At 47.8% G+C, this 116,736-nt stretch overlaps 2 long non-coding RNA genes, 2 other non-coding genes and 1 pseudogene across 5 annotated transcripts; 4 read left to right on the forward strand and 1 right to left on the reverse strand.

The window, feature by feature from the left end:
* Positions 1-15,197: 15,197 nt before the first annotated feature.
* Positions 15,198-15,306, reverse strand: LOC116531697. Its single transcript, XR_004260528.1, has one exon. It is a non-coding gene; the product is annotated as a U6 spliceosomal RNA (small nuclear RNA).
* A 23,744-nt stretch (positions 15,307-39,050) lies between these two features.
* LOC116531615 lies at positions 39,051-58,025 on the forward strand (annotated as a pseudogene).
* Positions 47,273-47,376, forward strand: LOC116531710. The gene has a single exon (XR_004260541.1). It is a non-coding gene; the product is annotated as a small nucleolar RNA U13 (small nucleolar RNA).
* Positions 58,026-63,108: 5,083 nt separating the features above from the next.
* LOC116531556 lies at positions 63,109-69,118 on the forward strand. The gene is made up of 3 exons (XR_004260476.1): positions 63,109-63,226; positions 66,942-67,067; positions 68,421-69,118. It is a non-coding gene; the product is annotated as an uncharacterized LOC116531556 (long non-coding RNA).
* A 2,787-nt stretch (positions 69,119-71,905) lies between these two features.
* Positions 71,906-97,990, forward strand: LOC116531557. 2 transcript variants are annotated; one of them, XR_004260478.1, is made up of 3 exons: positions 71,906-72,532; positions 79,217-79,275; positions 97,467-97,990. It is a non-coding gene; the product is annotated as an uncharacterized LOC116531557 (long non-coding RNA). The 2 variants fall into 2 exon arrangements; XR_004260477.1 differs by having other exon boundaries at positions 97,470-97,990.
* Positions 97,991-116,736: the final 18,746 nt, after the last annotated feature.

Raw genomic sequence — 116,736 nt, forward strand, 5'->3', positions numbered from 1 at the left:
CCTCCCCTCCCTTCTCCTTCCCTCCCCTTCTCAGACGTTGGAGCGATCTCGGCTCACTGCAACCTCTGCCTCCCAGGTTCAAGTGATTCTCGCACCTCAGCCTCCGGAGTAGCTGGGATTACAGGGGCCCACCACCATGCCCGGCTAATTTTTTTGTATTTTTAGCAGAGACAGGGTTTCACCATGTTGGCCAGGCTGGTCTCGAACTCCTGACGTCAAGAGATCTGTCTGCTTTGGCCTCCCAAAATTCTGGGATTACAGGCGTAAGCCACCGTGCCTGGCCAAGAGTTTGCTTTTCTTCTTCTTGCTCCATATGTTAAAAAGCCACGAAGTGTTAATCAAAAGAATCCTGGAATCAAATGTTGTTATCTAAGGGTGTCAGAAACCAAGATCTTATGGGTACATCTAGTATGTGTTTGCTGTTTCCGGTGGTTTCCCAGGCGTCTTGCAAATACTCTTCACGACCACAAGGGGGATGTGGTAGCGCTAGATATTCAAAGCACCAGCTTTATAATATCTTCAGTGTGAAGGACTGGCTTCTAGACTGCTTTGCAAATTAACATGGCCTACAGCCTGAAGGCTCAAGGAAATGAACCTGAATCTAAAAACATGTAAAGGTTCAGAGGAACAAGAATGGACAGATTCATAGCTAAATGGTATAATTATTCACCATACAGCACAGCGCTGTATTTCATTTCTCTGTTGTCATCTCAGTGCAAAATTGGGAAATGGAAGGAGCTAATACATAATCTGATGCAGATCAATGTTTACCAAACAGAGCAGGTGGCTGGCCAATACCTGTGTATACCATGTATATTATCCAGGAAATAATTTTATATGTATAATTACTTTTTCTTTTACAGAGATGGGTCTTGCTGTGTTGCCTAGGCTGATCTCAAACTCCTGGAATCAAGCAATCCTCCTGGCTCAGCCTCCCAGAGTGCTGAGATTACAGGCATGAGCTACAACACCAGGCCTATATTATTAATAATATTCTAACTGACATAATTGCTACTTTAGCACATTTGAAGATGGGTAACTAGCTTCAACTTTTAAGAATTTAAACAACTCCCATATATTAATAGGAATTGTCCGTTAGAATAGCAATCACTAATAGTTGTTGAGTGTTCATTTTTTTTTTTTTTTTTTGACATAGAGTCTTGCTCTGTTGCCCAGGCTAGAGTGCAGTGGTATGATCTCAGCTCACTGCAACCTCTGCCTCCTGGATTCAAGCGATTCTCCTGCCTCAGCCTCCTGAGTGGCTGGGATTACAGGCACCTGCCACCATGCCTGGCTAATTTTTGTATTTTTAGTAGAGATGGGGTTTCTCCATGTTGGCCAGACTGGTCTTGAACTTCTGACCTCAGGTGGTCCGCCTGCTTTGGCCTCCCAAAGTGCTGGGATTACAGGCATGAGCCGTGGTGCCCGGCTGAGTGTTCATTTGAAGTGCCATACAAACACTTTATATACATTATTTACTGGCATGTTCACAGCAATGGTCTCAAGTAAATATTATTGGTATTCCCATTTTGCAGATCTGGAAACTGAGGCCTAGAGTGGTTAAATATGTTACATGGGGTCACATAGCAATTGAATGGTGAAGCTAGAATTTGAAGCCAAACTCTCTTACTCCAGAACCTGCACTACTAACTACCAGATTCTGTTGCCTCATAACCAAGCTGGGTCTTATCTTTTACCTCTACTTTCATATATTCAGAAGGTGCATTTTATAATACTGGCCTAATACATTATTAACAGCAGTTATTTTAGGCAACAGAATTAGAAAGTTTGAAACACTTTAAACTTTTTTAGAATTATTTAGGTTCCAGGACAACTATAAAGTTCCATCTCTATTGTAACTCACAGAATCAAGTTTATATTTTTAAAGCAAAGTCTCTTTAAACTGGTGACTCAGAAGACATTTTATTCTGTTTCCCTGAAGATGAATAGCATGCTGTGGCACCTTCCATCTTCAGGAAATAAAAACGTGGCATACTGCAGGGATTTGTCACCTTTGTTCTCCTTGGAATTTTTCATGTACCTGTGGCAGATTTCAGGAGACAGTTCCCACATTTCTCTTTTGGCATCAGCTACACTATATTGGAGTGTCACTCCACTCAAGTCTGGTTCAACAGAGCTTGCCCCAGTGAAGCCTAGGAAGTATTATGGCAGATGATGTACCTGGCCCCAGAGGTGGTGACAATTAGCAGGTTTCATTATATGCAGAATCCCTAGTAACCCACCAACTTGCCCTCCTTCTGATAGGAGAAAACAGAAGTAGAGGATGACCTTAAAAGGAAAGTAAGGCAGCAATAAATCAAAATAAGATGTCACTTTGATTAGATAGGACATTTACATTCCTGTGACAATGTAGTCTCATTGCTCAAGGTGGAAAGCATCAGTTATATTCACTCTGGATTTTCATTGGGAAATAGTTGGCTATTGGATAGGTCAAGGTCCTGTGCAAGAAGCCCCTATTAGGGGGAAGGGAGGACCGACAAAAGAGATTTGCGCCTCATGAAGATCTATTTAATATTTAATTCTTAAAGATGTAGAAGCCTTTTCTGGATTTTTTAAAGGGCCAAATTTGTAATTTATTCTTTTTTTTTTTTCTTTTCTTCTTCAGTTAACTGAAGCATGTAATTTATTCTTGACCAGCATGATATAGTGTGAAAGGAACCCTGAACTAGCAGTTGAGCCTGAAATTGGGGTCTAGAAACCTGGAAAGAGGCTTAGATAAAGGACAGAAAGAATCAGTGAATTGCCCAAGGTCACGTAGACTGTTCTAGCTTCTGCTTTACAGCCTCCTCTTTTAACTTGCTGTGCTTTTTAGAAATCACCCACATGATTTCAGGTTAAGTGTTTAGTCAGTGCAGGACCTTGTTCAAATGCTTACAGACAGCTCTGGCTCATACATCCTCTTCCTCCTATCTTGTCCTCACCCTTTTAGGCACATGATTAGTGAAATTACGTCAGTTGCCTTTTCAGTTCTCTTAGATTATATGTTCTCTATGTTCGAGGAGCTGTTGGTTTCTGCTATAGACTGAATGTAAGTGTCCCCCAGAATTTATATGTTGAATCCCTAATTCCCAATATGACTGTATTTGGAGACTGGGCCTTTGGGAAGTGATTAAATCATGAGGATGGGCCCTCATGGTGGAATTAGTGCCCTTACAAGAGGACACATGAGAGATGATCTCTCCTTCTCCATGGAGAGATCCCTCACCAGAACCCAACCATGCTGGCACCCTGATCTCAGACTTTCAGCCTCTGGAAGTGTAAGGAAGAACTGTCTGTTTAAGCCATCCAGTCCACGATATTTTGTCGTAGCAGCCTGAGCCGACCAAGACGGTTTCTCAGTTTACCCACCCCTGTTCCTCAACTGTCAAGGGAGGGAATGTCCAGGTTTCCTTAGGAGATGAGAGTTTAATGGAAGATTAGTTAGGAAAGTACAGATATTGTCTCAATACCCACACAGCCAGAATGCTGGAAGAACAGGGACTTCTTAGTCAGGCTCCATCAGGAGCTGCAGTGGCCAGTTACCTGTTTTCTTCTTAGAAATGGACTGTCGTGTTCCCATCTGCACTGACTCTGCCCTTTTCCTAGCTCCCCCTTTTTATGTTAGCTTCTCTAATTCTTCTACTGCAGTGGTACCCAAACTTCAGTAGCGGTCAGAATTACTGGGCGGTTCTTTAAGCATGCAGAGCGCTGGTATCCTACCTCTGGACATTCAAGGTCTGAGATGGGTTGTGGAATCTGCATGTTTAATAAAGGGGGATTCTGACGGTGTGGTGGAGATTAAGAACCTCACCTTTTTAGAAATAGCCCAAGCTCCGTGGTGTCTTCTTGTCTCCAATTTTTTTCATTACATGTCCCTATTAGAAAAATACTGGCTCACATACTTCCATTATTTGTGTAGTCATGTATTTATAAACTACATATGTGTATACAGTACTATTATTACAAATCCATAAAAATAGAAAACAGAGATAAAATAGAAATAGATTTAAATATTTCTTTCCTGTACCCCAAAATATCCCTGGAACTTCTTGTATCAGCCTTGCTGCCTTCCTCTGTATGGCTTGAATTACACCATTCCATATGGAAAGCCTTATTGGGCAAAGTAAAGGCCCAGAAAAGTGCCAAGGTGTCAAAAGGGTCACTGGTTCAGCTTACAGGCCCAGCCTTTGGTTTAAGTGCCAATTGCTTGTTTTATTCAACTGATAGTTGACGGGATGGGTGAGGGGGCTTGTGTGTGTATATGCCATGACCTGAAGCAAACCAGTATACCTGGAAAGATCCTTTTGACCATTTCTTCAAGGGAAAAGAGGATCTGTGTGCATAAGGGTCTCATGAAGACATCTCCTCCATAAAAGAATGAATTGTTTCTTTTCTTTTTTTTTCTTTTCTTTTTTTTGAGACAGAGTCTGCTCTGTTACCCAGGCTGGAGTGCAGTGGCATGACCAGGCTCAGTGCAACTTCTGCCTTCTGGGCTCAAGCGATTCTTTTGCCTCAGCCTCCCAAGTACCTGGAACTACAGGCATGTACCACCATGCTCAGCTAATGTTTGTGTTTTTAGTAGAGATGGGGTTTCACCATGTTGGCCAGGCTGATCTCGAACTCCTGACCTCAGGTGATCCCCTCACCTTGGCCTCCCAAAGTACTGTTGTTACAGGCATGAGCCATTGCACCCCACCAGAATGAACTGTTTCTAAGTGTGCCAAGGGGCAGAAGCTGCGGATAAGGCCATCCTGCCTGTGCTCTGTGACTTTGCGTGGCTTCCCAAAGGAAGTCTGCTCTGCCCTAGGTTGTATTGGGTGTGTGCATTGGTGTATGTATGTATGACACTGGCCCACTTCTCTCTTATTCCATTTTAGCATGGATCTCTGGCCTGAACTGGGGAATTAACTCTCAGAATTAAAGGCAGCCAACAGAACACCAGCACCCAGAGCCCTGGAGAACAGCATTTGTGTTTGAGTGGTAAAGTGTCAACAGGTCGCTTAAGGAGGAGTGGCAACTGAGTCCCTGAACCCAAATGCAATTCTTCCTTGGGGTCTATCTGTGCATCTATCTATTCTCGAATTTAGTCCCAGTTGCCAAAGAGGTTTCACTTTTCCTGGTGTGTAATCTGTGGTTCACTGATATTGTCCTGTTGTTCTAGGACACCATTTTGTGAGTGGAATATCATTTTCATGAGTTAAAGTGATCACACTGGGACTAGAGCCCAAAGTCAGAACTGCAGGAATTCCAGACACATTTCAGAAACCAAGTTACTAAGTAAATAGCAAAGGACAATCTCCCTCCAAGGTTTATTTAGTTATCAAATATGGAAGTGGGTTTCCTACCTTCTTTTTTTCAAGTAATTTTCCCTCTCTACGTAAAGACATTTACATTTTCAGCTTTACTCTGTGGACCTAGGTAGCTGAGTGCTGCTGTTCTATACTCTCAAAGGCCAGAGAGAGTAGAATGTTTTTTGGAGAGCTCTCCAGAGGAGGAAGGCATGGGGTGCTTCTCAGATTCAGGGCCATCTGTATCTATCTATTTCCTTATTGGTAGGGAAATAGATAGCATTCAGTCAACAGCCATGTGTATCTATCTATTTCCTTACTGGTGGGGAAATTTGGAAATAAACTATTTAGGGTTTTATTGTTTTTCATTTAGCTTTATACCATTGAAAATATCTAGAATTAAAACAGCATTTTTTTCTATCATTTTGTGTTCTGCTTACTTTGTTTACTATTGTCTAAAGATTTCTGCATGTCGGGGCTGGGCGCCGTGGCTCACGCCTGTAATCCCAGCACTTTGGGAGGCCGAGGTGGGTGGATCACGAGGTCAAGAGATCGAGACCATCCTGGTCAACATGGTGAAACCCCGTCTCTACTAAAAATACAAAAAATTGGCTGGGCATGGTGGTGCATGCCTGTAATCCCAGCTACTCAGGAGGCTGAGGCAGGAGAATTGCCTGAACCCAGGAGGCGGAGGTTGTGGTGAGCCGAGATCGCGCCATTGCACTCCAGCCTGGGCAACAAGAGCGAAACTCCGTCTCAAAAAAAAAAAAAAAAGATTTCTGCATGTCAACCTGGTCCCATATACTTGTCATTTTTAATGGCTAGCTATGTAATCTTATTCCGTAAGATACATAAGTTTATTCCACTGAATGCTCTGTGCTTCCAAGTTTTTTTTTAATTATTATTTTTCAGGGTATAGGGAGAGAGATGCTGCATTTCTAAAATATTTCTGAAAACAAACTGCATTTCAGAACTCAAATCAGCATGTGATCTTCACTTTGGGGGTATATGCAGGAAGCCATTAGACACAACGAGGTATTGAATTGTCTTCCCTGAAGTCCCCGTCCGTGGGTCTGGCTGGAACACTTGATGAGAAGTCTCAGCAAGAGGTCTCAGACACCAAACTGGGGAAAAAATTAAACTGATAGAGTGCTTGATATTTCCAAGAAGTCACATACGTTCTGTGCATTACTGCAGCATTCAAAAGGGAGACATAGTTCAGTGCTGTGATTAAAGTGACTTTCACCTCTAGCCTCTTTGTTCGTGTAAGATATAAGGGTGGATTATAGCCATTTCATCATTTGGGGATGTAATGGTTAGCTAAAGCTATTTTTCTCCAAAGGGCCAGTTATTTCTTTAGTTTTTCTCTAAAACTTCAGCTTTAGTGGGTAGGAGCTATAAATTCTGTGACATAGCTGTCTTCTTATCTGTCTTGGGAGTTATAGATTACAAATATAAGACAATTCATGTACCTCTGCATAATGAGGTGAGTTTTATAAATCATAAATCTTCACTTAACATGCAGGTGGTGTTGGGTGCCAGGTTTAGAAAAACTGATGTAGTTGCCAAGTTCATGAATGTCATAAATCACTCATGCTAAGGTTGCCCAGAATCATGCTGTCCTCTGAGGCAGACCAATTTCAAGGTGGTTGTTAAACACAAAAATGTGAGTCTCAGTGCTTGTTTTTCAAAATCAAATGCACTTTTTATTTAAAGATTAAAACCAAATTACCTTTCTTTTTAAGTTGAAGTCAGTTTTCTAAGACCTCCCTTCACCCTCAAAGAATCTATCAGTAATAATATCTTTTCTTCCCTGATCCCTGAATTCTATCAGAAACACATCACAAAATACATAACCTGTACATTTGCAATCCAGATCTTTAATGTGCTGAAAATGAGATTCAGACGTTTCAATAAATCTCGAGGCACATTATTAGGAAAAAACTCTCTGGAGTTCTGGGGGTTCTTTACTTTTCTTTCTTTTTTTTTTTTTTGAGATGGAGTTTTGCTCTGTTGCCCAGGCTGGAGTGCAATGGCACGACCTTGGCTCATTGCAACCTCTGCCTCCCAGTTTCAAGCGATTCTCCTGCCTCAGCCTCCTGAGTAGCTGTGATTACAGGTGTGCGCCACCATGCCTGGCTGATTTTTGTATTTTTGGTAGAGACAGGGTTTCACCATGTGGGCTAGGCTAGTCTTAAACTCCTGACCTCAGGTAATCCACCCGCCTTGGCCTCCCAAAGTGTTGGGATTACAGGTGTAAGCCACCTTGCCCAGCTAGGGATTATTATTTTTTGGTTCTATATTTTACATGAAGTTGCCATGGATTAAAGATATACTGATATTAGTAGGCAGGGATAGTCCTCTTCTACACTGCCTCTTTGGGGCGAAGGCAGGGAAAGAGTAGGGCCTAAAGAGATGTGATTCTAGCTTGAGTGGGGTGACTCACACCTATAATCCCAGCGCTTTGGGAAGCTGAGGTCAGAGGATGGCTTGAGCTCAGGGGTTGGAGTCGAAACCCTGTCTCTAGCCAGGCGCGGTGGCTCACGCCTGTAATCCCAGCACTTTGGGAGGCCGAGGCGGGTGGATCACGAGGTCAAGAGATCGAGACCATCCTGGTCAACATGGTGAAACCCCGTCTCTACTAAAAATACAAAAAATTAGCTGGGCCTGGTGGCGCGTGCCTGTAATCCCAGCTACTCAGGAGGCTGAGGCAGGAGAATTGTCTGAACCCAGGAGGCGGAGGTTGCGGTGAGCCAAGATCGCGCCATTGCACTCCAGCCGGGGTAACAAGAGCGAAACTCTGTCTCAAAAAAAAAAAAAAAAAAAGAAAAGAAAACCTGTCTCTACAAAAAATACAAAAATTTGCTGGGTGCGATGTGTACACCTGTGGTCCCAGCTACTTAGGAGTCTGGGGTGGGAGGATTGAGCCCAGGAGGTTGAGGCTGCAGTGAGCTGTGATCGCACCACTGGACTTCTGCCTGGGTGAGAGTGAGACCCTGTTTCAAAAAAAAAAGACATGATTCCTGGGACAGGGTGCTAGAAGCTGTGCAGCATGGATGTGCTCCTGTAAGGTCTCAGGCTTTTTTTTTTTTTTTTCCTGAGACAGAGTTTCACTCTTGTTGCCCAGGCTGAGGTGCAATGGCACCATCTCAGCTCACTGCAACCTCCGCCTCTGGGTCAAGTGATTCTCCTGCCCCAGCCTCCCAAGTAGGTGGGATTACAGGCGCATACCACCATACCCAGCTAATTTTTGTATTTTTAGTAGAGATGGGTTTTCGCCATGTTGGCCAGGCTGGTCTCAAACTCCTGACCTCAGGTGATCTGCCTGCCTCAGCCTCCCACAGTGCTGGGATTACAGGTGTAAGCCACCGTGGCTGGCCGGTCTCAGGCTTTATCCAGACTCCTGGGATGTGGATATTAAACCAAAGTGTTTTCTCTGAAAGGTGCTCACTTGGTAGGTGAAGAAAGCTATGAGGCTGGCTATTGTTGAGGAAAGAAAACCTGCTGGTGCTTTTGGTGAGAAACCCTGAAAGAGAAAAACAGACAAGAAAATGATTTTGCTGGAGGCTAGTACTTTTTCTAAGTGTAGATAAAAGTCTGTGTAGACTCTCACTTTGTGTGGACCCCAGCACAGGGCCATATGGCAGATAACGTGTGATTTCTTCCTTTTGGTGTACCTCAGAAGTCCATTGGTGGTGAATATGTGAACACTACCCCTCCTAGCTGGGCTAGCTGCCCTTGGTCAAAAATGGCAGAAACCAGCCCTTTGTGGTGGTGGTGTGCCTGTAGTTCCAACTACTAAGGAGGCTGAGGCAGGAGGATTGATTGAGCCCAGGAATTTTAGTCCAGTCTGGGCAACATAGGGAGACTTCATCTCAAGAAAAGAAAGTGTAGGGGCCAATTCCAGGCAGAACATCTTTTTTTCATGGAAAAACAGAGTTTTCCTCTGTTGTGATAATCCCACGTATCCTGTGAATCCCAGCTCTGAGGCTTGGATGTAGCTCCTTAACAACTTGTGAATTTGCAAAATTACTGATATGATCTTTGTAATTTAATTAATCTTGTGAAAATATTGGAAGGCTCGTTTCCTGCCAACTTCTTTTTCACCCCTCCTCTCTCTCCTCCGCACTGCAAGCTCACCCTTTCTTTGTGCCTCCATGCCTTTTGTGCACTGTTTTCACTCTCTGGAATGCTTCTCTCTTTCTTATCCAAATGTTGGGCCAGGCTCAGTGGCTCACACCTGTAATCCCAGCACTTTGGGAAGCCAAGGCGGGAAGATCACTTGAAGTCAGGAGTTTGAGACCAGCCTGGGCAACATGGTAAAACCCCGTCTCTACAAATAATATATACAAAAATTAGCTGGTGTAGTGGTGCACGCTTGCAGTCCCAGCTACTCAGGAGGCTGAGGTGGAAGGATCACTTGAGCCCAGGAGGCAATGGTTACAGTGAGCTGAGATCACACCACCGCAGCCTTAGTGACAGAGCGGGACCCTGCCACAAAACAAAATAAAACAAAACAAAACAAATGGTGAGCTCCTATTCATCCTGTAAAGCCTACCACTTAAACTCACCTTCTCTATGAAGACTTCTCTGGCTTCTTGAGTTTGTCACTTGATCCTTTGTGCTTCTAGAGAACATATCCACAGTTCTGTCACAACGCATCACAGGAGATTTAATTATTTGCTGGAATGGCCATTCCGCTGAATAGATAATGAGCATGTTAAGGGCAGGAACAGAGATTTAGTAATCTTAATGTTCCTAGTCCTTACCATTTCTGACACAAAGTAAAAACTCAGTGACTAAGTTTTCTCCTTTTTTTTTTTTTTTTAATTACCCTGTCCACCTGAGCAGTAACATACAGCCTTGGGAGATAACAAAGCTTTTTTTTAAGTTGCATTCATCATAACTTATGGATGCTAAGACTAACTCATAAAGCATTTACTTGAGTCCCCTGTAGGAATGCCTACGGGCAGAGAGCAACAGAAACGAGGAAAAACTTCGTGCATTCTCAATGTGTCCTGGGATTTGCTGTAGATTCTGGGCAAATCTAGTTCTGTTCTTCATTCCTGTATATCACTAGGACTTTTATGTCTTTGTCTTCTCGTTGAAATCATTCTAATCCAGTTCTCATCTTTTCACACATGAACTGTAGCAATTGCAGCAGGTATGACTCTCAGTTTATAAATTCATATGTGGGCCGGGCGCGGTGGCTCAAGCCTGTAATCCTAGTACTTAGGGAGGCCGAGGCGGGTGGATCACGAGGTCAAGAGATCGAAACCATCCTGGTCAACATGGTGAAACCCCGTCTCTACTAAAAATACAAAAAATTAGCTGGGCATGGTGGCGCGTGCCTGTAATCCCAGCTACTCAGGAGGCTGAGGCAGGAGAATTGCCTGAACCCAGGAGGCGGAGGTTGCGGTGAGCCGAGATCGCGCCATTGCACTCCAGCCTGAGTAACAAGAGTGAAACTCCGTCTCAAAAAAAAAAAAAATAAATAAATAAATAAATAAATTCATATGTGTAGGAAGTATCACATTTATTTATATTCTTAAATAAAGGTAAACTCCAATTATATGCTCTGATCCCATCTGACTGGTGGGAAAATTAACCTAGCTTATTTCTCATCTTCAAGCTTGCATTGTGGTTCCAAGATCTTACATTCTGGATGAGATTGGAGGGGGCTTTGAGTTGTCCCATCATTTGCACCGTCCCTTCACGCCCAGGTACTGACAGACTGCTCTTCATCCTTGCCTCATCCTATGGCCTGGGGTCCTAGCTTCTAGATAGACCATGTGGCCAGGCCTCTCTAGGGTCTTGCTCTCTTCTCAGGTGCTGCCATGCCAGGGAGCAAGGACTGGGTCTTCTTGTTCCAGGACCTACAGACATTCTTCAATAATGAAGACCCCAAAGCTAGTCTGCTTGAAGTGCCTTCCTGCGTCATGCTGCTCTGAGGCCAATTTCCTTAAGCTCTAGCCTCTGTCTTGTTCTTCTACAGTAGTCTTTGATGGTCTTTTTTATTTTTTACTTTTATTTTTATTATTTTTTAAGAGACAGCATCTCGGCTGGACACGGTGGCTCACACCTGTAATCCCAGCACTTTGGAAGGCCCAGGTGGGTGGATCACCAGAGGTCAGGAGTTCGAGACCAGCCTGACTAACATGGAGAAACCCTGTCTCTACTAAAAGTACAAAGTTAGCCAGGCATAGTGGCGCACACCTGTAATCCCAGCTACTCAGGAGGCAGAGGCAGGAGAATCGCTTGAACCCGGGAAGCAGAGGTGGCAGTGAGCCAAGATCATGTCATTGCACTCCAGCCTGGGCAACAAGAGCAAAACTCTGTCTCAAAAAAAAAAAAAAAAGAGAGAGAGACAGCGCCTGTCTCTGTCACCCAGGCTGGAATGCGGTAGCATGATCACAGTTCACTGCAGCCTCAACCTCCTGGGCTTAGGTAATCCCCCTGCCTCAGCCTGCCTACCAAGTAGTTGGGATTACAGGCATATACTACCATGGTTGCTCATTTAAAAAACTTCTTGTAGGCTGGGTGTGGTGGCTCACACCTGTAATCCCAGCACTTTGGGAGGCTGAAGCAGGTGAATTACTTGAGGCTGGGAGTTTGAGACCAGCCTAGCCAACACGGCGAAGCCCTGTCTTTACTAAAAATACAAAAAAAAAAAAAAAAAAAAGGAATAAAAAGCTGATATGGTGTCACATGCCTGTAGTCCTGGCTACTTGGGAGGCTGAGGCAGGGGAATCACTTGAACCTGGGAGGTGGAGGCTGTAGTGAGCAGAGATTGCGCCACTTGCACTCCAGCCTAGGTGGCAGAGCGAGACCCTGTTCCTCCCCTGCAAAAAATATTTTTTTTTTTGGTAGAAACAGGGTCTCGCTCTGTCACCCAGGCTGGTCTCAAACTCCTGGGCTCAAGGGATCCTCCTGTCTCTGCCTCCCAAAGTGCTGAGATTATAGGTGTGGGACACTGCACCCGGCCTTTTGATGGCCTTTTAAATCCCAAACCCCTATCACTGCGGCCATGTATTGGTTATGGTTTACCTTTCAGTGCATGTTTCTACATTCCTCATTTAGATTTGTGAACCTCTCAGGTGCAGAGACTACACTTTCTTGTATCCTGAACTACCACAGGGCTTTTTGTAGTGTGGGGGACACTTACTAAATGTTGATTAGTTTCAATAATGACATGGACACAGGACTCTTTCTGAGCATACCCAGCCCTGCCACACAGTGAGAATCAGGAAGATGAAGGGAGGAAGGGGCCAGGTTCATTATTGCCGTATAATCATGAGTGTTTCCCGGGTTTGAATCACCAAGGAGTAGCCTGTTTGTCCTGCTGCCAGTGCAGGAAGAAGCATTTGCCCTGATAATGATGAACAAATTCCATTGATCAGAGTCCATGGGCCAGAGCTCCTCTGGGTGCTGGTCAGGCTGGCTGTGCCCTCCTTTGGCTTCTTCACAGGCTGTCTTGCCCAGCCCTCAACAATAGGTTTCTCTGTCACGAATACAAACTAGCCAGGCCCTCTTGAACAAATCAACCTCCCTGACACCTGCTCAAAGCAATTAGCCTTCCAATGAGCTATGGTTAATAAACACGAATGGTTGTTATCTGCTTTTCCTTGGCTGATCCTGTGAGAGTGTCCTCATACAAATAGGCAGTTTGACCAGAGACCAGCTCCAACACATACTCAGGTCAGAGAAACGGAACACCAAAATCCTCCTGCCTCAGCCTTTGGGGCTTCAGGGGTACTCCCTTACCTCAGCCTGCTATGACCTCATGCCAGTGCCTCTCTGGCCTCCATTTGTATTGATCTGGTGATAGAGAATGAGCAGAGGGGATAACAGCATCATCTGGGTGGTGGGACTAGATGACCTTTAAATCCTGTGACTGCCAATCCTGTGAGTCTTTGATTCTATACTTTTCACTTGCTTGTTTTTTTGTTTTGTTTTGTTTTGTTTGGGAGATGGAATCTCACTCTGTGGCCCAGGCTGGAGTGCAGGGTGCAATCTTGGCTTGCTGCAATCTCTGCTTCCCAGGTACAAACAATTCTCCTGCCTCAGCCTCCAGAGTAGCTGGGAATATAGGAGCTGGCCACCACGCCCAGCTAATGTTTGTATTTTTAGTAGAGACAGCATTTTGCTATGTTGACCAGGCTGGTCTTGAACTCCTGACCTCAGGTGATCCACCAACCTCTGCCTCCCAAAGTGCTGGGATTACAGGCATGAGCTGCTGTATCTGGCCCACTTGCTTGTTCTTAATCAACATTTAAAATCCCCCAGAGGCTGGGCGAGGTGGCTCATGCCGTAATCCCAGCGCTTTGAAAGGCCGAGGAGAGCGGATCACCTGAGGTCGGGAGTTCAAGCCTGGCCAACGTGGTAAAACCCCGTCTCTACTAAAAATACAAAAATTAGCCAGGCATGGTAGCACACGCCTGTAATTCCAGCTACTCGGGAGGCTCAGGTAGGAGAATCACTTGAACCTGGGAGGCGGAGGTTGCAGTGAGCTGAGATCGTGCCATTGCACTCCAGCCTGGATGACGGGAGTGAAACTCCATCTCAAAAAAAAAAAAAAAAAATCCCGCAGAGTTGGGTGTGGTGGTGCACATCTGTAGTTCAAGCCACTTGGGGTGCTGAGAAGAGGATCCCTTGAGCCCAGGAGTTCAAGGCTGTAGTGTTTGATGATGGTGTGCCTGTGAATTGCCACTGCACTCCAACCTGGGTGACATGGTGAGATTTCTTCTCTTTTTTTTTTTTTTTTTTTTTTTTTCTGAGACGGAGTTTCGCTCTTGTTACCCAGGCTGGAGTGCAATGGCGCGATCTCGGCTCACCGCAACCTCCGCCTCCTGGGTTCAGACAATTCTCCTGCCTCAGCCTCCTGAGTAGCTGGGATTACAGGCACGCGCCACCAGGCCCAGCTAATTTTTTGTATTTTTAGTAGAGACGGGGTTTCACCATGTTGACCAGGATGGTCTCGATCTCTTGACCTCGTGATCCACCCGCCTCGGCCTCCCAAAGTGCTGGGATTACAGGCTTGAGCCACCGCGCCCGGCCGATTTCTTCTCTTAAAAAAGAAAACCATCTCCCAGCTTCCTGCTGGTCCCTTCAACCTCCTTCTATCGGCAACCCCTCCTTGATAGATTCACTCCAGCAACACGGGCCTTCTTTTGGGTCCTTGAAAGTGTTGCTTCTGCACTTCCATAGGCCCTCACTTCTCCCTAGATCATTTTCTCTCTGCTAGCCCTTTGTCTAACCCTATTTAGCCTTTAGGTCCCAATATAAATGTCATTTTTTTAGGCAAGCTTCTCCAGCCCCCAGAATAGATTAGTCTCCTAAGGCCAAGACCAGACCTGCATATTATCTTCCACAGCACTGTGTACACCTTTTTTTTTTTTTTTTTTTTTTTTGATGGAGTCCCACTCTGTTGCCCAGGCTAGAGTGCAGTGGCACAATCTTGGCTCACTGCAAACTCCGCCTTCTGGATTCAAGTGATTTTCCTGCCTCAGCTTCCTGAGTAGCCGAGATTACAGGCACCTGCCACCATGCCTGGCTAATTTTTGTATTTTTAGTACAGATGGGGTTTTGCCACATTGGCCAGGCTGGTCTCGAACTCTTGACCTCAGGTGATCCGCCCACCTTGGCCTCCCAAAGTGCTGGGATTACAGGTGTGAGCCACTGCACCTGGCCTATAAACTATATTTTAGTAAAAAATTGTTTAGCATTTATCTTCTCTAGTATTTTGAATCTCCATGTGTGCAGTGACTGTGTCTGTTTTGTTCAAATTTTTATTACCAAAACCTAGCCCAGTCACCTGACACCTAGGAGCTGTTCAGTAAACATTCATCAACTGGCCGCCTGCTTGCCGTCTCAATTATGAAGTTGACCTGCTGTTCATTCATGTATTTGTTTTTTATGGAACACTTGACGAGTTTACATGTCATCCTTGAGCAGGGGCCATGCTAATCTTCTCTGTATAGTTCCAATTTTTCGGTATATGTGCTGCCAAAGCGAGCACCATGTATTGGTTTAATGTTGTTTTTCTGTTGTTTATTTGTTTATGCTTATCTGTTTAATGTTAACTGTCTTAAGTTGTACATTTCTTTTTCTTTTCTTTTTTTTTTTTTTCAAGACGGGGTTTCACGGTATCGGCCAGGATGGTCTCGATCTCTTGACCTCGTGATCCACCCTCCTCGGCCTCCCAAAGTGCTGGGATTACAGGCGTGAGCCACTGCGCCCGGCCTTAAGTTGTACATTTCTAAGGGGCTAGAATCTATGTATAGAATGTTCTTTGTATGGTGTTTTGTATGTGTGTGTGAGTGTATGTATCTCATCCCCCAACTGTAGGGAAAGCATGAGGAGGTATTGGGAGGCCAAGGTGGGCAGATCACCTGAGGTCAGAAATTTGAGACCAGCCTGGCCAACATTATGAAACTCTTCTCTACTAAAAATACAAATACGAGGCCAGGCGCAGTGGCTCATGCCTATAATCGCAGCATTTTGGGAGGCTGAGGCGGGTGGATCACGAGGTCAAGAGATGGATACCATCCTGGTCAACGTGGTGAAACCCTGTCTCTACTAAAAATACAAAAATTGGCTGGGCATGATGGTGTGCACCTGTGGTACCAGCTGCTCGGGAGGCTGAGGCAGGAGAATTGCTTGAACCTTGGAGGAGGAGGTTGCAGTGAGCCGAGATCGTGCTATTGCACTCCAGCCTGGGTAACAAGAGCAAAACTCTGTCTCAAAAAAAAAAAAAAAATTCTCCTGCCTCAGCTTCCTTAGTAGCTGTAGTCCCAGCTACTAAGGAAGCTGAGGCAGGAGAATCACTTGAGCCTGGGAGGCAGAGGTTGCAGTGAGCCAAGATCATGCCGCTGCACTCCAGCCTGGGCAACAGAGTAAGACTCCGCCTAAAAAAAAGAAAAGAATGAAGAGGTAAAATTGAGAAGGTGGAAGTAAGTGTTACCATGGAGGAGGCTATGAAACTCAACTGAGATGACTTCCAAGTCCTTATGGTATTCCTGAAGACAGGCAGGGTGAGGGTCAGGACTGTGGAAGTTTTGGGGTGTCGTTAAAAGTGGCTATGCTCAGAGCTGTGCTATATACTGCAGAGTAACAGGAGGAGGGAAGAGAGAGGCTTCAGGAAATGAAGAATAAAGAGAAGTGGGCAGAGCTTGAAGCTTCATTTTCCACAAGGACATTGAAGCATTGTTAAGCCAAGGAGAACCGTTAGCTCTGACAATAGCTCCTCTTTTTGAGTCCTTTGGTGTGTGTTTTAATTATTTTAAAAATGAAGGTGGAAGAACAACTTTTATAACTGCAACTGGAACTGTGACAAGCAGGACTGATGGGGTATAATCATAACAGAAACTTTGTTTTAGGCTCCCACTGTTTCTTCCTTTTTTTTTTTTTTTTGAGACGGATTCTTGCTCTGTCACCCAGGCTGGAGTACAATGGTGTGCTCTTGGCTCACTGCAACCTCCACCTCCCCGGTTCAAGCGATTCTCCTGCCTCAGCCTCCCGAGTAGCTGGGATTACAGGTGCACAGCACCATGCCCAGCTAATTTTTGTGTTTTGGGTAGAGACAGGGTTTCACCATGTTGGTCAGGCTGGTCTCGAACTCCTGACCTCATAATTTGCCCGCCTCGACTTCCAAAGTGCTGGGACTACAGGCTTGAGCCACCGTGCCTGGCCTCTTTTTTTTTTAGACAGAGTCTCACTGTGTCATCCAGGGTGGAGTGCAGTGGTGTGATCTTGGGCTCACTGCAACCTCTCCTCCCGGGTTCAAGCGATTCTCCTGCCTCATCCTCCTGAGTAGCTGGGATTGCAGGTGACTGCCACCACGCCCGGCTAATTTTTGTTTATTTATTTATTTTTTTAGTAGAGGAGGAATTTCACTGTGTTGGCCAGGCTGGCTGAACTCCTGACTTCAAGCAATCCACCCACCTCGGCCTTCCAAAGTGCTGAGATTACAAACCTGAGCCATTGCACCTGGCCCCACTGTTTTTTGTTTGTTTTTGAGACAGAGTTTCACTCTTGTCACCCAGGCTATAGTGCAGGGGCGCAATCTCAGCTCGCTGCAGGCACTGCCTTTCATTTCAAGCAATTCTCCTGCCTCAGCTTCCTGAGTAGCTGGGACTACAGGCGCACAACACCACACCCAGCTAATGTTTGTATTTTTTAGTAGAGACGGAGTTTCACCACATTGGCCAGGATGGTCTTGATTTCTTGACTTAGTGATCCGCCTGCCTCGGCCTACCAAAGTTCTGGGATTACAGGAATAAACCACTGATTCCAGCCCCACTGTTTCTTTAAACCTGCTTTGTAGTGTTGGTCCTAAGTCTGCTCCCAGACACTTTTCAGGATCCCTTGGAGGTGTTGGGAAGCCTTATAGCCACTGTACGTAGTAAAACATGATTTCAATTAGGCACTTAAAATGTTCAGCTGGGTATTATCAATTTTTGTTTCTGTTTCTGTTTCTTTTTCTTTCTTTTTTTTTTTTTTGAAGCTTAAGCTACTTGTCCTTCCTATCTGGGGTCTGCTGCAAGCGAAAAGAAAGGGTGTTGTCTTTCTCCTCTGAAGTTTCTGATCCTTCCAGAATTAGAGCACAAGAATGTAAAAGGCGACAGAAAATATGGTACTTGTCTCATGTCAAAGCTGGCTTTGCACTCTCCCATCTTCCATGTGGCCAGTGTTTAAATCTAGCTTTCTCCCAAAGCACTTTTGTGGGTTCTTCAGATTTCTGTGTGTGCGTGTGTGTGTGCACACACACACAAACACACATATACACACTCTGCTGCTGCTGCTGCAGTTCCCAGTGGCCTGGGCAAGTGCACCCCGCCCTGTCAGTTGCTTTCGCCCTCTTTGGCCCCTCATGATGTAACAGTCCATTTCCAGTTTCTCTTCTGCTCAGGCCTGTTTACCCTCTGATATTCCTGTTGGTCAGGATCTAAAATGCTCTCCAAACCATCCCCCTATGTATGTGCCCCACCTCAGGTCTGTGAGAAACAGGTTCTTTGCCCACACAAGCTCTGAACAAATCCCAGCATCACAAAGCAGCTGCTAGCACATATGGTGGCTTCTACATTTTTTGGGCTGGAGTCAGAAATTAGACCACTCTGCCCCGCTAACTGCAGGAGAAGACACATATCAAACTCTCCCAGGAATCTCTTTCAAGCCCTTCTCATTAGGCTTGTAGTGAAACACAGGGACCCTCTTTCTTTTGGAGGGGGTACCCATAGCACACCAATACTTTGCATCAAATAAATCCTTTTCAGAAACATTCTCTTAATATCCAACAACTTCTTTTTTCCCCTTGATAGGGGGTGAGAGTTGGAGAGTGCCGTAAGTGATTGTTAACTGTTTCCTATAAAAAACTGCATCATTGCTGGCACCTCACTTTGGTTTGACATGCATACTACATATTGGAGCCTTACTGAAATTTCCAAATAACATGATGTCGTCAAACAAGGGATTTCAGGAACCAAGTGATTATTTTCTGAGTCTAAGTAGGTAATATCATTGTTCTCCTGTCTTCTATCAAGGAAGTTTAATTGTTCTCATCTCTAAAGTGGGCCTTCATCCTTTCCTTGCTCAGTAAGAGCAATAAGAAATCTTGAGAGTAAAGATGACTCTGGATGGACCACAGGCCCTCAGGAATAGTTACGTAATCTACAGAGGAAGCCTCTTTCATAAAGAAGGCAAGTAGAGGTGAAAAGCATGATGGAAAGAAGAAAACTCTAATTTCATCAGTGTTTTTCCTTTTTTTATTTTGAGATGGAGTTTCGCTCTTGTTGCCCAGGCTGGAGTGCAATGGCGAGATCTTGGCTCACCACAACCTCCACCTCCCGGGTTCAAGTGATTCTCCTGCCTCAGCCTCCCAAGGAGCTGGGATTACAGGCATGTGCCACCACACTTGGCTAATTTTGTACTTTTAGTAGAGATGGGGTTTCTCCACATTGGTCAGGCTGGTCTCAATCTCCTGACCTCAGATGATCCTCCCACCTCGGCCTCCCAAAGTGCTGGGATTACAGGTGTGAGCCACTGCGGCCAGCCTCATTAGTGTTTTTCTAATCCCACCCCCACCTTGGTTTGGAGCTGTCCTCTTGTTATATGCAGGTCTCTATTATAGTCCCCAAAGCAATGCTTATGCAGAGCATAGCCAGCGGCTGCTGGGCTGCCTTCCCTAACTTCTGTCAGAGAGATCAGTAATCCTTCGCTCAGTGTTTCCCCGGTGTATTTGTATCTTTGTCTATGGGTTTAAGGTGGGAGGGGTAGATGTCATCGCCTTTGACAAAATGGCTGAATATCTTTACTTTATCATGATGAAAAGACTTCTTGGTCTTCCGGTTCAGAGCCAGAGCTTGCCTTGCAATGAATTCAAAGGCTGTGATCTGAAGCTGTTGTCAAGCCAGCAGATGGAGTTGCAGTCCTTTTCTGTGTGCCGCTGGGCCCACTTGGGCTGGCGTACAGCGTGATGCTGGGCCCAGGTTTGTGGCCAGTGGGGACAGGGAAATGAATACAAATGATGGCGCCTCATTGCCATAACTGTTTTCCTGTCTGCACAGGAGTTCAGTAAAATACGATCCTGGAAAGGTTGCTTTCATGTGTCTCTCTGGAATCACTGCAGAAGCAACTGTAAGGAGTGAGTGCTTGGATGCCCAAGATAACTGTAGGGCATGGGGCAGGGAAGATGCAGAGATGGCAGAACCAAGTCCTGGGCAGTGGAGGAACATGGCACAATTCCCTCACCCCTGCAAAACCTCGGGGCGGGGGGAACAGGGATACAACCAGTGGCCCTTGGAGAGAGGACAGCCCTAAGAGGAAAGTTCAGACAATGATAGTGAATTACTATGTGCTTGACTCACTGTCTTCTGTCTGAATTGCAAGCACTGGCGTCCCTTTTACTAACATCTGTAGACTGCTTAGGAAATTTGCTTTGGGGCTAGTAGAATTTAAGCTTCCTCAAGATTACTTTTTCCTATTCTCTAAGCACCCCCCACACAGCTTGATAGATAGTAGCTCTTAATAAATCACAGAGGCCTTAAGCGTGTTTCCACTGAGAACTGTTCTCTGCCCCTCTCCAGCCTACAGGAGGCCTTCTGTGAAAGGAGCCCTCCCCACCTCCTCTCATAGCTTCAGAATAGAGGTGGGGTAGTGGATGGATTCCTACTCCCTGTGACTGTCCTCTCTGACCTTCTCTATCTAAATAGCCCAAATTCAGAAGTAGGGGTGGACCTGAGGACCCAGCAGTATAGTCTCTCCAGCCCATGGCCTAACCACTGCAGAAGTCCAAAAAACCAGGGGGCAAGTGGGCCCTCTAGCTGGTCCTTTGCTCAATCCTGAAGGCCATCTGTGAAGGGAGTGGGGATGCTTTGGTTCTTAGCTGCAAAGCAGGTAGCATAGTCTCCTCTTCATTGGTAATCCAGAGGTGTTTGGCAAGTCTCTTGGCCACAGGCTTCCCTGGGGACCAGAGCTCTTTGAAGAGAAGAAAAGGTTCTAGGAACAAGAAAGCTGCTGCTCTTGATGAAAAAGTCAGGAGGGAAGAAAATGAGACTAACAAGGGCTGAAGAGAACTGTCTGTGGGCTGAAGAGAATGTTAATGGCTCTGCTCCCGAGCTTCAAAGCCTGAGCTGGGTAGGAGTGCATGCACATGCCTCAGCTGTCACCTCCAGAATACTTACCAAGGACTGAGGCTTGCAAACATTCACAGCCTGATTTTCCCAGACCAAGCAGAGCATCTGCTAAGGCAGAAGAAAGAGAAGCCATTGGGAGATCCTAGGCCTGGTTCAGCTATCTGGGGTTTAAACTTAACTCTTCCATATCAGACAACAAATGGGGCTCCCAGAGGAAGTTAGGTGCTGGGGAAATGACTGGTGGGGAAATGGCTGTCGCGGAAAAAAGCCAGCTAATGCCTGTCTGTTTTTCCTGTTTACAAAATGGTAGCTGCTATGGACTGAATTATGTGCCCCCAAAATTCATATGTTGAAGCCCTCATGCCCAGATGGTATTTGGAGATGGAGGCAATCAGATTAAAGTGAGGTCATGAAGATGGGGCCCTCAGGATGGGATTAGTGCTCTTAGAAGAAGAGACACCAGAGGGCTTCGTCTCGCTACTCTGCCTCCCTCTCTCCCCCTCATACTCCCCCATTTTGGACTTCTAACCTCTAGAACTGTAAGAAAATACATGTCTGTTGTTTAAGTCACCCAGTCTATGGTATTGTGTTACATCAGCCCAGGCCAGCTAACATGTAGCTGTACTGGATGCTGTTGGTACCCTGCCCAGATCCTCTTTATCTTGTCAGTGTATCCATCCCCCAGCTGCCATTTGGGGCTCCGATAGCTCACAGATGCCTCTTCCTCCAGAAAATTGCTCCCAGTGGATAGGAGACCCTTTGTCCCCTCCCGTGCCCATCGCCTTCAGGTTTTAGCCAAGAAGGTACAAAGGCCAGCCCCTTTATTGCAAGAAAGGAACAATTCCTTGGTGCTATTTATGCTTTTGAGTTCCCCCGCCATGGAGTGAGGTTGAGGCTAAACACAAAGTTGCAGCCATATCTTTCTCTCCTACCCTTCCCTGCTTCCTTCATTCCCTTTCTTCTGAAGCCAGATCTCAATAAATCATATGCCTTGAATCCTGTCTCAAGCTCTGCTTCCAGGGAACCTGACCTAATACAGCCGCTCTCCCAAGTGGCAGAGTATTGAGTAACCCAAATGACTGTAGAGAACCCTGTGAGTATAGTGATGATGATTAATGCCCAATGACAGCAAGCATTGGAAACAACGGCCCCTCTCCCTACGTTCAGAAAGCATAGACGAGTAAATGCCCACTGAGAAAGAAGTGGAGTGTGTTTTTCTACGATAGATGGCTCCTTCAATAGGCATCTGGCAGACAGCTGTGCTAGCAAGGGTATAAATAGCCTCGTTAGCAGAGAGCCACAGGCTGAGGTTCCATGGGTTTAACCAGTAAAGGAAGCACATTGACTGGAAGAATCTTTGAGCCATGACTAGAGCGTCAGCCGGGTAGGTCTGTGCTCTGCCTGGGAGCCAGCTGTGCCCCAAGTGCCACACTCCCCTGGGCAGGGTCCGGAGCTCTCTGGAAGGAGGCACGGCACCTGCCCAGGGAACTGTCTGCTCTGATGAAAGGCTGCAGGAACTCGGGTCTTGTCATCCCTCTGCTATGTTTTGCTCAGTCTCTTGGCCTCTTCATGATGTCATTTTGTTCTTGGGGCTTTCTTTTTAAATCTTTTTGCAATTTTTCCCTTTCATTTCCCTCTTCCTTTTTTCTACCTCCTGCTTTCCTCTCTGAGCCCAGTCTTCATCATTAGGGACTGTGAGATTGGGTCTGGCTCCATTTAAAAAAAAAAAATTTTTTTTAGGCAGTGTCTTGCTCTGTCACCCAGGCTAGAGTGGAGTGGCACGACCTCAGCCCACTGCAACCTCCACCTCCGGGGTTCAAGCAATTCTCCTGCCTTAGCCTCCCAAATAGCTGGGATTACAGGTGTGCACCATCACACTTGGCTAATTTTTGCATTTAAAGTAGAGGTGGGGTTTCGCCATGTTGGCCAGGCTGGTCTTGAACTACTGACCTAAGGTGATCTGCCCGCCTCAGCCTCCCAAAGTGCTGGGATTACAGGCGTGAGCTGCCACGCCTGGCCAAGGTCTGGCTCCATTTTGGAAGGATGAGGGTGGATTCTTACCTTCTTCCAATAAAGCATCTCCAAGATAATTCCTTATTGCTTCCGTCACCTTTTAGAGCTTAACTTCAATGCACTGTTATGTTGAAGACCTCCTTCCCACTAGCTGTGAGGATGGTAAGGGAGTTGGTGAGGGGACAAAGAACCCTCTCCTGCAAGGCCACTGGGGGATACCTTGATCTAACTATTTTGAAAATGTGAGACAGAGAGCACAGTAAATGTTTATCAAGATGCTCCCAAAAATTTAGGGATACACCTCAAATATCTCTGACCTCTTCAGCAAGCACTTAGTTGACTCACTACTTCTAGAATCAGAGTGGCTCCTGATTATTATTCTCAAGAGATCTGGAATCTTGTGTTTTGATTTAGAGGTGAAAAAGAAAACTTTGGATAACTCTTACCCATTTCCATAACTTTTCTTCCAGGTATGGTGGCTCAAGCCTGTAACCCCAGCACTTTGGGAAGCCAAGGCAGGTGGATCACTTGAGCTCAGGAGTTCAAGACCAGCCAGGAGTTCAAGACCAGCCTGGCCAACATGGCGAAACCCATCTCTACTAAAAATACAAAAATTAGCCAGGCGTGGTGGCAGGCACCTGTAATCCCAGCTACTCCACAGGCTGAGGGAGGAGAATCGCTTGAACCCAGGAGGCGGAGGTTACAGTGAGCTGAGATTGTGCCGTTGTGACAACCTGGGCGACAAGAGCAAAACGCCGTCTCACAAATGATGGGTTCAGCAGTCAATTATAAGTGGTACTTTCTAAATTCAGCTGTGAGAAAATGCAAGGTCAGTGTAAGGGAGGATCAAATCAGTCCAGCTTCTGGTCATAGGGTCCAGAAAACCAGCTGGGGGTGTTGGAAAACCACGAGGAAGAGGCGGCCTCGCTATGAACCCGGGGGTTGTGCTAGGAGCAGCAGCTTGCACACAGCAGCACTCAGTTCATGTTTGTAGAATGGCTCCTCCAAGAGTCAGAAGGTCAAAGAGAAAGCTGAGAGAAGCAGGAAGAACCAAAAACTGAGGGCAGACTCTTGTGCTAAGCCAGAGTCCCACTCTTCCACCAAGCCATGTTCCCACCATTTGCCGGATTGTACATGGCTGATTCTCTAGGACTTTCCCACGCTATATGAAAATTGTTTTGTTGCCTTCATTCTAAACAGCAGGTAAAGTATTTGGCTTTCTAATAGTTCACAATGGAGGACAGGGCAGGGCAGGGACCCAGTAGAAATGACAGGTGATGCTGGTCTTGGGGACAGAGTCTTCAGAAACAGGTAGTCTTCTTCTTGAGAGTTAATTTTATTTTTTGAGAAAAAATTTCACTCTGTCACCCAAGACAGTGTAGTGGCACCATCTTGGCTCACTGCAGCCACTGACTCCCAGGCTCCAGCAATCCTCCCACTTCAGTCTCCTAAGTAGCTGGGACTACAGGTGCATGCCATCGGGACTGGCTAATTTTGGTATTTTTTGTAGAGACGGGGTTATGCCATGTTTCCCAGGCTGGTCTTACACTCCTGGGCTCAAGCAATCCTCCTGCCTCATCTGCCCAAAGTGCTGGGATTACAGGCATGCACTACCACGCCCTGCTAATTGTATTTCAGTAGATATGGGGTTTCACCATGTTGGCCAGAAGGTCTCTATCTCTTGACCTCGTGACCCGCCTGCCTCGGCCTCCCAAAGTGCTGGGATTACAGGTGTGAGCCACCATGCCCGGCCAAGAAATATTCCATAGTGGGGCTCTTTAAGCAACATTTTCTTGAGCATGAGTGGGCTTTGGGAAATGAATGCTGATTTACCCTACCTGCTCCCTCCCATCTCTCCTTGCACAGCCTTTGTAGCTGATAGACAAGAAGGCATTAGTGTGTATTCCAGGGAAGCATGGGGGTTCTCAGGCCAGGAGGTGGCATTCAGTGACCTGGCTGGAGAACAGCGTGGAAATGGAAAGATAAAAACCTGAGATATGTGATGGGGGCTGCAGTTTGGAATAAATGGGTTCAGGCCCTCTGCCCAGTCAGCCGAATGCTCTGGCAGCTGCTGCATTTAATGGACGACTCCATTAACATCTTCCTTAAGGGAGGGCTGTTGGGGGTGCGGGAAGGAGTGTGCATGTGTGTGTGTGTGTGTGTGTGTAGAAACTAAAAAGGCTTGGAGCTTTCCTCATGATCTCTTGGAGTCTATTCACAGTTATAAATCTGTTGTGTTGGCATTTTTGGTTTCCTGGGGAAGCTTTGTGGTTCCCTTTGTCTGTGTACCGTGCCCGGCTTTGGCAACTGAGGTGGAGCTGGGCAGGACAGCAATTTGGATAGGGTAGAAAGGGGGCTCAGACCACCTGCTCTCTCAGCCCCACAGGCTAGGGAAGATGAGAAGGCATATATCTTTTCGCCTTTGTTTATTTGTTTGTTTTTGAGACAGAGTCTCTGTCACCCAGGATGAAGTGCAGTGGCACAATCAAGGCTCACTACAGCCTCAAACTTCTGGGCTCAAATGATTCTCCCACCTCAGCCTCCTGAGCAGCTGGAACCACAGGTGCACACCACCATACATGGTTAATTTTTAAATTTTTGTAGAGACGGGGTCTTCCTATGTTCCTGGCCTCAAACAGTCCTCCCACTTCGGTCTCCCAGGGATTGATTATAGGAGTCAGCCCTTTCCCCCTCGTAATGAAGAAATTGTCAACTCTGGAATTCAAAAGATAAAAACATGAGGGATTCTGGGGTGCCCTCAGAGCGCTTCTAGAATGATGTTGGCAGATGAGGAGAGGGGAGGGAGGGAATAGGTGGGCCCAGGATCCAGAAGCATGGGGTCATGAGTGACAAGATACTGGCCACTGCAGGAGGAGATGAGGGACAGGCCTAAAGAGGGAACATGGGAAGCAGACAGACTCAGCTGCCTGACATGCTTAGGTTCAGGCCCTCTCCAGATGGAGAAAAGGAGGAGGTGCCTCTTCCCATGGCTAATGAATGAGACTGAAAACCTACCAGATAATTGTGGTGCCTGAGCCTTCCTGAGTCTCTCGAACACAGAGAGCACGAAGGGTAGTAACAAGGAACCAGGTTTCCACTGAGAGATTTTCAGTCCTAGATCTTCCCACTCCAGTCTTTTAGCTGCTGTCAGAACACATTAGGGCAGAATCTTGAATCCAACCATATCACAGCTGCTGGGGATTTCCCCAGAGGAAGGTGGTGTGACACGAACGGGCAGAGCAGCTCTGATCCAAGACTTTGCTCCTGGCATCCCTGAATACCCTGACTAGCTTACCTCTTCTTAAAACTTACTTCCAGAGGCAAAGCTAGGTACTTGGGGATGGTGCCTACCCACAAACACAGAACTGTGTATGACTTGCCCAGAGACAAGTTCTTAGTAAAGGCTGTGATTTGCAGCCATGGTGGCCTGACCCTGAGTCCTGGGTTGGCGGAGAGGCCAGGGTAGAGGGTACAGTGGACACGGCCCTGGCTTAGAGGTGAAAAGTGCAGGGTTCAGGTCCTGATTCTACCCTGTGTAGCTGTGTGGTCTTGAGTTATTGCTAAGTTCTGTAAGTTTTAGTTATTCATCTCTAAAATGGAAATAATAATACTTTCCTCAGAGGGTTGGTCTCAAAATCATATAAAATCACTTTGCAAAATGCTGTACTAATAGAAGGAATGATTTCCTTTATTCATTCTGTCTTCCAGATCCAAAGGCTGCTCTTGGGAATGTGTGAAGGCTGCTGGGTTCAAGGGAAGCATCTGGAAAGGAGAGTGTGTAGTGAGGGTAAGGAGAGAAGAAGGGAGGGTAAAAGATAGGGGAAGTGGGGTTCCCTGTAGTCATGAGGACATGACATGAGCTTCCCACTCACACAGTAAGAGTCAATGAGCACCTGGTGGAGGCCACTGGCTTGAAATATCCAAGGGCCTGATGCTGCTCTGATACAGGGAGAGCAAACAGGGGCAGCCAGAAAATGGGGCTGTGAGCACGGGAAGAGAGTGAGGGGCAGATTCGGGATGAGGTTGCTGGCTGTGAATCTTCAGGCCTCGATCTCAGATTCTGGCTCTTCTTCTTCTTTTTTTTTTTTTTTTTGAGATGGAGTCTTGCTCTGTTACCCAGGCTGGAGTGCAGTGGCATGATCTTGGCTTGCTGCAACCTCCGCCTCCCGGGTTCAAGTGATTCTCCTGTCTCAGCCTCCTGTGTAGCTGGGACTATAGGCACGCACTGCCACGTCCAGCTAATTTTTGTATTTTTGTTAGAGATGGGGTTTCACCATGTTGGTCAGGTTGTTTTCGAACTTCTGACCTTGTGATCCACTTGCCTTGGCCTCCCAAAGTGCTGGGATTACAGGCGTAAGCCACTGTGCCCAGCCCTGGCTCCTCTTTTTATTCATCTTGTCTGCCTTCACTCCCACTGCCAACCATGTGGCCCTGCATTCCACTCCTAATTCTCCAGAGAGAGAATTTGATGCCCTCCCCTCACCGGATTGCCCTGCTTCAGAGCTTGAACTCTCATTATAGAGCACATGGCTGCTTAGGATGAAAACAGTAGCTCAGCCGGGCGCGGTGGCTCACGCCTGTAATCCCAGCACTTTGGGAGGCCGAGGCGGGTGGATCATGAGGTCAAGAGATCGAGACCATCCTGGTCAACACGGTGAAACCCCGTCTCTACTAAAAATACAAAAAATTAGCTGGGCATGGTGGCGCGTGCCTGTAATCCCAGCTACTCAGGAGTCTGAGGCAGGAGAATTGCCTGAACCCAGGAGGCGGAGGTTGCGGTGAGCCGAGATCGCGCCATTGCACTCCAGCCTGGGTAACAAGAGCGAAACTCCATCTCAAAAAAAAAAAAAAAAAAGAAAACAGTAGCTCAGGTTTTTGAGGGATTCACATGCACCAAGTATCTGGTGCTTATCTCACTAATATAATCCTCTAAACAACCCTACTGCAGTAGCTTCTAATATTTTCCCCATTGTGTAGATAAGCAAACTGAGAGGCTAGATAACCATTGAGTGGGAGAGCTAGGATTTGCATCCAGGCCCACTGGCTTCAGAGCCGGAGCTTGTAAGCAGCTTCCGTACTGCTTCTGAGGTAGGCCTGTGAGTGAAGCTGTGCCTCTAAGCAAGTGAGTGCTCTGTTCGGAGCTGTGAATGGGTTAGTATGAAAAGGGTTCCATGGCCATTTCAGGTTGATAAGCACTGAGGGGAGGGGCACATGGCTCCTTTGACATGTTCCAGTAGAGAAACTTTCTCCATTTGTTGACTTTGGAGTTCCTTTCCCAACATTATCTCAGCAGAGAACTCATTTTCATTTTTTATTTTTTGCAACATGCCTACTAATCTACAGTGGACATCAGGACTACTGGTTTGGGAAGTGCTCTCCTAGACTTATCCTCCACCCCACACCACTCAGCACCAGAGGTAGTGGCAGCTAAGATTTCTGCAGAGTACCAAGTGTTTGGTGGCCAGTCAGCTCAGAAGGCAACCACAGGCTGCTAATTAACCAGGGTCAGGCAGCAGCTGCTGTCCCCGGGCTGATGAAGAAGCCATCCAATAGAGCTGGGTGATTTATTTCTTGCTTTCATTTCCCTCTGACACTGCTCTTGTCTGGACCCTTTACATGTCAAGTCTGCACTGTCACAACAGTTTCCTGACAAGTATCCCAGCCAGCTGGTTCTTCCCTCCAGTCCACCCTACACACCTGGCCAGATCTGTCTTCCTAACATGAGGCTTGGAGGTTGCCACTCTCCTGTCCTGAATGTATTAATTCAGCTTTCAGGACTGTCTTGGTTCCCTGTTTTCCCTGCACACCCCTAGGCTGTGGGTGCAGATGAATCGTTTCAGGCCCCTCTCTGCTCGGCACGATCAGCTTCCTCTGGCCAGTGCTGGAAGAGTTCCCTCCTACCTCAGGAAGGGAGGGAGTTTCTTTCCCAACATTATCTAAGCAGAGAACTCCTTTAAAAAATTTTTTTTTTTATGTTTTCAACATGCCTATTAATCTACTATGGGCTATAGGACTACTGGGTTGGGAAATGCTCTCCTGTCACGGTCTTGTGTTCTCACTCAGTCACTTACCCATTCCATAAGCATTTATTTTGTGCCTATGTGCTAGAATAATACACACTCCTTAACCTCCAGGAGCTAATAAAAACAGATACATATACAATGGAGTGATGTGTATTAAGATAGATTGATACTCAGGGTTTTACAGGCAGGGACACTATGTCTGCTTGTGGCACAAAAGGCAAGTCAGGGTAGGATTTCTGGAGAAGGGGATTTTGAAGCTTAAAGGATGAAATGGTGTTAGGCATTTGAAGGAATATGGTATGCCAGGAACTGGCCAAGGATGTGTTGGGTGCCTGGATTTTTGCAGTAGGCTAAGCAGGCAGGTTCTCCCCAACCTTCCTGTCCTCAGGGAGCACCTCAGGCTAATTCTGCTGACCTGCAGAAGCCAGGTGAGGGGACAAGACTTGTTCTCATCAGAAGGTGGGGTCTAGAAGCTGAAAGAAGGAAAGGAGGACAGTGGCTGACATGCTCCCTGCATCCTGTGGTTCAGGGACCGATTCCTCCTCCTCCCCAGCTCCCAAGTCTCCTCTAAGAGATACAGAGATTCAAGCAGTCTGGTTGCCAGGGGCAACCCCAGAAGGCAGCTTCATTCCAAAGGCAGACACTGAAGGCCCTACCCGAGGGCCTCATAGCCTGGCTCTGATAGACAAGGGGTAGGTGGCTCACCTGGCCAGTCCCCTTTGGGAAGTGACTGGGCAGAGTCTGAGTGGCACATGTGGAAGACAGCCGTTCCAGCCATTCAGCAGGGCCCCAAGAAAAGAAAGGTGACCCACAAAACAGTAGATGGCATTTTAATCCACACGAATACTTAATATGAGTAACATAACCTTGTTTTTCTGAGACGCAGTGTAATTTATTTCAGGCCTCGGGCTTAGTAACTAACTGCTGACAACCTGCAGGTCTGGTGCATGTGTGTGTAGGTCTGCAGTGCTAATGAGATTGTAGAAATGTTGAGTTTCTCTTGTTCGCAATTTTCCTGCTCTGTTGAGGCTGTCTACCAGTAAGCTGCCCCTTTTCCTGAGCTAGGACTTGTGATCTGGGAATATGGACACTACCTAGAAGGCAGAGGGTGCAGACTCCTCTTGAGAGAGCATGTCTGGTGCAAATGACATGCAATTGGGTTTAACACTCCCTGCTTCTTTCTCTTGTTCCTGTTATTCTGCCTGCTTACATTGCCCTCTGCTCTCCCAACAAGAGAAGCTTGTGCTATGTGGAGTCAGAACACCTGGGTTTGTTTTTGTTCTGTGACTTGGACAATGGATTTAATCATCTTGAGCCTCAGTGTTTTACCTGTGAAATGGAAGCAGTAACATCTGCCATACCCAGTCACAGGGTTATTTGCAAATACCAAATGAGAACATTGATGAGAAAGCATTTTGTAAACTAAGTAATGAGGAGGAGGAGGAAGAGGAGAAAGTTGCTGAGTGGTTTCTGTGCTAATTGCTGTTCTCTTTATATTATCTCTTTCTCTTTTTCTTTCTTTTTTTTTTTTTTTTTTTGAGATGGAGTCTCACTCTGTTGCCCAGGCTGGAGTGCAGTGGCACAATCTTGGCTCACTGCAGCCTCCATCTTCCTGGTTCTGGGGATTCTCCTGCCTCAGCCTCCTGGGTAGCTGGGATTACAGACGTGAGTGACCACACCCAGCTAATTTTTGTATTTTTAGTAGAGATGGGGTTTCACCATGTTGGCCAGGCTGGTCTCAAACTCCTGATCTTGTGATCCGCCCGCCTTAGCTTCCCAAAATGGTAGGATTACAAGTGTGAGCCGCTGTGCTTGGCCTAGAGAGCCTTTAAGAGCAGAATCTTCCTGCTTTCTAATTTCTTCCAATTTATGTCAAATCACTGCTCTCTGGCCCAGCGTGTCCCAAACACATGAGCCTCCTTTCTCATCTCAGGGCCTGCCATGTCAGGTCTAGCTTAGGGCCTTTGCACTAGTTGTTCCCACAGCCTGGAATCTGCTGTTCTGAGATTTTTGCCTGGCTGGCAACTTCTTATCATTCAAATTTTATCCTAAATCACAAATCTTTTCTGACCTCCCAATTTAAAATAGCTTCCTTGGGGGCAAAAACATAGGCTGTACACATGTGCTTGCTTTTGTATGAATAAATTTCTCCGGAAGGATGCACAAGAAATTAACATTTTGTTGCTTATGGGGAAGGAAAGTGGATAGCTAGGAAACAGGGCAGGAAAAGAGACTTCTCTGCATATCTTTTTCTGTTTTTTTAAATGTAGATTAAATATATTATCTATTCAAAAATTAATTTAAAAATATAAATAAAAAAAGAAAATAAAGTAGGCCCCTGCTGAGCTTCCTCCTTCCTTCCCTCCTTCCTTCCTTCCACTCTCTTTCTTTCTTCTCTCTCTCTTTCTTTCTTTTTAGAGACAGGGTCTCACTCTTTTGCCCAGGCTGGAGTGCAGTGGTGAGATCACAGTTCACTGTAACTTCATGATCCTCTGGCCTCAGCCTTCCAAGTAGCTAGGACCACAGGTGTGCACCCGCCAGGTTTGCCTGGCTATTTAAAAAAATATTTATTTTGTAGGAATAGGGGATCTTGCCATGTTACCCAGGATGGTCTCAAACTCCTGGCCTCAAGTAATCCTTCCAAAATGCTATGATTGCAGGAATGAACTACTGAGCCGGCCTCTTTATTTACTTTATAAATTTTATTTACAAAATGGGTGGTGGGCAGATTTGGCCCATGGCTATAGCTTGCTGATCTGATCCTTGCTCTATCATTCCTTATTTGATATTCATCCTGGCACTGATTATTGGTTTCCTCATTTCTTAGCTGCCTTCTCCCCACCCCGACACACTAGAATGCAAGCCCCATGAAAGTAGGGTGCCTCTCTGTCTGGTTACCACCGTATCCCTGCACCTGGAACCATTTCTGGCTCATAAAGACTCAATAAATACTCTTCGAATGAATATTTGAATGAATTATGTTTGTCTGGGCTGAAGAGAAGAGCAGCCCTATTTGAAGGGAGATAAGATGAGATAGACGTCTGATGGCAGCCCCTCCAGGAAAAATCGTTTCTAGTTTGATCATCCTCAAGAAAGTCCAATCTGTAGTTCTTGTTTCGAGGAAGTGCTGCTCATGCCTACTTCCTGACAGCAGATAGGAAACTGAGTAGTACCTGTCCTCCTAGGACACGCTGCAGAAGAGAGGGAAACCAATGGATTAATCACTTTTTAATTTAAGAACAAAATCACCTTATACACACACACACACTCCAGGAGAGACCTCAGAGTCCAGAGAAGTCACTCTGCTCAGTTGGCAAGTTGGGCTTTGCAGATTAACAGTCGCGCCCCACCTGAGAGTATGGAGGAACTGTGACTCTGACTACCAGCATGACATGGGGAACAGCCGGGACCTGGGGAGGAGGAGGAGGCAGGGGGAAGTGGGAGAAGGGAGTTTGGCACATTCCAATTTAGGCACATTCCCTGAACAAACAGCCTGAATCACCATGTGCTTATTAATTAAAAAACTATCTGAATCAACACATTCTTTGCCTGTCCAGGGCTGGGCTTTTTGCAGCCATGCAGCACCCTGGCCAAGAAAGTGTGGGGTCCTGCAGAGAAACGACTTTAGAGGAATCACCCGAGCCGCGGGGCACTGGCTTGCAACACTTGGAAGACACACAGAGGGTCTTCAGGCTGTGCTACTTTTGTTCCCTTGGAAGAAAGTCATAGGCAGATGCCTCTTCTACCTCCCCCAACACCTTCTTCAACACCAGACTCCCTCTCCAGCTCAATCAGGAAGCTGGGAAGGTTCCAGTGGCGCACTACTGAGAAGCAGTGGGAAGGGCCAAGGTTACAAGTTCCCCAGGCATGGGGGCGAACCCTGGCTCCTTCACTTGCTAGTCGTGTATTCTGTCTCTCTAGCCTTCTCTCTCTTTTGACAGATGAGGTCTCACTATGTTACCCAGGCTGAAGACTGGACTCCAACTCCTGACCTGGGTTCAAGTGATCCTTGTGCCTCAGTCTCTTAAGTAGCTGGGACTCCAGGCACACGCCACCGCGCCTGGCTGTAATCTTGATCAAATCATGCAAAATCCCTGAACCACAGTTTTTTTTTTTTTTTTTTTTTTTTTTTTTTTTTTTAACTTTCTCTACAGTAACACCCTGCGGAGCTATATAAATTAAAATAAAATAATGTACCTAAAGCACAAGGGCTAGAGAAGCAGCCGGAGAGAGGTCTTGGGGAGGGAGAAGGGCAGGGTGTTGGCCCTCCAGTGGAGCAAGGAAAATGATGGGGCCCATCTTTGACTGGGTGCTTGCCTCTGAGCCCACAGAGTCTCACATTTTATCCCCACACAATAGGGAATGACCTTGACCTTCCTGACCCAGGATCTAGCTTGGCCACGTGGCTCTCACTGGCTGGTTCTCCTGGAGCTTTGAGAGCCCTCTGACAGGCCTGCTTTCAGAGTAGTGGTGCTTTCTCCTTCCCTCTTGTAGTGATGTCTCTCCCTCAGACAAGTCCAGGGACTGATGGCCATCAGCTGAACCCGAGGCAAGGGAGGCCACAGCCTATGAGATGTACCCCACACTTCCTCTGCCCCGCCCCCCCAAACCAGGATTGTGTCTGTGTTTTTCAGGGTGTGCTGCTGGAGCCCTGGGAGGAGGGGGTTGGGCAGCCGCTGCTGCTGCCGCTGGTGGTCCCTGTGCTTGAAGTGCCGGGTGGTATCGGAGTCCATGCGCCCAAGGCTTGCTACTCTCTCCTACCGCGAAGATGCCCAGCACCCAGCAACATTTTCTGGCCCAGCAGAGGGGTGAGAGATCAAAGGAGGGGGCCTGGGGCATGCATTGCTTCTGGGCAGATCCATGCCAGTGTGACATGGGGTTTCCTGCCTGAGTGTTACTGACTGCGTGGCTGCGCCCACAACGCTCGTCTGGGGTGTGTGTGTGTGTCTATATGGGCGGGTGTGTGTGGGGGTGTGCACAGACGCTCTGGGTGTGTAGGAGGGTCAGCACTAGGGGGGCTTCTAGGATTTGTCTGTGGCCTCGTCTCCGCCCTCCCTGCTCCTGGAGGGGGAGCTGTAACTCAGCCCGGAGGCCACCTAGCTGATTCCCCTCCCCCCACCCACCAGCCGCTTGCTCTGTCACAACAAGAAGCTTTGGCAGAAAGGGAGGGGAGCGTGGGTGCTGCAGAGAGAAAAACACCCCGAAGTTTCAGAAAAAATGGCAGGAGAGATGCCAGCGCCCAGGAGCAGGAGCCTTCTGCTTCTCACAGCCTGCACTGCAAGGCTGTGGGGAGACCACGGTTTCCTTTCCTTCCTTCCTTCCCTCCCCGCCCTCACTGAGTGATATTCAGGAAAATGAAACCTTACAGTGAGGGGAGAAGGGGAACAAAGAGATTCTTTTCAGAGGGATCATGGGATCTTTCTATAGCCACCAGAAGACACAATTCTGGGCTCTGCTTGCTCTGGGCAAAGTGTGTGTGTGTGTGTGTGTGTGTGTGCGCGTGTGTGTGTGTGCTTGTCTGTAGAAGAGAACAAAAGTGAGAGAGAAGGTGTGTGTTAGTGTGTTAGTTCATGCATGCCTGTGAGTAAATGTGTGTTAATATTTGTGTCTGAGTGTGGATGTGAATTGTGTGCGCGTGTGTGTGTGTGTGTGTGTGTGTTGGGGGGGGAGAAGCAGTAAAGATAAAAGCAGACAGAACAAAAAGAATCATACACAAGGTTGGTTAGATAATTGCCCTTGGATAGTCCACACATTATTACTCGAAAATTGACTGTTTGTGCAATAGGTTGGCCATTACTCAATATTTCACAGCATTAGAATCAACATGTATACAGTGAAATACCTCTAGACTGATCATTTTTCCTCATGCTTTTGAACTTAGGGTATTTCATTTGGGCAATGGCTCCTTTTCTGCAGGGTAAAAACCTCCTTTACTCAAAGCTCAGAATACAGTTTTGTGATCATTTCACCTAAGTAAGGGCGAGAGTTTCTCTTAGCATTATTTGCTTACAAAATATTTGAGTTTGTAAACAAGATCCCAAGGGGAATATTTATCCCACTCAAGAAAACAAGTTACTTTTACCTCTTTGAAGTATCTGTTTGCATTCCAACAATATGGTACTTATAAATCACTCCTTTCTAGCAATTTATTAAAGCAACTCTTAGAGGCAATACTTTTAAAAAATAGCAAGTCTATTTTTTTTTTTTAATTTAAAAGCCTACAATGAGTTTTAATAGCTTATCTGGCTTAGTGATGTCTCTTCACTTATGATTATAATAACTTCTTGCATTTACTGAGTCCTCTTCATGCATCAGACACTGCATTAAATGCTTTACATACATGCCTTCATTTGTCCTCCCAGCCAAGAAGGTACTATTATTTTATAACTAAGGGGTAGAGAAGTAACTTAACAAGGGTCAGGAAGGTAAGAAGTTTCAGGGCAGAACTTAAGTTCGAGTTTTGGTCCAAAGTCCCATGCCTTACCCTCTACACTCAGTTGCATTTTTTTATATTTATTTATTTATTTATTTATTTATTTTGAGTCAGAGTCTCCCTCTGTCATCCAGGCTGGAATGCAGTGGCACGATCTCAGCTCACCGCAACCTCCACCTCCTTCCTGGGTTCAAGCAATTCTCAAGCCTCAACCTCCTGTGTAGCTGGGATGACAGGCACGTGCCACAATGACCAACTTTTTTTTTTTTTTTTTGTATTTTTAGTAGAGTCCAGGTTTTACCATGTTGACTAGGCTGTCTTGAACTCCTCACCTCAAGTGATCCACATGCCTCAGCCTCCCAAAGTACTGGGATTACAGGTGTGTGCCACCATGCCCAGCCCATTTCTTTATATTTCACTGCCCAAAGATGTCAAAACATGCAGCATGCAGGTGCCTACAGAGGGCTGTCACCACAAAAACCTTGGCTCCTGGTTCAGACCCACCGTTAGGGCCAGTGCCTGGGAATTATGGGTCAGTCAAGCTCTGAGATATTTTAATTCCTGTTGCTGGAACGAGGGGAATAAACCCAGCTCTGTTAGGCACTCAATCTCTTGGGATTTTTCAGTTCTCTCTGGCACAGTAGATTTTTTTCGTAGGGTCATCTCTGATAGAAGTATACCTGGAGCATTGGCATGAGGAAATCAATCAATGCAAAGCATATCATGAGGTATGTATTCAGCACCATGAGGATCAACTCAGTGAGAATAATTGCTCAGAAGGTTATAGGAAGAGTGTAGGACTTGGAGGAAGAGCAATGACCCTGCACTTGATCTGGAAGGGATGGGGCAGAGGGGACAAGGAGAAAAGGAAGGTGATGGGAAGAGGTTGCAGAGGGGCATGTGGTATATGTGCAACTGGAGGAAGCAACTGGATGACTAATGGAGAGCAGCTTTATTACTTTGACTTTTTGAAATAAGAACCAGCTTATGAAGGTGGGGAGGGAACAGCCTGGGAATAAATTAATTGAGAAAGGAAATTAAAGCCATGATTTCTGCTCTGCTGACGAGCAGATGTCAGCTTGCCTCTAGCCTCTTGCTATATTCAGTGCTTTTCTAGAGATAAATGGTGGAGCTCAAAGAGGTTCCAACAGGGCCTGTGCTGAATACTTGAAGGCTCTGGGATATTTTGGTCATGAGAAAAGAGGGCTGGACGTTGAGGACCAGGCTTCTAGGCTCTGCGGATTGTTTTTTGTTTACATGAGCTATTTCACAATTACCAGTAGATTTAAGTGCAAAACTGAAGGGAGATCAGGTAAGCATTTATAAAAGAAGAAATAAAATGCTGGTATCCCTACCAAGATGACTCTAGGGAGAAAGGAAAGAGTTGGAAGCACCTTTGCCAAGCCATTGAGAAGCTAGCACTGGGGGCAGAGGGTGCTTGAAGCAATCCAGCCTTAAGGCATTCTCTTAGATGCAGCCAGGGCAGAGAGCAGGGGCGACAGGCAGTTCCAGCAATAACTGGCTGAGGAAGATAGAAAGGGAGGCTGGGTCAGTGACCTAGCCTGGGAAAGCAGCCTCTGTGCTGAAACGCGTTAGGAGTTCTCTGCCCTATATCCCAGCACTTTGGGAGGCCACGGCGGGAGGATTGCTTGAGCTCAGGAGCTCCAGACCAGCCTGGGCAACATAGGGCAATATAGATAGACCTCCTCTCTACTAAAAATAAAAAGTTAGGTGGGCGTGTTGGCATGCGCCTGTAGTCTCAGCTACTTGGGAAACTGAGGTGGAAGGAGGAAGGATTGCTTGAGCCCTGGAGGTGAAGGCTGCAGTGAGCTATAAGTATGTCCCTGTGCTCCAGCCTGGGCAACAGAGTGAGATCCTGTCTTAAAAAAAAAAAAAAATTTGTTTGTGAAGACTTACTCCCAGAAAGGGGAGACAGACAGAGTGTGCACCAGGATCCAGGCATCTTCAACATGGATGTTTTGGATTTTTGTTCTGCATCCAGAGAAAGGAACTTATTTACTAGCAGCTGGCAGAAATGGGCAAAAATCACAACTTGATTTGTTAACCAAGGTCCGTAGCCTTTTTTAGGTGTGCAGATCTAGCACAGGGAGCAGTTTTCCCCTGGGGTAGACCTTGCTGACTCAAGGTCTATACAACCTGAAAACCTGCCTCTGAAAGGCAAGATTGAGAGCCTGGGATAGGAAGAGAATTTAGATGGTACCATGAATGCCAGAAATCTCAGGCACAGGATTCTGATGAACCAGAGAGTTGGATTCTCCTGTTGGACATGTGGCTCATCAATAATGCTGGAGGCAAATGCAATGGCTTACACTGTAATCCCAGCACTTTGGGAGGCCAAGGTGGGTGAATCACCTGAGGTCAGGAGTTCAAGACCAGCCTGGCCAACATGGTGAAACCCTTTCTACCAAAAATACAAAAATTAGTTGGTGGTGGTGGCATGTGCCTGTAATCCTAGCTATTCGGGAGGCTGAGGCAGGAGAATCGCTTGAACCCAGGAGGTGGAGGTTGCTGTGAGCTGAGATCGCGTCATTGCACTCCAGCCTGGGGGACAGAGTGAGACTTCATCTCTAAAACAAATAAATAAAGCTGGAATCAATGAAGTATGTACACTTTTTGGGGGTTAAATGGGGGATTTGAGAAAAACAAAGAGATATGAGACTGCTCTGACTCTTGAAGAAATTAACGTGTCTTCTGATGGGATGGGCCCCTTCCTCATGTCCCTTTCCCTTTTCACTGTTTTTACCTGTGTGATCATTTGCCTCTACACACTCTCTCCTCTTTTCCTTTTGCTTTCTTCCCTGGTTTCTTCCTGCTGCCTTTGGTCAATTTCTTTTCTTTTTTGAGACAGTCTTGCTTTGTCACCAGGCTGGAGTACAGTGGCATGAACACGACTCACTGCGGCCTCCTGGCTCAGGTGATTCTGCCTCAGCCTTCTCAGTAGCTGGGACCACAAGCACACGTCACCACACTTAGCTAATTTTTATTATTATTATTATTTGTAGAAATGAGGACTTGCAGGCCGGGCGCGGTGGCTCATGCCTATAATCACAGCACTTTGGGAGGCCGAGGCGGGTGGATCACGAGGTCAAGAGATCGAGACCATCCTGGTCAACATGGTGAAACCTCGTCTCTATTAAAAATACAAAAATTAGCTGGGCATGGTGGCGCGCTCCTGTAATCCCAGCTACTCAGGAGGCTGAGGCAGGAGAATTGCTTGAACCCAGGAGGCAGAGGTTGCGGTGAGCCGAGATGGCGCCATTGCACTCCAGCCTGGGTAACAAGAGCGAAACTCTGTCTCAAAAAAAAAAAAAAAAAAAAGAAGATCTTGCCATGATACCCAGGCCTGGTCTCCAACTCCTGCGCTCAAACTATCCTTTCACCTCAGCTTCCTGAAGTGCCGGGATTATAGGCATTAAGCCACCTCTCCCAGCCCCTTTGGTTATTTTCTCCTCTGAAGGTCTGGATGTCTTTGTTTTCTCTCTCCCACCTGGTCTTCCCTAACCTCTGGGCACTTTGTCGCTTGGTTTTCCCAACTTCTCCCCTGTCCTCAGGGGATGATAACCTCCAAGTTGCTATCAGGCTCCAGAGAAGGTTAAAATTCTGTGATCCTGCAAGTGTGTCTGGACTTGGATGGCCACACATGTCCCTGATTTTCCAGTTAGAAATTGCTGGAATGAGCTGTAAGGGAGGGAAAACTTTCCCCCTACTTTTTGAGATTCAACTATTGAGTCTATGAAATACACTGACAACAGGGAGATTAACAGGAGGAAAATTATACAAATTTATTGCATGCACCTGGCATTGCATGAAAGAAAAGTGAGTACCTACAAACCCAGTGAGATGTAGAAGTTTCTGTGCCCTCTTCATAGTGGGCATGTGAGGGGAGATGTAGGCAACTTAGGAGACTGTAAATGATTTTGGGGCGAGATGAATGGACCCTCAGAAGAATAGGTGACATATAAGAGGGTCTGGGTATGAAGTGGGGCTCTAGTTTCCTCTCTGGGTTAGTCTTCCCTGGTTGATGAGGTATCTGGGGAGGGGACTCATGACAGTGAAGTTCCTCTTGGAGGCTCTGTCCTTAGGCAGATGAGGGAAGTTCAGAGAAAGCCTCTCCCTGCATTTGCTGTTTCCCAAGTTTGACGCCCAAAGTATCATATTTTGGGGTGGCATTTTCTGAACTCCTTCAGAGCTAATCTGTCAGAAGGCAGGTGGAGCCCGGGTCAGAGGAATCTGAGCATGCCCACGTTACATAAAAGTTATGAGTCAACAAGCACATCTTGCTCCACTTTGTTTTCTTTTTTCTTTTTAGAGACAGGGTCTCACTCTGTCACCCAGGCTGGAGTGCAGAGGCACGATCATGGCTCACTGCAGCCTCAATTTCCTGCCCTCCCTACTTTTTTAGTGTAATAGCTGAAAGATATGGAATGTGGACTTGATGAAGGGTGACTCATTAAAATTATAATAGCAATTAGGAACAAGCAGAAAAAGACCACAGGCAAGGACAGTTTCATGGGCAAGATCGTATGTTTTCCCACATTTTATATTTGGCAAGCGTGTAGGAGGGATCAACATATCCAGACTCTACTCTCCAGCTATAACTTCAGTTTCAACAAAAACCTGAATCTGAAGCCCTCGACCCGGGCCCTCTTTCCATTTCCTGAGCACTAAGCCTCCTGTTGGTGCTCTTGGCATTGACGGCTTCAAGGCGAGGGTGAATGGGCTTGTGTTAGTGACTTTGTGGATGAAAGGACACCTGAATATTACTTGTGCAGCCTCAGCACTGCCTCAGGCATTAAAGGCTATGAAATCTGCACTGGTGTTTTGGTCAGGGAGTGGAGTTGTCTCAGATCACTTTTTTTTTTTTGAGATGGAGTCACCCTCTGTCACCCAGGCTGGAGTGCAGTGGCACAATCTCGGCTCACTGCAACCTCTACCTCCTGGGTTCAAGTGATTCTCCTGCCTCAGCTTCCTGAGTTGCTGGGACTACGGGCACGTGCCACCATGCCCAGCTAATTTTTCTGTATTTGTAGTAGAGATGGGGTTTCACTGTGTTAGCCAGGATGGTATCAATCTCCTGACCTCAGGGGATCCACCTGCCTTGGCCTCCCAAAGTGCTGGGATTATAGGCATGAGCCACCACACCCGGCCTCAGACCACTTTTTATACCCTATGCGAGAAGGAACTGTCAACCTAAATAACGATCAGAGAGACTCTCTAAAAGAAAATAGCTTTACTTTGGAATAGAGCAGTGCAATGGAAATGTGCATGCCATTACTATGGCATGAGTATTCAGGGGGGTAAAGGAAGACAAAGTCTTTTTCTGAGACACGGTCTGGCTCTTGTCCAGGCTGGAGTGCAGTGGTGCAATCTCGGCTTACTGCAGCCTCCGCCTCCCAGGCTCAAGAAATCCTCCCACCTCAGCCTCTGGAGTAGCTGGGACTATAGGCATGTACCATCATGCTTGGCTCATTTTTTTTTTTTTTTTTTTTGAAACACAGTTTTGCTCTGTTACTCTGGCTGTAGCGCAATGGCGCGACCTTGGCTTACTGCAACCTCTGCCTCCTGGGTTCAAGTGATTCTCCTGCCTCAGCCTCCTGAGTAGCTGGGACTACAGGTGCGAGCCCCCACGCCCAGCTAATTTTTGTATTTTTAGTAAAGACGGGGTTTTACCATATTGGTCAGGCTGGTCTTAAACTTCTGACTTCGTGTTCCTCATGCCTCAGCCTCCCAAAGTGCAGGGATTACAGGTGTGAACCACTGTGTTCCACTGCCTGGCTAATTTTTATATTTTATGTAGAGATAGGGTTTTTTCATGTTGCCCAGGCTGGTTTCAAACTCCTGGACTCAAGCGATCCACATGCCTCAACCTTCCCAAGTGCTAGTATTACAGGTGTGAGCCACTGTGCCTAACCTGACAAAGGCTTTTAAAGGAAAAATTAGGAAGATTCCATAATTATTTTAAAATAATTATTCTTGGCTTTAAAGATCAATACCAAGGGTGATGCCAAAGGCAGTTGCTGGGCAGATGTCCTCACAGAAGTATTTTTTTATGTAATGTGAAGGCCTTTGTGCAAGGTTGTAGGTTTTACAGTCTTTTGTGATTTTTTTTTTTTTTTTTTTTTTTTGAGACGGAGTTTCATTCATGTTACCCAGGCTGGAGTGCAATGGCGCGATCTCGGCTCACCGCAACCTCCGCCTCCTGGGTTCAGGCAATTCTCCTGCCTCAGCTTCCTGAGTAGCTGGGATTACAGGCACGCACCACCATGCCCAGCTAATTTTTGTATTTTTAGTAGAGACGGGGTTTCACCATGTTGACCAGGATGGTCTCGATCTCTTGACCTCGTGATCCACCTGCCTCGGCCTCCCAAAGTGCTGGGATTACAGGCTTGAGCCACTGCGCCCGGCCGTGATTTTTTTTCTTAAATCAGGCATACAAGCATGAAAACCCTCTCTTCATGGTCTGCCCTGAGTTTTCTTAACATTAGTGACTTTATTTTAATTTTGACAACTTTCACAGAACTTAATTGTAGTCCCTTAATCCATAGTTGTCTCTGATTCTGAACTGCCCAGAGAGAAGGGACGTTAGCTGGTTGATTCCTTGGGTTTTTTCCTTTCAGTTATTTATTCACAACTGGTGTCAGACACTGGAGATGTGAGAACAGAAAAAATCATGGTACCTGCCCTTCAAGAACCACAGTCTTATAGGGGAGATAGGGATAGAAACCACAAATACAGGGCCCTGTGAGGTAGCCCATGCCTGTAATCCCAGCACTTTGTGAGGCTGAGGTGGGTGGATCACCTGAGGTCAGGAGTTGGAGACCAGCCCGGCCAGCATGGTGAAACCCCGTCTCTACTAAAAATACAAAAATTAGCTGGGTGTGCTGGTGCACGCCAGTAATCCCAGCTACTTGGGATGTTGAGGCTGGAGAATTGCTTGAATCCAGAAAGCAGAAATTGCAGTGAGCCAAGATCGTACCATTGCACTCCAGCCTGAGCAATAAGAGCGAAACTCTGTCCCTCTCCCAACCAAAAAAACAGAGGTCACAGAGTAGAATTTGGTGGAGGCAATTGTTCCAGGGTCCCAAGTACAAGGGGGCTTAAGAGCTGTCTCCTATCCTGGTCCTCCAATGAGGACTTCCTTCCTCCCTTCTTTTCTTCCACAAAGATGTAGTAAGCCCTATGAGCCTGGCTCTGAGTTAGGTCCTGCAAATACACAAATGAACAAATACCACTCCCTGCCTAAAGGAGATCGCGGGCTAATTATGTTCTTCCCAGACTCCATGCTAGGGCATTCACTGGTCCATTTTACTACCATGATGAAATGAGAAAAAGCAAGAGACAATGTAGTGAGTCTTTAAATAGAATTAAATATATTCAATATAAGATCTTTTCTCTTTAGTTTGAGGTCATGTTCCTATGTACATTCTTTCCTCAAAACATGTTGATAATAGATGATAGTCACCATTGACTTGTTTGTTTCCTTGCTTGCCAAATGAAAATTAAGCAATCTTTTGTCATATCACAAAAAGTGTGTGTGTGTTGGGTGGTGCCACTGGTTAAAGATTCATTTCCTCTGGCCAGTCGCGGTGGCTCATGCCTGTAATCCCAGCACTTTGCGAGGCAGAGGTGGGTGGATCACTTGAGATCAGGCGTTTCAGACCATCCTGGTCAACATAGTGAAACCCCGTCTCTACTAAAAATACAAAAAATTAGCCGGGTGTGGTGGCAGGCAGCTGTAATCCTAGCTACTCTGGAGGCTGAGGCATGAGAACTGCTTGAACTTGGGAGACAGAGGTTGCAGTGAGCTGAGATCATGCCACTGCACTCCAGGCCAGGTGACAGTGTGAGACTCCGTCTCAAAAAAAAAAAAAAGATTCATTTTCTGATTCCAAAAGTGGGACTAAGGCAGGGCATGGTGGCTCATGCCTATAATCCCAACACATTGGGAGGCCAAGGTTGGTGGATCACCTGAGGTCAGGAGTTCGAGACCAGCCTGGCCAATATGGTAAAACCTTGTCTCTACTAAAACTACAAAAAAATTAGCCGAGGTTGTGGCACATGCCTGTGGTCCCAGCTACTTGGGAGGCGGAGGCAGGAGAATCACTTGAGCCCAGGAGGCAGAGTTTGCAGTGGGCTGAAATGACGCCACTGCACAATAGCCTAGGAAACAGAGTGAGACTCTGTCTCAAAAACAAAACAAAACAAAAAACACCACCACCAACAAAAAAACCAAAGTGAGACTAGAGTGACCTTTTCTCATCTAATAAAGTGGGCCTGGCTAGGCATGGTGGCTCATGCCTGTAACCCCAGCACTTTGGGAGGCCAAGGCAGGCGGATGACCTGAGGTTAAGAGTTCGAGACCAGCCTGACCAACATGGAGAAACCCAGTCTCTACTTAAAAAGAAAAAAAAAATTAGCTGGGTGTGGTGGTGCATGCCTGTAATCCCAGCTGCTTGGGAGGCTAAGGCAGGAGAATCACTTGAACCTGGGAGACAGAGATTGTGGCGAGTCAAGATTGCACCATTGCACTGCAGCCTGGGCAACAAGAGCGAAACTCAGTCTCAAAAATAAATAAATAAAATAAAGTGGACCTTAATTAGGGAACATGGATTTACCAGACATGACAAATGCGAGCTCTCACGCCACTCCCTACCCTCCCTAGATCTAGAAGGGAGGAAATGGGAGAGCCCCAGGCCTCAAGAGAGGCAGGATTAGCTCTTTTCTTGTTACCCCTGTGCAAGGCACCAAGAGCAGCAGCCTCTCAAAACCCTGTAGGAGGCAGTGCGGGAAGTCCTGCACAGGAACAAGAGCAAGCGCCAGTAGCTTTTGGAAACAGTGGAGCTACAGATCAGTTGGAAGAGCTGTGACCCTCAGAAGGATGAACACTTCTTGGGCACTGCCATCTGAAGTTTACTCCCTGGCCCAGGTTCTCCGCGTGTGTCCTAGGGGACCAGCAGTACTGGGATGAAGCCAAGGCTATGGGTGTCTCCCACATGAACATCAAGGTGCTGAAGAAATTCAGCAAGAGCAAGACACTCAACAAGTATGATGCCTTTTTGGCCTTAGGGTCTCTGATCAGGCAGATCCCACAAATCCTCGGCCCAGGCCTAAATAAGGAAGGGAGGTTCCCCTCCCTGGTGACACACAGTGAAGACATCATGGCCAAAGTTGATGAGAAGTCCAAAATCAAGTTCCAGATGAAGAAGGGGCTCTGTCTGGCCATGACTCTTGGCCATGTCAAGATGACAGCCAATGAGCCTGTGTACAACGTCCATCTGGCTGTCAACTTCCTGGTATCATTGCTCAGGAAGAATTAGAAAAACATCTGGGCTTTATACATCGAGAACACCATAGGCAAGCCCTAGTGCCTATATTAAGGCACATTCTAATAAATCTTAGTGCTATAAAGAGAAAGAGGAAGACAGAGACAGATAAACAAAGGGAGAGAGACTTGGAATTCAGCAATCTCCTTTCTAGACAAGGGCTCCTCCTTCTGACATCACAGAGATGTCTGATGTTCTAGAAGTCTACAGGCCCAAGAGACCTGGGTTCATCCATCTGGTTGGAGAAGGAGAGCAATTCTACAGATGGACCCACCAGGAAAAGCTGGTGAAACACCAACAGGCTGCCCCAGAGAGGAGCCTCTGGCTCTTTTACAGGATAACTGAATGTGGCCACCAGCTTTTATCAAAATTAGCCAGGTTCTCAGAGTTTCCATGGCCCAGGCACAAATAATCCACAAACCAATCCCTTCAAATTATACCCCTGAAATAGTCACACGCATGCTCTCAACACAGCATTAGCACCTAAACTCAAACTATGACACACCCACAAGGCTGCATCACCCTGCTTTTAACTTAAAGCTTGTGGGTTGAAACTAATGTAGGAGTCAATCTGGGGACCAAAGGGTGAAAGTCTTATGATGAGGTGGCGATTTGCTTAGGGAGGAGGATGCCACGCATGCATGACATCCAGAGGTTGGGAACCAATGGTCTCACAGGAGAGTTAAATGTGTAAGCAGGCTGGGTGCGGTGGCTCACGCCTGTAATCCCAACACTTTGGGAAGCCTGAGGTCAGGAGTTCGAAACCAGCCTGGCCAACATGGTAAAACCTCGTCTCTACTAAAAATGCAAAATTAGTCGGATGTGGTGGCACATGCCTATAGTCCCAGCTACTCAAGAGGCTGAGACAGGAGAATTATTTGAACCTGGGAGGCGGAGGCTGCAGTGAGCCGAGATCGCAACACTGTGCTCCAGCCTAGGCAAGACAGAGCGAGACTCCATAACAACAACAACAACAAAAAGTATAAGCAATTATTTCAATACAGTGTAATAAATGCAGATACAAAGACAGAAAGGACCGTAGTGTAGGGATAGGGTGATGAGTTTAGCATGGGTAGAGGTGAGGGGCATCTGGTGAAAGTGCCTGAAAGGGGGACTAGAAAAGAAGGTTGGAGCCTGATTGTGAAGGGCTAGACCAGGAGTAGGTTCTCAGGAAGCAGAGCTGAGTGGAGAGCTGCTGACCAGCGACCTAGGGAAGCTGGGAGAGTCTTTCCCAAGGAGCGTCTTGGGACGCTTCCCTTGGGATGCGTCTCTTTCCTCACCTCTTGCCTTAAGGCTCTCTTCTCTTTTTTCTTTGCCCCTGCCCCACATTCCCTAAGCATGCTAGGCCCAGAACATCCTCACAGGCTGCTGCTCTAATTACTTCATCCCATTTTAATTCTGCTGAGTTAGGAGCCTGTGAACTCAAGAGGAAATTCATGCAAAATACCCAACAAATTGAATGTGCTGGCGTTTTAGAACAGGTCTGACCCTATCTGCCCCCTTCATCCTCCCTTCCTGTGGCCCTGCCCCTGACCAATCTCAGCTGGAGAAATCAAAGGTAGAATGTGCTGGTGGGAAGAGAGGGTGGCATTGATGAAGTAAGATGCTGGTTTCACTGAATCGTTTGAGCCATTGCTTGGAATGAGGACAGGGTGGGAGCTTTCTGATGGGAGCCTTCTGTGGGAGCCTTTTTAGAACTGATGGAGTCCATATCTGGAGACTTGAAATACTATGTATGTTTGTGAGTTTTAATGTTTCCTTGTCCCTCAAGATACTTACAAGTTAGGAGAGATTTCTTATTCCAGCTGTTTATCCATGGAGATGCTAAATCACTGAGAACAAATGGATGGGTGTTTTTTTGTTTTTCGTTTTTGAGATGGAATCTCTCTCTGTTGCCCGAACTGGAATGCAGTGGCATGATTTTGGCTCACTGCAACCTCCACCTCCCAGGTTCAAGTGATTCTCTAGCCTCAGCCTCCCGAGTAGCTGGGACTACAGGCATGCACCACCACATCTGGCTAATTTTTGTATTTTTAGTAGAGAGGAGTTTCACCATGTTGGCCAGGCTGGTCTTGAACTCCTGACCTCAGGTTGATCCGCTCGCCTCGGCCTCCCAAGGTGCTGGGATTACAGGTGTGAACCACTGTGCCCAGTGGATGGCTGTTTTAAAATCAGCCAATTCTCAAATTTGAGACTAGCCTGGGCAGCAAGGCAAAACGCTGTCTCTATTTAAAAATACAAAAATTATCTGGGTGTGGTGCTGCATGCCTATAGTCCCAGCAACTCAGGAGGCTAAGGTGGGAGGATGGTTTGAGTCCGGGAAGCAGAGGTTGCAGCGAGCCGAGATGGCACTACTGCCCTCCAGCCTGAGCAATAGAGCCAACATCTCTCTCAAAAACAAAAGAAAGCAAAAAAATCAGTGATTCTCAAAATTTTCAGTCTCAGAACTCCATTATACTCCAAAAAATGACTGAAGTCTTTAAGACTTTTTATGTGGTTATCGCTATGGGTATTTACAGTATTCAAAATGAAAACTAGGATCCTTTTATAGATCATAAGTGGGATGATTGGGTTTTCATGCCCGTGTGTGAGATGTGCTTCCCTCAAACCTTGTTATGATGGTGGCACATTACCCATCTGATGTGAAAAAAAAGAAAGCAAGCCTGAGACATTGAAAGAATATTTATTAATCCATTTAAATTTTTTTTTTTTTTTTTTTGAGATGGAGTTTCACTCTTGTTACCCAGGCTGGAGTGCAATGGCGCGATCTCAGCTCACCGCAACCTCCGCCTCCCGGGTTCAGGCAATTCTCCTGCCTCAGCCTCCTGAGTAGCTGAGATTACAGGCACGCGCCACCATGCCCAGCTAATTTTTTGTATTTTTAGTAGAGACGGGGTTTCACCATGTTGACCAGGATGGTCTCGATCTCTTGACCTCGTGATCCACCCGCCTCGGCCTCCCAAAGTGCTGGGATTACAGGCTTGAGCCACCGCGCCCGGCCTTTTAAATTTAAAATGCCAAAAATAAACCATTATGTGTTAACATAACTAACACATTTTGGTGAAAAATGTACTATATTTTCCCCAAAAAATAGTGATGAAATTGGCATGTTTTACATTTTTACAAATCTCTAATAACTGGCTTAATAGAAAATACCTGGATTCTCACCGGGTGCAGTGGCTAATGCCTGTAATCCCAGCACTTTGGGAGGCTGAGGCAGATGGATCATCTGAGTTCAGGAGTTCAAAACCATCCTGGCTAACATGGTGAAACCCCGTTTCTACTAAAAATACAAAAAAAAGCCAGGCGTGGTGGTACACGCCTGTAGCGCCTATAATACCAGCTACTCAGGAGGCTGAGGCAAGAGAATTGCTTGAACCTGGGAGGTGGAAGTCTCAGTGAGCCAAGATCGCACCATTGCACTCCAGCCTGGGCAACAAGAGCAAAACTCCATCTCAGAAAGAAAAAAAAACCCAAAAACTGGATTGTCTTATCTTATTCTCTTATTGCAATTAATTTTTTTTTTTTTTTTTGAGGTAGCATTTGTCAGCCAGGCTGGAGTGCAGTGGCATGATCTCAGCTCACTGCAACCTCTGCCTCCCGGGTTCAAGTCATTCTCCTGCCTCAGCCTCCGAAGTAGCTGGGATTACAGGTATGCACCACCACACCTGACTAATTTTTGTATTTTTAGTAGAGACAGGGTTTCACCATGTTGGCCAGCCTGATCTGGAACTCCTGACTTAAGTGATCCACCTACCTCAGCCTCCCAAAGTACTAGGATTGCAGGTGTGAGCCACCACGCCTGGTCTAATCAGTTTCAATATGTTGTTTTGGCTGTACTTCTGGATTCAAGTGATCTGCCCGCCTCGGCCTCCCAAGGTGCTGCAATTACAGGTGTGAGCCACTGTGCCTGGCCAAAGCTATTATTTCCTAACTATCTCTTTAATTCATGACATGAAGTAAATCTAGCCTCACCGAGTTGGAAAAGTGGGAAATATTTTAGTCTTCAGATAATTGTGGATATTTTTCTTGGACACTACACCAGAAGTTGACACAAATAGTTTTTTCTTTCTTTTCTTTTTTCCTCACCACTATACTAAAGAGGAAACATAGTTTCTTAAAGGTATATGGAATCTGAAATCATATCAATCAACTCCTATTCTATTACATTAAAATCCATTTGTTAATCTCAAACTTTGAAGAGATTTTGTAACACTGTTCATTGGTCATTTGGAAAATATAGGTCCACTGAATTATATATAGCTTCTAAATGTTGATGCATTTCATTACACAATAATTTTAAAGTTACATTCATTATATCACTATCAATCAATCTCATCAAAGAAGTCTTTAAGTATTAGGAAGTTTTCAAGTTCATGGTGACAGATACAAGTGTTCCAAAATTCTAATTTTTCACTTGGAAGCTTGAATTTTATTATTGGCAACCAATACTGTCAGTTGTTTTCCTTGAAGTAATAAGCTCACTTTGTTCATTTTTGGAAAACTATCTGCCAGACACTCAAATCTGAAAAATCATAGTTTGTCTCTGTTATTCTTTCAAGTAAAAATAATTCTCCTTGCCGAGTGCCATGGCTCACACCTGTAATCTCAACACTTTGGGAGCCTGAGGCAGGAGGATCGCTTGAGCCCAGGAGTTAGAGATCAGCCTGGCAACAGAGTGAGAGCCTGTCTATACAAAAAAATAAACAAAATTAGCCAGGTATAGTGGTGTGCGCCTGTAGTCTCAACTACTCTGGAGGCTGAAACTCCATCTCAAAAAAAAAAAAAAAAAATCTGATAGGCAGGAGCAGTGGCTCAAGTCTGTAATTCCAGCACTTTGGGAGGCTGAGGTAGGAGGATCACTTGAGAATGGGAGCTCAAGGGTGTAGTGAGCCAAGATTGTGCCACTGCACTCCAGCCTGAGTGACAGAGTAAGACTCTGTCTCAAACAAACAAACAAACAACAAAAAAACCCTCAAAAAGCAAAACAAAACAAAAACCAAAAAAAAAAAAACCCCAGACTGGGTGTCATGGCTCGCACCTGTAATCCAAGCACTTTGGAGGCCAAGGCGGGAAGATCACCTGAGGTCGGGAGTTCAAGACCAGCCTGACCAACACGGTGAAACCTCATTAAAAAAAATAAAAAAAAAAAGAAAGAAACCCAAAAAACCCAGAACAAAACAAAATGATATTCCATGAAAAAAGAGGCTAGCTCTGCTTGAAACAAAGACAACCGCAAAAGTGCTTTTCCTGGGGACTATTGCTGTACTTGGGATACAGCAGAAATGCTTTATGTGTACTTTCTATTTTGCCAGAATTTTTTTTTTTTAGTGCTCCCCTCTTGTCACCCAGGCTGAACTGCAATGGTACACTCTCAGCTCACTGCAATCTCCACCTCCTGGGTTCAAGCAATTCTCCAGCCTTGCCTCCTGAGTAGCTGGGATTACAGTTACACACCACCACGCTGGCTAATTTTGTTTGTTTATTTATTTACTTATTTATTGAGACGGAGTCTTGCTCTGTTGCCCAGGCTGGAGTGTAGTGGTGCGATCTCGGCTCACTGCAACCTCTACCTCCTGGGTTCAAGCAATTCTCTGCCTCAGCCTCCTGAGTACTGAGGCGCCTGCCACCATACCTGGCTAATTTTTGTATTTTTACAACTTGGGGTTTCACCATGTTGGCTATGCTGGTCCCGAACTCCTGACATCAGGTGAGCTACCCGCCTCAGCCTCCCAAAGTGCTGGGATTCCAGACTTGAGCCACTGCTCCCAGCTGTCAGATTTTTTTTTTTTTTTTTTTGAGATGGAGTTTTGCTCTTACTGCCCAGGCTGGATGGAGTGCAATGGCATGATCTTGGCTCACCACAACATCTACCTCCTGGGTCCAAGCAATTCTCCTGCCTCAGCCTCCCGAGTAGTTGTGATAACAGTCATGTGACACCATGCCTGGCTAATTTTGTATTTTCAGTAGAGATGAGGTTTCTCCATGTTGGTCAGGCTGGTCTCAAACTCCTGATCTCAGGTGATCCACTTGCCTCAGTCTCCTAAAGTTCTGGGATTACAGGCATGAGCCACCGCGCCCAGCAGAATATTTTTTAAAAAGTACCCAAGGGCTGAGGTTTAGTAGAAATTAATAATCTTTACTGTTTGATCAAGAAAATTCTTTTTTTTTTCTTTTCTTTTTTATTTCAGGCCCATACTGGCTGAAAGAACATTGCTAAGTAAACAGGACATGTTTTTAGTGCATGCACATGGCAGTGAAGTGTACTATGACTGCTAGCACAGGTTAGCACCACTGTCGTGATTTGTGCTGAGGCGCAGGCTGTTTTACCCACCATTGTTTTTGCACCATCAGTGCAAATGTCAACACAATGAAAAAGACACATCATGTCTTACACTATTATGAAAATAGTTTTAGCTGGGCACAGTAGTTCATGCCTGTAATCCCAGCGCTTTTCGAGGCTGAGGTGAGATGATGGCTTGAACCCAGGAGTTCAAGAACAGCCTGGGCAACATGGCAAAACCTATCTCTACAAAAAAATACAAAAATTAGTTGGGTATGGTGTTGTACACCTGTGGTCCCAGCTACTCAGGAGACTGAGGTAGGCGGATCACTTGAGCCTGGGGAGGCAGAGGTTGCAGTGAGTCAAGATCGCACCACTGCACTCCAGTCCTGGCAGCAGGAGTGAAACCCTGTCTGAAAAAAAAACAGAAACAAAAAACAAAAACAAAAAAGGAAAGAAAATAGTTTTAACCTCACAGCCCTTTGAGAAGGTCTTAGGGATGCCCCAGGGTTCCATGGAGCATGTTTTCAGAACCACTGCCCTAAATGACACGTCTGAGTTCCTCAGAGTTGGTCCTAGGCCTCTTTCCTTCTCACTCTACTCTCTCCTTAAGCAAGCTCATATACTGCCTTTGAACTACCTCTGAGTAAATGACCTACACGTTTGTCATCTCCAGCCTGACCTCTCCCTGGGGCTCCAGGTCATGTATCCAACTGCCGGCTCAATTTTGGCAGTTGGGTGTCTCAAAGGCAATATGTCTGAGACTTTACTTCTGGTCTTCCATCCATTTATATAAGCCCAAATCCTTGTCACTATGTTCCTCCTCATCCCGTATCTAATCAATCATTAAGTCCTGGAAATCCTGTTATTTCCCCTCCCTCCCTCCCTGCCTCTCTTCCCTCCTCCCTCCCTCCTCCTTTCTTTCTTCCTTCCTTCCTTCCTTCCTTCCTTCTTCCTTCCTTCCTTCCCTCCTTCCTCTCTCTTTCTTTTTTGTTTTTTGAGACAGAGTCTTGCTTTGTTGCCCAGGCTGGAGTGCAGTGGTGTGATCTTGGCTCATTGCAACCTCCACATCCTGGGTTCAAGTGATTCTCCTGCCTTAGCCTCCTGAGTAGCTGGGATGACAGGCATGCACCACCATGCCCTGCTAATTTTTGTATTTTTAGTAGAGATGGGGTTTCACCATGTTGGCCAGGCTGGTCTCAAACTCCTGACCTCAAGTGATCTGCCCACCCCAGCCTCTTAAAGTGCTGGGATTATAGGCATGAGACATCACTCCTGGCCAATGCTGCTATTTCCTAAACATCTCTTTAATCCATAACTTCTCTTTGTCTCTACCACCATCACCACTACCAAAGCAAAATACCATTATCATCTCTTGCTGCATTACCACAACAGGCCTCCTTCAATCTGTTCTCCTCATTGTAACCAGAGCAATTCAAAATGCAAATCTGATTATGCCAAAACCTTGTTTAAACCCTTCAACAACCTCCTATTGTTCTCAAGATAAAGGTCCAAATCGTTAACACGGTCTGGTTCCCCAATCTAGGTCAGATTCTAAAAGTTCTCATAGAATCATGCCCCCTTCTTTCATAACACTCATAGTGGTTTGTATTTGTATATTCATTAGTAGGATTATTTGACAGTCCATTAGTAGGATTATTATTACAGTCCCTGGTGGGACTGTAAGTTCTATGAAAGCAGAGACAGCCACAAAGTAGACATTTTATGAATATTTGCTGAGTCAATGATTGAATGAGGACTAGGACAACTCCTCTGAGCATGGAATAACCTCTGAGAAATAATTCTTCTGCCCTAGGCCCTCGAGTTGGCAAGACCTATTTTCATTTTTATTGTCTCATAGCATTTCAAAGAAAAATGCTGCTTTGTCCAGGCATTCCATCATAGTGTCTTCCTAAGCATGGGGCACATTTATCTTCCTTTTCACACAGGCGCCCTCTTTGCTCCTCATCACTTGTCCTGCCAAAGGCTCTTGAAGAGGGTTAGCTAGCAATACTCGTTCTTCAGGATTGTAAGAGAGGGACTCCATCTTCCTCTCCTACTAGGTGCTTGGCTAGGAGGCCCATTTCTGCCACAGAGAACAAAATGTATTACTAGAGAGCAAAGGAAGAACAAAGGGAACAAGAGAGAACAAATTACGGTCTTTCCTACAGAAGGGAAGGGAAGGGAAACCAATGTTTCTCAAGTAACTACTGTGTGCCAGGGACTTTGAGACTTTTCTTGTCCCCTTTTCTTGTCCCATCTTTTCCTGGGCTTTTTTTTTTTTTTTTTTTTGTGAGACGGAGTTTCGCTCTTGTTACCCAGGCTGGAGTGCAATGGCGCGATCTCGGCTCACCGCAACCTCCGCCTCCTGGGTTCAGGCAATTCTCCTGCCTCAGCCTCCTGAGTAGCTGGGATTACAGGCACGCGCCACCAGGCCCAGCTGATTTTTTGTATTTTTAGTAGAGACGGGGTTTCACCATGTTGACCAGGATGGTCTCGATCTGTTGACCTCGTGATCCACCTGCCTCGGCCTCCCAAAGTGCTGGGATTACAGGCTTGAGCCACCGCGCCTGGCTTTCCTGGGCTTTTAATCTTTACAAAAACCCTATGAGGTAGGTGTTATTGTCCCATTTGTATAGATGAGGAAACAATGGGCCCACAGAGGTTAAGAAACTTGCCTAAAGATACACAATATGTGTATTAGTCCTGTTTGCCTACCCACCCTACAACCCCTTCTAAGGGACTTAGTACTGGCCAAGACTTCGCAGCAGGCCACATTATACACCATATGACATCACCTCTACCCCAGTTGTTTAAATCACCACTTATCTACCCAGGCCTCTTCTGCCCTAGGTGATTAGACCAGAGGGCGATTCTAACCTTAGTCCTGTTGGTCCACGGGCTAGCCAGTCACCTCTGACTTATTGCCTGGTGCAGAAAGACAGCTGGCCAATAGAATTCCCTCTTAGTAACCTCAATCTGAATCAGAATTCCCCAAGAGGGAGCAGAGCTTGGAAGAGACATAGAAGATCCCAATGCGGTGGAATCACATTGAGGGCGGGCAGAGCCTGAGAAGGAAGAGCTGTGACCTCTTCACCCCTCAAGAGCCCCTGAGGAGTCTTGAATTCATATTCCTCCTCAGCTTCAGCACCTGCCCCTGGGGTTTCCTGAGAGGTCACCGTGGTTCCACGTATATTTTTATACTAAACTTCTATGCCTGAGCTAACTCAAAGGATCTCTTTTCCCCTAAGAGTCCGCTACAAGTGGTTACAGAGTGGCAGAGTCAGGATTCGAACCCAAGCCTGTCTGCACCCCCTGGCCCATCCTCCTTTCACTATTCCACAGAGGGTGAGCCTTTGAGTGGTGTCAAGCCCTTGAGCCTACTGTCTTCGAATGAGCAAAGCCAGCTTTTGTGCAAGGCACCAATTTAAAGGAGATCATGAGGGGATCCTCACTTTCTGAATGCTCTGAGGTGGGCCAAAGACTAACAGTGCCTGGCCTTGCTTTGGGAAGCTTTCCTGAGTACCAGCCATGCTGTCTAGAAGCCTTCCTGCTTCAGGCCACAGTTCAGTGTGTGACATCACGTATGAAATCACTAATCATCAGCGACATCACTCGATGATGCCATTTCCATGATAGCCCTAAATCTTGGTCAGCTCAGGATGGGAAACCACAGAAAGCTTGAGAATCAGGCAGACCAGGATTCAAGTCCTCTTCCTGACTGTTTGTTCTTGGGAAAGCCAGGACTGCTTTTCCTGTCTGCCCCTCCGTGTCCTTGTCTGTAAAAACTGGGAGCCAAGCAAGGTGGTGCACACCTGTGTTCCCAGCTACTCATGAGGCTGAGTCAGGAGGATCGCTTGAGCTCAGGAGTTCAAGACCAGCCTGGGCGATATAGCAAGACTTTGTCTCAAAAAAAATAAAATAAAAATGGTGGGGAAATAGCTCCTACCTCACAACAAAAGTCACAGAGATAGATATGCAAGCTCCTGCACTGCGGGGAGTTGGTGCTTAATGGGTACGGAGTTTCAGTTGGAGAACATGAGGTTCCGGAGTGGGATGGTGGTGATGGCTGTATAATACTTTGAGTGTACCTAATTCACAAAACTGGACACTTTAAAATGGTTGGGTTTATGTTATTTTATATATATATATATATCTATATATATATATATATATATATTGAGAGGGAGTCTCACTCTGTTGCCCAGCCTGTAGTGCAGAAGCACAATCTCGGCTCATTGCAACCTCCATCTCCCAGGCTCCAGTGATTCTCTTGCCTCAGCCTCCCGAGTAGCTGGGATTATAGGCACCCACCACCACACCTGGCTAATTTTTGTATTTTATTAGAGACAGGGTTTCACCATGTTGACCAGGCTGGTCTTGAACACCTGACCTCAGGTGATCCACCTGCCTTGGCATCCCAAAGTGCCAGGATTACAGCCATGAGCCACCGTGCCTGGCCTATGTTACATATATTTTACTAAAACAACAGCAACAATAAAACGATCTTACCTTGGGCCTCCCATATAGCGGGTACCTTAGAAATGCTGATTTTTCATCTTTATCCCATGTAGCAGAAGCCAAGGTCCAGATAACCCCGATGCCCTTAAACCAAGGCAACCCTCTGGCCTCTCCTTCAAGACCCTGAGACATAGGGCCCACCATAGCACCCTGCCCCAGAGAACTGGAGGCCCATCAGAGCAATGAAGTAAAGTCTCCGGACCTGGGAGATCAGGACACTCCTATGAGCTAGAATTTTCAAGGCAAGAGCCTTGAAAGGACTTGGGGCTGAGAAGAGCTGGGGCCAAGACTTTACCAGGCCTGGCCCCAGCCCCAGGACACCAGGCCATGGGGCAGTGTCCAGCGTTCTGCCTGCAGGGGCCCTTCCCGCTTGGAGAAAGGAGAACTGGGTGGGCTTCTCATCAGGAAAGAGGAGATGGTTGAGCCGCATCTCCACTGAAAACTCCAGGGCTCATCTGGGAGGCTCCTTTCTCTCTAATTATCAGTTTTCTGACTCGCAATGCTCATCGTGTGCTGTGTGGGGCTGGCCTGGTTCCTCCACCTCTTCCTCACAGCAGCCCCCTGCCTCCCCCAAAGCCAGTGCCTGTGTTAATATGATAATGCCATGATAGTGGCCAGGAGATGGTTTTAGCTAACTGATTAGGCCCTCTGGAGTGGCATCTGAGGCACAGGCTTAATTCTCCCTGGCAAGGAGGCAGCTGGGGCCCAGGGCTGGAGAGCACATGGCACTGGCTGGGAAATTGCATCTGGGAAAGCACTGAGGGGGAAAATTGGAAGTATCAGAACTTCCCAGGTTGCTATTCCACAGAGGCCAAACATCGTTAGCAACAGCACTAATTATGATCCAGGAGAGTCAGGCCTGGCTGCCTAGCCTGCCAACGCAGTCCTTGAGAGTGGCCTTGGGAGTCAGTAGGACAGAGGCAGAGCTGCAGGCAGGCTGGGGCTCCCGGCAGCAGGGTGGATTTGGGAGAGGAGAGTGCAGAGCGCTTCAGACTCATGTGGAAGGGAAGCTGGATAGATTGAGTTGCTGGGTGCCCTGATGCCCTTTAGAGGCTTAGAACTATGACAGGAAGGGTGGAAATTAGATCCCTTTAATAATTTCTACCTGTCAGGAATTCAGAATCATCTATATTTGTCTCCACTTCCTCTTTTCCCATTCCTGCTTGTCCTCAGTGCTCCAAGGCAAATTCTCTTGTCAATGTCACCAGCAATTTCCATGTTGCTAATTTCAGTTGTCACTTCTGAGTCCCCGTTTTACTCATCCTAGCAGTGGCATTTGATATGGTTGGTCACTTGTTTTTTCATAAAACACTCTTCCTTTGGCCTCCATGACACACCCAGTTCTCCTCCTACCTCCATCATCTCCTTGGCTGGCTCCTCACCTCCCCATCTCTGGATGCCTCCGAGCTGTCCTTACACCTGTTCTTCTTCATCCATCTTCACTCCCTAACTAATGCCATCTATCTCTGGACTTTAAAGTCAGCTATGTTGATAGGTCCTGGTCATACCCAGCGGTGACCCAGTGGCGACTTGCCATCCCCACATGAGTCTCTCTCATAGTCCTCTCAAATTCAGTGGTCCCTGAGTCTTCCCCAGGGCAATCAATGCAAATCTGTTCTACTAGAGCCCCAATCTTGGAGTCATTCCTGGTTCTTCTCTTCCGTTCATGTCCCCTTATCCAATCCTTCAGGAAATGCTGTCAAGTTCTACCCTTTAAATTATCTCCAGAATCTGGTCACTTATCCCCAGTTACACCACTAACACTCCCATCAGAACCACCCACTGTCATTGCTTGCCTGGGAAATTACAATAGCCTTTGAATTAAGTATAACAAAGGCCTTCGTGGTGGCTCACGCCTATAATTACAGCCAAGGTGGGCAGATCACTTGGGGCCAGGAGGTCAAGACTAGCTTGGGCAACATGAAAAAACCCCATCTCTACTAAAAAATACAAAACTTAGGCGTGGTGACTCACGCCTGTGATCCCAGGTACTTGGGAGGCTGAGGCATGAGACTCGATTGAACCCAGAAGGCAGAGGTTGCAGTGAGCCAAGATCATGTCACCCTTGGCAACAGAACAAGATTCTGTCTCAAAAAAAAAAGAACTAGGTACAATATAGATGAGACTGCGATATTACTGTCCCCCAAACACAGAGTTGTACACAAGATAGAACCTTGCTTCTTTCTCATGTATGAACCTGTGTAGGAGTAGCCCAGGGTTAACATAGTCATCACACAATGTCAAGGACCCTGGCTCCTTATGGCTTGTTGCTTTGTCATCTTTAGCAGGTAACTTCCATCTTGTGGCTTAAGGTGGCGTCTCCAGCTGCCACCATCACACCCATGAGCTTGTAACCCGTAGAAAGGGAAGAAGGAAGAAGTGGAGGGCAGGCCCATTCCTTTAAGAACATGAAACTTGGCCGGGCGCGGTGGCTCAAGCCTGTAATCCCAGCACTTTGGGAGGCCGAGGCAGGTGGATCACTTGAGGTTGGGAGTTCGAGACCAGCCTGACCAACATGGAGAAACCCCATCTCTACTCAAAATACAAAATTAGCTGGGCGTGGTAGCACATGCCTGTAATCCCAGCTACTTGTGAGGCTGAGGCAGGAGAATTGCTTGAACCTGGGAGGTGGAGGTTGCAGTGAGCCGAGATGGCGCCATTGCACTTCAGCCTGGGCAACAAGAGCAAAACTCTGTCTCAAAAAAAAAAAAGAAAAAGTAACTACATGAGGTGATGTGATGGATGTGTACATTAGTTTGATTGTGGTAATCATTTCACAATGCATACAGATACCAAAACATTACATTGTACAGCTTAAATACTATATAACATTTTTATTTGTAAATTATACCTTAATAAAGTTGGGGAAAAAAACACAAAGAAATAGCACAATGTGTCTAGCTGTGCTGAGCTCTCAAGAACATGACCCAAGAGTTGCAGTTATCTTCTCACATCCCTTTTGCTGGCATTTTGTCACGTGGCTGTGCTTAGTTGCAAGGCAGTTTGGGAAATGTAGTCCTTTTTCTGAGCAGCCATGTCCCTAGTTAAAATGTGGAAGGAAAGGATGAATTTGGGGGGAAAATTCCTGGCTCTGCCATAGTCTCCTAAGTGGTTTTCCTATTTCTGCTCTGCCCCCTACAGGTTGTTCTAAACACAGCAGCCAGAGTAGTCCTGGTAAATCCGAACGTGTCACTTTTCTGTGTAGAACCTTCTAATGACTTCCTGTCTTACTCAGAAAGAAATCTAAAATCCTTACCATGGTCTACAAGGCCCTGCATAAGTTGAGCACCGATTTCTCCGTGATCCCATATCCTACTTCTCTCACGTTTACTACCCCACTCCAGCCTCACTCACTCCACTCCACACCTTGCAAAATACCCCACCTCAGAGCTTTTGCAGCTGCTATATCCTCTGCCTGGAACATTCTTCCCCCAGATAGCTGCAAATGTGGCTCCTTCACTTCCTTTTGGATCCTGCTCAAATGCCACCCACTTAAAGAGGCTTTTCTTGGACCCCATTCCCACCATCCCCAGCCCCCTTACCATCTTTTGTTTTTCTCTGAGGCAATGAACATTACCTGAAATCTTATATGTTTACTTACTTTATATGTGTTTTTCCCACTAGAACATATGATCTAGGGTCCACGTATAGCAGGTGTGCTACACATGCTTGTGGAGCAAATGAACATATGGGGTCAGCAGTGCACGGGCAGCAGAAGGTTGCTTCTTCCTTAGTCATTTCAGGAGGACCCATGTATTGATCTCTGTTGTGGGTCCAATTTGGAAACAGACTCTTTTGTTTCTTGCTTCTAGGAGCTCCCTTGAGTTCAATTTATGAAATATTCATAGGCGTCTACTGTGTTAGTGATCCAGTACGGCAGATATTGGAAGATAAGCTATAGAGCGGATTTTGTCCTTTTCTTTCTTTGCAAGTGTGACCATTCGGGTGTTGTGCAAAAGGCCAGGGAAAGAGTGGCTTCACTCTGCATGGGGTATGGCCTGTTAAGAAAGAGAGGAGGGTACGAAGAGAGGCTGCCCCATTACAGGTTATAGTGGGTTTGTTTGCCCTCTTATTCTCTGTGGAGCAGGGTCTCATTCCTTGCTGGTCTGCTTAAGAAACAGTTTGAGGCTGGGCACGGTGACTCATGCCTGTAATCCTAGCACTTTGGGAGGGCAAAAAAAGCACTTTGGGAGGTGACCTTTGGATCACCTGAGGTCAGACATGGTGAAACCCTGAATCTACTAAAAATACAAAAATTGGCCAGGCACAGTGGCTCATGCCTGTAATCCCAGTACTTACAGGGAGGCCAAGGCGGGCAGATCACTTGAGTTCGGGAGTTCAGGCCCGGCCTAACCAACACGGTGAAACACCATCTCTACTAAAAATACAAAATTAGCCGGGTATGGTGGCACATGTCTGTAATCCAGCTACTAGGGAGGCTGAGGCAGGAGACTCATTTGAACCCAGGAGGCAGAGGTTGCAGTGAGCCAAGATCACACCATTGCGCTCCACTCCCCGCCCCATCAAAAAAAGAAAATACAAAAATTAGCCAGGCATGGGGGCATGTGCCTGTAATCCCAGCTACTTGGGAAGCTGAGGCAGGAGAACTGCTTGAACCAGGGAGGCAGAGGTTGCAGTGAGCCGAGATAGTGCCACTGTACTCCAGCCTGGGTGACAGAGCAAGACTCCATCTCAAAAAAAAAAAAAAAAAGAAAGAAAGAAAAGAGAAGAAAAAAGAAGCAGTTTGAACCAGTTCTTATTTGATGGAGGATGGGGAAAGATGCGATGGGTTGGGGGGAGCTGGCCTAAAGTCTGGTGGAGAAGGAGGGGCGGCTGGCCCCAGCTGGAGGGAAAGGTAGCTGAGAAAAGCTGGGACCGAGCAGGAGATAAATGACCTGAAAAGATTGCTCCATTATCCTTCCGTGCTCTGGGCAAAATGCAAAAGGTCACGCTTGGTTATTTTCCCCGACTCCTCCTCACAGGGCCACTTAGACACTGCTCTGACATTTACAGCCGCAGAGGATCAGAGGCCTCTTCTGAGGCCTGGCTTGAGATTTCCACATTGGGAAAGTTCCAATTTCTTTATTTCTTTGGATGAAGCTGCTTGTTGCATCCCTCATAATTCTTCCTTTTCTTGACTCTTCCCTTCAGTTCAAGAGGGAGAGCCAAGAGCAGTGGTTCTCAAACTTGAAAGTGGACAAGAACCACTAAAAGGCTTGTTAAAACAAGTTTGGGCTGGGTGCAGTGGCTCACACCTGTGGCTCCCAACACTTTGGCAAGCCAAGGTGGGTGGATCACTTGAGCCCAGGAGTTTGAGACCAGCCTGGGCAACACAGCGAAACCCTGTCTCTACTAAAAATACCAGAAGATTACCCAGGCATGCCTACAGTCACAGCTGCTCTGGAGGCTGAGGTGGGAGGATCAGCTGAGCCCAGAAGGTCGAGGCTGCAGTGAGCTGTGTTCATGCCATTGCACTTCAGCCTGGGCAACAGAGTGAGACTGTCTCAAAAACAAACAAAAAAACAAGTTTGCCTGCTGCCACACCCAGAGTTTCCAATTCAGTAGGTCTGGCGTAATCCTGAGAACTCACATTTCTAGCAAGTTTCCAGCTGATACGGATGCTGATACTGCTGGTCCCAACCACATTGGGAGAACCACTGGCCTAGAGCAGCTAGTTTGGGTCAAAAGGTGTCCCTCATTGATCTTTAGTCCTTTTCCCCAACTCCCCAACCAAGGGAAGTCGGCTTGAGTTATCACAAGAGTCATCCAAATTTGATGTCAAGGACTTCTTGACCATCGGGGTTATAGGTCAAGGCAGTCCACAAAATCCCCTTCCCTCTAAATCTTTGAGAATCTCTTCCATTCCCATATGCCTGGGTGAGTGAGGATCTGTTCTCCCCTGCCCCGCCCTGGACAGGGAATTCCAGGGACTTGAGAATGGCAGCAAGTATGGCAGGTGGAGGATGGGAGGACAACAGATGCCTAGTAAGCAGGGGGAACCCCTCCCCTCCTACATTCTCTTTCTTTGAGATTAAAATATTTGTTTCTTCCTGGGAGCTGCTCAAGCCCATATCTGGGAAAGCATTTATGCTTAATGTCCTCAACTCATTAGCAGCCCGGCATGGGGCTCTACTAATCAGGGTTCTTAATGGCAGCGCCTCCGTGAAGAGTGAGGCTGTGAGTGACTGCACCTGCTTCCTAGCCTCAGCTGGAGAGGAAGTGTCTAGACAAGACCAGAGCCCAGGTAGGCTCAGTGGAGGCTGAGAATAATTCATGCTGGCTTAGGAGGTTGATCTGACCTAATGATAACCTGTCCTTCCACCTCCAGTTTGGTAGGTGTGCAGAGTAGGCCCCCTGGTCACTTTGGCTGAAGTAGCAACATCCCCTATTCCTACTCAGCCTCCTCTTGTCTCCTCACATTACAGAACATTGGCCTCCTTTGGAGCGTATTCCTCTCCCAGCATCCAGCATTTATCGAGCACCTCCATGTGCAAAGGATTCTCTCCCATACCAGCTGCTTTCCATTTCAAAATCCACAAACTTCAGTCTGTCACCAAATAGGTGGTGAGGGCCTTTGGCCTGGAATCTAGGGGAAACCTGGGGATCCTTTAGTGCTAAGACTGGTGGGCTGCAACTTCTCTTGATAAGCTGGGTTCTTTGGCTTTGATCTGCAAAGGGAGCATCTGGAGAGCCTCATTTAAGAGTAACCAGATGATAGTGTAAGGATCAAGCCCAAAGTATTTGTTTCTTGCTTCTCTTGACATGATGTGTGGCCCCTGCTGCAGACTAAGTGTCCCCCACTAAATTTGTATGTTGAAACCCTACCCCTCAATGTGATGATATTAGGAGGAGGGGGCTTTTCGAGGTAATGAGGATTACATGAGGTCATAAGGGTGGAGCCCTCATGAATGAGATTAGTGCCATCATTCATGAATGGGGCTAGGCATGGTGGCTTCCACCTGTGATCCCAGCATTTCAGGAGCCCGACAGGAGGATGGCTTGAGGCCAGGTGTTGGAGGCTGCAGTGAGCTATTTGTGCTACTGCACTCCAGCCAGGGTGACAGAGCAAGACCTGCTCTCTAAAACCAGAGTCCTGAGAGCGTGCTGCCTCTTGCTTGCCTCCTCTCTCTGTGCACAGCCAGCTGAGGATGTAATGAGAAGCTGGCCATCTGAAGGAAGAAGAAGGCCCCTCCCAGAACTTGGATTTCCAGCCTCCAGAACTGTGAGAAATAAATTTCTGGCCAGGTGCAGTGGCTCACGTCTGTAGTCCCAACATTTTGGGAGGCTGAGGCAGGCAGATCACTTGGAGTTCAAGACCAGCCTGGCCAACATGAGGAAACCCTGTATCTACTAAAACTACAAAAATTAGCCGGAGATGGTGGCGCACACCTGTAATCCCAGCTACTTAGGAGGCTGAGGCAGGAGAATTGCTTGAACCTGGGGGTACAGTGAGCTGAGATAGTGCTACTGCATTCTAGCCTGGGCCACGGAGTGAGACTCTGTCTCAAAAGAAAAGAAAGAAAGAAATTTCTGTTGTTTATAAGTCACTTAGTTTATGGTATTTTGTTATAGCAGCCTGAACTGACTAAGGCAGCTCCGCTAGATGACCAAAACTGCTGCAGCTCTTCAGACTCTGGAAAGGAAGTTATCCCATTCCACCCCCACTCAGCAAAACACTTGAGAGAGCAGGTGAGTTTCTGCTTCAGAGAAACGTGGAGTCATGCTTTAAAAAGGACTATAGAGAAAACAAACAGGCTGGGCGCAGTGGCTTGCATCTGTAACATAACAATTTGGGAGGCCGAGGCAGGCAGATCACTTGAGCCCACGAGTTTGAGACCAGCCTGGCCAACATAGTGAAACCCTGTCTCTACAAAAAATACAAAAATCAGCTGGGCGTGGTAGTGCACACCTAAAATTTCAGCTACTTGGGAGGCTGAGGCAGGAGAATTGCTTGAATCCAGAAGGGGGAGGTTGCAGTGAGCCGAGATTGTGCCACTGCACTCCAGCCAGGCTGGGCAGCAGAGTGAGACTCCATCTCAAAAACAAAAAATGAACCAACAGGCTGGGCGCAGTGGCTTGTACCCTTAATCCCAGCACTTTGGGAGGCTGAGGCTTGTGCTCAGGAGTTCTAGATCAGGCTGGGCAGCATGAAAAAACTCATTTCTACAAAAAAATACAGAATTAGCTGGGTGTGGTGGCACACACCTGTGGTCCCAGCTACTTGGGAAGCTGAAGCACGAGGATCACTTGAGCCCAGGAGGTGGAGATTGCAAACAGCAGAAGAGACATGGAAACCACCCAGTGCCAGTCACTGGTTCCTGCTCATTCTCCCCTTGTTTATGGTAACTTTTCAGGGCCTAGAAGAGGTAGAGCACCTCTATGGGGGACACCCACACTAAGCCACCTCTGTCATCAGAGCCACAGGGCTGGACAGTGCTGACTTTTGTCCTTCTAGGAGGGGAAAGCCTATATGGACACCTTTATTCCAGGCCACCAACAAGCCCACTGCTTGTCCAAGAGCTCAGGGGCCTCCTTTCTCCTGCTTTTTCCATTCTGGCTCCTCAGCCTCAGGTCTGAGCCATGGGAAACCCTCTCCAATCTGCTGGAACAGAACATCACTAACTGCTCCTGTTGTGGTCTGGGCCGCCAGCTCCCCAGCCTGCTGTTGCTACTGGAAGAAGTCTATGATGTCAGCAAAGCATCTCTCCCCATGCCAGTCTCTTTGTAGGGGGAGGGTGCCCATTTGGAAAGAATCGTATCTAAAACAGACAATTCAGAGCGATAGGGAGAATGGAGGAAGCGAGAAATGCCAACTGGGTAAAGCCGTGCTTCAGCCAGGCCCCACTATGCCCACGCTTTTCCCAAGGCCCAGCCTCCCCACATGGCCGGTTCGGGCCCATCTGCCCAGTTCTCTTCTCCTCGCCTGCTCCTGGGCCCTGTCAAAATGCCAGCTCTTCCCTTCTCTGTCCCCTCTGCCTTCCAGGCCCCACCTGGCCCATCCCCAAGATGTACAAACCTCCCAGCTGGAGGCTGGCTTAGCAGCAGGCAGGGTAAGCTGGGCCGGGGCTAGAACAGTAGGTCTGAGCTGATGAACCTGTGTTCCAGAGCCAAGGGTAGATGGGAACATGAAGCAATTGAAATGTCACCTGCTTCCTGTCCCCCTTTCCTACCAGGACGTGATCTCTCTATAGGCAGACTTTGGAGATGGAAGACCTGTGCTTGACTCAGATCCGTCTCTTTCTAGCAGCTAGCTGTGTACAATTTGGCCCCTCTAAGTCTCCATTTCCTCCTTGTAAAATGAGGGCAGTAATTAGGGTAATTTGAGAAGGAATGGTAAGCTGGTAACTGGGGTATAGCTCTTAGCTTTTAGTTATGCTCATACCCTGCCCTTTGGGTCACCCTGGGTGCTGGTCACACAGGAGATGCTCTCTTGGCTGCTAGGGGGGCTGGGATGCCCCAGGAGGCAGCTCCCACCTTGCCAAGGAGCAGGCAGAGCCCTGAAGCCTCCAGGAATGGGTGGAAAAGCCTCTATCTGTGTTGTCCAAGGGAGAGGGAGGACAAGAACTTAGGCGAGAAGAGGTACCGTGGGTGGTAGGGGTGGGTGGGGGTGGGCTGGGGTCTCATTTCCATAGTTTTGTCCCAGAAGAATGTGCCGGGTATTTTTCCTGCCTGGCCCTGGCCAGGTTTGAAGGAGTAATCCCTGCTGGAGATTGATGTCACAGACTCACCTTCCCCTCCCCAGCCTCATCCTTGGTGATTTAAAGAAATTATTTGGACATCGGAGTTAATGGAAGTAGGTTGCTAGTGTGTGGGCGAATCCATCACTGTCTCCCAGCATTCCAAGAGTGGATCTGTCTTTCAGGGTGAGGTATCCTAGAGCGACTTTCCAAGGTCTGAGAAAGAGAGTCTATCTTGGGAGGACAGGGTGGCGGCCAGCCTGGGCAGGGATTTTAGAAAGCTGCGGTGACTGCACACTGGTTCTAGGGCCTGGCTGGAGGGCATTCTCTTTTGTTTCTTTACATATGGGGGAAGGGAGGCAGAGGGTGTTGGCATGGATGATGCTGCTTCTCTACCCCAGTCCCTGGCTGTCTCCTGCCCCAGGAAATAGATAGCAAATAGATGGGCACATCCCCGAGAGGGCTGTTTTTGCAGCTGTCAGTGGCAGTGATGAAAGAGGTGGAGTTGAGGGGAGAAGCGGGTGCTGTTTGATGGAGCAGTGCTATGGGGAGAGAGGACTAGCTCGCCTTCCTTCCACTCCCTCATTCTCTCAGCTCAGCGCTTCCTGGAGGTAGCATTCTGGGAGGGAGCTGCTTTGAAAGCACAAAGAACTAGTGCTGGAAGACTGGCAGGTGGGGAGATGTGAGGCAGAGAGATAATTATGCAGGTGGGGGCGGACTGCCCCCTGGAACTCCACACACAGCCAGGCCTTCCCCACAGCCTAAGTATGTGTTGTGCATGTGTATGTGTGTGTCCACGCCTACACGTAGTGTGAGTGCGGGCTTGCAGCTATGAAATGTTGACAGGGAGAGAGACTAGGGACAATGCCGAAGCCATTCTCCGGTCAGGTGGCTCCTCTCAGATACTTGCTCGGGTCTTCCTCAGTCCTCTCTCCTTGCTTTGTCTTTCTCCTCCTCGGTTTCTCAGCATTCCTTTTGCTTTCCCCCTCCCTCTCTTCTAGCTGCCACTGTTTAGGATGCAGCAAGATGGATTTAAATCAGACTGAAGATTCAATGTGAACGCTATATGGCAAATAAATAAATAAAATTTTGAAGAATAAACTAGGAAAGGGGAGCAGCGATGGTCCAGGAGAGAAGGCAGCCCCTGAGGGTGAGCTGCGGAATCCCGTAGGTCACGGAGTGTTAGAACTGAGCACCTGAGGAGTCTGTGGGGCTCTTCTGCACCTGCACACAGGAAGCTGGAGGTCCTTTGGGAAATATGTCCCATTGGCTCCGGGGAGAGTTGCTGGGGAGAAGCAGCGTTTCCCCCTTGTGCTTCCCATGGCTGGCTGATCCCCCCACAGCACACTCATAACCCTGAGATAATTGACCATCTCAGCCCTTTCTTTCTTAGGCTCAGAGGAAGAGGCTGGCCTTGCTACACAGACCATGACTTTTCTCCTGAAGCTGGGGACATCTGCAGGCTGGACGGCCCTCCAGAGCTCTGGGCATGTTCCCAGAGGCCGGGCTGCCAGGTCGATTGAACTCTAGACATTCTCCTCCTTGGTCCCTGATTCTACCCCCCTCCCCACGTCCAGGGAAGTCCAGCTCTGATTCAGGCTGTGGAAGTATCAGGGGGGCAGCCTGAAGTGAGGACCCTTCTGGTGGGGCCTTCTCCTGCAGCCGCTACCTTTGGGCATTGTGATTAGAATCTATACCTTAATAATTCTTTCTCCCCACCCCCACAGTGGTTTCAGCCAAACCAGACAGAAGGGGGCGCTCCTGAGTCATCTGAGAAGAGGATTCTGGGCTGATGTCTTAGCCGTGGCTCAAGGAACATCAGAAATTTTGTCTGTCCATCCATCAGTCTGAAGGTGAGTGGGGCTGGGCGTGGTGGCTCACATCTGTAATCCCAGCACTTTGGAAGGCCAAGGCAGGAGGATCACTTGAGCTCAAGAGCTCAAGACCAGCCCGGGCAACATAGTGAGACTCTCTCTCTCTCTGTCTCTCTCTCTCTCTCTCCCTCTCTTTCTCTCTGATTTTTTAGACGGAGCCTCGCTCTGTCACCCAGGCTGGAGTGCAGTGGTGCAATCTTGGCTCGCCTGCAACGCCTACCTCCTGGTTCAAGCAATTCTCCTGCCTTAGCCTTCTGAGTAGTTGGGATTACAGGCGCATGCCACCACACCTGGCTAATTTTTATATTTTTAGTGCAGACGGGGTTTCACCATGTTGGTCAGGCTGGTCTCGAACTCTTGACCTCATGATCAGCCCACCTGGGCCTCCCAAAGTGCTGGGATTACAGGCATGAGCCACTGTACCTGGCTGAGATCTTGTCTCTGTATTAAAAAAAAAAAAAAAAAAATGCAAATCAACAGAAGAAATAAAGAAAAAAAGGAAAAAAAAAGAAAAGAAAAAGGTGAATGGGGCAGACCTTTTAGCTTTTCTTCCTTCCTCCCTCCCCCCAACCTCTCTCTGTTTCTTTCTCTTTCTTTCTTTTCTTTCTTTCTCTCTCTCTCTCTTTCCCTTCCTCCCTCCCCTCCCTCCTCCCTCCCTCCCTTCCTTCCTTCTAGATAGTGTCTCACTATGTCACCCAGGCCAAAATGCAGTGGCATGATCATGGCTCACTGCAGCCTCAAACTCCTGGGCTCAAGCCATCCCCTCACCTTAGCCTCCCTAATAACTAGGATTGTAAACATGCGCTACCACACCTGGTTAATTTTTACATTTTTATTTGTAGAGATGGGGTCTGTGTTGCCCAAGTGGTCTTAAACTCCTAGTCTCGAGCAATCCTCCTGCCTCAGCCTCCCAAAGTGCTGGGATTACAGGTGTAAGTCACGGCACCCAGCCCCATTCACCTTCAAACTGACAGATGGACAGACATTTTTTTTTTCTAGCAGGACCAGATAGAGACTTGGAGGAAACACTTTTATGACTTGTCCAGAGACTCCCTGGGCTGGAAGGAATCTGGCTTCTGCCTCTGGGAGATCAGCAAGTAGGGCAAGTCTCCATCTGGGGCCATGGCCAAGGCTGGCTGGGTCCCAGGCTGGGGACACTGTAACCCCTGACCCTTTGCCAGCCCCCAGCAGCTCACCCTGGGCTGGCTGTCTTGGAAGAGCTGAATGTCCCAATTTTCTTCAGGATTTTTTCTTAGGTTAATCTGTGTTGCTATTGCCCATGACCTGCTCACCACCTTCTGAAAAAAAAATGGCTTTCTCTCTTTCTCCCAGATCTCACAGTCCTCTGTGACTGTTCCTGACCCCATCAGATGGGGGGCCTGAGCCCGGAGTGCTGAGCTGGTCGGTAGGGTGCAGCACATTCCTCATCTGGAGCTGACACCTTTAGGACTTTCTTCCCAGTTGTCTTCTTCGGGCTTCCTCCTCCGCACCCTGTCACGCCGAAGCCTCTCACACTCAGGAGTTTCTCCTTCCAGTAAGAAGGCCTGCGTATGTATTGGCTTAGGGGAATGGGAGGTGAGGGTATGATGCCTGTATCAGCTTACACAGCCCCAGAAAAAAAGACTGGCTTTTTGGCTTCTAGTACCTCCAACTTCTCTCTGTCCAAAGGATGGGGGGCAATCCCGGGTATGGTGGCTGGTGTGCAGGATGAGACCTCTAGACTGCAGACAAAGGCATTGCCAGCAGAGCTGAGGGCACAGGCCCAAGTCTGGAGTCAGTGGACTTGTACTGGGGGAGGACATGCAAAAGTCATCCTCAGATCTGTTCCCCCTAGAGCAAACTTGTCCAACCCACGGCCTGAGGAGTACATGTGGCCCAGGACAGCTTTGAATGCGGCCTGACGCAAATTTGTAAACTTTCTTAAAACATGAGATACTTTTGCGATATATATATTTTTAGTTCACAGCTGTCAGTGTTAGTGGGTTTTTGTTGCTGTTGTTTGGAGGAAGTCTTGCTCTCTCAGGCTGGAGTGCAGTAGTGCGATCTCCGCTCACTGCAACCTCCCCGTCTCCCAGTTCCAGCGATTCTCATCCCTTAGCCACCCGAGTAGCTGGGATTATAGGCTCGAGCCACCATGTCAGCTAATTTTTGTATTTTTGTAGAGACAGGGTTTCGCCATGTTAGCCAGGCTGGTCTTGAACTTCTGACCTTGTGATCCACCCTCCTTGGCCTCCCAAAGTGCTGGGATTACGAGCATGAGCCACTGCGCCTGGCCCATGTTAGTGTATTTTATGTGTAGCCCAAGACAGTTCTTCTTCCAATGTAGCCCAGGGGAGCCAAAAGATTAGATATCCCTACTTAGAGTCTGGCTCTGCAGAAACTCCCAGGCTTCAGGAATCTACCTCATCCCACAGGGCCACAGGGTTGCCTTGGGGGTGTGGTGGGGTTGCCCTACCCTCTTTAAATGCCCTAAGGGTCCTGACAGTTACAGACGGATACCCAGCCTCAGCTCCAGCCCAGCCCTACTGAAGCATTAGCTCTGGAGTGCTCTAGGGCAGTAGCGGGTAGGGAAGGGGTCTTCTCTGATTGAAAATCTGAAGAGAAGAAAATTGTGTGGGCCCGCCAGATGCAGTGGCTCATGCCTGTGATCCCAGCACTTTGGGAAGCTAAGGTGGGTGGATCACCTGAGATCAGGAGTTTGAGACCAGCCTGACCAATATGGAGAAACCCCATCTCTACTAAAAATGCCTAATTAGTTGGGTGTGGTGGTGCATGCCTGTAATCCCAGGTACTGGGGAGGCTAAGGGAGGAGAATTGCTTGAACCGGGGAGGCAGAGGTTGTGGTGAGCCGAGATTGTGCCATTGCACTCCAGCCTGGGCAACAATAGTAAAACTCCGTCAAAAAAAAAAAAAAAAGGAAAATTGTGTGGGCCTGTAGCCTTTTCTTTGTGTCTCTCAGCTCTTTCCCCAAGGACGTTTTCCCTGAGGTTTCATCTAAATCCTCCCAGCTGTGGTTCTAGCCCATTCTTTAGCTCGTGGCACACACTGCAGACCTCTGAGACACCCGCCTGTGCAACCTCTGTGGGAATGGACCAGTAAGGTGCAGATCTGTGAAAAGAGCCAAGGATGAGGAAACTGTATCAGTTCAAAGCCCATCACAAATCAGCCTCTTCATCCCTCTCAAAGGTCAAAAGCATGATGGGGCCTGGAGGAGTGTTGGCATTCAGGGAAGAAGGCAGTGAGGATTTGGGAACAGTCCACCCTCCTCAGTCACATCTCAGATCTCCTTGCTGAAATAAGGTCTCAGCTGGGCCGACAGAAAACGAGGAACCTAGGCACCTGTAAGAGGTGCCAGGCCTTATCCATTCTCCCGTGTGTTCTTCCACCCCAAGCCCGACACCAGCCCTCTGTATAGGGGCAAAATTTTGTCCATTCTAAATGACCGTTTCCTCCTTTTCTCCAAGACACTGGGCATTAGCTGGATATCAGCCTGTTCAGGGGACCTCAGGCTTGAGACAGAAATGAGGAAGGACGGAGGTCAAAGGCTCCTTCCTGGTAGGAGCGGGGAAGGAATGACTTCCCCAGAGGGCAGGGAAGGAGAAAAAAAGAAGAATGGTTTCCCCCACTATAGCTCCAGAAACCTCATTTTCATGGCCCCTACTACTTAGGGAACTGGGAATTTGTGCCAGTTGGTGGTGGCTCCCCAGTAGGCAATCTGAAGGCCTGGGGTGGGGGTAACGAGGGGAGTGTAGGGATCACTCCTATTCATTGATGCTTCCCACGGCTAATGTGCTGGTCAAGGCGTTTTACATGTTTTCTCTTATAGAACCTGCAGACTACTCATTTAATTAGGTCTAATCATGATTTCTATCTTACAGATGAGTAAAGAGAGGCACATACAATGATAATAGAAATTAGAATAGTAATGATAAATTTTTTTTTTTTGAAACAGAGTTTTGCTCTTGTTGCCCAGGCTGGAGTGCAATGGCATGATCTTGGCTCACTGCAAACTCCGCCTCCTGGATTCAAGGGATTCTCTTACCTCAACCTCCCAAGTAGCTGAGATTACAGGCACACCACACCATGCCCAGCTAAGTTTTGTATTTTTAGTAGAGATGGGGTTTCACTATGTTGATCAGGCTGGTCTTGAACTTCTGAACGCCTCAGCCTCCCAAAGTGCTGAGATTATAGGCATGAGCCACCATGCCCAGCCCAACAATGATAAAATTTTAACAGCTTTTTTTTTTTTTTTTTTTAAATTAAAAAGAGATGAGGTCTCACTATGTTGGCCGGGCTGGTCTCATACTCTAGACCTCAAGTGATCCCCCCACCTTGGCCTCCCAAAATGCTGGGATTATAGGCCTGAGCCACTATGCCCAGCTTTTAACAGCTTTTTTTCTCTCTCTTTTTAATTTATTATTATTATTATTATTTTTTTTTGAGACGGAGTTTCACTCTTGTTACCCAGGCTGGAGTGCAATGGCGCGATCTCGGCTCACCGCAACCTCCGCCTCTTGGGTTCAGGCAATTCTCCTGCCTCAGCCTCCTGAGTAGCTGGGATTACAGGCACGTGCCACCATGCCCAGCTAATGTTTTGTATTTTTAGTAGAGACGGGGTTTCACCATGTTGACCAGGATGGTCTCGATCTCTTGACCTCGTGATCCACCCGCCTCGGCCTCCCAAAGTGCTGGGATTACAGGCTTGAGCCACCGCGCCCAGCTATTATTATTTTTTAAGTCAGGCAGCCTCCCAAGCCAGAGTAGGCTCAGAGAGACTCCAAAACAGCTTTTAAAAAAGAATCGACCCTGTGCCAGGCTTGCTGCAAGCACATGACATATATGGTATTATTAAATCCTAAGAATTCATCATATTATCCCCATTTTCAGCTAAGGAAACAATCTGGGCAAGAAGTGACTTCACCAAGGTCACGGAGTCTTAGAAAATGACCAAGCCAGGAGCCAAACACACTTCCCTCTGATTCCAACCAATGCAGCCTGTGCAGCTGATCCCTTGGCAAGACTGCCTCCCAAGGGGACCAGGGTAGAGCAAGCAGGTGGTGATGGAGGAGGGTCCCACTGGCCTTTGAAAGCAGGAGAACCCTTGCTCATGGGCTGGGCCAGGAGCTGTAGCATCTGCCATTCTGGGAAGTTGTGGAGGATCCCTCCTCTGCCCTACTCCATTCCCACCTGACAGGGAAGGAAGCTTTGATGCTGTTTTCTCACCCACGGGGGATTGGGCTGTGTAAAACAAACTCACAGCCTGCAGCAAAACAGATCCTGGAACAGCCCAAACAGAAAGGCAGGGGCTGTTTGCTCTGGCCCAAAGCCCCTGCCTTCCTGCTCATCTCAGACGTGTGTCTCCACCTTGGCGTTCTGTCTGGGCTTCCTGTCAGTCCGAGTCTCTCTATCCTCACTGTGAATCTTACAGTGCTGCAGTTGCCTTGGTAACATGACGGGAAGCTCCTGAGGTTTTCTGGAACCAGAGAGGGCTGTGGAGGGAGGACTCAGGCTCTGCTGGGCTGCTTGTCATAAAGGGAAGAAACCACTCCAGTGCTCCCTGCCCCTGCCAGCCAGCCAGTCGTTCCTTGGTTCTGACCTCAGCCTCTTCTGTTGCATCTGCAGGAGCTTTGTTTGGGTGGCCTTTGGGGCTGGGCCTCAGAGGAGGGAGCTGTCACCGCTCTGTCCTTGGAGTTGACTGCCACTGTCACCAGAGCTAAATTCCTACTTGCTCCCATGACCTGGCCCTGTACCCCTCATTGGTTTTATGAAGTTCAATGCCTGTTTTTTATGAGACAGATAATTATGGTACAGGGAGGTCAGGTCTTCCTCTGCTGGACCTGGCAGGGTCTCTAGAATTGCTGATTCTCCAATCAGCTCCCAACAGGCTGATGGGATCAGGGTGAGCCGGGGGCAGCCAGGCCGCGGAAAGAGAGTGAGTCTCCACCTTCCAGTCTCTGACGGAATCAGGAAGGAGAACATGTACCACCTGCCCCGTGAAGAAGCCCACGCCTGTGAGGTGGGCAGCCGTGATGCCGTCCCTTGTGGGTATGAGGGATAACAGGCAGTGGGGTGGGAGGGTGGCTCTCTCAGAGGTCTGGGGCAGCTCTCTCAGGCCTCGGGGAATCCAACATGGGGCTGCCTGTGGCTGTGCCAAGAAATCCTCAAATCTTTGACACTATGGGCACCCCGTGAAAATGTTTTTTTCCCGCGTCTCTCTTTCTAGTCTTCTTCCTTTCCTTTCTCCCACAGTCTCAGTTAGAAATATGTCCTATTTCCTCCCCATGTTTATGTTAGTTTCCATAACTGGTCTGTCTCCGGGCCCCCACCTACCATCCCGCCCCAGGTGAGAGTTGATTTGCTTGCCCTGGAGGGCAGTTCTACTCACTGCCTCAAGCTGCCACAGGCAGGGGCTACGAGGGTGGAGACGGAGAGGTGGGGCAGGGCAAGCCGCTCTGCTGACACTGGATGGCTCCCCTCCAATTCTGGCCAGGAAGAGCATGGCAGGTAGAGGCTTCTGTGCTTCTCTCTAGGCTGGGAGCAGCTGTCCACAATTGTGCCTCCCCGATGGGGTGAGAGCTTGGCCCATCCCTAGACCAGGCCACACAGCTCTGTGTTTGTCCGACCCACTGATGACAGACACAGAACTGCACTTTCAGACTGAGCCAGTTGCTGGGTATGGCTGTAGGACAGGATGGCCTGAGGAAGACCCTTACCCATTCCACAGATTACCAAGCTCCCAGCTTCCCTTGCTTTCTGACTCAGTGGCCAATTCCTCAGGAGTTGCCTCTTCTTTAGAGTAAGTCCCATCATGCAGGAAAGAAGGGAGGGGTGAGACTGGAGCCCAGGGCCAAAGGGCCTGGGGTCCCTGACTGCAGAGGCCAGCTCCTCTCTACCCCTCCTCCATTCAATTAGCTAATGTCTGTAAAGGGCTGGGTGATGGAAAAGCCCTATACAAATGTTGAGCACAATTTCATTTCCAAGACTAGACAAGAATATATTTGCAGACTTGAGCAAAAGGTCACTGGTCCTGCCTGGGACAGAGGGAGGACTCCCTGCCGGCCCCAAATGGAAGATGCCCCTGAGAGACTGGGGCAGGGGAAGGAGAGGCCACAGTGAGGGCGGGCATGCCTGCCCCCTTGGTCTTCAAGCTGGGTATCTTAGTACCATGCTTGCTTTGCACTGTCCCTTGTTTCTTCTGAATCCCAGGGTCCTAGAAGCTGAGCCCTCTCTGCAGGGACTACCCTCAGAGACTTTCCACCAGAAGATTATGCTAATATCCACAACAGCTGATATTTATTGATTATTCACTGCCTGCCAGGCTATTCTAAAGGGGCTGGAGCTTTCCAGCTGGGGCAGAGGTGGCTGCCTCTCTGCAGCAGGTGAAGGAGGTTTTCCAGTGAGGGGAACCCCCTGCACGCTGCAGGCTCTATCTGAAATCTCTCTGAAACCTTTGGGAGGTGGGTATCACTTACCTTCTCTGACCAATGAGAACAGTTCCTGCTTTTGTGATCTCCCAAGTCCCTAGCGTGGATGTTCTGTGAACTTCTGATTTCTCCTCTCTTTTCCCCACTGACAACTCAACTGGCTCTACTCTTATTATGAAAGAATATTGAGGCCAATTAGCCTTAACAAACTCCATGCCCAAGGGGCAGCTTTCCAGTTTCTGGTGCTCCAAGACCTGCTCAGGCCACCTATGTGACTCTGCCCATTCAGAATTCTTGGAGCAGCTTCCTCTTCCGTCTCTGGGCAGGACCTGGCTTTGGGTCAGGGCCAGGGTGGAGAAGTCTGGGAGAGGGGAATAGCCAGCTTTAGCCTCATAGCCCCGTAGTCAAGGGGAGCGCTTTGGGAGGGCGAGAGGAACGGCAAAGCAGGGAATGGCAGGTTCAGGAAGAGGCAGGTGGAACAGGGAAGAGAAATGGAGAATGTGTTTCCAACATCTCCTAGGGTTCCTCTGTCCCTGTCTCCTTCCTCCTCTGAAAGCTGAACGGAGCTGGCTGGCCTTTCTGGGAGGCCAAGTCCTCTAGCCTCCAAACGCTGCCAGCCTCCTCTCTGTCCCCCATTGCTCCTTCTCTGACTTCTCTCCAGAGCCCAGGGCCTCCCTGTGTCATCAGTTCATTATCATTCTGATAAAAGTCATTAGTCCTTGAAAAAGCATGACTCCCCAGCTGAGGCCAGCCCCCACCCCCAACCTGGGGAGGAATACAGATGGATGGAGACCTGGGGGCGGGGACAGACACAGAGGCACAAACGCAGTGACACTTCTTTCCAGGGGATGTGTAAATGGACACAAACCCACTGGCGCACACAGCCACACACCTTACACACAGGCCCAGGAATGTCTCACGTGGTCACCAGAGAGCCCACTGGGCTGTATCACTTTGGCCACGCTCAGCTGCTTCCAGTCCCAGAGAATCGCTCGACACTGAGACCCAGCACCCTGGAAACACAGAGGCCGGGCTCTGCAGACTCTGGGGGCGGAGGCAGGCTGTGGAATATGGAGGCCAAGGTTAGAGATCTCAGAGTTCCATTAGCCACAAGAAGCGTGTCCTGAATCTAAAAGTGCAGGGACAAGTGCACCCCAGAGCCGACTCTAGACAGTGCGTCTCCATTTCCCACCCCTTCCACCACCGGGAAGCTCCTCCCTGTCAGCAAAGCCATTTAGGGATTAGAGCAGCTCCCTCAGTAAAAGCTGCTTATTCAAAAGATGCTTTCAGTTCATTTGCATTCACTTCATGGATATTATAATTCGTGGAGGAGCTTCCTCCTCAGTCCCTCTTTGCTTTCCCCAGGTTGAGTCCCTAGCCCAGGCAAGGTATCAGTTTGGGCTGGGCCAAGCTTTCCAGTGACCCGGGGCTCTTGTCGGGGAGTGGGAAGTGGTAAACACGGGCTGTTAACCCCTGGTCCTCAGAAGGCAGCTCCAGGGACAGCTAGGAAGGGTCACAGCTGGAGTTTTCCCGAGGGAGAGGAAGGGGGCTGGGGCCTCTCAGTTCCCCTGGGGTGGTGAGCCTGGTCTCCTAGGCAAGGAGGAATCTGCCCAGCTGCTATCTGCCAATGGGGCTGCCATCAGGGAGCCCGCAGAGTCAGCCTCAGCTTCCAAGACTTTCTCTTTGGCAGCCACCCCACCCTGTCTGCATGCATTCAGTTCATTCAAAAAGTATTTAATATGATGTGTGAAGCTTGATGCTAAGTACCTGGAATACAGTGTTGATTAGGCCATGGCCCCTGCCTTCACAGAGATTCCAGTCCAGGAGTGAAAGAAAATCCACAAAAAATGAAGACATCAGATAATATAGAATTATAAATGATAATTAGTACTATAAAGTGAACAAACAGGGCGCTAAGATAGAAGGTAATAGGTCAGGGCAGGGGGACCTTCTTCAGATGGGGTGATCAGCAAATGGTGGTGACATAACACACCTGCAACTGAGGCTGCAGGGAGCCATCTTTGTGCCACTGCACTCCAGCCTGGGCAACTGTCTCAAAAAAAAAAAAGGAAGAAAGAAAAAGAAAAATAATAATTTATTTCTTCTTTGTGGTTTTTTATTTTTTTTTGAGACAGAGTCTCACTCTGTTGCCGGGCTGGAGTGCAGTGGCACTATCTCAGCTCACTGCAACCTCCTCTGGGGTTCAGGAGATTCTCCTGCCTCAGCCTCCCAATTAGCTGAGATTACAGGCACGTGGCACCATGCCCAGCTAATTTTTGTATTTTTAGTAGAGATGGGGTTTCACCATGTTGGCCAGGCTGGTCTTTAACTCTTGACCTCAGGTAATCTGCCTGTCTCAGCCTCCCAAAGTGCTGGGGGTATAGGCATGAGCCACCGTGCCTGGCGAATTTCTTTCTTGATTTGTCCTTTTATCACCTCAAAAGTACATCGTAGGATTTCCCATCCCAGCTCGGGAAAGCCGTGGCTGCTCCTCTCCATCCCCAGATCAGCATATGGGGAGGGCACTGTCTTTTGGACACTCCAGTGAATGTGCCCACCTGCCTGCTCTGGCACATCTGACAGGGCTGGGAAGAAGCTGCCATTTTGGGGGAGGGGTCAGTTTCAATGCCTTCCCATCCATTGGTCCGGAGCATGTTCACAGTTCTGTACACTGGGGAGTGTCCAGTTCAGGCCTGGCTGAGACAGGTAGATGCAGAGCCACCCACCCCTCTCCCTAAGCCAGGAATCCAGAGATCGTAGAGCCAACTCCAGTTTCCCCGCTGCTGCTCCTCCCACCATCAATCAGGGACTGGGATGTCAGAGTCAGGACTTGGGGAAGCAGGCGACTCACAGCCTGAGCTACCCCCAGGGACACAGGAATATGAGACGAGGATCCTGAGCGCGAACATTTACAGGTAGCATTCAGGATTGAAAACTGATTTATAGTCTGAAGGCAGGCAGGAGGGAGTGGAGGAAGGTGGGAGCTCTGAGTACAGTGCAGCCTCGTGGGGCGGCGGTAATTATACATTACATTGAACTGTCCTTGCAGCGTAGAGAAGGGCAGTGGGAATGAGACTCTAAATCACGCTTCCCTGATGCTCCCCATAGTTCACCTCCCTGTGATGTGGCCCCAGAGCCCAAGGCTGACACTTCTCCCTTCTCCCCGCCCCGTCACCACACACACACCACACAACCTGGTGGCGGTGGCTAGCCTGACTGGGGGAGAGCAGGAAGACCGGATGTTAGCAACTCTGGCAGCTTCCAGGGGCTGCTCATCCTGCAGGCCAAAGTGTTTATTGCCTGCCCCTCCCCCCTCCACCCCACCGCCAGCACTTCCCACTCTCTACCGCACCCCGCCTCTTCCACTGGGGCCTGCACGTGGGCTGTGTTGATTGGAGAAGACACCCTGTCCTCCCTTCATTCGTTCTCCCCTGCAGCGTCTCCGCTACACCACAGCCTCACAGCCACTGCCTTCCTTCATGTGGGGCCTCATCCCTTCTTACCTGGATTTCTGCCACCATCTCCTAACCGGTCTCCTTCTAGTGCCACCTCCCTACTCCTAGTCCATCATCCTTTACCTCGTTGCCATGGTAATCTCCCTAAATACACCTCTGACCATAATCTTGATCTTGTTTGTCTGGGAAGTGGGGATTGTCCTTGCTGATACAGTAGCTTTGTGCTCATGAGATATTATTATTATTATTATATATTTTTGAGACAGAGTCTCGCTCAGTCTCCCAGGCTGGAGTGCAGTGGCACAATCTTGGCTAACCACAACCTCTGCCTCCTGCGTTCAAGCGATTCTCCTGCCTCAGCCTCCCGAGTAGCTGGGACTACAGGTGTGCACCATCACACCTGGCTAATTTTTGTGTTTTTAGTAGAGATGGGATTTCACTGTGTTGGTCAAGCTTGTCTCAAACAACTGACCTCAAGTAATCTTCCTGCCTCAGCCTCCCAAAGTGCTGGGATTATAGGCATAGTCCACCACACTTGACCATGAGCTCATATTATTGTAATTAGATGTGTCTAAGCCTCAGTTTACTTGCAAGTAAGGAGTGGGATGAAGTGGTTAAACATTGGTTCCTGAAAGGCAACACATTCCAGCTTCTTTAAGAAGTCTCCCCAGGCTCATGGTGGGCTGGTGCCTGCTGGCTCACCTCCTGCCTTGCACTCTCAGTCCAGGAGGAACACTGGTACTCATCTGTCCTGAGGGGCCATTTCCATGACTAGACCCTGATCCTTAGGGTCAGTTACCTGGACTTCCCACCAGTCTCCTGCCTCTCCCTCTAGGCTTTGATTTCCTCATTCAGAGGGATGCGTTAGTGCTTAGTGGTGATGAGAAAGGGGTCGGACAGGTCAGGACTTGAAGTCTAGCCCATGACTGTGCACAGGCATTGGAGTGGTGTGCCGATTGAGAGCAAGGACTCGGCCACCAGACTGTGTTCAGATCTTGGCTGGGCTACTCTAGTTTGGCTAGTGCAAGTGACCTAGCCTCTCTGTGGAGCTTCCCTGTTTCTAAAATGAGGATAATAGTTATATCCACCTCATAGAGTTCTTGTGCAGATTAAATGAGTGAACATATGTGATTGTTCCTGCTGATACAACAGCTTTGTGCTTTTGAGCGATTATTACTGTAATTAGATTTCTCTGAGCCTCAGTTTACTTGTCTGTAACAAATCTCCATATCTTTCCTTCCTGCTTCAGGGTTATTGTGAAGATCAAATGACACATTCCCTTTGGAAACTGTTAAAGACTTTACAAAGGTAAGGTATTTTTATTATTTATTATCAGGTACTTGTTCCTTGGGTTCTCAGCCACATTCCCTTTGGAAACAAAGTAGTTTCTTTTGCCCTCTTCTTACCCCAGTCTCAAGGCAGAAAACTGTGGTATCTTGGAGACAGGAGCAACCATGGGGTCCCCCTCCACCTAGGCAAAGGGGCACATAAGGCTGTGCACACAGACACATCTCTGACAGAGATTATTTCAAAGGAGGCTGCTAATTAAACCAAGAACAGACAGCATGTCAGCATTTTACATAATTATCCCCGTCACTGCAGAGGTGAACCCAGGTTTTGTGGGGCCTAAAGCTTGTACAATTTAGGGAGCCCTCTTGTTTTTTGTTTGTTTTTTGAGATGAAGTCTTGCTCTGTCACCCAGGCTGGAGTGCAGAGCATTCACCTCACTGCAACCTCCACCTCCTTGTTCAAGCGATTCTCCTGTCTCAGCCTCCAAAGTAGCTGGGATTACAGGGACCCGCCACCACACCCGGCTAATTTTTTGTATTTTTAGTAGACACGGAGTTTCACCATGATGGCCACGCTGGTCTCAAACTCCTGACCTCAGGTGATCTGCCCACCTTGGCCTCCCCAAAAGCTGGAATTACAGGTGTGAGCCACCATGCCTGGCCTGGGAGCCCTCTTTAAGAAACAAAGTACAAGATTATGAACATGAATTAAGTGCAGGTTTTGGAAGGGGCCTGTATAAATGAGGAGCACTGCCATCCAAGCTTCATCAGCTTCACAGAAAATCCATCTCCGCCACCAGGCCAAGTATACATTTGATAAGGATTTGTTGGTTAGTTGCTTATGGCCCAAACAAACCATGTCTACCAACCACAGATAGGCCAGGATCTCTAGAGGACAGGAGTGGGCCAGTCTGCACTCAGACTCCAGAAGTCACCCCGTTACTAGGCTGTGGCTCCTCCACTGCCTTCACCTCAGTCTAATTGTTCCTTTTTCAAGACCCACTGTCTATTTATTGTTGTTTTCAATACATTTGCATGTGATTTACATAGCATTAATATTCAGCCTCATGTTGGGAACTCTTCCTCTGTTCCAGCTTAAGCTAGATTCCTGGGACTTGATTACCAAGTGAGATTCGACTTTCTCTCTTCTCAAAATGTAGAGGGAAAGAAAGATACAGCTAATTTGGGGGAGGGTGGGAAAGGGGACAATGATGACATTTGTCTTGGATCAGTTTCCAGTGTCTGGCCTATCCGAATTGTCTTCCTCTATATATCCCCACCGTCCCTACCCACAACCCAATTCCACCCCAGTTTTCCTCCGATTATGAAATTGGAAGTGCACCTTCTCAAGGACTCACATGCCTAACCCAAAAGCTGGGCTTATTAGGGCTCAAGGGTGCAGCCTCTGAAGCGAAGAGGTACATGGCATCAAGATGTCAGCAGACAAGAGCACACAGGCCTTCTTCCTCAGGTCCCCCTCAGGGAGAATCAGCCCCTTCCAGTCTCCCTGCACAGTTTGGAGGCCCAGTTTATGTGATCCCCTGACTGACGGAAACAGATGGCAGGTGGGAGTATGTGTGAGTATGTGTGTGTGTGTGTGCGCGCGAATGCACGTGAGCTGTACATACATCTAAGAAATGTGCACACATGTGTGAGACAGAGAATGCCCACGTGCACATGAGTATACCCCCCACCCAAGACAGGCAGAGGAGGAGGAGGAGGAGGAGGAGGAGGTGAAGAAGTGGGAAGGAAATTCTCGGTTTTAGTAAACCACATTGTGGTTCTAAATGTCATCAAAGGTGAAACTTGCTTTCCTTGCCCTGCCCTATAAAGGGAGGCAAAAAGAAGCCAGCAAGGCAAGAAAAGGTCTCAGGGCAGGGATGTGGCAGCTCCAGGGTCAACAGTGACATCACTCTCCCAGACCCCTCTGTTGAGTGGTGAGTCACCAGAGCCCAATCAGTACGGCAGTCTTTATGCAGTCATGAGCTGGCTCACGCTTCCATCTCCATGTGGCCCAGGCCTTTCCCCCATGGTCCCCTGAGGCTGAGCTACCCCAGCCCTGCGGCTTTGCTCTCTTTTAAGCCTCTATCAGAGAAGGCAGGGATCCCTTCTGTGGGTAAGGCAACCAGAGACACAAATGAGGAGACAAGAGAAACAGAGAGTCTTCTGTATGTGAAGGGGGTTTGGGAACAGAAGCTGAAAACTTTCAAAGCCAGTCTGAGGAAGAGGCAGAAAAAAGAGAATGGAACAGAGAGAGTGAGAAGAAAAAGAGGAAACAGAGAACTGGAGTTGAAGAAAAGAAGTGGGGTGAGGTGAAACCGACAGCTGTGAATTCTCACTTCTCAGGATTTTAAGACTGCTACCCCATTTTCCTGGCCCTCTAAGCTTTTATGAGTTCCCCAGACCTAGTGATGTAGGAGGAAGCCCAATACTGTAACCAGCACCCTGGGAGCAGACTTCCAATGTCTGTGGTATCATCACCACCTCCCCTAACATGTCTCGGCTTGGTCCCACCTTCCTTGTCAGAGACAGGGGTTGGAGGGATTAGACGTCAGCAGGGGAAGCAGCTGTGGTGGCTCACGTCTGTAATCCCAGCACTTTGGGAGGCAGAGGTGGGATTACTTGAGGCCAGGAGTTCAAGACCAGCCTGGGCAATGTAGTGAGACACCATCTCTATTAAAAAAAAAAAAAAAAAGAAAAAAGAAACTGGGGGCTGGGCTTGGTGGCTTACGCCTGTAATTCCAGCACTTTGGGAGGCCTAGCTGGGCAGATCACGAGGTGAAGAGTTCAAGACCACCCTGACCAACATGGTGAAACCCTGTCTCTACTAAAAATACAAAAAAATTAGCTGGGCGTGGTGGTGTGTGCCTGTAATCGCAGCTACTCAGGAGACTGAGGCAGGAGAATTGCTTGAACCCAGGAGGCAGAGGTTGCAGTGAGCTGAGATCGTGCCACTGCACTCCAGCCTGGGTGACAGATTAAGACTCCTTCTCAAAAAAAAAAGAAAAGATAAAAAGAAACGGGGGCTGGGAGCAAAAAGTAAGAGGCACAAAAGGGAAGGCAGTACCCACTGGGGCAGCTCTGGTTCCTCTCTTGGGACCTCAGTTTTTTCCCAAGACCTTGGCACCTGCCCAACCATTGTTCCTTCTGGCCTGGCCCTCATGCTCAGTGGCAGCCTGAGCGTCATCCCTTGTCACTGATGGGAATCGGAACAGGGTCCCCTTTATCTGACAGTGAGAGAGACTCTGCCCAGTCTCTGTGACTCTAATTTTCCAAGATGCTGCTTATTGCTGTTGTAAACTGAGACCCTCCAAGGAAATCAAAGCCTGTATCTGAGTCAACAAGACGGCACCAGAGTGGTAAGGCTAGGCTCTCATGAGATAACAGATGGCTTCTGGTAGAGACCCCTGTCTGGGGATTTCTTCCCCTCCTCACTGTGGTTGCCTGTCCCTACAAACAAGAAAGTCTGCTCTTCAATTCCCACTTCTTGACTCTCTCTCGCCAACACAGTGATAACAATAATAGCAACCATTTACTGGGTGCCTAATATACGCCAGAAAACTTGGTAAGTTTCTTTCTCTCTCTTTCTTTCTTTCTTTCTTTTGAGGCAAAGTCTCACTCGTTGCCCAGGGTCGAGTGCAGTGGTGCGATCATAGCTCACTACAACCTCAGACTGCATCCTCAGCCTCCCAAGTAGCTGGAACCATAGGCATTTAACACTGCACACAGCTAAGTTTTAGATTTTTAGTGGAGGTAAGGTCTTGCAATGTTGCCAGACTGGTCTTAAACTCCTAGCCTCAAGCAGTTCTCCCACCTTGGCCTCCCAAAGTGTTGGGATTGCAGGCATGAGCCACAGCACCTGGCTGGTTAGTTTCTTATGTACATTATTTCATTGAATGCTGCAACAACACGATGGAATAATCACCATTGTGGAGCGTGGAGGAGGAAACCGAGGACTCCAGAAGTTGCCTAAGATTTCACAGCTTGAGATGGAGCTGAAATGTGAACCCAGATCTGTCTAAATTCAAATCCTCGGCTTTCCACTTCGCTTATTTTTATCTTCCCTGCCCCAACAATGCATCCTCCTTTTGGGTTTTGAGGTGCAATTCAAATCTGTTATCTCCCGGAAGTATTCCTTCCTCCCCCCTACCTCAGCTCTCGCTCCCACCTGCACCATCCTTAGGAGGCCCCTGTGCCGCCCCTCCTGCCAGCTCAGGTTAGATTTGGAGTTCCTCCTGTGGTCCCTGGGGTTGAGGTGGTGAAGAAGAGAGCGGTCGGGTCCTCAACACCCACTCTCCAGGGAACGAGGAGGGGAAGGTGAGCGTGCCTGGCGTTTCGCACTAGGAACAGCCACATGCAGTTGTTGGAGAGGTTTAGGGGCCTACGATGCCTTGGGTTCTGGTTCCCATGGAGAGATACCTGGCCAGGCTCCAGAGCCCCACAAATGGGAGTAAAAGAATGTGGAAAACTACCAGGTCCTCCAGGGAGCTGGGTGTGGGGCAAAGGTGGAACAAGAGCTTTTCTGCCTGGACCTGTGTCCCTAACAAGACTGGTGCTGTTGTTTGCCCACAGGAAAGTCGCAATTTCTAATGCTCGAGACAGAGGCAGCCTTCACTTCCGAACCCGTGTCCCTCAGGGAAGGGGACCTGTTTCAGGCCTTGGAAGCCTCCCAAGCACCTCCTGATGAGCTTGGTAAAAATAGTGTACAGCTATGGCTTTCAGGCTGTCCCAGAGCCACTTCCCACCAGAAACCATCTCCAGCCCATGGCCGAGGGCATGTTCTAGAACTCCACTGGAACACCCTGTAGACCGGATATCCCTCAGAGACTCTGTGAGCAAGTGAGGAAGAGCTCTGCAAAGAGAAAGAGAGCAGGGCAAAGACAGCTGGATGTGCTGGCCCAGGAAGAGGAGCAGCCAGGCAGGGACAGAGAGTGAAAATGTGGGTATGAAGCAACACAGCGGAGAACAGCCACCCTCCCTTCCCTGAGGCTAGGGCACAAGCAAGGCAAGGCAGTATTAGGCACAATTTAGGGCAACCCCTCTTTTAAATGTAAGGGAGTTGGCTGGGCCCAGTGGCTCACGCCTGTAATCCCAGCACTTTCGGAGGCTAAGGCAGGTGGATCTCTTGAGGTCAGGAGTTCAAGACCAGCCTGACTAACATGGCAAAACGCCGTCTCTACCAAAAATACAAAAATTAGCCAGGTGTGGTGGTGCACGCCTGTGATCCCAGCTACTTGGGAGGCCAAGGCAGGAGAATTGCTTGAACCTAGGAGGTGGAGGTTGCAGTGAGCCAAGATCACGCCATTGGACTCCAGCCTGGGTGACAGAGTGAGACTCCATCTCAAAAAAATAAAAATAAAATAGGCCAGGTGAGGTGGCTCAAGCCTGTAATACCAGCATTTTGGGAGGCCAAGGTGGGCAGATCACCTGAGGTCAGGAGTTCAAGATCAGCCTGGCCAACATGGTGAAACCCTGTCTCTACTAAAAACACAAAATTAGCTGGGCATGGTGGCAGATGCCTATAATCCCAGTGACTCAGGGAGCCGAGGCAGGGGAATTGCTTGAACCCAGGAGGAGGTTGCAGTGAGCCAAGATCACGCCATTGCACTCCTGAGAGACACAGCAAGACTCCATCTCAAAAAAAAAAAAAAAAAAAAAAAAAGGAATAATAAACATAAGGGAGTTGAGGCTCAGAGGGTAGACAGGAAATGCCCTAGATCACACCGCTCCTGTCTGGCTCTCCCATTCAGTGTTCTGGGAGCAATGAGAAGAAGGGGTGCTGCCTCCGCTGTCTTCTGGGAAGCAAGGGGACTTGAAGAAGAGGGGTCACAACTTCCCCACTCCCACCCCACTGCACCTCCTCAAGGACCTCAGGGGCTACCATCTCTCATCTATAAAGTGTGCAGGGCCCTCCGTTCCTTGTTAATAAAAGTGAGGATGAGAACACCTGCTTTTCTTCTGTGCAGGGCTGTTGTGAGGACTTGCTGGAAATAATGCATGGAGCAGAGCTTTGCAAGCGCAGGGTGTTATTAAGTTTGTGATTAGGCCAGGTCAGCAAGGGCGGTAGGAATAATGGGAAGATTAATGCCCAGGACGTGGCAAGGAGGAGGCTAAACTCTGCTCTGCCCTCTTCCTTCGGTCACCTGCCCTGAGAGAAAGCATTTGGTGTTTCCGAATTGACTTAAATAAGGAGTGTGTGGCGGCAGCCCCCTTCTATCACTCAGCCTTCATTTGCCCAAGGCAGAGAGATTTTAATTTTCAAGCCATAATGAGAAAAAGAAACTCAGGATTAAAGAATATTACAGTGAAGCAGTCAAAATAGCTGCCCAGACTCTGAATCAAGCCGAGAAATATAAATTAAAATCTCCCTCTCCCTCTAGCACCAACTGGGCTTGAATATGCCAGGCTGAGTGGCTGGCAAGGGTTCCTGCAACCCAGGTCCTGGGGTCAGCTGGTGGACAGGCCCCACCCCAGGGTGCTGACAGGACAGGGAGCCAGAAATGCACCCACCCACTCACAGGAGAGGTTTACCTCCACCAAGGCTGGCTCTCCCGAGCTACAAGCCTTCTGAGTCAGGTCAGGCCCTGAATATTGATCTCAGAAAGGGGAGCGGCTCCCTGGCCCCCACTGTCTAGTCTCCTAAGGCACAGAGATACTGCTGTCTGCTCTTGTTTCCTCTTCTCCCAAATGCTGGCTCACTTGCATCCTGCAAATCTCCTTTTGTCTCCCTGAAATCAGGCCAGGGGTCTTGGGAGTGGGAAGGAGCTGCCTGAGAAAGGGGCCAGCGGTGGCCGGGTAGCAGGGGCACCTGAGCCTTCAGCCCACATTCTTCTGAGCTTCAGTCTGTTTCCAAGGAAATGCCCTTCCAAATGCATTTGCACTTGGGATGATGGGAACAGCAAGGGGTCCTGAGAAAGGAGTGCGAGCCCCAGGGCCAGGCGATGGCCCTTCCCTGCCCACGTGAGGCCTCACCTCCCATGGTTCTCCCAAACTGAGCATCTCTTGCCCCACCCAGCCCTACTATCTTCTTGACTGCCCTTGACCATCTCCTTTCTCCCTCTCCTCTTCTCATCTACTTATCCAAGAAACATTGACCGTGTGTCCTACTGTGTGCCAGGGTCTGTGCAGGGGTTAGGGGCTACAGAAATAAAGCAAACCCAATTCCTGTTGTCAGGCAGAGGAGAGAGACAGGTGGCCTGAGGATTATGATACAGCACAGAACACAATGGGCAGTAGAGCTGGGTGCGTAGCCAAAAACTCTGGAGTCAGACTGATCTGGTTCAAGAACTGCCTCCATCTCCTACTTCTTATAGTGAGACCTCAGGCAAATTGTCTAGCCTCAATAAGCTACAGTTTATTCATCTGCAAAATGGGGATGAGAAGGCTTTATAGGATTTCTGTGAAGATGAAATGATATAATCTTGGTAAACTAGTTGGAACAGTGGCCAGCATACGGTAAAGCCTCATTAAAGGCCAGTTGGTATTACTGTAAGTGTCCTAATGATAATGCTGACATTTGTTACTCTGTATTGTGTGCTCACTCTGAGCCAGCCAGGGTGCCATGCCTACAGCAGTGACTCAGATGTGGCCCTTGTCCTGAAGAGTCCACAATCCATTAGAGGTGACAGATACGTAAACAGATGACTGAAAAAGTGTGATCACTGCCATTATCACTCCAAAAACTGTGATTTTCTGAGCCCCTGATCATGTGCCAGGTACAACACAAAGTTTTTTTTTTTTTTTTTTCCCTGAGACAGAGTCTTGCTCTGTCACCCAGGCTGGAATGCAGTGGTGTGATCTCAGTTCACTGAAACCTCTGCCTCCTGAGTTCAAGCAATTCTCTGCCTCAGCCTCCTGAGTAGCTGGGATTACAGGCGCCTGCTACCACGCCCGGCTAATTTTTGTATTTATAGTAGAGACAGGGTTTCACCATGTTGGACAGGCTGCTCTCGAACTCCTGACCTCATGATCAACCCGCCCTGGCCTCCCAAAGTGCTGGGATTACAGGTGTGAGCCACTGCACCCGGCCTACAACACAAAATTTTAAAGACACATTACCTTTTACTCCTTGCGAACCCTGTGAGGGATCTATCACCTTCATTTTATGAGGTCCCATAATCATTAGTAACTTGTTCAATAAGTATCAGGCCATTTGCAGAATGAAGTATTGACTCAAAGGAGAGCAATCAGCTAGACCTGAAAAGGGATCAGATCTGAAAAGGCTTCAGAGAAGAGGTGATCTTGTTTTTTTACAGACAGGGTCTTGCTCTGTCACCCAGGCTAGAGTGCAATGGCAAGATCATGGCTCACTGCAGCTTCAAACTCCTGGGCTCAAGTGATCCTCCCAAGTAGCTGAGACTATAGGCATGTGCCACCATACCTGGCTAATATTTAAATTTTTTGTAGAGACAGAGTCTCACTTTGTTGCCCAGGCTGGTCTGGAACTCCTGGGCTCAAGCAATCTTCCCACTTCGCCTCCCAAAGTGCTGGGATTACAGGTACGAACTACCACATCTGGCCAAAGAGGTGATCTTTGATCGGGATTTTGAAGAATGAATAGTTTTCCAGGCCAAGAGTGGGGAGGAATGGCATGGCACAGCACTTCTGTGAGCCTGCAGGAGCACTGGAGCTTCAAGCAGCATCCACAGGGGGTCCCAGACCTGGAGGTCCTTATGTCCCTAACAGCCATTCCGTCGTGTGCCTCAATCCCACATTATAACCTAAATTAAGGGAGGGCGATTATTTTAGAGAGATTATAGTCAATAGCTTGAACCCAGAGGATTTCAGGTGAATCATGGAGCTCAAATAATTGCGTGGAGTTGAAGTCCCTCATTCTGCCAAGGGCACCAGGTGCCCAGCCAATCAGGGGGTGTGGGCTGGGCTCCCTAGGAGGCTGGGAGGCACAGACTGGGCTGGAATCAGGGAGACAGTCTCAATGACCTTGGGAAGACCCCATCAGATTTGGGGCAGAAAAAAATGTAATCTCTTCCTTCATTTCAGTCCCTTCCCTTCCGCTCTCTGCCGGTTCACTCCCCTCACTTCCTGCCCACTGCCGCAGGGGAGGCGGCCATCTTGGTGCAGTGGCAGGTCTGGCAGCCAGAACCAGGATGTAGCGCTGGAATCCATCTACCTGGCTGGTTCTAGCCCCGGGGAAACCTGGACTCATCATCATCAGCATTCTGTTTCCCTGCTCCGAGCAAGGAGGGGCAGGCAACCTGTGCAAAGGACAGCAGCAGAGAGGGGGCACGTCGAAAGCGACGCAGCCCTCAGAGCTCAGAGCCTGAGTCTCAGGACCAACCCTTCTCAGGCAGCGCAGTGAGGCACTTCCGCCAGGCGCTTCCGGCGCAGTGCAAGGGTGGAGGGAGACCTTGGGTTAACTTGGAACCGTAACGTGATGAGGCTTTGGTGCTTGCGGACAGAGATTGCAGATGGCTCTCCAAACACCTGTCCGTATAATGTGGTTTTGCAGGAAAGGGGTTGAATACGGTCTTCCCCTGAGGCCAAGCCACCCTCCACCCTCTCCTTGAAGCAGCCCCAGAGCCTTACAGGCCTAATTCATTCCTCACGTTAAGCAGCAGCCCTGGGAGAGAACAACCCCTACAGAGCAGAAAGCACGTGCACATTCCAATAAAGCACTCAAAGAGGCAATTATTTCTGGGCTGCCTATCCCAGTCCAGAGTACCAGCAGCCAGATTTCCAGAGCTGCTGTCGTTGCCTCTGGCTATTGGCAAAATTAAACTTCTTGAGAAATCAGAATGAGCTGGCCCCCAGCGTGGGGGGTTGGAATTATTTCCCTGCCTGAGGCCCTCCATGTGGGGCTAGGTGTGGGTGAGGATGGGGTGATTATGGAGGAAGGGGGGTGGATTGTAGGCCCCATGAGATAGCACATGCCTGTTCTGTGTATACATTGAAACACACATGGAGGCCAGGTGTGGTTGCTCACGTCTGTAATCCCAGCACTTTGGTAGGCCAAGGTGGGAGGATTGCTGTAGCTGAGGAGTTCAAGACCAGCCTGGGCCACACAGAGAGATAGCATCTCTACAAATCATTTAAAAATGAGACAGGCATGGTAATACACACCTGTGGTCCCAGCTACTTGGAAGGCTGTGAGATGGGAGGATCGCTTGAGCCTGTGCGGTTGAGGCAGCAGTGAGCTGTGATCATGCCTCTGCATTCCAGCCTGGTGACGGGAGGGAAGAAAAAGGAAGAAAAGAAAAAGAAGCGTGTGGAATGGTACTAAGTCTGCCTGTTGCACACTGGGATGTACTCTCAGTAATGGCAGGGCCCATGTGTTCATGCTCACTGCCGCTCCTCTAGCACGCAGGACAGTGTCTGGCACACAGATGCTCGATAGATACTGATTACGAGTGAATGTGCCAGAATCTCATGATAAATGCAGTGAGACTGTTCCCTAGCTTTTCATCCAACACAAGTTCCGTGCAGCCTTAAGAAACACATCAGTGCCCTACCTCCTCATCCTTCCCATGGGATGATGCTATGGCACCCTTAGTAAATGCCCCACAAGTGAAAGCTGGCCTCCTTGAGACATGAAGGAGTGGAAGTAGCCTGGTTGGGCACCCCACAAAGTGGAGGCACCATCTAATGCCTCAAACCACAACTCCCTCTTCCACCCACGTCACAAATATTTGCTTGCCTTGCTTCCACCCTCTTCTTGGGCAGGTACCACTTACCCCTCCTATCTCCAGCCCCCTCTCCAGCCTCATGCTATGTCCCTCATACTGTACCAGACACCTCTTGTGCACCACAGCCAGCTCCACGCTGGCTTCAAGAAAGTTGCGAATCCTTCATATAGCTTTACAGAATGCTCCCTGGTCGCTCAAAGCTGTGACCAACTCAACAGCTCTTCTCTTTTGGGCTCTCCTCTGTCATCACCTGCTCCCTGGATCACAGCCTTTGATCAGGGCCAACTTTCAGGGGAGGTTGGCTTAAAATCTCCCCCACTTCCCTCCTCCCTCTCTGCCTCATCCACCCTGGTTTCCTTTCAGTTCTTCAGCTCTTTCCACACCAGGCCTTTCCAACAAGCTTTCCTCGTTCCCTGGAGTGCCTTTCTCTCTGCTTGAGAAATCCTTCTGGTCATGCAGCTCTCCCTGGAGCACCTTTCTCTCAGCTGATTTACATGACCGGAAGGAAGCAGTCACCAGAACATCGGGGAGAAAAAGAGTTCCAGGCGGAGGGAAGAGCCAAGGCAAGAGCACTGAGACAGGAGCAAACTCGGCACACTCCTATAAAGGGCAGAGCAGGAAGGCCTTTGTGGCTAGAGCAGAGTAAGAGAGAGAAGAGGGGCACAGAGTGCAGCTGGAGAGAGACCATGTGCAGTTTTGTGGGCCACAGTAGAGAGTCTGCATTGTATTGTGTTGTGTTGTGTTATGTTATGTGTGTTGTGTTGTGTTGTATTTTTTGAGATAGAGTCTCACTCTGTTGCCCAGGCTGGGATGCAGGGGCATGATCTTAGCTCACTGCAACCTCCCGCCTCCCAGTTCAAGAGATTCTCATCCCTCTACCTCCTGAGTAGCTGGGATTACAGGCACTCGGCACTCGGCTAATTTTTGTGTTTTCGTAGAGAGAGGGTTTCACCATGTTGGCCAGGCTGGTCTGGAACTCCTGACCTCAGGTGATCCGCCTGCCTCAGCCTCCCAAAGTGCTGGATTACAGGTGTCAGCCAGCGCACCCAGCTGTAAGTCTGCATTTTAAATGCATCAGGTAATAAGCTCCAAGAAGGCAAGGATTCTGTTTGTCTGATTCACTGCTGGCGCCCTGCATGTAGGAGGCACTCAGTGAATGTTTGTGAAATGAATGAATGAACACCTTAACTTTATCTGTATCCATGTCCCAGTCACCCCTCCCCCACACAAGGTGACAGAGTAGTCTTCAAAGATGACAGCCTTCAGGAGGGAGAGGAGCAGGCTGTAGGAGGAGGCTGGTTGTGTTTTCTCCTAAGAGAATCCTTTGGGAGTGAGAGCTGTGCTGGTTCTGGGTGCTGACTCCTCTCCTCTCCTGTTTTCTCCCACTTCAATTCTGATCCCGTTGCTCAATTCTCTGCTCCCGCTGGGCTCTGCTCCTGACACCATTAGTCACCTCCCTCAGTTCTCAGCTTCCTTAATGAGCATCTGTCTTGTCTTCAGTCTGAAACAGGCCTGCCCCTGGCTGCTGCTTCCCGGGAAAACCAAGGTCTGGGTCGGGAGTGCAAGGCTCAGAGAAGACTCCCAATCTTTCTCCCTGCTCCTCACCATTCTCTGAACAGGAGGTAGTGGGTGGGGGCAGAAAAAAGGATTATCTCTGGGCAAAGAAAGAGGTAAGTGGAAGACTGCTGAAGTTAAGCGGATGGTTATAAAGGGGCTCTAGCTTCCCTGCTACAAAGAGTCCCGTGGAGGACATAGTTGCGCAATTTTCCTTAACGGGACAAGAAGTCGCTGAGATGGCAGCAGAAGGAGTGGAAGCAAGGTAGGGCGCAGAGAGTCCATCCAAGGGGGCAACTGAGGCCGCAGGGCCTCTCCTTGGCTGAAGGCCTTTCTCAGGCTGGCCAGTCTCTGCCCTATTACTATTCTCCATGCGTGGAGGCAGGAAGGTGACAGAATAACCTCTTAAGGGCCCTGCCAAACACCAGAAACACTTGATTGAGATTCCTTGACTGTTGTTCTCTCTGAGGCAGCCCTGGGCAAGCACGGGCTCAGCAAGGGGCCAAGGTGACAGTAAGAGGTTGTTCTGGCAGGGGCCTGCAGAAAAGGAGGTGGCTCCCCCAGAGGGTAAACTGAGAAAAGGCTAATGAAAAGACTAGTCACAGGTGACCAGGGCTGCAGGAAAGTACGAGGGCCCGGAGGCTCCCAGGGCCTGGCCGCAGAAGAAAGCCCTTACCACCTGGAGGCCAGAAGGGGTAAGAGGAGGCGTGACGGTATTTTTTTGTTGTTTGTTTTTTATTTTTTTTGAGATAGAGTCACACTGTGTCACCCAGGTTGGAGTGCAGTGGTGTGATCTCAGCTTACTGCAACCTCCGCCTCCTGGGTTTGAGTGATTCTTCCATCTCAGCCTCGCGAGTAGCTGGGACTACAGGCATGGACCAGCACACTGGCTAGGATTTGTATTTTTAGTGGAGATGGGGTTTCAGCCTGTTGGCCAGGCTGGTCTTGAACTCCTGACCTCAAGTGATCTGCCCACCTTGGCCTCCCAAAGTGCTGGAATTACAAGTATGAGCTACCGCACCTGGGTGTGGTGTTGCCAGAACCTGGTGACAGCTGTGGCTGTGGGAGAGCTGTGGCCCCATGGGAGCTGTGGCCTTCTACAGAGGAAGGCAGCTGCTGCCAACACCCAGGCCCAGCAGTGGGACCGAGGGTATGGAATGATAGCCCTGACCTCTTTCTCATCCCATCAGCTGGTCTCCTGCAAGTGCCTTCCATTGGCCAAACCCAATAGGAAGCTGAGGGCCAGGAACCAGGACAGTAAATCTACAGAGGGCAGCTTCCTGTGGCCCTGAGCAGGGCAGGGAAGAATGGAGAGTGAATCTAGAATCTTGTCTCCTCCTCCTGATGTCACCTTCCCATAAGCCCACTCCTCTCTGGTTCCTGAAGAGCTTACAAGTCCCTGTGCTACCTGTGCTGGGAACCCATTCCACCTCTCAGACTGAGCTGGGCCAGGTCTGGACCAGGCTCAGGGAGGCTCCTACCACATGGAGAGGATTTCGGTTGCCCTGAGTCTACCTCTGCCCCCGCTGTACAGCATCAGGATCCCAGATGGTCCCATTCTCCTCGTGCCAGGCTTTAGGAACAGGCAGGCTGGGTAATTACACTATCCTAACAAACCCCCGCCCCCGTTTGACTCTCTTTCAACTGCAAGAAGCAGGAGGTTTCTCCCTGCTTCTCCCCTGCATGAGCGCTGGCCTCTGCCTCTGATCCTCTGAAATTCCAGGTGGCGTGAGAGGCCTGGGGAAGCCAGGGGAACGCCCTGACCCTCTCGGCATCCCGGAGATTGAGAAAGGGCTTGCTGTCCATGCTTGCCATATCCCAAAAGAAGCCAAGTCCCTCCCTCCTCCCACTTCGGAACTTTTTTTTTTTTTTTTGAGATGGGGTCTCGCTCTGTCACCCAGGCTGGAGTGCAGTGGCACGATCTCGGCTCAATGCAACCTCCGCTTCCTTGGTTCAAGCAATTCTCCTGCCTCAGCCTCCTGAGTAGCTGCCGTTACAGCACATGCCACCATGCCCAGCTAATGTTTGCATTTTTAGTAGAGATGGGGTTTAATCATGTTGGCCCGGCTGGTCTCAAAGTCCTGACCTCGTGATCCAACTGCCTCAGCCTTCCAAAGTGCTGGGATTACAGGCGTAAGCCTCCGTGCTGGACCGGAACTATTATTAATTTCCATGGGTTCACTTCTCAACACTGGCCTACGGTTCCCACCTAGAACCCCTTTATTTTTGAGACAGAGTCTCGCTCTGTTGCCCAGTTAGGAGTACAATGGCTTGATCTTGGCTCACTGCAGCCACCTAGAACCTTAATAGCCCCTTCTTCCACACCAGATCATATCTTACCCTAATAGTCCCGAAGGCCCCTGAGGGAGGAACTTGAAGTGGACTCTGGGCTCTGAGGCCTTGGGATCCAGTCACAAGGTTACATCTCTCAGTTCAGGTAACTGCTCCTTCCTCCCTGCCTTCCCAGCCCCCAGCACCAATTGGGTGCTAGGTCTTCCCAGTGTGCATGTCTTGTAATAGAGGACACTCTTTTGGCCTGCCCATTATCCATTTCTCCTGGCAACAGCTTTGGATATTTGGCTTGGGGGAACTGTTTCCGCTGGTATAGTCTTGGTGGACTGTTAATGAAGGCTACCTCCATTCCCTGGCCAAGGGATTGGCATGTGACCCAAGGTCAGCCAATCAGAGACTCCCTCGTCCTTGAATTTTTTTTTTTTTTTTTAATAGAGATGGGGCCAGATGTGGTGGCTCACGTCTGTAATCCCAGAACTTTGGGAGGCCAAGACAGGCAGATCATCTGAGGTCAGGGGTTTCAGACCAGCCTGGCCAACATGGTGAAACGAGGTCTCTACCAAAAATATAAAAATTAGCCATGCATGGTGGCGTGCACCTGTTATTTCAGCTACTAGGGCGGGTGAGGCAGGAGAATCACTTGAACCCAGGAGGCAAAGGCTACAGTGAGCTGAGATTGCACTCCAGCCTGGGCAACAAAGTGAGATTCTGTTAAAAATAAATAAATGAATGAATAAATTAATAAATAAAATAGAGATGGGCTCTTACTCTCTTGCCCAGGCTGTCTCAAACTCCTGGGCTCAAGGGATACTCTTGCCTCAGCCTCCCAAAGGGCTGGCATTACAGACATAAGCCACTGTGCCTGGCCACCTCCTTGAATCTGAAATGGAATGACATGAAAATGGGACCCAGTATAGAGGCTCACACCTGTAATCTCAGCACTTTGGGAAGCCTTGGCTGGAGGAGCGCTTGAGACCAAGAGTTCAGAAACAGCCTGGGCAACATAGCATGACCAGTCTCCAGAGAAAGAAAGAAGAAAGAAGAAAGAAAAAGAAAGAGGAAGAAAGAAAGGAAGGAAGGAAGAAGGAGGGAGGGAAAGAAAGAAAGAAGAAAGAGGAAGAAAGGAAGGAAGAAGGAAGGAAGGAAAGAAAGAAAAAAAAGAAAGAAAAAGAAAAAGAAAGAAAGGGAAAGAAAGAAATATCTTTGGCTAGAGTCACAGAAGCTAGAAAAAAAAAGGAAGGAAAGAAAAAGAGTAAAAAGAGGAAAGAAGGAAAGGAGTAGAAAGAAAGAAGAAAGAGAAAGAAATGAAGGAAGGAAGAGAAAGAGAGAGGAAGGAAAGGAGGAAGGAAGAGAGAAAGGAAGGAAGGAAAGGGAGTTAATGTATCCCCAAAGCAGCACCATAAAGGGATTGCTCCTTAGCCTTTCATTTCACTATCCTGCTTCTTCCTGTTTCTGGGACAGCCTCTTTAGCATTTTCTTTGATTCTGTTAGCCACCCTCATTTCTTCCTAATACAATCATTCTTTGCTTACATTAGCTAGAGTTTTTCTGTTGCTGGCAACCAAAGCCTCCTCACCCATATACATTTCACCTTCTTAGAAGAGCAGAGGGATGTGCCCCTGTGGTGGGCTCATATCTGGAGTCTCTGGCAGGGATTCAACTCTCTCCTGGTCCCAGAATGAGAGGGAAGAAAGCCCTGCTGCTAGTGGATGCGTGTCACTCCCCACCTCGGGGGCCTCGTCTCTGTAGCCTGTCTTGCCAGGATCCACTCCCAGCCTAACCTCCAGGTCTCAACGAAATAGCTAAGTTTACCCCCATGACTCCTTATCACAAGTGGCTCAGGCTGGTGTCATGGTTATTTTCCACAAATAGCCAGCTCATTCTTGTGCTGTGCCCTTGCTCTTGGTGTTCTCGGACACCTTATCTCAGGGTAAGCTGGGCCCCCCGCACCCTTTGCCCCAGCCCCTCCCGTGCCTTCATACCTCAGGCCACATCCTGCCTCTTCTGAACCAACACCTCATTGGGTTCCCTCTGATGTGGGATAGGCAGGGCAAGTGATCTGTGTGGTTGAGCTCCGTTTCCTTTGTAGACTTCAGTCTTTGAGGACTTGACTACAAGCTCCAAGTGCATTGTTACTTTTCTTTCTTGGACCTCAGTGTCAAGCATGAGGCTGGGCACACAGTCAATGGCCATGTTGATTTCTCCACCCCTAGTTTGAAAATTGTTCCCACCCTGTGATCCATATTCTTCATTCATTCATTTACCCAACATTTATCAAGCACCTACTAAGTGTGGGTTCCGTCCTGGGTGCTGGAGGGACACACCGAATAAAACATAGCTGAGGAATTCAGTCTCATGGTGAAAATTTATTGAGAATTAAATGTAGCAGAAAATAACCAAGCCTAGTTTTTCTCAGCTGCAGGCTCACCTCAAAAGAGTGAAAGGCATTTCATCCCTGGAGCAAGGGGCGGTAGAGAGCCAGACTTTATGTCCTTGAAGTGTGGACTTCCTTGACCCCCATGAGGGTTGGTGTAGCTCAGAGGAGAAAAGAGAAGCTGCAAGCAGCAGGATACCCAGAATACAACTTCCAAACAGACTTTTTATTTTTTTGAGACAGAGTCTTGCTCTGTCTCCCAGACTGGAGTGCAGTGGCATGATCTTGTATCACTGCAACCTCTGCCTCCTGGGTTCAAGCCATTCTCCTGCCTCAGCCTCCCCATAGCTGGGATTATAGGCATGCACCACCACACCCAGCTAATTTTTGTATTTCTGGTAGAGGCAGGGTTTCACCATATTGGCCATGCTGGTCCCAAACTCCTGACCTCATGACCTACCCGCCTTGGCCTCCCAAAGTGCTGGGATTACAGGCATGAGTCACCACACCCAGCCTAAACAGATTTTTTAAACAAAGATTAGGATGGAAGGCTTAATGCTTCCCACATTAAAGCAGGATGGTCTCAACTAAAGAGGGTTAATTGGAACTCTCAAGACTAGAAAGCAAATGAAGGTATGAATTCTATCGGTGGCAGAAACCTGCACTCATGAGGATGCATCTTCTGAGATGGGAGGACCTAGGAGGAAGAACATTTGGATGACCGAATGTGTGATAACAATAATAGCCAGCATTTAGTGTGTACTTACCAAGCGCCAGCAGGCACTGCGTTAAGCATATTGTACTTATTCACTTATTTCTCACAAGAACCCTGTGAAGTAGGTACTATTATTGTTTCCATTTGACAGATAAGGCAAAGCAAGATTAAACGAACTTCCTAAGGCTATGGATCCAAGAATCAAACCCAGGCAGATTTCCCTGAGGGCCATGTATGCCTATGAGGGCTGAGCATAAAGGGCTATAGTTTTGGGAGCCTTTGTTCTCAAAGGACACCATGGCTGGACTTGTCACAGAGGAGATAGGGCTACACCCCCCACTTGCGGATATGCTTCACAGCCAGGCCGGACATATTAGCTGTGGCAACTGGCCACAGCCAAAGGCCAGTACTGAAGGACCTGGTAATCTCGGTCAGAAGGGGCTTGTATCAGTTAACCATGGCCACAGTAATTAGTGCTGTAGAACAATCACAAAATTTTAGCAGCATACAACAGTAAGCATTTATTTAGTGCATATGTTTGGGGACCAGCTGGGGGTTCGTTGCTATAGGCTAGCTTTGGCTGGCATGGTTTAGCACCTCTCTACATGTCTCTCATCCTCCTTTCATGACCAGCAGGCCAGCCAGGGGGTGTTCATGGAGATGGCAGAAGCACCCCAGCGACAGTCCCAATGTGCACGCCCATTTTAAACCTCTGCTCACATCACATCTGCAAAAATACTGCTGGCGATGGCAAGTCACATGGCTGAGCTGAAGCAAGGTATGGAGAAATCCACCCTGCTCAAAGTTACCAGGTAAAGAATGTGGATGGATAAACCTATTTTCCAGGGTGGGGTGAAGAGATGGAAGCAAAATCTAGCATTCCACAGAACTTAAACTGGATTTAATTTTGATTTCAAGAGAGAATGAAATGCTGCGTTATGTGTAGAGCAGTTCATGCTAGTTATAAAATCTATCTTCAGGGACCACAAATTTTACCATGAGAATATTTAAATTTTTAGTTTTTATTTTAGTGAAAATCTTAAAATAACTTTTAGCAAGAACATATTCTGGGTGGTCTAGAACAGCGGTCCCCAACTTTTTTGGCATCAGGGACTGGTTTCGTGGAAGACAATTTTTCCACAGACGGAGGGGATGGTTTTGGGATGAAACTGTCCTCAGGTGTTAGTCTCATAAGGAGCGCACAACCTAGATCCCTCGTGTGTGCAGTTCACAACAGACTTTGCGCTCCTTAGAAAATCTACTTCCAGTCGGGAGTGGTGGGTCACGCCAGTAATAACTGCACTTTGGGAGGCCAAGGCAGGCGGATCACGAGATCAGGAGTTCGAGACCAGCCTGGCCAACATCGTAAGATCCCATCTCTACTAAAAATACAAAAAATTAGCCGGGTGTGATGGTGGGTGCCTGTGATCCCAGCTGCTCGGGAGGCTGAGGCAGGAGAATTGCTTGAACCTGGGAGGTGGAGGTTAGTGAGCTGAGATCGTGTACCACTGCATTCCAGCCTGGGCGACAGAGCAAAACTCCGTTTCAAAAAAAGAAAAGAATCTAATGCCACCATGGTCTGACGGGAGGCAGAGCTCAGGCGGTAATGCTCGCTCACCCACGGCTCACCTCCTGCTGTGCAGCCCACTTCCTAATAGGCCAGGGACTGCTATCAGTCCTCAGCCCAGGTTGGAGACCCCTGGTCTAGAAGACGTTGGTAGTTGCCTTACAGTTTTCAGAGACCCAGTGATCTGCTGCAGTGCCAGCATTTAACTTTTTTTTTTAGAGACAGTGTCTCCCTATGTTTACCAGGCTGGTCTCAAACTCATGGGCTCAAGCGATCCTCCCCCGTTTGCCTCCCAAAGTGCTGGGATTACATGTAAGCCACCATGCCCAGCCTAGCATTTAACTTTTCAGTCCAGCTTTCTCAAACCAAGACCTGTATTTTCAGGGAGTCATGCATTTCTAAGGCTGGAAAACTTTGGTGAGAATGTTACATACCAGACAATATATAGAAGAGGCCCAGAGATCATGCTATGGGCATTTAAAAGTGATGGGGGCTAGGGCAGCTGTGGGAGCTCCAGGCAGGGTGTATGGTGCTCGACAGAGAAGCAGTGGCAGCATTTGAATAGGTCTTGATGGATGGCAGAGTAGGGTCCTGGTGATAATCTCCAAGTTCCTTCTTCTCCAAGTGGACATATCAGATACTTGTCCCTGGGGCTTCTGGACCACGGCCTTGTCCTTCACCCTCACATCTATGCTACTGGCTATAGCATTTGAAGAAGAGGCTGAGGAGTATAATGGCTGAGCTTTCTGGCTTTGGAGCCAGGTCAACCAGGGTTCAAATCTTGACTTCAGGCTGGGTGTGATGTCTCACTCCTGTAATTCCAGCACTTTGGGAGGCTGAGGCAAGCAGATCACTTGAACTCAGGAGTTTGAGACCGGCCTGGCCAACATGATGAAACCCTGTCTCTACAAAAAATACAAAAATTAGCTGGGCATGGTGGTACGTGCCTGTGGTCCTAGCAACTCGGGAGGCTGAGGTGGGAGGATCACTTGAGCTTGGGAAATATAGGTTGCAGTGAGCTGAGATCACGCCACTGTACTCCAGCCTAGGTGACAGAGCCAGACCCTGTCTCAAAAAAAAAAAAAAAAAAAAAAAAAAAAATCTTGGCTTTGACATTTCCTAGCTCTGAGCCCTTAGGCAGGTTGCTTGAATTCTTGGAGCCCCACTTTCCTCATCGGAAGAAGGGAATTGTAATACTCTCCTGGGGTGTTTTTAAATTAGAACCTGGCTGAGTACAGTGGCTCAGAGCTGTAATCCCAGCACTTTGGGAAGCTGAGGCAGGCAGATCACTTGAGTCTGGGAGTTTGAGACCAGCCTAGGCAACATGGCAAAATCCCATCTCATCAAAAATTACAAAAATTAGTCAGGCGTGGTGGGGTGTGCCTATAGTCCCAGCTACTTGGAAGGCTGAGCCTGGGAGGTGGAGGTTGCAGTGAGCCGAGATGGCGCCACTGCACTCCAGCCTGGATGACAGAGGGAAACACTGTCTCAAAAAAAAAAAAAAAAAAAAAAAGATTAGAACATGCCAGTGAAGCCTGAGGTTTTCTTCATGGAAACATGTTTGACTTCTGATTTCATCTCTTTAATGGTTATAGGATTATCCAGATTCCTATGTCAAGGCGAGTCAGTTTTGGTAAACTATATGTTCAAGCAATTTATCTATTTCAAATGTATCTTCAATTTTATTGGCACAAAATTATTCACAATATCCTCTCATTTTACTTCTACTGCCTGTAACATCCATAGCAATACCCTTCTTTTCATTCCTGACTTTGAATATTTTTGCCTTCTTTCAACTTTCTCTTCATCATTATCACCAGGGATTTATCAGTTTTCACACAGTCGGCCTGTGGCTTGGCCGATCCTCTCTGTTGCATGTTAGTTTTCTGTTTCTTCAATTTCTGTTCTCCTCTTTGTCATTTCCTTCCCTCTACTTTGAGTTTATTTGCTGTGCTTTTTTTTTTTCCAAACTTATTAAGATACATTCTTAGCTCATTAATTTTCAATCTTTTTTCTTTTTTAAGATGTGCATTTAAGTTATACATTTCCTTTTGGAGGCTTAAATGAAAAACAAAAATATGTTTAAATGCCTGCTCCCAAATACGCACTCAAGAAATATCTTATCCTCATCATGCAGTGTCATATGGGATGGGACCCCATCACAGTTTGCAGTTCTCTTGCTAGAGAGATGTGATATGTATTCACTGCGTATTCTCCAGGGGACTCTCTGAGGACTCATTCTGGGCCTCAGATCACTTCTCTTTTTGGGTCTTCTGGAGGCGTCCTCCACAGTGTAAGGCAGGGCACAGACAGGAACACGTGTTTTTGGCTCCGTCATCCTTGGGGAGCTTAGACCTTGTTCTCCTGCGATGGTTGGCAAGTCCATGGGAAGTATGAATTCTAACCTGCAAGCCTTTGGCAAATTACATTTTCTAAAAATGGTCACAATAGGCCAGGTGCAGTGGCTCACGCCTGTAATCCCAGCACTTTGGGAGGCGGAGGCCAGCAGATCACCTGAGCTCGGGAGTTCAAGACCAGCCTGGCCAACATGGTGAAAACCCATCTCTACTAAAAATACACAAATTAGCTGGGTATGGTGGCACATGCCTGTAATCCCAGCTACTCAGGAGGCTGAGGCAGGAGAATGGCTTGAACCAGGGAGGCAGAGGTTGCAGTGAGCCAAGATCGCACCACTGCATTCCACATTTCCTACGTTTTCTTGAATGAACTGGAAGGGATTACCACCATTTTCCATTTTGTTCTTCTAGCCTTAGGGCTGATAGTGACTTCCTGTAAATACTAGTCTTTGGATAACCTCATCTCCTTTTTGCTCCTCTACTTCTTCCAACATGTTTGTTACCAATTCTTCAAATTAAATTCTGCCTACTTGAAATACCTAGAAGAATTTCTGATTTTTTTTTAGACAGAGTTTCACTGTGACACCCAGGCTGGAACAGCAGCATAGTCTCAGTTCACTGCAACCTCCATCTCCTGGGCACAAGTGATTCTCCCACCTCAGCCTCCTGAGTAGCTGGGACCACAGGTGTATGCTACCACAGCCAGCTAATTTTTGTATTTGCTAGGCTGGTCTTGAACTCCCAGGCTCAAGTGGTCTGCCTGCCTTGGCTTCCCAAAGTGCTGGAATTACAGGCATGAGCCACTGCACCTGGCCTTCTGATTTTTCCTGATTGTCTATTGACTAATATACTTGGCATTACAGAACTTTGCATAATCTGCCCTTTGTTCAACTCTCCAAGCTCCATCTCCTAATCATTCTCCCTTTGCACCTGTTGTTCCCAGTACTTACTTAGAATGCTTTTCCCCCAGCAGTTTGTAAAGGAGCAGTGGGCTCCTTCCCACGTCTGAGGTCTTGGTGAAAATGACAGCTTTGTAGAACAGCCTTTCCTGTTATCTGGTGTAAACCTACCCTGTACCCAGGTACTCTTATCACACTACTATTTTTTTTTTTTTTTGAGACAGAGTTTTGCTCTTGTTACCCAGGCTGGAGTGCAATAGCATGATCTCAGCTCACTGCAACCTCCACCTCCCAAGTTCAAGAGATTCTCCTGCCTCAGCCTCTCAAGTAGCTGGGATTACAGGCATGTGCCACCATACCCGGGTAATTTTGTATTTTTTTTTTTTTTTGAGATGGAGTCTCACTCTGTTGCCCAGACTGGAGTGCAGTGGCATGATCTCGGCTCACTGCAACCTTCACCTCCTGGTTTCAGGGGATTCTCCTGACTCAGCCTCCCAAATAGCTGAGACTACAGGCACGTGCCACCACACCTGGCTAATTTTTGTATTTTTAGTAGAGACAGGGTTTCACCGTGTTAGCCAGGATGGTCTTGATCTCCTGACCTTGTGATCTGCCCATCTCGGCCTCCCAAAGTGCTGGTATTACAGGCATGAGCCAATACACTCGGCCAATTTTGTATTTTTAGTAGAGATGGGTTTCTCCATGTTGGTCAGGCCGGTCTCGAACTCCCAGCCTCAGGTGATCCACCCACCTCGGCATCCCAAAGTGTTGAGATTATAGGTATGAGCCATCATGCCTGGCCGGCACTACTCCTGTATTGTCTTCACAGCACTTATTACTTACCTTACCTAGCTCATTTATTCCTTAACTTGCTTACTATCTGCTTATCAGGCTAACAGAAACTCTGAAAGAACAGGAAACATATCTCTTACTTATTACCGTATCCAGTGTCTGGCACAGAGTTGATGCTTAATACATATTTTTGAGTAAATGAATGATGGAATGAGTGATATATAAGTCCTCCACCTCCCAGGCCGGAGATGGGTCCTGGCACCTACTGAGATTTTTGACATTGGAGGGTCCCAAGGGAGGATTCCTCTGCCTCCCATGAGGCAGGACCACCAAGGTCGGTGCCCAGCCGCAGGGTCCTACGCTCCACTTGTGCCTTCAGGCAGGCCCCTCGTGGGTAGTGGGAGACCTCCTTGTGGCTCTAGCCCTTCTCCTAACATATCCTAGTCAGCTTGCTTCTTTCCATGCTTCCAGCAGGCTGCAGGGCATCAATGATTAAAAGTGCAAGTCTGCCCAGAGCCAGTATCAATTAGACTACACACCCACCGTGCTGGAAGCTCATTAACTCCAACAAGCTAGGACCCACTCTCACAAAATTTTTCCCATCTGTGTACTGGATTTGATAGCTACAAAGAAAACCAGCAAGACTGTGATAAAATTAATTTTACTGATCATCACATTTTTATCACATAATAAGCAGAAAGTTTGTTACATAAATATTTAACTCAAATTATTGCCGTAATAAGCAGAATTTTAAAAAGACAATGAAATTTATACTATAATGAATGAAACTGTAAAGAGCCATTATATTTTTCTTCTATGACATTGTGAACAAAATAAATTATGGGGTTTTATGCTGTTTTTTTTTAGACAGAGTCTCACTCTGTTGCCAGGCTGGAGTGTAACGGCGCGATCTTGGCTCACTGCCTCCTCCGCCTCCCAGGTTCAAGTGATTCTCCTGCCTCAGCCTCCTGAGTAGCTGGAACTACAGGCACATGCCACCAAGCCCAGCTAATTTTTGTATTTTTAGTAGAGACAGCATTTCACCATCTTGGCCAGGATGGTCTTGATCTTTTGACCTTGTGATCTGCTTGCCTCCCAAAGTGCTGGGATAATAGTCATGAGCCACTGCAGCCGGCATGCTTTTTTTTTTAGAGACAAGGTCTCACTCTGTCACCGAGGATGGAGTGCAGTGGTATAATCATAACTCAGTGCGCCTCCAACTTCTGAGCTCAAGGGATCATCCTACTTCAGCCTCCCAAGTAGCTAGGATGACAGGTGCGTGCCACCATGCAGACCAATTTAAAAAAAAATTTTTTTTTGTAGAGATGCAACTCACTATGTCGCCCAGGCTATGAATTTTATTCTATGCAAAACAAACAAAAATTAATTTTGCTGCTACAGAAAGAGAGAAACAAGCAGGGTAAAGACTGAGGCTTCATTGCAAGGATGGGCACTGCACTAGGTTATTTGGTCCATCTGTCTGCCTTTAGGAAGATCCCTTTTTGGGTTTTAACATCTCCTAGCTTGGAAACGTCCTCTGGATATCAGGCTGGCTGAATCAGGCAGAGGAAACAAACAGAAACCATAGAAAGCTTTTTAAGAACATTAGGAGCATATTTCCCAACAAGACTTTGAGAAGAGGCATTGAGAGACAGAAGCTGATGTTGGGCTAACATCTGGGCTTGACCAAGCCAGGAAGGGCAGAAGAGTCCAGCAAAAAGCCCACCCACTCTCAACTCACCAGCAATTGCAGGCCCTTCCCTAGTTCAGGAACGCCTTGCTGGGGAGCTGGATTGCTGGGATGGAACACTCTATAACCTCTTGGAGGCCTGCAGGATGATTCATTACGGAGTCTCATCCTTTCATTATTTCCTCCACCAGTCTGGACAACATGGTGAAACCCTGCCTCTACCAAAAACACAAAAATTAGCCAAATGTGGTCGCATGTGCCTGTAGTCCCAGCTACTTGGGAGGCTGAGGTGAGAGGATCTCTGGAACCCAGGAAGTCAAGGCTACAGTGTGCCACGATCATGCTACTGCACTCCAGCCTGGGTGACAGAGCAAGACCCTGTCCCAAATAAAAATAAAATTTTAAAAATATATTTCCGGCCGGGCATGGTGGCTCACGCCTGTAATCCAAGCACTTTGGAGGCCAAGGCGGGCGGATCACCTGAGGTCAGGAGTTTAAGACCAGCCTGACCAACATGGTGAAACCCCATCTTAAAAAATAAATATATATATATATATATATATGTATATATATGTATATATATATACATATATATATATATTTCCTCCTAATTCCCCTATTTCAGGCTAACTAAACCATCCACCATTCCTATCTAAGCATTCTACTTTTCCTCTTCTAGGCCTTCCACCTCAGCCCCAGCTTTAACCTTCCCAGTAGCTGGTACCACAGGCCTGCATCACCATGCTTAGCTAATTATTATTATTTGAGACAGAGTTTCGCTCTTGTCACCAAGGATGGAGTGCAGTGGCACGTTCTCCCCTCACAGCAACCTCTGCCTCCCGTGTACAAGTGATTCTTCTGCCTCAGTCTCCAGAGTAGCCAGGATTACAGGCATGTGCCACCACGCTTATTTAATTTTGTATTTTTTTAGTAGAGACGGGGTTTCACCATGTTGGCCAGGCTGGTCTCAAGTACCTGACCTCAGGTGATCCACCTGCCTCAGCCTCCCAAAGTGCTGGGACTATAGGCATAAGCCACTGTGCCTGGCCACACTTGGCTAATTTAAAAAAAAAAAAAAAAAGTTTTTTTGTATAGTTGAGATCTCATTATGTCATCCAGGCTTTTTGAAAATATACAGGCCGGGCGCGGTGGCTCAAGCCTGTAATCCCAGCACTTTGGGAGGCCGAGGCGGGTGGATCACGAGGTCAAGAGATCGAGACCATCCTGGTCAACATGGTGAAACCCCGTCTCTACTAAAAATACAAAAAATTAGCTGGGTGTGGTGGTGCGTGCCTGTAATCCCAGCTACTCAGGAGGCTGAGGCAGGAGAATTGCCTGAACCCAGGAGGCGGAGGTTGCGGTGAGCCGAGATCGCGCCATTGCACTCCAGCCTGGGTAACATGAGTGAAACTCCATCTCAAAAAAAAAAAAAAGAAAGAAAATATACAGTAAATTACTGTTAACCACATTTGCCTTACAGTGCTAGAGAACGCTAGACCTTATTCCTCTCATCTAGCTGTAACTTTGTATCCATTAAGCAACCTCTTCCTCTCCTCCTCCCCACTCCCCTTCGCAGCCTCTAATAAACACAACTCTTCTCACTTTCATGAGTTTTGAGTTTTTTTAGCTCCCCCATATGAGTGAGAACATGTGGTATTTCTCATTTTGTGCCTGACTTATTTCATTTAACATAATGTCTTACAGGTTCATGTTGGCACAAATGACAGGATTTCATTCTTTTTTTATGGCTGAATAGTATTCCATTGTGTATATGTAGCACATTTCCTTTATCCACTCATCTGTTAATATACATTCAGGTTGATTCTGTATCTTGGCTATTGTGAAGAGAGCTGTAGTCAACATAGGGATGCAGATATCTTTTCGATATACTGATTTCCTTTCTTTTGGTTATGCCCGCAGAGGGACTGCTTGATCATATGGTAGTTCTATTTTAGTTTTTTGAAGAACCTCCATACTGTTCTTCAGAGCGGCTGTACTATAATAATTTACATTCTCACCAACAGTGTACGAGCATTCCCCTTTCTCCACATCCTCCCAACTTCTGTTATTTTGTCTTTCTGATAAAAGCCATTTTTAGGCTGGGTTGGGTGGCTCATGCCTGTAATCCCAGCACTTTGGGAGGCCGAGGTGGGTGGATCACTCGAGGCCAGGAGTTTGAGACCAGCCTGGCCAACATGATGGAACCCTGTCTCTACTAAAAATACGAAAACTATCTGGGCATGGTGACACACGCCTGTAGTCCCAACTACTTTGGAGGTTGAGGCATGAGAATCACTGGGAGGCGGAGGTTGCAGTGAGCCAAGATCATGCCACTGGATTCTGGGTGGCAGAGCAAGACTGTCTCAAGAAAAAAAAAGGCCATTTTTACTTTGGTGTGATTATATCTCCTTGTGGTTTTGATTTGCATTTTTTTTATGATAAATGATATTGAGTATTTTTTTATAGACTTATTGGCTGCTAGTATGTCTTCTTTTGAGAAATGTCTATTCAGATTCTTCGTCCATTTTTAGATCAGCTTTTTTTGCTATTGAGTTTTTTGAGTTCCTTATATATTACAGACTATTAGTTTCTTGTTGGATGAATAGTTTGCAGATATTTTCCTCCATTCTGCGGGTTATCTTTTCACTCTGTTGATTATTTCCTTTGCTGTACAGAGCTTTTTAGTTTGATATAGTTTGTCTATTTTTGTTTTTGCTGCCTATATTAGTCTGTTCTTACACTGCTAGGAACATACTACTCAAGACGGGGTAATTTATAAAAGAAAGAGGTTTGACTCACAGTTCTTCATGACTGGGGAGGCCTCAGGAAACATACAATCATGGTGGAAGGTGAAGGGGAAGCAAGGCATGTCTTACATGACGACGGGGGTGGGTGGGGGTGGGTGGGGTGGGAGGAGAGAGAGAGTGCAGGGGAAATGCCAGACACTTATCAAACAACCAGATCTCATGAGAACTTCCTCGCTATCATGAGGGCAGCATGGGGGAAACCGCTTCCATGACTCAGTCATCATCTCCCACCAGGTTCCTCGATCAACATGTGGGGATTACAATTTGAGATGAGATTTGGGTGGGGACACAGAGCCAAACCGTTTCAGTGCCTGTGCTTTTGAAGTCTCACCTGTAAAATCTTTGCATAGCCCATTGTCCTGAAGCATTTCCCCCATGTTTTCTTCTAACAGTTTTATAGTTTTAGGGCTTACATTTATTAATCCATTTTGAGTTGATTTTTTTTTGTTTGCTATTGTGTGTGTTTTGGGTTTGCAGTTGTTTTAGAGAGAGGATATACCTATGTTGCCGAGGCTGGTCTCAAACTTCTGGCCTCAAGTGATTCTCCCACCTCGACCTCCTAAAGTGCTGGGATTACAGGCCCAAGCCACTGCATCTAGCCCATTTTGAGTTGATTTTTGTGTATAGTGAGAGATAGGGGTCTAGTTTCATTCTTCTACCTATAGATACCCAGTTTTCCCAGCACCATGTTTTTTCTTAATTTTTGAGACAGGGTCTCACTCTGTCACCCAGGCTGGAATGCAGGGGCGCAATCATGGCTCGCTGAGCCTCACCCTCCTAGGCTCAAGCAATCCTTCTACTTCAGCCTCCTGAGTAGATGAGTAGAGATAGGATCTTACTGTGTTGCCCAGGCAAGTCTCAAACTCCTGGGCTCAAGTGATCCTCCTGCCCTGGCCTCCCAAAGTTCTGGGATTACAAGGGTGAGCCACTGTGCCCAGCCCCGGCACCATTTATTGAAGAGAGCATCCCTTCCCAGTATATGTTCTTGATGCCTTTGTTGAAAAGCAGTTGGCCATAAATATGTGAATTTATTTCTGCATTTTCTATTCTGCAGAACAGAACTTTTATCATCACCTCTTCAAATCTGCTAGACTAGACTTTCTCCCAAACGCTCCTTCTACTCTAACCCTGATCTCCCTTTCATACAGCAACCAGAGTTTTCTTTTGAAAATATAAGTTAGACCAATTCCCTTCGTGTTTAAAATTCATCAAAAGCCTGCCCATAATCCTTTGGATAAAATTAAATTTCCAGGGGGCATGGTGGCTCACTCCTGTAATCCCAGCCCTTTGGGAGGCCAAGGCAGGAGGATTGCTTAAGTTTAGGAGTTGGAGGCCAGCCTGGGCAACAGAGTGAAACCCTGACTCTATTTTTTTTTTTTTTTTAAGAAAATTTCATTTCTTGGCCTATAAAGTCATTCCTTATCTGGCCTGTATAGAAAAAAAAAAAAAACAACCACAGAAAAAAAGAACTGTTTATCTTTTTCTTTTTCTTTTTTGACACAGAGTCAGTCTCTTTCTCTCACCAAAGCCGAATGCAGTGGCACAATCTCGGCTCACTGCAACCTCCGCTGCCCAGAGGTAAGCAATCCTCCCATCTCAGTCTCCCAAGTAACTGGGACCCCAGGCATGCATCACTGTGCCTGGCTATTTTTTTCTTTTTTGTATTTTTATTGGAAATGGGGTTTTGCCATATTACCCAGGCTTGTCTCCTACTCCTGAGCTCGAGTGATCCACCGACCTCTGCCTCCCACAGTGCTGGGGCTACAGATGTGAGTCACTGCACTTGGCCCAAACTGTTACTCTGCTGCTTTCACACCACAACAATCATCATAGAAGACTTCCGTGACCAAATATGTGGGGATTTCTTCCCACCAATAGGCAAACAATGAGTTCTGCAGTGGACACCCACTGAGCATCCTCTAATGCAATTCAATTCTGACACTACTTACCTGGACATAGCATCAGAATCGGAGTGTGAAGGCTCAGACCCTAAGACTGTGTTCTCCTCCAATGCCAGTTGCAAGCCCCAGCTTGTTTCACCTGTGCCTGACTGACCCTCCCCACTCCTCGGTTTTGGTTAATTTGCTAGAGTAGCAGTTTCCTGTCAGGACTCAGGAAACACTTACTCCTGTTTACCTACTTATTATAAAGTATATGACAGAGGACACAGATGAGGAGATGCATTGGGTGAGATACAGGAAGGAGTGTGGAGCTTCCATGCTTTCCCAGGGAGTGCCACCCTCCAGGAGCCTCCACAGATTCAGCCCTCCAGAAGCTCTCTGAAGCCTGTCCTCCTGGGCCTTTTATGGAGACTGCATTGGATAGGCACAATGGAGCATGGACAGAACAATGGAAGGTGGACAAGAAGGGGATGAACTAATGATAACAGACTGAGTGGGGAAACCCAGCAAAACCTGTCTGTTCAGATTCTTCTTGGCCTCTCTGCAGCCTTTCTTCCTTCAAGGTATGGGGCAGGGTTCCTTCTGAAATGAGGATCTTATGCTTACAGTCAGACAAGGTAGGTCAGAGAATTTCTTTATGGCCAGCTCCGAGATAGAAAGGTGGATAGGATTTGAGTCCTGCCTTGGAGAGGAAAAGGAGCAAGTCAAAGGAGGCAGGAGTCAGAGAGATTCCATTTTCTGAGGCCTAAAGTGGCCCTACATTATAAAAAAGTCTGTAACAGGGCTATGGGAGTTATGGGCCGGGAACCATGGATGAAAACCATTCTATGCTGTGTACGTCACATGGCCCTGCCTCCTTTGTGGGTGTCACCCCCATGGTGATCTTCCTGGCTCATAGGTCCTTTGCACGGATTATTACCTCTGCCTGGGGCTACTCTATCCACAGTTCTGGCATGACCTGCCCTTCCTGACCTCCCAGTCTCTCTCACAGCACCAGGTTTTTTGTTTATATATTTTTATATTTTTTGAGACAGGGTCTCACTTTGTCACCCATGCTGGAGTGCAGCAGTGCATTTATGGTTCATTTCAGCCTCAACCTCCCGGGCTCAGATGATCCTATCACCTCAGTCTCCCAAGTATCTGGGACTACAGGCATGCGCCACTACGCCTGGCTTTTTTTTTTTTTTTTTTTTTTTAAATATAGTAACAAGATCTCACTGTGTTGCCCAGGCTGGTCTCAAACTCCTGGGCTCAAGCGATCTGCCTGCCTTGGTCTCCCAAACAGCTGAGATTACAGGCGTGAGCCACTGTGCCTGGCCAACCACTGGGCTTTATTTCCTTCACAGGACAGCATTTCCCTGCATGCTGAGCCTGTGGTTCCATCCCTGTGGCCTTGATTCTGGCAGCTCTTCCTTCTTTGGACTCTGATTAGGGTCCTTCCCAAGTCTGGTCTCTTGTCTGTGAGTCAATGCATTCCATTTTTACTTAAGAATTTCAGGGAGGTGGCTGGGTATGGTGGTTCACACCTATAATCCCAGCACTTTGGGAAGCTGAAGGGGAGGATTGCTTGAGTCCAGGAGTTCGAGATCAGCCTGGGCAACATGGCAAAACTCTATCTCTACAAAAAACACAAAAAATTAGCCAGGCATGGTGGCGTGCACCTGTAGTTCCAGCTACTCAGGAGGCTGAGGTGGGAGGATAACCTGAGCCTGGGAGGTTGAGGCTGCAGTGAGCTGTGATCATGCACACTGTACTCCACCTGGGTGGCAGGGTGAGACCTTGTGTAAAAAAAAGAACCCAAGGATTTGAGAGCTTTTTGGCACTTTCAGTAGAAGAATGTAGCCTAATCAAACTACAAAGGACCAACCCCCAAGGAAGGCTGCTAAGAAGCCCAGGCCCTTCTTGTGTAAGAAACCCTGATGAATTTAGCTTAGCATCATTAAATTTTCTATTCTGTGATGGGAAAATGTCACTTCCATCTTCCACCAAGTGTAGAGGGAGGCAGAGCTGACGGTTTATCTCTCAAATGCCCTCATCCTGCCCAACAGACATCAGAGTTTCCCTGATGCTGGCTTCCTCCCAGACTGAGGCAGAAGCAGAGCAGGACAGAGGAATTAGGGGAGAGAGGAGTCACCACCTGTGTCTGTGTGATGTGGGGGTCACTACCATCTCCAAAGAGTTGAAAGAAGCTTCAGCTCTGCGTATCCTCTAGCGGCTGAATATCAGTTTCATTTATTCAGCCTATTCCTAGCCAGGCCCTGTGCTAGAGCTTTAACAATAATGGCATCAACAGCTCCCATTTGGGGATGGCAGGCTATGGACGAGGCACAGTGCTGCACACTCTAGAAGCATTATGTCATCTCGTTCTCACAGCAGTTCAGAGGCAGGTATAATTATTCCCACCTAACAGATGAAGAAACAGTCCCAGTGAACAGAAGGGACTTGCCAGGTGGTTTCGACTGCAAAGCTGTGATCTTTCTTCTGCAAGGAATTGCCTCTTTCCTAAACCTCCTGGCGCCTGGTTTCCAGCATGAGAGCTTGTGACTAAATGTAGGTGACTGGGGCCTACAGCCCTCCTGTGGTAGCCAATGAGGGAGCAGGATAAGGACCTGCCAGCTCAGGAACCTGCCCTCAAAGAATCTGCCCCCAGCTCTTTCACAGCTGTGGGGAGATACCAAGCCCTGAGTCACTTCCCTGGGAAATCCCTCGCGGAGGCTTTCCTGGGAATAAGATAAAGCAGGAATCTGGGCTGGACTGCCCAAGGGGCCTGATTCCTGCCAGCTAGCCAATACTTCTTGGAGCAAGACCTCAGGGTCTTCTCCAGATAGGGACAGGCCTGGTAGCCACCAGCTGCAGTGGGACAAGCAACAGGTGTAAAAGGCTCCTGGGGGAAGGGGTCTGGGAAAGGGGTGAGATGGGCATCTGTCACCAAGAGAATGATTCCTAAGGCTCCCTCCCAGGCCAAGGCAATGGCAACCTGTGATGCTGTGGGTCAGGATGAGACCACTTTAGTGAAAGGCCTTCAGCCTGACCCCTCGTAGGAGACAGGGGGGCGAATGGGTGAGCAGACACCATGGCCAAGAACTCAGGTTAGAGGCCACGCCTGTAATCCCAGAACTTTGGGAGGTTGAAGTGGGAGAATCACTTGAGTCCAGGAGTTTGAGACCAGTGTTGGCAACATAGCAAGCCCCCGTCTGCACAAGACAAATTTAAAAAGTAGCCAGTTGTGGTGGTGCACACCTGTGGTCCCAGCTACTTGGGAGGCTGAGGCAGGAGCATCGCTTGAGCCCGGGAGTTCCAGGTTACAGTAAGTGAGCCAGTGAGCTATGATTGCACCACTGCACTCCAGCCTGGGCAACAGAGTAAGACCCTGTCTCAAAAAATAAAAATAGGTTAGGTGCAGTGGCTCACACCTATAATCCCAACACTTTGGGAGGCCAAGGCGGGCCGATCATGAGGTCAGGAGTTCGAGACCAACATGGTGAAACCCTGTCCCTACTAAAAATACAAAAATTAGCCAGGTGTGGTGGTGGGCGCCTGTAATCCCAGCTACTCAGGAGGCTGAGGCAGGAGATCGCTTGAACCCAGGAGGCGAAGGTTGCAGTGAAGATTGTGCCATTGCACTCCAGCCTGCTGGGACACAGAGCGAGACTCCATCTCAAAAATAAATAAATAAACAAACAAATAAAAAATAGAAAGGTAGATTCCAGCTTTCTTGATACACAGATGGAGAAACTGAGGCACAGGTAGGTGAAATGGGGTCTCACAGCAAGTGAGTGATAGACCTGCCACCTCCCACGCTTCTGTGTCTTCAGGTAAGAAAGCCTTCATCTCCTCCCTGCTTTCACACTAAAAATAAAGCATTGAAAACATGATGGGGAGTCATGTGGAGTCTGGCTGCTGTGGGGGTCCCATGTGTCTGAGCCCTTGGGATGCTGCCTGAGTGTCCCTGGAAAACTGAGTTGGCATCTGAAGGTGTGGGGATGGGGTTCGTGCTGGTGCCAGTCACACACCAGCCCACCTCCAAGCACAGGAGGGTGTTCCCCAAACCCTCTGGGCACGGCGTCTTTGCCTGTGAATTTCCTCTGATGATATCTTGTTTTGCCAACTAAATTAAGACTATGACAGAGAACAGAGACTACCTCTAGCAGTTTAGTTCAATTAAGATTTCACATCAACAAATTAAAATGCATCCTCACCGTCTGCAAAGTAAATCTGCCTGCGTTTAGGAGGAGGCACTGACATTTGCTGTTCAGGCACCTAGCCGATGTGAGCTGAGTATCAAAGAGGGCCTACCCTTTCTCAGACCAGTTTGGGGCTTCAGAGCCAGGAACTGTCTCCAGGGACTTACAGCCTCCAGGCCCGGCTTCTCAAGATGAGTGTGAAACTCCGTCAGAGCCTGTGAGGAAGTCTTCACTGGTCCTCCCTAAGATGACAAAAATGAGAATAATGACATGTTTTCCAGAAAACTAACTTAATCCAAATTAAAGAACCATCAGCAAATACTTTTTTTTGTGTGTGAGACAGAGTCTTGCTCTGGTGTGCAGGCTGGAGGGCAGTGGCACCATGTCAGCTCACTGCAACCTCCGCCTCCTGGGTTCAAGCAATTCTCCTGCCTCAGCCTCCTGAGTAGCTGGGATTACAGGCGTGTGCCACCACGCCCAGCTAATTTTTGTATTTTTAGTAGAGATGGGGTTTCACCATGTTAGCCAGGATAGTCTCAATCTCCTGACCTTGTGATCTGCCCGTCTTGGCCTCCCAAAAGGCTGGGATTACAGGCGTGAGCCACTGCGCCCGGCCTTTGCAAATACTTTTTGAGTGGTTAATTTGTCAGTCGCTTTTCAAGGGACTGAGGAGACAGCAATCAGCAAAACAGACAAAAGTCTCTGCTCTCTCGGAGCTTTTATTCTACAGGGACAGACAATAAACAAGACAAATACGTGAAATATGCAGTTAGAGAGGAAGAGCCATGGAGAAAAAAAAAAGCAGGGAAAGAGGGTAGGGAGCGTGGAGGGCAGAGGAATTTGTGATTTTGTTTTATTCTTTAGAGACAGGGCCTCAATTTCTGTTGCCCAGGCCAGAGTACAGTGTCTCCAACAAAGCTCACTGCGGCCTCCAGCTGCTGGGCTCAACAGATCCTCCTGCCTGAGCCTTCTGAGTAGCTACAACTACATGTGTGCACCACCACACCTGGCTAAGTTTTTAATTCTTTAAATTTTTTTTATCTTTTTCCTTCTCCTCCTTGTAAGGTTTTGATTTTTATTTTGTAGAGATGAGGTTTTGCTATGTTGCCCAGGCTGGTCTAGAACTCTTGGTTTCAAATGAACCCCCTGCCTCAAGCTTCCAAAGTGCTGGAAGTACAGATGTGAATCACTGAACCCAGCTGAGTTTGCAATTTTATTTATTTATTTTGAGACAAGATCTTGCTCTGTTGCCCAGGCTGGAGTGCAGTGGCATGATCTGGGCTCACTGCGCCTCAGTCTCCCAGACTCAAGCGATCCTCTTACCTCAAGTCTCCTTAGTAGCTGGGACTATAGGTGCACACCACTATAACTGGCTAATTTTTGTATTTTTTGTAGAGATGGAGGTTCACTATGTTGCCTAGGCTGATATCCAACTCCTGGATTCAAGGAATTCGCCCTCCTCGGCCTCCCAAAGTGTTGATATTACAGGCGTGAGCCACTGTGTCCCCCGAGTTTACAGTTTTAAATGGGGTAGCTGGGAAAGGCCTGGATGAGAGGGTGATGATTAAGTCAAGGCCTGCCAAGATGAGGGAGTGAGTCATGCTGATGCCGATGCCAGGGCACAAGGGGAGCACTCTGGGCAGAGGGAGGCAGAGAGCAAAGGCTGGCGTGGGATCGTGGGGGAAGTGTGGAGCAGGAAGGGAGGCCAGTGTGGCTGGAGCTGGGTGAGCAGCAGAAAGGGGGGAGGGCAAGAGGAGGTCAGAGGCCCCTGTAAGGCCATTACACGGACTCAGTTCATTCTCTGAGTGAAGAAGCAGCCAGGGCAGGGTTTACACCAGAGAACAGACAAGCTCTGCCCTCCATTTTATCAGGACGACTGGGGCTGCTGTGTGGAGAAGAGCCAGGAGAAAGGCCAGGTTAGGAGTGGGGAGGCCAGTCACAAGGCTATTGTGGGAACGAAAGTGAGGCCCGATGGTGGCCAGAGCAACAGAACGGGAGCTGGTGATATGGCGACGCTGGCTCCAAACGTTTGAAATCAATAATAACCTAGAGGCCGGGCACGGTGGCTCACACCTGTAATCCTAGCACTTTGGGAGGCTGAGGCAGGTGGATCACTAGAGGCCAGGCCAACATGACAAAACCCCATCTCTACTAAAAATGCAAAAAATTATCCAGGTGTGATGGCAGACGCCTGTAATCCCTGCTACTTGGGAAGCTGAGGCAGGAAAATTGCTTGAACCCAGGGAAGCACTGGGACTACAGGTGTGAGCCACTGCACCCGGCCATGCCCCTCTCACTTGTTTTTTATAACAGGCTGTTTGTGTGAGTATGGTTTTTGTTTTATTTTTCTGTGAATATAGAGGATTATTATCACATGGATTTGGTTCTTGACTCTGAAGGACTGGGGCAACTTGCAGGTCGCCTCACTTTCTCATCTTTCTTCTTCTTCTCCCTGTTTCCTTCTCCCTCTGCCTCTGTGATCTTAGTTGGTTGTCATGTTAAACCGAAGAGAGTTTTATGCTTCCTAGGCCTACTATTTAGAGTGGATGAGTGGAATGTTTTTGATTTCTGCCTCTTAGAAAAACAACAGCTAAATTAAATTCTTTCTTACTTGTGTAACTCTCAACTGCTTTTCCTCTCACTGTGTGTCAGCTCCCCTACTTTCTAAGACCGAGAAGTCGATACTGCTTCCCAGGGAAAAGGAAAACACACCCAACATGGGCCTTTGGATTTCCCACCACTTCAAACTTCTCTTCTATTTAACTTGCATGGTAATTTGCATACATCTACATATGTTATGCAATCAGCCTGTTCTCCTTTTACATTTAAGCCTAAAATAATTTTGTGTTTCTGATGTTTTCCTTCTCTACTGCCTTCTTTATTTCTTTCTGGCCCTGCAAAAGGAACTGATGAAAGGCCAATAGTATGGACACACTACACACAGCATGGTGGAAAGGAAGACTAGGGAACAGGACGATGAGATTGTCTCTGGGGTTCATTCATTCATTCACCAAATATTTATTGAGCACCTACTGTGTGCTAGGCCCTGTGTCAGTTGCTGGGAGTTTAGCAGTGAGCAAATGGGTCACTGTTCTTACTCAGATAGAGCTTACCCTCTAGTGAGAAAAATAATAAGCATACATAAAAAGATGAGTTCTGATATTAATGACTTATATAAAGAATACACAGTGGCTGGAAGAATGGTAGTTTACAGAAGTTCTCTCTGGAGAAGGGACCTTTGGGCTGAGGCCTGAATGATAAGAAGGGGACAGCCATGGGGCCATTTGGTAGAACCCTGTTCCAGACAGTAGGAACAGCAAGTGAAGACACCGGAAATGAGAATGAGCTTGGAAGGTTTGAGGAACAGAAAGGAAGTGTATCATTTAGAATGTTTTTTAGCTGGCCGGGCGCGGTGGCTCAAGCCTGTAATCCCAGCACTTCGGGAGGCCGAGGCGGGTGGATCATGAGGTCAAGAGATCGAGACCATCCTGGTCAACATGGTGAAACCCCATCTCTACTGAAAATACAAAAAATTAGCTGGGCATGGTGGTGCGTGCCTGTAATCCCAGCTACTCAGGAGGCTGAGGCAGGAGAATTGCCTGAACCCAGGAGGCGGAGGTTGCGGTGAGCCGAGATCGCGCCATTGCACTCCAGCCTGGGTAACATGAGTGAAACTCCCTCTCAAAAAAAAAAAAAAAAAAAAAAA

This window comes from Sapajus apella, unplaced genomic scaffold, assembly GCF_009761245.1.
Source record: "Sapajus apella isolate SASKATOON/1434 unplaced genomic scaffold, GSC_monkey_1.0 scaffold71, whole genome shotgun sequence".
NCBI classification, from domain to species: Eukaryota; Metazoa; Chordata; class Mammalia; order Primates; family Cebidae; genus Sapajus; species Sapajus apella.